We start from the raw sequence: 124,565 nt of genomic DNA on the forward strand, positions 1-124,565 counted from the left end.
GCCTCTTTTTCCTCCAATAATATAGCCAGGCATTCAGTCGGAGCCTCTAGAATCAAAACTGTATCAGTATAGTCACTATGACCTGTCTTAGCCAAAAAATCAGCACACCCCATGATGGTCTAGTAGTGTGATGGGAGCGTCACTTCCCCATCTCCAAAAACCAAGTCCCTTATGTCATTTAAACCAGTTTAAGTGGATTATCTGCTACACACGTGTGCATGATAAGGTTTGCATGCCTCTAAAGAGTCAAAATAGACCATGATTTTGGTATACCCGAGCTGTTTGGCCACTTCCAGGCCTGTTCGGATAGCTGCTAGTTCTACTTCAGTGATCGAAGAGCATCTTAAACATTTCCTGAAACCCATCAACCAATCTCCTTCAGAGTTCCTGATTAAACCGCCACATGCTGCACTATTTTGTTGTTTGACTGACCCGTCCACATCAACTCGAATTGCATCTTGTGGTGGTGGAGTCCATCTTCTCTCCTGTACTGCAGAAATGTTGAACACTTGATGGCGAAGCTTATTATTAGTGGAGCACTCCATAAGTAAATTGAGACACCTATGAAGTAATTCCCTTGTACTCATACTCGTGCCATCAAACACAAAAGAGCATCTTAAGTCCAAAGTAGCCAGCACCCAGACTAAAAGTCTTAGTCCAAGAATGTTGACCAAATCGTCCTCGTGTTGGGTTATTCCATGAATTCCATGCTAGCCAAACCTGCAAATTACCAGAAAAGAATCTAGAAAGCATGTTAGGTTTTAAAATATAGTCCACAGCTCTCTTGCTCTCAAACAGTCTCTAAGAATATGTATAAACACTCTCTTCCCTCCCACATTCAAATGGACATTGACTAGAATTTGTAAGTCCTCTCTGGCTCTGAGTGCATTAGTAAGGATTCTCTCATGAGAGACTTGCCACATGAAAAATTTGACCTTTTCAGGAACCTGCCGCTTCCATAACTGGCTCCAAAAGCTTCTCTCGGTCCTTCTCTATACCCCCTTATAAAGTCATAAGCTGATTTAATTGAAAAGCACCCATTTGTTGAAGCTCTCCAAGTGAAGTGAAGTAGTTATTAACATTAGAAGCAGGAGGAGGTATTCGGATAATTCTGGTAATAATCCAAGAGGGTAGAATGTCTCTCCAACCATCTGCCTTCCAACGCCCATCCTCTGATACGTGATCAATCACTTTATCCATAGAATTAATTCTATGAAATGATGCACATAATAGATAAGTGGTCAATCCAGTGGAAGCCATTCATCCCACCAAAAGCTAGTATCATGTCCATTGTTGACTCTCTTTCCTATCTGTTGAATGAAAGTCTCCACACACGAGGTAATGGCATGCCAAGTTCTTGAAAGAATTTCTTTTTTTATTGATGCTTGGCATAAGATCATCACCACACCTATACTTCGACTTCAAGCATTGGACCCAGAGAGCATTTGGTTTGGTTAGCATGCCCCAACAAAGCTTCATAATGAAAGCTTTATTCTATGCTACTAGGTTTTTTAAAGCCTAGACCGCCCTCTTGCTTGCTCATAGTCCTTTATCCCAAGAGATGAGGTGCATTTTTCATTGTTTCAGGTGCATTTTCCTTCTTCATCCTGAGACCAAAGGAACTTCCGACTTATTTCTCTATTTCAGCAACTGTGCAAGAGAAAGGAGCAAGGACTGCATTTGATAACTGGTAATGCGGATAGAACCGATTTTATAGAACCGATTGATTAACACAGATCGACCAGCCACATTAAGAACCTTTTGCTTCCACATTGATAGTTTCTTATATATCTTGTTCACAATAGGCTTGAAAGTAGACTTGGTAACTTTTGCAATGAAGAAGGGGTACTCCTAGATATTTACCAAGTCCAATGTAACACTAACCCCAAGCACTTGACTGAGTTCCCTTGCTATATTAAAATGAATATTCCTGGAACAAACATTTTGGACTTGTCAAGATTCACCCTATGTCAGCAGAAACAACACAAAAGTTCCTTATCACTTCTCGAATTTCTGTCATATGCTCTTTAGAGGCCTTAGCGAACAACAAAAGGTCATCTGTGAAGAATAAGTGAGAAAAGCTAGGCCCATTCTTCGAAACTTCAGAGGCTTCCATCGTTTGCTACACATTCTTTTCTGATAAGGTGGCCAAGTCTTTCCATGCATAGGACAAATATGTATGGGCTTAGGGATCACCTTGATGAATGCCCCTAGTGGATTAAAAGCCAGGCCTTCCTCTCCATTCCATAGGACCGCTATAGAAGTAGTAATACAAGCCATAATGAGTCTATGAGCTGGTCACCAAACTGTAAGCATTTTAGAGTATCTCAAATGAAACCCCAATCAAGTCGATCATAGGCCTTTTCCATGTCCACTTTGATTGCCACATACTCTTCTTCCTACCTTTACTCCTCATAAAGTGCATTATTTCTTGAGCAATCACACATATTGTCGCAGCTAGACTGATTAGCAATAAAGCTAGCTTGTTCCTGATTAACCAACTTTCCATTACTCCTCTCAACCTATTCGCTAGGATTTTAGTGACAATTTTGAAGCTCACATTGCAGACGGAGATCGGTCTTAGCTCCTTAAGGGAGGAGGGGTTATCCACCTTCGGGATTAAAACTATCCTGGTTTGGTTAACCTCTTTGATCTTATGGGGCATTATGAAGAAATCTTCGATCGTGCTACACACCTTATCACCGATCACATTCCATTGTGTTTGAAAGAAATGTGCCTGTAGTCCGTCAGGACCGGGAGCTTTAAAAGCACCCATAGCAAAGGCAGCATTCTTAATTTCAATTCTATCCACCTGTTTCATCAATCTGCTCAGTTCTATCTCAGTAAGCATTGGAAATTGTGCACACCATCCTTCTGGGCTGATCACTGAACCATCAGAAGTATATAATGATTGGTAGAAGGAATAAGCCATTTGTTTTAGTTCATTTGGATCATCAATCCAGATTCCCTGATCGTTTTTTAGGGTGGAAATTCTTTGTATCTGGTCTCATCACGGTAGAAGCATGAAAAACTTTGTATTGCAATCCCCCCATTGAAGCCATTTACTCGCATTTCTTGGTACCATGCTAATTCTCCTGTGCTGTGCTGTGAGTTTTATGATAGTCCACCCAGAGTTTATCTTCCAGTTTTTTCAAACCTGGATGGTTATTTGTCCTACGCTGTCTATCTACTCCTTCAAGTCGCCTCATTATCCTCTTTTTTCTCATTGTAAAGTTGCCCACCTTATTCTCATTCCAGTGTAGCGAAGAAGACTGAAAGAGTTTTAGTCCTTGTTGCCAATCTTTACCTTGCCAAGCATTAGAGACTATATCTGAGAATCCTTCTTCAAAGATCCAAGCCACTTGATAAGAGAATCTCTTAGTAACAATTGGTGTTGAATTAGTAGAATCGGTACTGATAATAACCACTTTGTGATCTGAAGTAAATCTTAGCCCGTGAGATACTAAAGAGTTCGGATAACGACTTTCCCAGGATAAATTATTGAACACCCAGTCAAGCCTTTCTCTTAGCCTGGTTTTTTCCCAAGTGAATCGACTACTACTCAGATTTGTTTCAAGAAGACCCGAGTCGATGATACAATTTTGAAATTCCTGTATAGCATACTTGTCAGGTTCAGCCCCCTTCTTTGTCCTGGGGGGATAGTAAGGTGTTAAAATCCCCCACAATTAACCAAGGATATGAGCAAATAGAGGCAATAGTGCGGATAGATTCCCAGAGAGTTCTTCGGCCTTTGTTGTTTGTTTCTCCATATACGACAGAAATATAGCAAAGGTAGGTAGCACTCTGGTCAAGAACTCAGCAGTGGAGAATTTGAGGATTGGAAGTGACATAAGAGATATCAAAGTCAACAAAGTTCCAAAGAATCCAAATACCATCAGTAAAGCCATTAGCTTCAATTTGAATCCAGTGATTGGAACCCAGAGATCTTATCACTTTATCAGCACGTGCACCACTTATTCGTGGTTCTAACAGGCAAAGTATGTCAATCTTATATTTAGACACAATATCTCTAATAGTAATGGGAAAGGCACGGCTACCTGCCCCCCGACAATTCCAAGATGCTATAATCATTGATAATCAAGAAGAAGCAGACAAAGGAAAGGGACTTACTATTTCTGTTCATCGTCTTTCCCCTCCAACTCTGTCGCATCTTGCGTCTCAGCCACCTCAGTAACATCATCATCAATACTTGCATGAGCATCCTCAAAATCTGGTTACATAGGATCCGGGGGTTTCGGATTACCAATTTGCACCTTTGGGCAGTAGGGGACCAGAGTAGAGCTATTATCATTTTGTTGGTTAACATGTACGCTGAACGGTGAGGATGGGTATTGCTCTTCATTTATATAAGGGGAGACTGTTGAATTATGAGTTTGATTAATGACTCCCACTTCTTCTGTGTGTCCCTGAACTCCACAAGGAATGGCCTTTAAGTCTTGGGCTCGGTAGTTTACATTTTCCAAATTTTCCATGTTTCCTTAAACCACATAATGGGTTCTGGTTCTTTTTCCTTTTGTTTTATTTATCTGGCCCTTTTCGGCCTTCTTCTCACCAATGAAGGTTGACTTGGATACCTTGTCCAGCCCATTTTCCATATCCGCCCCATTAGATGTTTTTATATTTTTCTTTCCTTTTGGTTTAAAAATTACCTAAGGCTTTTGTTTTTCCTCTTCCCTCACATACCTTGATAGTCGTCCTATTGTACTAGCTTTCGCCGTCACCACCTTCCCTGTTCTTATCAATGTCAGTTCTTTTTCTTTTCCATCAGAGTGAATTGTACCTCTGGTTGTAACTAAAGCACCTTCCATTTCCACATTTTCCTCCTCCTCTAGTGATTCAATCACTGCAAAACGAGATTTCTGGACAAAAGAAGTCTTTTTTGATGCCTTGTCAGACTCCGTATCACATTTTTGTCCCTCTGTCTGAGTTGCTCGCCTAGAGAAACAAGCTCTGTTTGTCCTTGGGTTAATCATCCAAGGGCCGAAGTTGTCTTCTTCCTCCAATCTCTTCACTGCCGGTGAGCTTACTAAGTTAACAACCGCTGTATTTGACAGAGCAGGTTCATCATGGTTAGAACTTGAGCTACACCTCCAAGGACAAGCCTCTTTTCGATGCCCAAATCTACCATAGCTAAAGCAGATTAATCCCAGTCCTTCGTACTCAACCTTGAATATCTCACCAGCAGCGATAATCTTTGGTACCAGTGGTTTCTGTAAATTCAATTCCACACAGATTCTAGCGTATTTTCCCCTTTCAACTTTTGAGTTTTGCACCTGAAAATCTGCCAGTGTTGATGTCAACTTTCAGGGTCTTCTGAATTCTATCTCCAAGCCGTGAGATAAATCTGTTATTATAACAATGCAAAGGAACGTCCGGTATTCAAACCCACGTGGCTACTCATCCAAGGGGGTTTCGGTAAGCATTGAAATATGGAGTCCACCTTTGGACTAAAACATTACGCTGTTTAACTACCTAGGGGCCATCGCATAGTACTCTTTGGTATTGAGCTCTCCACTGTTCTGGATCTGTAAATTTAACTATGAAATAATTGTTTGGGATGTCAATCAAGTCGAAAGTCTGGAACCCCCATATTTTCATTAAATAATCTTTCAACACATAAAGGTTGAATCTCCTGCCCAGGACCGTGATTATAAGAGAGTAGTTCCAAGGCTCACACCATTCATTATACTCCTCCTGGGTGATAGGAACGACCGGGTAAACCCCCATTAATTGTTGAACCTCTTCTGACCCCTCTGGTAGTTTCCAAAACATTTCCTTATCAGCATTGAATAAATCACCATCCTCCATAGGATAATCACCGTTTGCAACACCATTAAAACCCATAAGTGACTCACAGTAAGAAGGAGTTCTAGTGCGAAGGGAAGGAGCTGATGTATTTTTATTACTTTCACCATTCCTCTTTGTCTTCCCGTTTTCATTAGCTTCAATATTACCCTCCTCAAATTTCTCTTCCATCCTGTCATCCATTATTTCTTAAGGTATTTCCGCAATCTTCTTTTTCTTCCTTTCGTTTTGGTAGTCGGCAGGTGGTCGGTCCTGTGGGACCTTCCATTGTCCCGAGTCAGTCATATTTTCAAGTTGCACGAATCCCAAGAGAGAAAAAAGTCTAAGCTCGGATCACGTCCATTAGGTTTGGAATGCTACAATCAAATCTTTAAATGGATGGTGGACATCGCATCCCCTTGCATATGTTTTAATCGCTAGAATCTCAGCAGCAACAGTAGGATAGGACCCCAAGCACTTTTTTAAAGCCCATAATCCAATCTCCCTTGTCGTTTCTTATAAGACCACCACATGTAGCTTGATTATGCGCCCGTATCCACATCCAACCTAACAGAGCCCTGTGGGGGAGGAGTCCAGTGAGAAGTCCGTTGGTTGCCTTTGTTGAAGATCTAATGTTGAAATTTTCTTGCATTGGTGCTTTCCAATGAGGTGGAACAGGCACTGCTGGTAAATTCCATTAATTGATCCATGGAATCCTTCAAACACGTGCTTGCATCTTGATTTCCAGATGAGCCAGCGTAGGTGTCCAAACACTTTTGTCCATGGCCAGTGTTGGTAGCGCGCTAGTCCAGGTGAATTTGCTGAGTTCCATTGGAGCCAACCCTACAAATCAAAAGAGAAAAAAGCAGTATATTTGTTCGGATGGATAAATTTTTTCCACACTTCTTTAGCCACCTTACAGTCTCCCAAAACGAGTGTAACACTCTCCTCACAATCACATTCCGAACGACAATTGGAATTTTCAGGCATCCCTCTTTTAGCTCTAAGTGAATTAGTTATGATTCTCTCATGGCTTACTTGTTAAAGAGAAAATTTAATTTTTTTTTCAGACACTTGCCAATGCCATAGCTTTCTCTAAACTACTCCACAGGAAATTTTTAGTTATCTTCTCGATTCCCATCAACACTTTTTTAGGCAAGAGCATGGACTGCATTTGATATGAGGGAAGGGCAGATATGACTGCTTTGATGAGTAGTGTTCTCCCTGCCACACTAAGAAGTTTCCCTTTCCAAGAAGACAATCTGGATTTAACTTTTTGACTGATATTTAAGGTAGGGGTGTTCAAGGCCGGCCCGTTCCGGTCCCGGTCTTATTGGGACGGGACGGATCCGTCCCAAAATTTTTCAGGACGGGACAAAAAAGGGACCGGGACAGGACAGGACAAGGGACGGGGTCGTCCCGTCCCGACCCCGTCCCGGTTCCTTTTTTTAATTTTTTTAATTTTTTATCCTATTTATATAATATTATTTTTTCATATTTTTTTAAGATTTGAGATTATTGTATGGAACTATGGATATATTTATTTAGAGTTTTATATTTGTTAATGATTTGAGATTATTGATGATAGACTTTTTAGCAAGTTTTTATTGTGTTAAAAGTTTTTGTTTAGAGTTTTTAATGATTATTATATGTAATATATTGAACTTTTGTTTAAGAGTGCCCAAACAAATAAAAAAGAAAATAAAGAGATGTTTTTATAAGGTTTAAGCCCAAAAAAATATAATTAAAAAAATCATATTTTATTAAAAAATTATTAAAAAAAAGTTCAAGACGTCCCGGTCCCGTCCCAGATCCATCCCGTCCCGGATCCGTCCCGTCCTAATCGGGACCGGGACAACCCCGGGACGGGCCGGAACACGGGACAGAAAATCTGTCCCGTTATTGTTCACCGGGACGGGCTTGTCCCGGTCCCGATCCGTCCCGTGAACAGCCCTAATTTGAGGTACCTATAAGCCAGAAATGATAGACAAGGAAGTAGTGTCTAATTTGGTATTTTATAAATATAGTTAAATGACTAAAATATCTTGTATCATATTTTTTAAAAAAATTATTAAACCTGTCATTGCCACTAATTCACAGTTTGTTAATAAATATCTTGTCATTACCGTTAATTCACAACTTGTTAATAAATAACTTGTCCTTGTAAATACGTTTCTTGTTATTTGTTATCCAACACTTATTATTGTCAATTCACAACTTGTCAATAAACTTTTTAATATAAGAACATTTTAGTCATTTAACTACATTTGCAAAATATTAGATCAGGCACCATATCTTTTACTATGATTTTGAAGTGTTATGTGTCTGATTTGAAATACTGCTTCTGACCCTGGTTATAAGACCTGATTTGTATTCTACAAACAAGATCTTATAATTAGAACATAAGGTAGTATTATATTGTTTTTTATTTGTCATTTTCCCATTAAAAGTCTTGTGTTTGTCCCAAAAAAAAACATTAAAAAAATGGGATACTTATGTAAATAATTGAAATGAAAGCTTAGAAATGGTCTCAGCAAACTAAAATTGACGAGTAACTCACCACTTTCCAAATCGGGTCCTTTCATCACGGAAAGTCCTGTGTCTTCCTCTCCGTTACTCCCACGGCCCGCTCCGTCAGGATCGCCGTCATCGGAGCTGGCGTTTCCAGCCTTGTCGCTGCTCGGGAGTTTCAACGAGAAGGCCACCAAGTCATCGTCTTCGAGAAAAACTAACGTGTCGGAGGCACTGGGCCTATGATCCAAGAACTGAATCCGACCCTCTCGGCATTGACCCAAATCGCGAAACCGTCCATAGCAGCATCTACTTCTCCATGCGCACCAATCTGCCCAGGCAAGTCATGGGATTCATGGACACCCGTTCGTGAAGCTCGAATCCGGCGACTGGAGAACGTTTCCGGGTCATGAAGAGGTGCTCCGTTTTCTGGACGGGTTTGGGAAGGAGTTCGGGATCCTTGAGTTGACAGAGGTGGTTCGGGTGGAGCGGGTTGAAGAAAGGAATGACGGTTGATTTGTCGAGGGGAAGAGTCGGGGATCCAAATCTTCGACCCGAGAAAACGTTCGATGCCATTGCTGTGTTCAGGTTACTACCCATCGCCGACGCTCGCACAGATTCCCGGCATTCAAAACTGGAGAAGATCCCAAATGCACAGCCACAATTATCGGGCGCTCAACCCGTTTCACCGACAGGCAAGTGAATCTTTTTCCCCTCTGACGGGTAAGTGAACCTAAAATTCTAAACTACTCCTATGAAATATGGATTATCTGTCTGGTAGACGAAAAATTATGAATTATCATGAATTAGTGATTATTATCTGTTGTTCCCCTATATGTCATAAGGAAAAAAATATTTGGGCAATCTGCTTTTTAATTCTTATATTGGCTGATATATTTTTCACTTTAAGAAAAAATGTATATTACTCATATTCTAATAATATCATGAATATAAAAATGGCCATGGGTCTAATTTTTGAAAAATAAAATAAAATAAAAATAATTATAAATAAATTTAAATCTAATGATTTTATTTTAATAATTTAAGTGAGCTCTTGCAGAAAGAATATTTAAAAAGCTTTTTAAAGTAATAAAAGGGTTTTACTACTTTTGAGAGTATGTCCTAATTCCTATTAGTATCCTTTGTTCTCTATTTTCTTTTCATCCAAAATTAAGTGACTAGATATTAATTAGGAAAAGAATTAATTTTTTTGTTGTTTATAATTTTAATTCGGTTGTAATTTAATTCCTACACTTTGATTTGATGCAACTCAGTTCAAATAGTTTTAACCTGATTATAACTCAATCTTTGAATTTTGACTTATTGTAATCCAATCACTGTAATTTTAATCATTTTATAATTTCGTTCTTATCTTGAATACATATATCATTTAGTCCCTACATGTAATTTGGCATATTCATTTCATGTTAAAGGAAGTAGTTTTGATTGAGAAAATAATAAGTGGGAAAATAAATAAAATGAATTAGGTGGTGGTGATAATAGGGCTGGGACCAGGTGGGCTTGACGGCTCAAAAGAAATTGCAACAGTTGCAAAAGAGGTTCACATAATTATTAATTTTTTTTTTAACATTTTCAGGTAAAATGCGTTTATCAAGATGGCTTGGGTGCCTTTGAAGATGGATCCTCTGTTTATGCAGATTCCATTCTCCACTGCACTGTCAGCACTGGGTATAATAAGATAAACTTTAAAGTAACAAATTTTAAATAAAAAATTTCTAAAAAATTGTATCGTTATTTGCAAGTTCAATATTGTCAAAACCTATTAAGTGTGAGAACCAAATATAATTTGGAATTTAATAATTTTAAGTTTTTTTTAACTGGATTCTCCCTTTTTAATTTTACTATTAATTATTTAAATTTTGTTGAGTGTAATGGCAGATACGAGAATGATAATCCAGTCCTTGAAACCAGAGGGATAGCAAGTGTGGAGACCAATAGAGTTGGGCCACTGTACAAGCATGTGTTTCCCCTGTATTGGCTCCTTACCTCTTCCATTGGCTTCATCTCTCGTGTTAGTGTTAAAAAGTTTTTTTTTTAAAATCTTTTTTGTCTTAATCCAAATTATCTTACATTCAAAAGATTCCTATTTTAAGATATAAGGATTTGGATCATCCTATCCAAATTCACACTGGCTTAATCTAAGAGTTAAGGTTATGTTAGCGCTCTAAAAGATACGTCTAATATGGTGAAGTATTTTTCCAAATGCACTTAACATTTTAATACTTAAAGAGCAAAATTACATTATAAAATATTTCGCAGAACCTATGTAGTCTGGCTCATCATATTCAACATAAAGAAATGATTTAATTTTCGAGTTGCGTTTGCTCGAACATGAGTTTAGAGAGATTAAAACAAACAAGTTTTAAGTTGCGTCGGCTCAAATTCAGGCTTTGAATTTTTAAACGAGGGTTTGAAAATATAATAGGCTTTAGTTAACTGCAATGATATGTTATTTATTTTTTATTAATTAGTTACTATTGATGTTCAGTCTTAATTTTATTTTTAGTGGATTAGTATAAGTGCATTATTAATAATGATCCTGGAAAAAAAATCTAATAAATTGATTTATAAAATAACTAGCTTATGAAAGATTAGAAATTTGTGGGGCGGATGAGAATGCAGGGTCCTGCATTTCATATATTTGAATTGCAAAGCAAAATACATGTTTTTTTGTAGTGATAGGAGGGGCTACATGTGTACTATATTTATATTATTCTTTATTAATGATTGATCGAGTAAAAGAAACTCAATTCTTTTTATTAAAAAAAAAAAACTAGCAAGATCGAGGGCTTGATCCTCATCAATTTAAAGAAGTCAAATTAAAAATTATACTTTATATAAACTTGATCATACTGCAATTTGATTCAATGATATTAATACTAGAGTATAGAGGTTGTATAATTTTTTTTTTTTTAAAAAAAAAGTTGTCATTGAATAATATTAGTGATATTTTTATTTTTATAATGGATGGATTGATCATGCAGAGTATAAAGCATTGGCTAGCGAGGCAAGGTGGGTGGGGACGTCCATTGGAAGAGTGGAGGGAGAAGATATACAGAGAATGCTTCTAGAAGTTTCTGGAAATGCAACATTTGTATAGGGACCAATGGAATGGTGCTCATTGGCATTCCATTGTTCATCCTGCTGTCCTGCTGCCTCTTCTTAAAATGTGAAATTATCAGAAAAAATTATAAAAATTAAACACTTGTTTGTTTTCTTATTATGAAAACAGTTTTTTATTTTTTAAAAACAAACAATAAAAAATTTGTTTGGTAATTTGTTTATAGCTAAGTGCTTTTAAAAACTTAAAAAATTAAAATAATTATCAGTTTATGTTTAGTATGAGGGAATCGAAGCGAAGAGAATAAAAAATTTTAATGAGTTTGATTTAAATAAGGTTCTGAAATTTTAACAAACAGAATATTGAAGATAAAAGAGCAAGAAAATTTAATTAAAACTTTTAACCCAATTTTTTTAAATTTTTAAATTGAGCTTATTAAAATTTTTTCTCCCCTTATTCTCCTTTCTTTTTTCATTTGAGGACATTTCTCGTCAAAACTTCACCATCTAATCTCAGCATATTTATTTCAAAAACAATTTAAAAATTTTTTTTCCAAAACTTATTTTAAGAAATAATTTTCTATAATTATTTTGGCAACAAAAAAGAACAGAACAAACCAGCCTACGTTACACAAAATTATGAATTATTGAGTTGCAATCCTTCACAGAAACATGTGATCAAACTTTTTCTTTTCATTTTTTGGGTTCTTTTTAAAAACTGTTTTCAGAATAGGTAAACAAACAGACCCATTATTTTCCGTTAAGAAAATTACCAAAGTCAACAGAACAAGTAATCCAAAAACAAAAAAAATCTTGGCGACTTTTCTTTTCTTCATTGTAATAAAACATGTGATGCACAGGTAATATTGGGATCAAGTCAAGGGAATAATTGGTCAAAAGTAGCAGCAATGGGAAGTGGGGAATACGTTGAAACCCACCATAGCATATTAAAAACAAAAAAGATATCGATGGAGCCATGGAGGCCTGGGAGGTCAAGAAAGCAAAGACATGAACTTTTTTCTTTTCTAATTCCAGCGACAAAGACATGAACGGAATTATTCAAGTCAACCTAAGATTAAATGAATCACGAATTCGAGATTCGGATCATGCTCCTTTTATTTCTCCTGTCGATCTTCATCACGGAACAACAAAAAGTCCTCGCTCTCTCCCCCTCCCTCAATAGCCACCATGGCTAGACCCGTCAAGGTCGCCGTCATCGGGGCTGGAGTCTCCGGCCTCGTCGCAGCTCGGGAGCTTCAACGAGAAGGCCACCGAGTCGTCGTCTTCGAGAAAAACCACCGCATAGGGGGCACCTGGGCCTACGATCCAAGAACTGAATCCGACCCTCTCGGCGTTGACCCGAACCGAGAAATCATTCACAGCAGTCTCTACCTCTGCATGCGCACCAATCTTCCCAGACAACTCATGGGATGCTTAGACTACCCGTTTGTGAAGCGTGAAACCGGTGATCAGAGAACGTTCCCGGGTCATGAGGAGGTGCTCCGTTTCCTTGACGGTTTTGCGGAGGAGTTCGGGATCCATGAGTTGACCCGGTTCGAGTCGGAGGTAGCTCGTGTGGCGCTTGCCGGCGAAGGGAAGGAGGATGGTTGGTCGGTTGAGTGGAGGAGGCGGGGATCCGAGTCGTTGACCCGAGAAACGTTCGAAGCGGTTGTAGTGTGTTCGGGTCACTCCACAGTGCCAAAGCTCGCGGAGATCCCGGGTATTGAAAACTGGAGGCGATACCAAATGCATAGCCACAATTATCGGGTTCCCGACCCATTTAAGGGACAGGTAAGTAAATTTACGAATGGTCTTCTTTGCGCAACAAATTTACGGATTGTCTGCAGTGACAGTTTGTCTTTTGGCTTGGTCAAAGTTGTCTGCAGTTTGACCAGTCACTTTAGGAGAAGGATAAATTTTAGACAATATGAATTAGTAGTACCACGTTTTGATATTTTATGATCGAGGGTAATCTTCAAATTTTTTATTGTCTAGTTTGCCTTTGGTTTTGGTTATAATCTCTTAAATTTTAAATTATACGATTTTGTCTCTTAATTTTTTTTCCTAAAATAGTAAAATATTAGTCTTTAGAATTTAATGAAAAATTTTTGGCAAGAAATATTTAATAAAAATTTGGACAATTCCACTCCCTAGAGGACTAAAATCTAGAGGTTAAAATTTGACACACTAAAACCAAAATTTATAAAAACTTGAAGTCTTGAAATACCAAAAACCTGCATTAACCCAAATAAAAAAAAATATCAAAATTAAAATTTGGGGGAAAAATATTTAAATGCTTCATATTAAATGCAGAGCTTCTGAATTTCTCCCTTTTTCTGAATCAAAGACTGAGTTCCTCACAAAATAATACCAGTATAAAATAGGGGTGTGCATGAAGCTCAAATGCCCGTCGAGCCTGCCCGATCTCGAAGAAAAATTGCCCAGCTCAGTCCAAAAAAAAAGAGCTCGAAAAAGAATGAACATCTTTGGGTTGGGCATTTCATAGGCAGGGCTGGGCATCAGGCAGGACATGCTGCCCTGCCCATTTAGCCCTGCCCGGATTATATATATATTATAATTTATGAAATAATATTAATGTATTGCATTTCTTTACCCAAAAAAAAAGTTATCTCCCTCTTCTTTGCAATTTAATTTATTATTGTCATATGTCTGTTAGTTTTCCATTTTAGGGGATCTAATTCTTCTAAAGAAGCAACAATATCTTGCTTTTAATTTGTTTTTCGTGAGGTTTATTGGGTATATCCTATTGTGTCTTGTTATTTTAATGTAGGTTATTTATAAGTTAGTCTTCCCCTCTATGCCATTAACAACTTTCTTTGCTAGAGAATGGAGTTCATACATGACATATTTGTATAAATTAACAATTTTGAATATTTATACAAGATAGAAAACAAGATTAGAGTAGGAGTAGGGAAAGAAAATTGGGGTTTAATTATCTGAATTACATGTTTTATTTTTTATTTAATTTATATTTAGTTATTTTGTATTAATTTTTTATGAACAAGTCATATAATGGAAAGAAGTCTTTTAGTTGTATGGATTGCTAACTATATTGTATTGCATAATAAGTGTTTGCATATTAAAACTGTTTATATTAAATTATTATAAGATTTTAAGATTTTTTATTTTTCTTTTTACAATTATTTTCACCTATTTTTATATGGTCTATATTATTCCTGTTAGCCTATTGCTTCAGTTTTAATATCTTTTTGCAATTCTTTAGGTAACATTTAATTTTTGCCACTTAAATAGATAATCAAGCTTCTATTATATCGTCATCTCCGACTCTCAATGGAATATCTCAATGTGCTTTAATCCCTCTTCAATTTTTTCAAATGTTTTATTCTTTTCTTAACTTTCTGGAGATTGATACAAACCGTTTGAATTTTAAGGCTTTAATTACAATCTTGAGAGTTATTTTGTTCTAAATGAATTATGAATATTATTTATTTGGATATTTGCTAAGACTTGTTTTGAATTATTTCTGGATAATTTCAATGTATGAAAATGTAAAATTATAAAATGTAATTTTCAGACGTGGATGAAAGTTTTTTTACATGTGATATCGGCAAGTCATCACCATTTGGGCAGCGAAGTCCGCCCTGCCCAACCCGTCCATGCCCAGCCCACAATAGTTAGGGCTTCTATGGGCAGAGTCAAATAGCGGGCTGCATTTTGCAGCCCACTCATACTTCGGGTTGGGCATTAGGCATAAGTTATGTCCTGCCCAGCCCTGTCCTTGTGCGCCCCCAGTACAAAACAAGTTCTAGTTTTCTCTCTCAACCTCCCCTTTCACAATATGGGACGATCGATTTAGGATACAAAAAACTGCTCTTCATGGAATGAGAGAGCTTAACTAAATAATCAATAGCTGACTTCCTAAAAATATGAATCGGCACAACCTTTCAAATCCTGCGAAGTAAAAGTCTAATATCATCAACAATATCTTTGAAACACATCCCCTACATAGCATAGACAAGGATTTTATGCAGTCCGTATATATCGCTATGTTCTGGTAGCCTCTGTCCCAATAAAAGTGAAGACCATGAATTATGCCAAGTAGTTCTGCAATCGCTGGTGAGAATTTCTCCTTATCTTACCATTTGAGAATATGCTTTAAATATTGAAAATAACTTGGTTGATTTGTTTTTTCCCACCCCAATAGCTTGGGACTCGGGTGATTATTTAACATAAAAGATAAATCTCTATGATTTTTCAAAATAGGAGTACCATGACGCTCTTCCTATGAGTTCTGGGATTTATTTAATGATTGATAATTAACGCTAATTTTTTTAAAAAAAATTAATGGAAAAAAAGCAGGTGGTGGTGATGATAGGACTGGGACCAAGTGGGTTTGACATATCAAAAGACATTGGGAAAGTGGCGACAGAAGTTCATATAGCCGTTCGAATGAATCCAATGCTTAAGAATGTGGTGAAGCTGCAAGACTTTCAAAACATAAGCCACCACTCCACGGTACCCACCCTTTCATATTTTCTCGTGTGAATTGTGTGTCTGAATTGTATAAAATCAAAAAATATATATACACTTTATAATAATTACATATTACTTGTACTTTATTATAAGAAACATCTACTAAATTCATACAGTTTGAAATGTTCATTATATTTAGTTAAAATTAATATATAAAAAGATTACATGAGAGATACTGAACTTAAATTTATTATAGAGAAATAATGAGTGACATATATTTAATGAAAGTAAAAGTGAATAGATTAGTTTAAAATTTTGGATAAACAGAATTTGTTTCTTATATTTAAAAATACCACCATGAAATAAATTGTTTCGTATAAAAGGCATGGAGGGAGTAATATGAAAAAATATCATGATGAATATATAAAATAAAAAATGACTTTTTAATCTATAATTTAATAATTAAATGGATTTGGCTATGAATATATAAAATAAATAATGATTTATTATAAAATAATGGTATCTTGGATGTGGAGAATTAAAAATTTGGGGCTAAATTAAGTGGAAAGATCAAAAGACTTTTTTCATTTTTGCAGATAAAAAGCGTTTATGAAGATGGATTGGTTGCCTTTGAAGATGGATCCTCTGTTTATGCAGATTCCATTATCCACTGTACCGGGTATTACAATATAATGATTTTTATACTTTTTTTTTTCTAAAAATCTTTTTGTTAATTGAAAATTCAGCTGACACTCATCAATTTTTTTAAAAAAATATGAAATGACAGATATAAATATCATATTCCATTTCTGGAGACCAAAGGGATAGTAAATGTTGAGGATGATAGGGTTGGACCACTTTACAAGCATGTGTTCCCTCCTTCGTTAGCTCCTTCCCTCTCTTTCGTTGGCTTAACTTCTCATGTTAGTGGTAACCCGTTTTATTATATTTTCTTGTCCAAATTATTTAAGGACAAAAAATTAATCTTTTGTTCCTGCAATTCTTACTTAATTATAACTCAATTCTTAAACTTTGATCGGTAGAATTAAATTCTCGTAATTTTTACTCAATTGTAAGTTAGTATCTAAACATTAAATTAGTCCAAATGACTAAAGTTTTAAATGGTTAAAATTATATACACTAATTTATATCCAAATCAAAACTATAGCAATTAAATTGTATCGAATTTAAGTTTAGAGACTGAATTACAATAGAGTTAAAATTTTAAGGACAAGAATATTAATTTTTACATTATTTTATTTTCAAAACTTTAAATTGAAAAAAAAAAAAGATGCTGTTTATGATCAGGAAAAAATCTACTCTTTCGGTCCTTAATATATAAACTAATTGTTAATTTAATTTTAATTCTAAATGTAATATCTATTTATTATATTTATTAATTTATTTTTAATTACTCCTATGGATACTCCCTCAACAATAATCAAGCAAGTGAGGGAGAAACGATATTAAGAAAAATGATTATGATATTATTAGGTAAAACATGTTATATTTTTTATAATTAACTAACTTATCTAACTTTCTTAATCTAATCAAATTAGGTAAATAAATCATATACTAATGACAGGAGGAGTATTTTTTAAGTTGCAGACTCCAAAATTTGATTTTTCTTTTCCCCTATCTCTTGCTCTGATTGGATGAGAATGCAGGATCCCGCATTTCATATATTTGAATTGCAGAGCAAGTGGGTCGCAAAAGTATTATCTGGAAAAGTTGCATTGCCTTCAACACAGGAGATGATGGATTCTGTTCAAAACTTCTATGAGTTCTTAGAACAGAACCAAATCTCCAAACATCACACTCACTTCCTTCGTCCCCATCAGGTACATAAGATTGTTTCAAATTACCTCATAGTTGTTCATTGAACGGTTAGAATTTACTTCATACTACCTTTGGTCCTAAAAACAATAAAATACATATGTGAAGAGAGTTTTGTCTGAAGCGTAGAAACATTTGTTTTACTAATCTAAATAGCTTTTAAGTAGGATGTATTACATGCTTGTTTGAAGCTTATTATAAGTATATTCATGCAAGTCGAAACAAAATTCTTCTCACAAATTACTTTTCTGGTTATATTTATAAGTAACTTTTAGCATGTTTCATATAGACCCAAAAAAAATTAAACTTCATTAACTCTCATTTAAAATTCAATAAGTTTTCAACTTTATCCCTATTCAATGTATATTATATTTCATATAAACAAAGTCAACACAATAATAAATAAAGAGTAAAATTGTATATTTACACAAAATTTTTCTCAATATGTTATAAATAGAACTAAAAAATATCTTCTTTTCCTACTCTATAAATAGGACCAGAGAAAAACCTTGTATAGTGTAAACCTTAGTTGAAAATATGCTTTTGAGGGCTTTGATCGTCATTCCACAGAAGCAATACATGTATTGCACGGCGTCCTTGTATTTTAATTCTTATTTGGAACTGAAATTGATGAACATGCAGGTGGATTACAAGTACTGGCTAGCAGAGGAAAGCGGGTTTGGTGCATTGGAGGAATGGAGAGAGGAGATGTTCAGTGAGATCATCAAGAAATTCCTGGAAATGCAACGCTTCTACATTGACCACTGGGACGATGCTTATTGGGATTCCATTATTCGCTCTTCTTCCTCCTCCTAAAACCCTAATACTCCTCCGGTCCTTATTATAAGATCCAATTTGACTTTTTATTTGGTCCTAATTATAAGACCCAATCCATTTTCTCTCTTATATTTATGCATTTTTTTCCAAGATAATCCTTCTAATAATGATAGTTTTAGCCAATATACTTAATTAGCAAGGATATTTTAGGAATAACAACACTTATTTATTATAAATAACCAACTTAACTTACTTCCTTAATCTCCTCAAATAAGTCAATTGGGTCCTATAATTAGGACCGGAGGAGTACTTATTTTGCCATTGTTCAGAACCCATTTCGCAGAACGTATGTAGTCTGGATAATCATATTCAACATAAAGAAATGATTTAATTTTGGAGTTGCGTTTGCTCGAACATGAGTTTAGAGAGATTAAAAACAAGCAAGTTTTAAGTTGCGTTGGCTCAAACTCAGCCTTTGAATTTTTAAACGAGGGTTTGAAAATATAATAGGCTTAGGTTAACTGCAATGATATGTTATTTATTTTTTTATTAATTAGTTACTATTGATGTTCAGTCTTAATTTTATTTTTAGTGGATTAGCATAAGTACATTATTAATAATGATTCTGGAAAAAAAATCTAATAAATTGACTTATAAAATAACTAGCTTATGAAACATTTGAAATTTGTGGATGAATATTAAGTCTTCAAGGATCTCACTAGACCAAAACATGCCTCACGAATCAACCGGAAAAAAAAACACTTTTGGAGATATTTATAATTATTTATTACCAGATTCTTGAGGGTCAAAAAGGATCAAATTAGCATAATTATTGTATCGAACTTCCTCTCCTATTAGGTAAATCTACAAAATTTTTAAATTTTATCAAAAAAAGAAGAAAATTAATCTGCTCTTTATAATCTTAATTTTCAATCACATCCTGTAGTTTATTTTGTTTAAATTAGGATTTATTATTTGATCTGATAATTTTAATTTATAGATTTTGTGAAATTTTATTTATGAATGCATAAAAACGGTGTTAAAAACTAACAGGAGTTGAATTTAGTGGATATTACTGATCTTTGACAAGATCATAGAGACTTGATTTAAAATACGATAAGAAGTTAATTTTCTTTCCCTAAAACGTACTATTTTTAACAAGGACATAATCTCTAACAAAACAAAGGCATATAATGTAGGCATTTCATAATTCATATATTTGAATTGCAGAGCAAATGGGCTGCATAAATGTTATCTGGAAAGGTTAAATTACCCTCGATAGAGGAAATGATGTGTAAGAAAATGGGCCAGTCCACCTTTGGTGGATTGGACCCAAGCCTATTATCATTTGAGGTCCTGGTGCAAATAATAAGACTTGTGGGTCTTAAAGTGCAATTTTTGCCATCTTACATAAATTTGCCTAAAGCGGGAACAGTTATGTCGAGGGAGGCGGTTTTCTTTTTGAAAATATGCATGGGATAAGTTAACCGTAGCATTAGTTATTGAGGCACACGTTCGGTTTTCTTTTCTCATCTTTTGCCTTTTCCAGACTCCTCCCTCCCTCTCTGCAAAAACTTTCCCTCCGGTGCATTTGCTGTGTTTATCAGATCCGACTCCGTCACCGTGATCGGACCTCCGTGTGGCAACCTGATTACATTGCAGACTCCAGATATGCCCGAAAACCTTCATGATGGATTCTGTTCAGAAATTCTATCAATTCTTAGAACAGAACCAAATCCCCAAACATCGCACTCACTTCCTTTGTCCCCATCAGGTGTGTACTATTCTTAAAATTCGATAGTTGATTTACAAAAATTAATTAAAAAATAGTTTGATTAATGATTTATAAGGGATGTGTGTTGATTTTCTTAGGATATCATTTTTAATTATATGCATTGAAAATTCTTCATTTCTTCCCTCCATTAAAAACCCCTCATAAGATGTATGATAATTATTTTTTTCCCTGAAAATAATACAGCTTACTGTAAATTTTATTTATATTCTAGTTCATAACAACATATTAGACCCTGCCCTATGAAATTTTCCATTCATACATCACTGATCACTCTTTTTTTTAAAAAAATCATTTTTTTATTATTCCATCTTTATGTTGCTTGCCGCATGACTATTGCCTGCAAGAGGGAAAGGACAATCATATGACTTAAGTGTGGCTTTGCCCATCATTTGCTTTATCAATAACATTACAATTCTCCAATCCTTTACCCAACAAAAGTTCATATTTACAATCTAATTAAAAAACCTAATGATGGTTATTTTTTTATTTAATACTACCTCTAAATTTCTGGAAAATAACTTATAAACAAATAATCAAAATAACAATTGATAAATATCATTACATTAATTCTAATACAATGATAAATTAAATAAATTCATAAAAATTAAAAAAAAGTATATAATATATTAGGACATAATAGCTTTATCCCACGTCCCGTTCTGTCTCAAAACATTTTTCTCTTCTTTCACTTTCGTCATGTTCCATTCTAAAAATAATTAGGACAGCGACGTGGCACTAAGACAAGACATGATTAATCACTCTTATCAGGCATAAATACTTCCAGGAGCCATTGACCATTGTCAAATTTTCCAAAGTCACTGATGGCTATCGTGTAATTTAGGGTTTTAGTCTATAACAAAAGCGAAATTGATTTCTTTCTCTATTCTTATCAAATCACACCACAAGTACTTTTTTGAAAAAGTCTGTGTTCTTTTGTTTTTTAAACTAAAACATGAGAAGCCAATGATACGATGTTATAAGCGAAATCAAATTTGCAATCTCTTATTTACACATAAGATTTCATATCACTAAAATACAAAATTATTGATAAGGTCTATGTTCTGTTTATTGACCTATGTGCGCACACAACCTGAAATTCGTAGTTTTCTTTCGATGAGTCGAATATTTTCTCTACAGTTACACTTTGTGATCGAGGTAACAGAATTTCAAGTTATCTCATACATGGGGAGACTTGAGTGTAATAAGCAACAAAAATAATAAATTTATTACTTAAAAGTATTTTAAATATCATTTTGGAATTTTAATTTAAGCAAATGAGCCTGAGCTCAAATGGCATCATCCCAGCATTTTTTGTTAAGGAGCAAATTTTTCACCTTCCTGAAATGGCTGAATTTACTTAGGAAAAATCATATTGAGCAAACTATTTCTTATATTATAAGATCTTGTTTGACTTTTATTTTAGTCATAAATATAAGATTCTAATCCATATTGTCTCTCATATTTATCAATTTTTTTTCCTCACGATACTTCTTTTAATAATAGCAATTCTAGCTAATAAACTTGATTAATAAGGATATTTTAGGACAGACAACACTTATTTATTATAAATAACTAATTTAACTTATTTCTTTAATCTACTCAAATTAGTCAACTAGCTCTTATACTTAGAAGAGAAGGTAATATATATAAATCATATAATTAACGGATAGCATTACAATAAATAAATAAATATTTTTTTCAATTTTATTACTATTATTTTTAACCCATGAAATTTAAAACATAAATTTATTTATAAAAATATAATTATTTTAAGACAAGTTGTCTTCTTTTTGACTATTAAGTATCAAAACAACACTACATATAAAATCCTAAAAAAATACTTCTAAATTTTAAAATCTCAAACTAAGAATGATTGCATAAATGTGTTTCATATGTTTTTTAAATATTGTTAATTACTTTTAAAGTATAGTAAATAACACTAATTTAAATTTTAAAATTCAAAGTTTTTTTTATTCTCCCTATGTAATTTCACTTCTTTCCTGATACTTCTCACGTCTTAAATATAAAACTCTTATATATTAACGTGTATAAAGGTTTTATATAATTTATATAATAGAACTGAGGGAGTATTTTCTTTTCTTTTCATTTCCCGTCCGCTATTTCCCCTCATATCCCTCAATTAAGCGGCATGCACCCAAGAATTCCAGTTATTGCATGAACTTCTATGAATGATTGATAATCATTAATAGTATCAAATGTATAATATAGCCGGTTCATTATAGCGAAGCTTCGCTTGTGGACTATCACCGGTCAGCCATGGAGTCCATAGAATTCCAGGCACAATCATCGTTTTTGTCTTCTTCTTTGTCAGTTTCACCAAACCAAAAGGCTCCCCATTCATTCTCTTTAAATGAGAATCATCAAAAGGCCCCAATGGATTCTCTGCCTCGTTCTCGTCTCTGAGCTCCATCATTGCACTAAACTCCAGAGATGGTCCAATCCGTGCATGTCGCCGTAATCGGAGCCGGCGCTGCTGGTCTCTGCGCCGCCCGCGAGCTTATGCGTGAAGGCCATACGGTCGTCGTCTTCGAGAAAAGCGATCAAATCGGAGGTACATGGAAATACGATCCGCTAACGGAGTCCGATCCAATTGGCATGGACCCAACACGGGAAGTCGTCCACAGTAGCCTCTACCTCTCGTTACGCACCAATCTTCCCAGACAATTGATGGGTTTTCTGGACTATCCGTTTCCCGAGAATCGCGAGAACGGGGACCCGCGAACTTTTCCTGGTCACGAAGAGGTGCTCTGGTTTCTGAACAAGTTCGCTGATGACTTTGGGATTCGTGAGCTGATTCGATTCAACAGAGAAGTGCTTCGGATCGAGCGAGTGGATGGGAGGAATGACAAGTGGGTCATTCAATCGAAGAGTCGTGGCGGCGGCGGCGGCGATTCTTTGTTTCAGGACTTTTTTCAAGCAGTTGTTGTGTGCTCGGGTCACTTCACAGAACCAAGAATAGCTCAAATTCCAGGTAGAGCATTCGATTGGTCTATTGATTCTAGATTGAATATTGAGTGAGAAATGGTTTAATAATGAAATGCATGGGTCAAACCAAATAACCAATTCAAAAGCTCATCTCTGCAAAAAGTTGAGTTGATTAATGGGTTTTACGTTTCCGTGAGTGATTTGATTCAGGTATTGAGAAGTGGCCAGGATTTCAGATTCACAGCCACAGCTACAGGGTACCCGAACCATTTCGCAATCAGGTACTCTGAAATCTATCGTTTCCAAGTGATAAACTTGCATATCTTCCCGCTAAAAAGAAGTAACATTTGCATGTCTGCAAATGAAAGAGTTAATATTAAAATCATAAAATGGTAATTTTTCTTTTGGGGTCCCAGATTAAGTAATACTCCTCCGGTCCTTATTATAAGACCCAATTTGACTTTTTATTTGGTCCTAATTATAAGACCCCAATCCATTTTATCTCTTATATTTATGCATTTTTTTCCAAGATAATCCTTCTAATAATGATAGTTTTAGCTAATATACTTAATTAGCAAGGATATTTTAGGAATGACAACACTTATTTATTATAAATAACCAACTTAACTTACTTTCTTAATCTCCTCAAATAAGTCAATTGGGTCTTATAATTAGGACCGGAGGAGTATTTAATATGAGTAAAAAATGATTTATTACGAAAATTAGAAGTTAATTGCATTTGGTTATAATCCTAAACGTCTTTTTACATCTCACAAGCTATTTAAAATAAATTCTTAAGATACAGATTCGGATTATTTTTAAAAGTTTAATCAGTCATTTTAAATTTCTTAAACTGATTTTTCCATTAAAAAGTTGAAACAAATAGGTCCTAAACATTTTTTCCTCTTTTCTTGCACTATCCATGTTATCCGTTGGTTAGGAATTGATCAAGGGAACACGAAAGTGTCTGTTGACTGAAATAATCCTCTCAATTGGTATCGGAATCTGTATCTCTTTTTTTTTTCCCCGCCAGCGTCGTATCAGAATCTGTATCGATTCCTAACTGCCACGACGTTGATTCCTTGGCTCAGAATCTGTATTGATTAAAAAGTTTCTTTAGCTTATATTTCGTCCGGTCCTTAATATAAAATCTTATTTGACTTTTATTTTAATTCTTAATATAAGATATTAATCCACTTTATCTCTCATATTTATATTTTTTTTTATCAAAATAGTCCTTCTAATAATAGTAGTTCTAGTCAATACTCAATACACTTAATTAGTAAGGATATTTTAAGAAAAAAATACTTATTTGTTACAAATAATTAACTTAATTGATTTCTTTAATCTCCTTAAATTAGTCAACTAACTCTTATAATTAAGATGAGAGGTAAAATGAGACTATGACGCTTGAAGACGACTTTAGAAGTTGAAGAAAGTGATGTCTTTTTTGTTCTCCCCGCTAATACACTTGTGACCCACTCGCCTCTTGATCATTTACTAGCAATTTTGCAGTGTAAAATATGTCATCATGGTTCCTATGCTACTTTTTAACCCTGATTATGAAACCAATATCAAAATCTATTCTATTGTTTTTTATTTATTTTGATATGCTAAATTTTTAAACCTCAATTCCCATCCCGGCAGAGTGTTTTTTTTTAAATTTTTTTAAAAAATTATCTTAAGATTGGAATCCAATTAGGTCATTATTTATCTCAAATAGTGTCTGATGCAGTCTGGCTTGGCCTCCTGAAATTGAAGGTTGACAATTCAGACAGCATAGTCGAGGTGCCTTGATAACTCGAGTTGTGAAGTGAAAATTGGAGAATGATTATATAATCTTTCGAGCTGATTTCACTTATTACACTTCATTCTTGGACTTTTAATGTGCTGATTTATTTCATTTCATTTTGTCATTCTGTATGCCATATATGCCATCCAGATCTTCACAGTTTCCTTTCTTTTTCAAAAAAAAAAAAATCCCATCAATATTTTGATTCATTAATGAAAGCACTCAGTGGTGCTATATACGCATATTTATTTGGTTATTTTACAGCATAGTTTGACTAGATAATGGATGTATATGTACCGATAATTCATTGCAAAATAATCTTCTCCTAACAGAGCGTGGTCGTAATTGGATTTGGACCCAGTGCCTTTGATATCTCAAGAGACGTTGCAAGAGTAGCTAAGGAGGTTCACATAGCAACAAGAAATCCAAATGTGAAGTCTGCGAAGTTAGCAAATCATGATAATATATGGCAGCATCCCATGGTATGTGAAACAATTGACGTTGATAGCTTATTAGTTCATTTATAATTATAATTACCTTATATTTAGATAACATATTCTTTTTTGGTATCAAAAGATTTTAGGAAATAGACAGGTTGTTTCATCTCCAACATGGAATAATCGGCAAATTTTGCTTATTGATCTCCATGGCCACTTTTCTTTCCAGGTCAAATGTGCATCTGAAGATGGCTTGGTTGTGTTTGAGGATGGATCATCTGTGTCTGCCGATGTCATATTCTATTGTACTGGGTCAGTATATATGTACAATATATAGTGTTCGGAAGCTATTTCACAGGTTCAATTTCAAGTTCCAAGTCAATTTTTTTGTGGCATTATTTTTCAGATACAAGTACAACTATCCATTCCTTGAAACTAATGGAATAGTAACCATTGATGGCAATCGTGTTGGACCATTATACAAGCATGTCTTTCCTCCTGCTTTAGCTCCTTGGCTCTCTTCATCATTGCATACCTGAAAAGGTCACTGGTAGCTTTTTCCCACCTTTTTTCTTCCTTTTCTCCCCCCCCCCCCCAAAAAAAAAAAGTAATTTGTTCTTTTAATGCCTTTCATTTTTCATAGAAGATACGGGGAACACTCTTAACAAACAATGGTGTGTCTGATAAGAAATAGCTTGTTTTTTTGGAACTTCATCTATGTATAATTTAATGCATACGAAGAGATAGGTCTAGCGAATGAGAATCTCATAGATCATTTTAAGACAGGTCTTGTCAAATCTAGGATCCCTCTGAAAACTGTGCTAGTGATGCTTACACATGTGCTTATAGTTGTTCGGTTCACCTATATTTTACTGACCTGATCTACTCATGCTTACAACCTGTTCAAGAATGTATTTCACATGTCCTTTTAATCTTTAATCTTTAATTGCTTACAACCTATATCATCTTGTTCGGCCACACTGAAGGTGGGTGCAATGTTATTATTTATGGCAATGAAAATGTAAAAGCTTTTTTTAAAAAAACAAAATTTGAAAAGCACTCCAAATTAGGTTAATGATTTGTTGAAATGAATGAATTGACTCTGAACAGGCGATCATCTTCCAAAAATTGGAATTACAATCCAAGTGGGTGGCACGAGTTTTATCTGGTAAAGTCCTTATACCTACGGAAAAGGAGATGATGAATTATGTTGAAGAATACTATCAGCGATTGGAGAATATTGGGATTCCCAAGCACCGTACTCATTACTTGTATTTTGAGGAGGTATTCATGTCTGTATACCAACTTCTCAAAAAGATTTCACTCTGTCAGAAAAATAGATCATAATCATCTGATAGGTTATTCAGTAAAAAAGTTATGTGGAAGACATAACTTCCAATCCCATTAATTTTACATGATTGCAAATCCTTCTTTCAGGTTGGGTACAGCCAATGGCTTGCCAAAGAATCAGGCTTGCCTCCAGTCGACAAGTGGAGAGAAAGCATGTATGCAGAGTGCATGAAAAAGATAGGAAACATGGAAGACAGCTACAGAGAGCAATGGGATAATGCTTATTGGGAAACAATCATAAAGGGCGAATCATCTCATTAGATATGATGTTGCAGTTCCCCTGATAAGTTTATTTCCCATATATTCATTGTTGTCTCATCTTGATTAATATTAGCTATGCATGTAGATTTAGACCCAGACGCATGTAGGATTTATCTGGCTCTGATGAACGAAACTTGAATAAATTTCATATTGAATTTTATCAAAGTGTCCATTTGCATTACCTTTGCTGTGAAATTGTATCCTTTCTGAATTTGGAGAATGAATGAGACATCAATGGCATAAAGGGTTGACATTAGGTGCTCAGAAAATAAAAAGATCATGCAGAGGAGACTAATGGTGCGGAGCTAGACTCTGATGACATTAAGTTCACTGGTCGTAAGCCTGGTGGGCAATAGGCATTGATCGCATTCTCACTGTGAACCTCCAAAAGACCACACTTCTCATCAAGTTCGTCATTTTCGGCTGCATCCTATTCCCACAAATAAATAAAGATCCATTGAGACACGCCAAATTACAAAAATAGTGACAAAGAAGTTGATTATATTATTGTGCCTCCAGAGTTATTGCATTCTAAACATGAGATCACTTCATCTGATGCTAGAAGGAGCAGAGCGAGTCTAGTGACTCATGAGGCATCCTTCTGGGAAATTGAGTTTATGGAGAAACCTAAATATAATTTACTGAATGAAGACAAAGAGAACAATTTGAAAATCAATACTGAATGTAAATCTAAGCTTTGGCCAGAATAAGCTAATTCTAGCCATCTTCAATATGCATAAGGTGTTGTCAAGTGTACCTTGAGAGAATAATGTTGAAAGGAAGGAAGAAAACGCATCTTGCAGTACTCATTAAACATCAAAGTGAACAATAGTAGTGGAATTGTTGCTATGGAAGCAGCTGGCTTCAATTTCAATCCAAATAGACCAATCATGGTAACCTGCATGAGAATGATTGCAAGAAGAATGTAGTGATGAATGTACGGCCAATACTGTCCACATGTCTCGTAGGTCGTTTCATACACATCTTGAATCTGCAAAATATCTATATCTCTTCAACACAACAATAACTAAAAAGTCTAAAACTAATGGAATGACTGCAAAATTTAACAAAATAGACATAAAAGGAGATGGAAACTATATATGTCATCATTCTGTCGCTTTAGCATCCTAAAATTATAGTAAAACTGTTCATGTTCCTTTCTCCAAAAAAATGCTTTGAATAAAAGTACTCTTTTAAATGGAATTAGAGCATCTATGACTAAATAAATAGAAATCATATCATTGCCACCTCCATTCTCTTAACCAAAATCAAGCTCCAAAATTAGGAGTGGCAAGCACGTGACTTGTCCACATTTCCCGTCCAAAACTTCTGTCGGAAAACACATATTCGAGATATTATAACTCTATTTTAGCACTCTTTTCATAATAGTTTAAAGTTATATTATAAAAAAAATTAAGTGGTTGGAATCAGCAAATATCAAATCCCAAATATGTCTTTCTAAGCGCATGTGCACGGACAGTTTTTTGGTAGAAGATAAATGAATGAACTTTTCATGCTGAGAAACTTACCTGGTTGATATAGACAACATAGCCTAGACAGAAGTAGCCAATAAGAAATGGGAGCAACAATGGTGCTACAACTGCATACACTATACCAATTAGTATTGAAAGAGAGACCAAAGGAATAATTCTGAAGTAGGGCAGAGAGTAAAGGTATGGACTTTTGTCTCGTCGGCACCCACAAAAACAAGACTTCATAACATCCCAAATTAGTAAGCCAGGTTGGAGAACCTCAAAAGAAAACCCTGACAGACCATCTGTCAATATATATGTCAGGAAGAAATCTGCCTGCAACAAGATAGTGAAAAGGCCATGACTTCTGCAGGTTATCAAATATAAGCAATTATAGCAGTTGGATGAGGTATTTTGAAAGGATCATTTTAGAATTTGAAATACCTTCATTTGTATTGTTTGGAAAAGTATTAAAGATATTAAATGGGAAAGTTCCATAAGCGCGGATTCCTTTATATTGATTAATTATACAATAAGGGGAATTTCCCCCCGAATTTCTGAGGCTCACCATTGAGAAACGACCTTCCAGGATATATAAAGTTACAATTCGAACTGTGCCTCATTATGTGGAAAATAGAGATAAATACAAGACACAGGGAAGGCAGAATATGCTTAGAACAGCAGAAACAAAACCAACTCACTTGGGCAGACACAGCCCTGGCAAGGTGACTTGGAATATTCTTAGGATGACTGATGAATAGCCCAAGCACATCTAGCAGAGATCCTGACAAGACGCTCAAGAAGAACACACATTTCCAACCAGAAAGTAGAAAACCATATTGCAAGCTTTGATCTCTTCCTTACTTTTTGCAATACATCCAGCAGCTTTAGCCATTGCAAACATTGCGAAGGGCACAACATATATGAATCCTTTGAGCACAACACTGGGCAGATACCCTGTCACTACTGAGCTTAATCCTGGTCTGAAGAATAATAAATGTTATGTGTCAGAACAGGATAAGTAAATAAATATTTTATTTCAGATGAAGCCATTGATTAAGACACCAATGAGAACATAAGAAGTGAGAGATAAATAGATGCAGTGCTAAGTAAAAAATCTTTTGATTTCCTGTTTCATTGTTAATGGTTATTAAAAAAATTATATTTAAAATCCTTTATGTAATGAAAATAACCATTATTATGAAGTTTGGGCTTACATGGCCTATGAGATAGCTCATATGGCATCGGGCAGCGTCTAAGCTTGGGGTGATGAGCGAAATTTAACATAGAAAACGGATACATAATTGGAAAGAGTCACAGAGCCATTCAATCAGATATATATAATGAGAAGCAAGTTAAACCAAATGGATCCAAACTCAGAAGTGATTTAGATTCATTTGATTTATAGCCCCCTTATCAATACTTTTGTCTGTGTTGGGTCTACATCATATGAGAGCCTGTAGAAAAAGAATAAAACCACAAAAAATTTGGGGGAAGAAATTTAATTTGAAAAAAAGTAAGAGATTTCCTTGAGAGACTCATATTAATAGTTTTAATGATTCGGTAGTTATCTTTTCTATGCGTTTGGTTGATGATTCAAAATAAACCCAATTGAAGGTTTCTAGGGCCTGGCAAATGGCACGAGAAATTATCATTCTCAGTCTTGTTCCTAAACTTTCTGTGCTAGAACATAATGGAAGAAGAAAATAAGACAAGATAGTACAGGATGCCAAAATATCATATCCAAGGGAAAGAATCTTACATTAACTGCACAGCCATGACTGGAGGAAACCATTTTTTGAGTTTCTCATATTTGGCTAAGCCTTGCACAGCAGTAACAGGGATGATAAAGAAAACTGTAAGCAGTGATGCTGCAATAAGAACACCAAGTCTGTAAAGTGGCACCGCTCTATATGGTATTTTCATATTCCTCCATGAAACATCCCTTGGCTCTGGAGCCATTTCAGTAATCAAAAGAAGTGGATGCGAGTGCTGCATCAACTGAGCTGCTACCGCAGCACCTGAGCGGGTCTTGAATGAGACAAAAGCAACTGGCAACTCCTAACACATGAAACAATTCACCCTATAACACCAAGTCTATTAACAATTCTTTTCTCTCTTTTCTTTTCTTCTAGTTTTTTTTTTTTTTTTTGGCCTTTGAGAAATAAATGAATTGCAATGTTCTCATTCAAAGCAAAACATAACTGTGAGCATCACACTGACCAACTACCTTTTGTTTGAGCATATCTTCACTCTGTAACTGGTGAATCTTGTGACAAATTGCTTGAAGCTTTTCCTCAAGTAATGCTTCTTTAGAAGAATCGTGTTGCAAGGCTTCAAAGAGTGAAAATTTGTTCCTATGCTTCTTGCCCTTGGAAGTGTCTCTCAAATCCTCCACTTTTCTTGCAAGAGATTTTGCCTGGTTCTGCATATAATATAAAATCTGTGAGAGGACCCACTACAAAGAAGACAGAGTATCAGGAGTAAAGACTGAACAATAGGGCATCTCTTACCAGCAACGCTTGAAGATCTTCTGCGGCATATATCATTTGATTCGAGTGGTATGTATAGGGATGGTGCTTGGAGAAGAAGTGATCAACAAAACACCCACGTGCCTTATGTTCGACACACAAGGGAATTTCACGGACTACAATGGTAAACTGATCAGGTCTATTCTTTATCTTGTGAACTTGTTGAATCCTTCTGGTCAAAATTTCATCGTATTCCTGTAGATGGAAGGATGCATAAAAGCACCTGTTACCTTACAACTTGTACAAATGACATGGACATGAACTCTGTAGATATCAAACTTCAAAACGTACCTTATACAATAGATACAGTCCATAGAAAGATATGAAACACAAACATGCAAAATGCACCCAAAGCCTGCAAGGAAAGCAGAAAGCCAAATCTGTTTAGATGCACTGTGTATCAAAAGTTGTGCACCAGATTATCATCTAGGCATATATTACTGCAGCAGAAGATCCATGATAATCTTTGGTTAATATACACCCATACACACACTCACACATTTGTAGCAACTCAGTTTGATCTAAAATGACTGAAATTCACAATGTTATAGCCAAATTTTAAAAACGACCTCTTGGGGTTTCAAACCCCAACCTATTTTGGTTTTGGGAGAGTTCTTTTTTTTTTTTTTTTTTGGGGGGGGTGTAAAATTTCATCAGAGAATGAGAATCTAATTGAAAGTACAGAAGGTATTATCAGTTACGACTGTCTGATGCCAAGACATTCTCACCTATCAGATCCTACACTAACATTGGATATTGTAAACGAATCCGTTGAATAATAATTTCTTTCTGAAGCATCCCCACCGCCGTAGTTAACCGGGAGAAGTACCACCAATCCTACAAGAGTACACACCGCAAAAAATTTGATGCTGCAAGGAACATTAAAATTAAAAAATATATGATATATAATAAGAATAATGGTAAAAATCTACGCGAACTCCGGGAACTCAGACAAAAATCGAATGCTCTCCTACTATATATACTTATCAAGTGCTTGCTGTCAAAATTCTCAATAACAACATTAGAAGTAAACATTTTTTAACTAAAAAACCAAGTGGTTGATTCATTTCCAAGTTGGCACCGCATTCTTGACTCTTTTCAACAGACTGTTAATTTTACACGTCATAATTAAAATGTTGCATCTGATGTATTCAATTTCTAGAAGATATTCAATTCACTCGCCTTAAAGAACGAAAACAACGAGAAAATGGTATTCTGCAGGAAATCAAATCCCAGAGAAATTAAATTCCGGTATGCGATCGCCAGAGAAAGAAATAAAGAAAGAAGAATAAACCGCCGAAACAGAATGAATAAACTGACCCAAACTTGAAGAGTCTGATGATGACAAGAGCATCGAGGCCACTGGTTTGAATGATTTCATCTTCGGTGACGCGATAAGCGCGGGGAATCCAAGAGACGGAAGGAAGAAAACGAGCGAGGACAGAGGCAGAGGAGGGGACGACGAAGCTGTGGCGGTGAGCAAGGCGGCGGGCGTAGTAGATGGTGGCGTTGGAAGGCTGCTTCTTGAGGATGGAGAAAAGAGAGAGAATGATGAAGGCCAAGCCAATGTTAATGGCGGCCGAAGCCAGAAGGCTGGGAGGGTTCATCTTAACTTGACTAACTAACTCAAGAGTGCAGAGAGAGATTGAGAGACAGAAAGGAGAGAAAAGAAGGAGAAGCTGAGAGAAGGGGTGTGACACATCTGAGAGTACGTGGCGGAGAGTGAAGAGAGAAGAAGACGTAACTGCCTTGGCTCCATTTGCATGAACGCTGTCTCCTTCCCGATATTACTCCTCTTTCTTCAACCCCTGCCCGAATGCACAGTTAACCAACTGTTGCTTTGTCCCTTTCTGCTCCTTTTTTTTTTGCCTTTTTCTTTTGTTTTTTTAAATGACAAACCGTTGCCTTATAAGAGCTCCATAGTCTGCATCCTCGTGGAAGCATATGGTGTAATTTGTGAAGTTCCAAAAATTAATTATATCATTTTAATTTTTCAAAAATGAAGTAATCATTGATTTTCAAGTCACCACTAACACTTTAAACCAAAATTAAAATTGTCACTGTTGAACACTTTTTTTTCATTTCATATAATTAAAATTATGATTTTTTAAAATAAATTAGACATTGATATTTTTTTTTTGAGCTGAATTAGACATTGATATTTAAATTACCTTCTTTCTAATGATTTTTTAGTTGTCGGTATCAGAGCTCTAACAGTCAATATTGGTGTTATGGTGTACTATGATAAATGGTGATTGATGGTAGTAGTGCTGGTAATGGAGAGATTTTTTTAAAAAAATATGAACACCTTTAAGTATTTGAATCTTGATTCAATTAGTTCCTTCTGTTAGACACAATCTTGTTTTTTTTTTTTAAATACAAATGAAAAAAGACAACATGTCTAAACAAAAAAAAAGAAATTTAATCTAAGAGGGAATTGAATTCCAAACTATCTTTCAAACACAATTTCTTAAAATGTTTCGGGTAGTGATCCAAAGTAGAAGAAATAGATAGTTCCTCTTTAACTAGAGCATCAACGACATGATTCAATTTTCTAGAAATATGCTGGAGCTTTAGATCTCAAGAAAAACACATTAATCTTTGTATTTCCATAAAAAAAGGACTGCAAGATTCTTAGTATCAACCTTGTTGCTTCTTAGTATTAATATTGCAACACAATTTTATCACATTTGTCAGACTAATGGGGCTTTTTATTTTGGATTCCTTCATTTTTGTATTTTCCGGACCAGAAGTTGAAACGAACTTCTTATGGGTGGCCCAAATAAGTGAAGCCCAACCATGCATGCATAGTGGTGGCCCAAATAGATGAGGCCCATGTATGTGGGCATAACCTTTAGCGCCACTCTCTTGAATGGCTTCTTTTATGTTTTCTGCGAGAAAACCAAATTGCTCCGCCGCCTGGCTTCTGCATTTGCGCCGAGTTTTCCAATAAGTTCTCTCGCAGTCCCAAATACTCAAACCCTTGGAGTCATAATCTTTACTCACCTAGTGGGTATGTTCTTTCCGCTTAACATGCACTGTCTTTTTTTCTTTGCCCCCTTCTGCCATTCTTTACGTTAGCTGCTTACTTGTTTTGTTGTATTTCATTATATACTACTTACTGCTTCGGTTAAAGCCTTTTGAAAATTACTGAGCATATAGTTCGTAATTTTCATTCATATTGCTTCTGATTGCTGTGATTCCTGCATTGGGTTGGAGCTTCTCATGTACCCATAGGCGAAAACGGGTTAACGAAGTGCTTTCTTCAGTAGGAAAGTGCTTTTTTCTTGTGGGACGCATATGTAATTAGTGTAGTGGGTTATGTGAGTTGTGCTTCATGAAAATATTCATTTTTTTGTATGTTGATTATATTTTGGGGAGGTTTTTTGATGGACAACTTGTTTTCTTTTCCCCTTACTTTCAGGTTTGCTCGGGTGAGGAGAAAATGCTTGTGTTGTTCGAAACGCCGGCGGGCTTTGCCCTTTTTAAGGTGCTTGATGAAGGGAAGCTTTCTACAGTAGAGGTAATTATTCGAATAATGTTGAGAGAACGAAAACTTGCATGGAGGTTATTTTTCTTTCAATTTGTCGCAAGCTAATCAAGGGTCCTCGTGATTTTGGTCTCATTTGCAGGCCTGCCTATACAAAATGTTTTTCTTTTCCCTATGCTGTCTTAGTTTTACTTTTGAAAACTGCGTGTCCTTCAATGAAAAACTCTGTTAAAGTTGGGTTGCTACCGTCGTTTTACGTATTCAATAACACCTTGGGTTTGAGTTCAGGTTGCGACCATACTCAAACAGCAATTCGATAACTGCCATTTGATACTTGGGTTTTTCTTGTTTACGCATCAATTCTGGCATCCGTGAAAGATGGCATGTTTCTCTATTTCATATCTCTTTCTTTCACACTGAATCTTCCTTTTCCAAGAAGAAAGAAGGACATGCATGTTTTGGAAGACTTGGGACGATACAAATTGCTGGTTTTTATTTAGAAGCTTAAGCTTGTCTAGGTTCCCGCTAAATCTGATGATAGTTTAGATATGAATATATCCTTTTTACCTTTCCAATTTTGCTTACCGTTTAAGCTTTGGTCTGATTGTTCTGTTATATGAAATATTTTTATGCAGGACTTATGGAAGGAATTTTCCAGTGTAGATGCGGCTAGAAAGGTTCTATTTCTTTGCCTATATGCGCTGACTATATTATTGTTATGTGTGCTTAAATTTTTAAATGACCTGTGAAGTTTACCATGCATTGCATCCCATTAGGTGGTCAAGTTAAAAGCATTTTCTAAGTTTGAGAACACGTCTGAAGCTCTGGAGGCTGCATCCTTGTTAATTGAAAGTAAAGCTAGTAAAGGCCTGCGCAAGTTTTTGCGTGCCCATTGTGAGAATGAAACCTTGGCTGTTGCTGACTCAAAGCTTGGGAATATGATTAAGGACAAATTGGTATGACTGCTAATCACCAGTGGAAACGTCTGATAACAGTTTATTTTACTCAAGTACTGTAATTTAACAACAATTATGATTGCAGAAAATAGAATGTATCCACAACAATGCTGTCATGGAGTTAATGAGAGGTGTAAGGAATCAGTTGAATGAACTGATACATGGTCTTGCTGTGCAAGATATGGCACCAATGAGCTTGGGTTTGTCTCATAGCTTATCAAGATACAAGCTGAAGTTCAGTGCAGATAAGGTATGCTTCATCTTGGTTTAAACACAGTGACCTAGTTTTGTTTCTTTTTCTGTTCTTGGCCTTTGAATACGCTGCTGGCACTGGCAGGTTGGCATGTTAGTCATCTGCTTGCTTCATCGTGCCAAAATGTTAACTATTTGATGTAGGATGATTCATTTTAGAAATTCTATTTCCTTTTTTTCTCACTGTGGTCCTTGATTCATAATATAGATAGATTATAGATATTTAAAGAATTTTTTTCCCCCAAAATACTAGTGAGATATTGTGTTTTTCTAATCAACTATGAATTATAAAGTATATTGCTAGATAATCGAGACTTATTTATTTATTAAATCTGGTGTGTGATTAAGATGCAGTGTTTTGTGGAATTTATAGCTCTATCTTATTTTTTGATGTACAAGTACAATCCCCTATGATCACCTTCAAAGACAGATTTAAAGAATAATTGTTGGTTTTAAAACTTGCTGGATAATTAAAAATGTTGGGCGTTTAAACTTCAAACTATCTTTGTAATATGTTAAATATCTGGTTTCAGCATTTCTTTCATGTCTTTCTAAATTTCTGCTAGCTTAAGCGTTAGTTCTTTGGTGAAATACCATAATTGTATGTTGCAGAACTCAATATTCTGTGATGGTAAGATGGGGCTTTCGGGAACTCCTGTTGATGTTCCTCACTTCAAGTTCAATTTATTTTAAAAATTGTCTTTCATGTTTTAGTTCATTTCATTCTGTCATTATGGCATTAGGAATTTGACATTTATTGATTTTGAATTTTTTTAACTTAAATAATAAAATAGTGAAATATTATGTCACGTAGCTGTTGGCTGAATGTAATATTCCATTTTTCAGGTGGATACCATGATTGTTCAAGCCATTGGTCTTCTTGATGACCTTGATAAAGAGCTAAATACATATGCCATGAGGGTTCGAGAATGGTATGGTTGGCATTTCCCCGAGCTTACTAGAATAATACAGGACAACATCCAGTATGCAAAAGCAGTCAAACTGATGGGTGATCGCACTAATGCTGCAAAGCTTGATTTTTCTGAGGTAGGATTTGTCATTGGTTATGTTGTTTATCCTGTCACAGTCTTCGTTCACTTGCATGTCTTCTCTGCTGCATTGAATTTTATTTGTTATTGTGGTTAATTCTAATGATCAATAATCTCATTAAATCCTTTATTGTTGCAACATGTGGTGTAGTACAAATATCTGTGTAACTGTTTTTATTAAATTGCTTGGAACCAAAATTTCATAAATGAATCGTATTATAAGTTCTGTTCATGTGAATGTCACAGATCTTGCCTGAGGAAGTTGAGGCCGAACTGAAAGAAGCGGCTATGATATCCATGGGAACTGAAGTTGGTGAGCTTGACTTGTTGAATATTAGAGAACTATGTGACCAGGTTTTGTCTCTTTCAGAGTACAGAGCACAGCTATATGATTATCTTAAAAGCAGGATGAACACTATTGCACCCAATTTGACTGCTCTTGTTGGGGAGCTTGTTGGTGCTCGCCTTATTGCTCATGGTGGTAGCTTACTCAATCTTGCAAAGCAGCCAGGGAGTACTGTACAGATTCTTGGTGCTGAAAAGGCTCTCTTTAGGGCCCTTAAGACGAAGCATGCTACTCCAAAATATGGCCTTATTTATCATGCATCATTGATCGGTCAGGCAGCTCCAAAGTTCAAGGGGAAGATTTCCCGGTCCCTTGCTGCGAAGGCAGCATTGGCAATTCGATATGATGCTCTTGGAGATGGTCAAGATAATTCCATGGGATTGGAGAACAGAGCCAAGGTACTTGTGCTATCTTCTCAAATTAGTTCTACTTCTACTGTCATTTGCTGCCATTTCTTATGAATATTTTCATACAGCTTGAAGCACGCTTGAGGAATCTTGAAGGCAAAGAACTAGGTAGATTTGCTGGTTCAGCTAAAGGAAAGCCGAAGATAGAAAGTTATGACAAAGATCGGAAGAAGGGAGCCGGAGGCTTAATTACTCCTGCTAAGGTATGATGCTTAATTAATTAGTTATATGTTAAAGTATGCACCATAACTTTTTTTTCCAATATGTTGACTTTTGTGTTTTATGTAGACATATAATCCTAGATCTGATTCTACTCTCGGTCAAACTCGTCATGGTGCTCCTATGGACGAGGAAATGCAAGAGCCTCCTGTTGCTGAAGAAAAGAAAGAAAAGAAGAAAAAGAAGAAAGAGAAAAGCAAAGAAGATGCCGCCTTACAAGTTGATGGGGACGCTGACAAGGAACCAGATGAAACGGAGACTGTGAAGAAGGAGAAGAAGAAGGAGAAGAAGAAACGTAAGGAGTCTGCTGAGGATGGCCAGGTGAAGGCTGATGAGGATGATGCTGATGCTGGGGAGAAGAAGAGAAAGAGGAAAAAGCATGCTGAGGCTGATGATTCTGCTGAAGCTCCTAAGAAAAAGAAGAAAGATAAAAAGAAGAAAAGTGAGGAATAGAATGTAACAGAGTGTGTCGATATGCAAATGCCATGTTGGTTTAAGGATAATGATTCTCTCTCCCGCATGTCACGGGTTCGACAATAAAGAAGAAAAATGCAACAGATTTTGGCCACTCATTTTCCTCATCAGATATGGCTTGACAAAGCTTTGAATCCTAGAGGCATCTGGGTGTTTTAAATTGTAGAATTTTCATTTTTGATCTTCCAGTGCTAGTGTGATATCTAAATTTATTTTGTTGTTGTCCCGTGCATCTATTGAGATTCTCTTGTTTCAGACTACCGGAAAAGAAATATTTATGCTAATCATAGGATGGTATGTAACATGATTTTGTGTACCCTCGTATCTATCTTGCCAGGTATATCATTAGGTTCTTCAGTAGAGACGTGCGTGGAAGAGCTTTTTTGAGCACTGAAAATCATTTGCCTTTAGATTGTAAAGAACTCATATTTGCCATCCTTTTGCTTTCCTTCCAAGTTTTGATGATTTTTAAAAAATTGAACTTCAAGTAGGTCAGTCATTTTTATTAAAGCCACATTAATTTAGCGCTTTTATTCGGAGTTTAACACGAAGCCGGCGATCTGAAACCACATTAAAGTTGTATACAAGTGGGATAGAACATGGTCTGAAAAAGGAAAGGTAAGTCAAATTAAGTTTTAATGAACAAGTTTGAGTTTCACACAGCACGCTCACGATGAAGTTTCCATGTTCATCAATTCGTTTGATATTTTCTGAAGCAAACCTAGCATGATACTTTCATGGTTCAGCTACTCATATGTCACCCACACAAATAACGACGCCATTTTTATTCATTGATTAATTTTAATTCACACAGCCATTTCGTTCTTCAATCCATAATACAGATACAAACATAGAAGAGATCATAAATAAGAGGGTGGCCATAGGAGGACTTCAACTGTAATACAGGGACATGGTACAAGAATCTCATGGAGGAGAAATTGGCTTTTGAGCTGGAAGGGGCTTCTTAAATTTTGGAGGAAATGGTATTTGGGGGATAGGTTTCCTGAATAAAGACTCTTTCAACTTCAGTGATTCTGGAGCAAGGAGTAATGAGTCTTCCTTTACCGATGGAATTGGTTTTAGAATAGGTTTCTTATCTTCTGAAATTGGTTTCTCTGTTGCTGCAATTGGTTCTGAAATAGGCTTTTCAAACTTAGGAATTGGTTTATTTGCTGCTGGAATTGGTTCTGAAACAGGCTCTTCAAACTTTGGAATTGGTTTGCCTGCTACGGGAATTGGTTCTGAAATAGGTTTTTCAAACTCTGGAATTGGTTTCTCTACTGGAATTGGTTCTGAAATAGGCTTTTCAAACTCTGGAATTGGTTTCTTAACAATTGGAATTGGTCTTGGAATAGGCCGTTTGAATAATGGAAAAGGCAGGAATTTTGAGTTCTTCATATATGGAATGGGTTTTAAAGCAGGCCTCTTAAATTCCGGGATCAGTACATGTTTTGGCTTCTTCATGATTGGGAATAGATTCTTAAAGAAAGGAATTAGTAGAAAATTTGGCCTCCTAACCGTTTGAACTGGCTTCTCTTCAAAAATTGGAATTGATGTCTTTGGTGAAAGCCTTTGAACATCTGGAATTCTGGGAGGGACTTTGATAAATGGCTTCTTCAATATTACATGTTTCGATTGGAGAGGCTTCTTGCTAAAAGGCTTTTTGATTGATTTGAACTTGTCTTCTTCAATGTGATTTACTGAGCCTGTGCTTCCCAAGTTTCCATTTTCTGGCTTCCCTTCATTCTCTGCATGAAGAAACTGATAAGAACCATAATATATGCTCCTTTCATCTATACTTTTAGTCTCCATGTTTTCACTTGATAATAAATTTAGTTAAAACTGATTTAAAGTTCTTATAATTTACTATTTTGTAGTCATAAATCATGCGTAATTAGATCAACAAAATTACTTCAAAAGATTGTAATGATAAAGACTGAATTAAAAATAAAGGTTCAAAACCTTGAAATGCTTGAGTTGCAGAAGATTCAGAATTAGCAGAGCAAAATTGTACAGTAACAAAGAAGAACACCCAAATGAGCATAACTGCAGATTGAAAGCCAGGAAGCTTCCCCATGATTGATCTTCACTCTCAAGAACACTAATTCTGAGTTAATGAGTTTCAGAAGTAAACCTTATGGTATATATAGCTACACTGTAACTGTTTAAGTGGCCTATCTGCTTCATTTCTAACATTTTAATGAACAGTACACTCATGAGTCATGAAGAGTTTATCAATTAATTAGGTTGGGTTTTGGTAAGATTTGTTTGGTTAAGATGAACAATGAGATGGTGATGATTTAGGAGGGTTCATTTATTAATTAAGTTTCTCTATCTGTCAGGTAAATAATCTGCATGTAAGCTCCTGTTTGCTTCCCTAACTTCATTCTTAAGTGGCCAATTCTGTGAACAGTTTAGAATGAAAGTAAGTTTTTTTTTTTTCGTTTTTTTTTTAGAGGCAAATTCTTTCAACCTATATATAACCGAATGTACATGGTTAAAATTTCATGAATTAACTGTGCGCTATCTAGAATAGGAGAAATGTTCTATCATGTTACTCTCTCTAATTCTTAATATAAGAATTATTTAATTAATTTAGATAAATTAATAGAGGTAAAAAAATTAGTTAATTATAACAAATATGACATTATCTTCCTTAAATACCTTTATATAACGTTAGATTATATATCAGTTTATCAGTTAGATAAATTTGTTTGAAAAGAATAATAAATATGACAGATCAAATGAATTAAGATCTTATATTTAAAATTAAAGTCAGCTCCTCAACTACTTCTTGTATCTGGGAGCTGACAAACTGTTATTTTTGTTGATGAATGATATGATCTGGTATACATTTTATGATTTGCACTTTTGGCTTTTGCTAACTAAACTAGGACTCTATGGCATAAACTCTAAAAAATGAATTATGACATTTGTAACTCAAATAATTTGATTTATCATGAATTTTATGCCATATTTATTTGTCATCAATATTGCCAAGGAGGACAACACAGAAATTGAAGATCAATAAAGTCAAGTTCATTTTAATTAACTTTATAAAATTTATTTTACCCACATTTTGAAGAGTGACCATTAATTTCTCTTTATTCGACAATGTTTTTTTTTTGGCGGAAACTCGCTTGCCTTTATGATGTGGATAAAAAACTTCTTATTTTCTTAATTAAAGTATATGATAATTAGTAAGATATTTAATTCTTTTAGACATAAGTTCACATTGATGTATGCACATAAAAGTTGGCCAAAAAAAAAAAGTATGCACATAAACACATTCCCCTTGTTTTTTGTTGGAAGCAGGTAATATAAAAATATTCTAATATCCCTTGCACACTAACTTGGGCCATAAATTAACTATTAGAGATATTATAAAAATTATAATATAATTATTAATATTGAAATCATCAGCCAGCATATTATTACATATTTAAAGAATAGCTAAGATTAAAAAGGAAATAAAAAGTGGTACAAACTATACATAATTAGTATTATCAGGGGACAATTATTTGATTGGCATCATCTGGCTGCGTCTTTAAGTCTTAACTAACCGTAACATCAAAGCAAGCATCACAAAGCCAGCAGCAGCAAAGGGCAAACAAGCTGCAATATCACAAAGTACAGATTATAATCATTCAAATTAATTAGTTCATGAAAAAAGTTAAATAATCTAATCAAATTAATTCTATTTTTCCAATAAATATTTTTGGTATTAAATTTCATTTCTTTACTTTTCATATAGGGAAGGAAAATCGTCCTTCATTTTATATTGAAGACATATCAAAGAGGGTTTAGGAAAATATAATAGCCCATAATAAACATAAATTTAATTATATGGTATGCTAAAAATATTATAACACGTTACCAATCGCTGTTGGTCTTAGTAGAAGAATTTTTTATAGCTTAACTATGAGGTTTCAAGTTTAAATTCATATGAACACATAGAAGAACTATCTTAATTAAACCCGACAATACTCGAATCTAACTCAACCAGATAGCCATATAAAAATATATTATAGTATAAATAAAATGAAAAAGAAATAATTAAGGTTACCATCCTTCAATGAAGCCCCTTTTTCCTTTCTTCTTCACACAAGGGCAAGACTTGTTTCTTCCTCCACCTGTCAAGTATATTAGCACCTCACACCTTAATAAATAACTTGACCAAAATTCCAGAGGGGAAAGAAGTTAATCTCAGTGCAAATAAACTGATACTCTATAGAGAGATAGATATATATATATATATATATCTCTCAGTTCAAATGGAAATATTTTTTTGGCCAAAAATGGAAAGATTTAATATTTGAAATTTGTGAATAAAAAAAATTAAAGAAAAGAAGAACACCTGGTTGATGCTGATTGTGAATAGCTCTATCCTGCTCCATCTAAGAACTCCACTCGATTAATTAAGCTTGTGGTCCTCTCTTATATATTCTGACTGTCTCCTTTATGTTTGATGCAATTTAAGGTCTCACACACACACACACACACACACACATTATAAATATAATATAGTATGTGATTGTTGATTTTGGCCATACACTTGTCCAGAATCAGAACCTAACACCTTCATCAGTTAATTTATGTTTTGGAGAATCCTATGCCTCTTTTTACTCCATATATGTCAATGACTAATGAAAGGATTAAAGTTAAAGATTATTCTGCATCAAATTATAAATCTCTTTTTCAGAAAAAAAAATTACTTGGTTTTATAATTCTTTTAATAAATTTAATAATAAATACCCATGAACAAACGCTAATGTTGTATTTTGTCCATATACAGGTGTCTATCACTCTAACTCTTATGATAAAGCATTTTTAACCACTTCATCAAATTAATAAAAAGCAGTTAAGTCATTAATTAATGAGATTTTAAATAGGGACAATTTTAGAAAAACATAATTAATATTCTATTTTGTGCTTATAATAAGGATGACTTTTATTTTTTTTCAATAAAATGTCTTATAATAAGTGTCAGAATAATATATATATATATATATATATGATAGTGGGAGTCTATAGGTTTTTTTGGGTTAATATAATCTCTGATTCTTTTAGTTTGCTTTCATTTTGGTAAGTTTGGATTCCTCAAAAAACAAAATGATTTAAACTTTTATGCGATTATAGGGACCAATGTTATAAATGAAAAGAAACTTAAAGAATTAAAACTTATGATTTAAAATTTGAGGGACCAAAATTAAAATGAAAGTAAACTTGAAGGGTCAAAGTTTGTATTAACCTGCTTTTTTTTTTTTTTTAATATATACCATCATCCGGTATCAAACGTTTTTTTCTTAGATCCTATATTAAATATAGGAATAATCGACTAATTTAATTAGAGATTTGTGTTTGAGTTTAAAGAAATCTAGCAGGATCTTATGCCATAAGACTAACCCTGTGATGGTGGAGTCCATTGGTTTTTTAATCATGGAAATTGTGGATATGTTTAGAGAATCATGTACATCTTTTGGCCCCAGGTGTCACTTGCTAATGAAAGGATTGTGCTTAAAGATAATTCTGCAATATTATTGTTGAAAAATTAAATACTCCTGCGATTTTTAATATAAGATTTATTTAACTAACTTGATTAGATTTAAAAAGTTAGGTAAGTTAATTATAAAAATATGACATGTTTTTCTCAAAACACCATAATCATTTTTCTTAATATCCTCCATTCTTTAGGAGTAATTTTGAAAAAGTTAATAAATATGAAAAATAAGTCTGATATTTAGGATCAAAATTAACTTAATAATTATGTCGTATATTAAGAACCGGAGGAGTAATAAATATACCTAAAATTCATATTATCAATCAAAACATTGTTTTTTTTAATTCTCAAGTGCTCTGTCAAATGAAGAAAACCTAGAGAGAGAGTGGAGAATTTGATACTAAAAGCAAAAAAAAAAAAAATTTGTTATAAAGTGATAAAATAATATTTCTCATATGATGTCAGCTTTAATATGTAAGACGCGCAGACAAATTTGATTCCTTCATATGATAATTTAATGGTAATATATAATACTCCTCTTGTCCTTAATATAAGACCCAATTTTTGAGTTAGTTTTGATTCTAAATATAAGACCCATTTCTTATATTTATCAATTTTTCTAAATTACCCCTATAGATACTCTCACAACCATAGTCAAATAGAAGAGGAAGAGAGGTATTAATAAAGATGATTATGGTGTTTTAGAAAAATATGTCACTTTTCTTATAATTAACTTATCTAACTTTCTTAATCTAATCAAATTAGTTAAATAGGTCTTATATTAAAAATTGGAGTAGTAATAAATAGCACATCATTAAGGCATCGAAACAAAAACAAGAAACTGAGTCCAAACACCCCCAGAAGGGTATATATGGAAGTTGCTAGCTGACTTTATTAATCCATTTTAGAAATAGAATTGAATTGAATTGATGATCCATCAAATAAGTGCTTGATTTTTTGAAAAAAAAATCTTTCAGATCATCTAAAACTTTTTATTCCAACTAATCCTTATTTAGTACTCTTTCGATTCTTAATATAAGGCCTATTTAATTAATTTGATTAGATTAAGGAAGTTAGGTAAGTTAGTTAATTATAAGAAATACATGTTTCCCCTAAAATACCATAATCATCTTTCTTAATATCCTCTCTCCCTCTTCTACTTGATTTTGATTGAGAGAGTATCCATAATGGTAATTTAGGAAAAATTAATAAATATGAAAAATAAGTCTTATATTTAATACTAAAATCAATTCAACAATCAGGTCCTATATTAAGAACTAGAAAAATATTTATTACAGTAACCTTCGGGAGTATTTGGTATTAGACAAAAATGCTTTTAAAAAACATTTTTTTCATAAATCAAAACAAACTTATTCACATATTTACTATAAAATCACTTTTAAAATCATAGTTTGATTTCTATCCAAATAGTCCTAAAATTTGATCATTCAAAATCTTATTTGAATGGTTTAAATTTACAATTTTTAATTCGTAATTTTTTTCAATGATAATTTTTTTTATAAGCGTCAATTATGAGATTCTTTTTATTTTAAATTTTGTACATATTAAAATACAAAAAACATTTAAATTGAATTTGAACAATCCAAACTCAATCTAGATGATCCAGATTAAGATCAATAATCTATGCTAATGCTACTTTCGGTTCTAATTATAAAATTGAGTTGTTAATATATTATGATTTATCGTCATTTTTTGCACCAAATCTTTAATGTACTCTTCTAGTCTTATCTATAAGGCAGAGAAAAGATATTTTTTTATCCTATTTGTAGGGTACTAAAAGTAGTTTTTTATACGAATATTTAATTTTACCCTTCATTTATTATTTATTGACTTCGTTTATATGTTAAATAGGAATAAAGTTAAAAAATTGTTAAATTTTAAATGAGAATTAATGAGGTTTAAGGATTTCCTTAGTCTATGTAAAACATGTTGGAAGTGATTGAAGAGTAATCTTGTCATTATAATATTAGGAATTTGTGGGATTTTTTAATGATTAATTGCTTATATGAAAATGTACATTAATTTTTTCAAATTTTAATAAATTGAGATGAGAATTCTAAAAATGAAAATAGAATAAAATAATATGGAAAAAATATTAGTTGAAAAATTCCTAAAAATTTAAAAGTATCAAAGAAATAAGCAAAATGCATTTCTTATGAACAAAAAAATGAATTAAATGATCAGCTCAAAACTATTATATTGCACAAAATCAGGGCAAAAGCCCAATGTTTATTTCCTTGATAATGAAAAAAAAATAAAGCTGAACAAGAGTTGATTTAATTGGTAAGGTGTCGATCCATAACTCATAAGGTGATGAGTTTAAACCCTGCTATCGATACGAAGACTTTGTTAGTGGATGACTTGTAAGTATTTCTGTAAATATTTTCTGAGCTTAGAAACATGCTATTTAAAAAAAAAAAAAAAACGCTCAACCCTTGGCCCAAAAGAAAAGGCCTAATCTTTACTGTCTTCTTCGGCCGACCTTTGCCATCGTCTCAAGGTTTGTAATTTGGTGGGAGTCGATCCTTCATGCTGTAAATTCTCAATCCTTGTAACCAAGGAAATGGTGGCTATGTTTAGAGAATCGTGTGCCTCTTCACTCCCAGTGTCAATAACTAATGAAAAGATTAGGTTTAAAGATGATTATGCAATATGCAATATCTTTTTTTATTGGGGAATTTTAATAATAAATACACCTAAAATTCATATTATCGATCAAAACAATTTATTTTTTAATTCTTAAGTGCTCTGTCAAATGAAGAAAGCCCAGAGAGAAAAAGTGGAGAATTTGGTGCTAAAAGTGGAAATATTTTTAGAATTTGTTCTTTCACACTTTATTCTTCCTTCCTGTTTTTTCTACATTTGATTAAATAGATTTCAGATTTTGCCATTTCACAGCTTGAGTATGTACATTTCAGAGGAAGGAAATGTTAACATACGTGAATAAAAATAATTCTTCAACAATTCCATTATTATTTACAGGCAAGGGCGGGTTTTACCACAGCCTAATGCTTAGCTCTCATGAACATTCCAACTTGCAAAACCAACTTACATATGAATCGTATTTGGATTACTTCTATGTTTCATGAGACAATTTTGTTTTTCATATGTTTACAATGCAAAATAAGCCAAACCAAACACTCTAACATGACTTAATTACCCATATAGTTTAGGTTAAGTGATGAGTTGGCCTAGTAAAAAGAAATTGATGATGACGACGACGACAACATTACCTGTAACTATATTATCATAGCAAAAAAACTTGTATTAATTTTCCATGAAATGCTGATTCTTATGCTGAAAATGCTTTATCCCTCTAGCCCAGCTAAGAGTTGTTTGATATTTTCCTTTTACTTACACATACAAAAGTTTTCCCATACTTAATCCAACACTTTCTAATCTACAGTACTATCTCGGTCATTAATATAAGACCCTATTTGACTTTTATTTTAGTTCTAAATATAAGACCCCAATTCACTTTGTCTCTCATATTTATACTTTTTTTTTCAAAGTAACCCTTCTAACAATGATAATTCTAGTCAATACACTTGATTAGTAAGGATATTTTAAGAAAAATAACACCTATTTAGGACAAATAACTAACTCAACTTACTTCCTTAATCTCCTCAAATTAGTCAACTGGCTCTTATAATTAGGACCGGAGGTAGTATTAAATAACAGCACACATTTTTTTTTTCCCTTAATACTTGCAAACAGATTATCTCAGAATGATAGCTGATGCAAATTTATATGATGTCTTGTTATCAAAATGCTTGTTTTCTAAGTAACAGTCATTTAATTTTTGGTACTGCTTATCTATTTAGACACAAACATTGTCGGGCTTCAAAGAGATGGTGTGGGTACATGCCATTTTATGGGCAGCAGAACATGTTTTCATTAATATTACGTTATTACCCTCCTCTATACAGTAGTGAAATACTTCCTGTGTACTAAATATAAGAGTTAAATATAAAAAGATTATTTTAATATTAAATATAATATTTTAATCCATTTTGTTTTCCTCTAAAATTATCCTTTTTTTCCAAAATATATAGTGGCTTCTATCATGAGTAGTTCTTTTTTTTCTCCCTTTCCAATACAATCTATTATCATAAGTAGTTCTAATACACATGATTAAAAACAATAATTTAGAAAAATAAATGTACATTTGTTAGTAATGAATAATTTAATTGATTTTTTAATATACACAAATTATTTATATGTATTTTTTATATTATCTCTGATTCTAATTATCAACCTCATTTACAAACTACAAATGAGGTATTAAAATTAGGATGTCAAGTTAGTATTAAAAATTGATATTTGGAGGGAAGTAGTTAGTTGGCAAACCCCTTGTGCTCAAGTTAAAAATAACCGACACAACATTGTAAATTTGATTCTTAAAAATGAACATGTTTCATGTAATATCCTAAATTTTATTTTAAGATTTTTGAAAATCATAATAATAAATAATATAATAATATTTTATTATTATAATAAAATAATAATATTTTAATATTTAAAAAAAAAGGTAACAACTTTCCACCGAATTCGGTGGAAAGTTGAAACATTGAAAGAAAAAGAAAAACTTTAGAAAAGAGAATTAAATGAAGGAAGAAAATTGAAAAAGCTAGTTTGGAAAATGAATGATAAAAGAGAAAGTAGGAGGCAAAAGATGATGGAGCGTGAGAGAGAGGAAAAGAGAGAAAGAACGCGGGAGAAAACGAGCAGAGCTGCAGTCATTTTGAAAGAAAGAACAAACTTTAAAGATAATTTAAGTACACAAATATATTTTCTTTTATCAAACTTTCTTTATGAATATTTCTTATATATTTTAAACTTCCTATTGACAATATTACTGTAGTAATTAGAGAAAATTTTGAGACTTATATGAGGGATAAGTCTTGAGTTTTGGTAATAGATAACTATAGAAATTTAGAGATAAATGAGTTGTTAATTTTAATCAGTTTAGATTTATCAATTTATTAGTTTTTAATACTTAAATTAATTTTTCTAGTTGAAAAATCTGTTATATATGATTTATATTATATTTTTACCGATTAAATTTAAGTTAAATAATTTATTTGAGTTGTTTGACATATTATTGAGATTTTATTTAGTTTAGTTTTATTCATTGGGTAACCAGAGGTTTTAAAATAATTATTTTAGCTAAAAATTTTATTATTTGTGGAAAAATATATATTTATCTGATAGTTATACCGTTAAAATTTTAATTAGATTATTTATTTATAAATATTTGAAGTATTATTGAATTTTTGATGGTTCGATTTGAAGTTTAAATTTTAAATGAGATTTTTAGAATTTAGAACATAATAATTCCATATTTTGAAATTTTGGAAAATTCTTTTTAGAGTAAATAATTTGGGATGTAAATAAATATTTTGGGCTTGTTAGAAAATTATAACTTGGTTCTGAAATACTTAATTTTTGGGTTATAAAAGTTACGAGAATTTAGAATAAAATTTAAATTAAATTAGAAATTTAAATAATATATATAAGCTTAATTAATTAATTAATTAGCTTATATTAATATGTGGTTATATTAATTGTGTAGATTAATTATTGGTTGAGCAAAGAATTGACCTTGTGGTAATCTTTTTTATTGTTTTGGCGAGAGGTAACAACTTTCCACTTATTGTATGTGCTAATATGTTGTTTGTGAGTATTTTGCTATTTTAGAATAATAATGTTCTATTTGGAACTTGAGCAGATACATTATACCTTTTGAGCTATGAAAATTGTCTTGTGGAATTTTTGGAATTATGATTGAGAAGTTTGGAAAAATATCTGATCTATATCTTATGGATATGTGTTGAGAAAATACTGAGACATTTTTTGTTATATTTGTGAATGATTAGTTATTATTTGGATTTTGAATTGAGTCTTATCCTACCATATAGTAATACCGCCATTGGTGCACATTGGTTTACTTTTTTTATCCCCCATAGTGAGGGATAGGCTCTTATAGCTTTTTATTTGTCCCCTAGTGTGAGAGACAGGCCTATAGGTCTGATTGATCCACGTAGTGATGGATAGACTTATATGACTTGTGTGTTAGTCCCATAATGAGGGTTTGGATAATTGAAATTATATTTCTATAGATATATCTATATTTCTCAAGAATTAATAACTGTTCCACTTGACATTTTACGAACACATGTTAGTATATATGATGAGTTGGAAAGTTGGTTACTGAGGTGTTTATCTCACCCTGTGGTTTCTACTATCTTCAGGTGATAGTTCAGGTGTGGTGGCCCATCAGAGAAGGCTCCGGAGGCATAATATGCTGTTGTAGCTTATATAGCCTCGCTCCTTTTTGTTTTATGTGCTGGTTGATTATATATTGCCACACTGGGTTCATCTACTTTAATATTGTAAACTAATACTTTTAATTACTACTATCTGAGGTGAGAGGACTGTTAGAAGGCCAGAGTCCTCTAAAACTCTGCATCTGACACTCTTATAAAATGTTGATTTTTGATTAATAGACTCCATAGCTTATATTAAAACGATCTATCAGTTTGTATGTTTGAAAATATAAGTTTGATTTAGGTTATTGGTTAAATGATATTTCTGGATTGTGGAAATCTAAGACTCAAGTTAACGATCGACGTTACTTGTAATATAAGTTTATTTCTTTTAACAATGATAGTGATTTTAAAATTTTAAGATTCTTTTTCTATTATAATTAATTTTTTAAATAAATTATTTAATTTAATCTAATTGGCCTATAAAAAGGGGTTGTCACGTTTCACACATATATATAAAGTGAGAGAATAAGTACAACATGAGTGATGGCACCGAAATTAGTAAGATTCAAAGTTCTGTTGCCACTGAATAAACAGTAAGCATGCGAACTTAGAAGTTTTTTTTTTTACCAGCATGCGAACTTAGAAGTTGGAACCTCGTCATCTTCCCGACGAAGAACAAACCCAGAGAGAGATGATCAGATCAACAGTTTGTCACGTTACATTCCTCCTTTCCTTACTCTTCTGCTCCAGTTCAATTCTGTCCAGTGTGAACACTGACCTCCATGCTCTGCTCAAGCTCAAAGCTTCCCTGAAGGGGCCCAAAGCTTCCCCTTCTGCAATGGAGGATTGGAAGCCCTCTGCTTCTCCTACTGCTCACTGCAAATTCTCTGGAGTTACCTGCGACGACAATTTCACGGTTGTTTCTTTGAATATCTCGTTCCATCCCCTGTTCGGTTCCATTCCGCCGGAGATCGGCCTACTTGACAAGCTTGTCTCTCTCACGCTTTCCCAAGACAACCTCACCGGCGAGCTTCCCAAACAGCTCGCCAACCTTACGTCTCTGCAAGTCCTCAATGTTTCACACAACGCCTTCACCGGAAACTTCCCTGGTGAAGTCACTCTCAATATGACGGAGCTTGAGGTTCTAGACGCTTATGATAACAGCTTCAACGGGTCGTTACCGGAGGAGGTTGTGAGATTGAAGAAACTGAAGCAGCTCCTTCTCGCCGGCAACTACTTTTCCGGCGAGATACCAAAGAGTTATTCGGAGTTCGAGAGCTTGGAAATTCTGAAGCTGAATGAGAACAGCCTCAGAGGGAAAATCCCGGCGAGTTTAGAAAAATTGAAGAAGCTCAGGGAATTATATTTGGGGTACAGTAATGCGTACCAAGGAGGTATTCCACCCGAGCTAGGCACGATGAGCACGCTTCAACTGATCGATTTATCAAGCTGTAATCTCTCCGGGCAGATTCCACCCAGCTTGGGCAATTTGAAGAATGTGCAATTTCTGTATCTGCAAGTGAACAATCTCACCGGAACAATTCCACACGAACTCTCCGGTATGAATAGCCTCAAAGAACTGGATTTATCGATCAACGGCCTCACCGGAGCGGTACCTTCCAGTTTCTTCAAATTAACAAGGGAAAACCATATTGGAGGTACCTATACTTTCTCTCAATTTTTAATTTGGTACCTATGTGTTTTTTTTCCCTTTAATTAAACATTTAATTTATCTTTTTAGCAACATTAGCTCTTATAACTTTGTTCTATTGATATTTTTAGTCTCTACATAAGGATTAATGATGTTAATAAAGCAAAATTAAAGATTTAATTAACAACAAAAAACACATAGGTACCAAATTGAAAATTGAGAGAAAGTATAGGTACCTCCAATATGGTTTTCCCAATTAACAAACTTAACATTGATCAATTTGTTTGAAAACAAGCTTCATGGGATTATCCCGTCATTCATCGGCGAATTTCCGAATCTGGAAATCCTTCAGGTTTGGGGCAACCATTTCTCGTACAACTTGCCTGAAAATCTGGGCCGGAACGGGAAATTCAGGAAACTTGACGTCACAGGTAATCATTTCACGGGGCTGGTGCCGAGGGGTTTGTGTAAAGGAGGACGGTTGGAGATTTTCATTCTTATGAATAATTCCTTCGACGGTCCGATTCCAGAGCAGCTCGGTGAGTGCAAGTCTTTAGAAAAAGTTCGAATTTCTAATAATTTCTTCAATGGATCAGTTCCTCCTGGGTTTTTCAATCTTCCTTCCGTCACAATAATCGACCTGAGCAACAATAACTTATCCGGGGAGCTACCGTCGGATATGTCAAGCGGTGTTCTCGGAATTTTGGCACTTTCGAATAATTCGCTCACCGGTAAAATCCCTCCAGCGATCGGGAAGCTCCGGAGCTTGCAAACTCTGCTACTAGACATGAACCAATTTGTAGGCGAGATTCCCAAGGAAATGTTCGACTTGCAGATGCTTACGAAGATGAACATGAGCCACAATAACCTCACTGGTCGAATTCCTGACTCCATATCTCGCTGCGTTTCCTTAACGGCCGTCGACCTCAGCCGGAACATGCTGGTCGGAGAAATCCCGAGAGGAATCGAAAAAATAACGATCCTGAACATTCTCAACCTCTCAACGAACCATCTAACAGGCCCAATCCCAGAAGAAATGCGAAACATGACGAGCCTCACCACGCTGGATCTGTCCCACAACAACCTCAGCGGAAGAATCGCAAGCGGCGGGCAGTTCAGCGTCTTCTCCGGCGAGAGCTTCGCCAGGAACCCGAATCTCTGCTCCCCACAGGATCAGTCCTGCAAAACATCTTCTGCAATCACTTCGTTGCATGACATATGGCTTCCTCTTTACGTTTTGTTGATGACGACCACATTCATGAGGCCACTAGATTGAATCCTTCCCGCTCCCGGGACTGGAAAATACACGTAAAGAAAAGGTCTTTCAGCCGTAAATAAATATCTAAAACGTGGGTGTTTCTCTGATAATCGTGTGCCAGTGTAGATGAAGAACTTCGAGACGAAGAACTGCAGAGAGGAATGAATCTGAATTGGATAATGAGTTAAAATGTTAGATCATTTCATTTGTTGAATGTATTTTCAGATGTTGAATATAGGGCTTGCCTGGTTCTCCCCTGCCAAATCCTATGGACCAGCTTTAATGGAAACTCAGAACAACTAATTTAATTAATTTTTTTAATTTTTTTAAATTAGTTAATTAAATTTTATATTAAACACTAGAGGCATTTTAAGTTAGTTTTTGACATTCAATTTGTTTTTAAATATAAGTCTTTAATTTATTTTATCTTTTATATTTGTTATTTTTTTCAATGTAGTTATTGTAATAGTTGCACATATTAAAATTTTATTAAATGATAATTTTAGCTAATACACATCATTAGCGAATGTATTTTAAAAAAGATAATACTTATTTATTATAAATAACTAACTTAACTAATTTTTTAAATATAATTAAATTAATCAATTAGTTCTTATATTAAGGCTCAGAAGTGGTATTAAAAATTCTAAAGACTTGTTTTAAGGAAAAGTTATAATATAATGCAGCATCATATAAACAATTTAATTATTAAAAAAATTATTTATTGTTATTTTCTGCATTATAATACTGCGAATTTGTGATTTGTTTTAGTTATTGATTGCTTATTTGAAACTGCATGTTAATTTGGTTCTTGCGAAATTATAATATCTCCATCAACATAGGAGTTCAATATAACGAAATGAGCTAATTCCTCAAAGACAAACCAAAATTTAAATTCATGCTACAAGAATTATTTATATTTAACGTCTAACAATATCTTAAATATAACTGTTTTTAATTCGCAAAAAAAAAAAATTTCATTGTCAGCCCAAAGCTATGATATTGCCCAAAAACTGGGAGGTGAAAGCCCAATGTCTGTTACCTTCATAATAGAAGGAGAAAGCCCAATAATTGGCCCAAAACGAAAGCCTAATCTTCACCATCTCCTGACTGCTATCGACTCTTCCAATCTTTCGCAGATCTCGTCGCTGCTCCGGTTAAGAAGCAAGGGCTCTTCAGACATCATCGGCTCCACAAGTGCATGCTTTAGAGGGTTCGCGAGACTTGAGACCATGGGAAGCCGATTAGGAAGGAGGGTGGTTCACTTTGCAAATCTACCCATCAAGCTCCTCATGCCATCTTCCTTCACCAACATCACCGAAATTGCGCTTAAGACCATCCCTGCTGCTTCCAAAATCGAGATCAAGCGTGTCCTCGAATCCCTCTACGGCTTCGAAGTCGATAAAGTACGAACCCTAAACATGGAGGGCAAAAAGAAGAAACGCGGTGGTTTGTTGATTGCGAAGCCCGACTATAAAAAGGCCTACGTAAGCCTAAGGAACCCGCTTTCCATCTCGCCCGAGCTTTACCCGCTTCGCATGATCGAGGAGGAGAAGAAGCGGACCAACAAACAGTCCAGGTCCAGCGTCGTCGAGGAAGGCGAAACCAAGAGGCATTGGCTTGATCATCAGAAGGAAGGTGAGAGGTTCAAGCTCGATAAGGCTTCGAACGATAGAAGAGGAAATCGTGTTGATGGTGTTGTTAAGTTTCCCTGGAGCAGCATGAAGTCTGGTACTTTCAGTGCTAAGTAGAGTATAGAGAGCATTTCTTAGGCTTTTGAAATTTGAATGCCCAAAATCTTGCATTCCAAGTGCTTGTGGAAATTTCTTTTCCACATTTCAGCATGGAAAACGTATATGATCTTTTAGGCATCTGAATTTCATGGTTTAATCAAGTATTGATTATACTGTTGCTTGACATGGAAAATTGTAGAAGTCTTTTTTTCAGCATTGAAAATCGAAAAGAACAATACAGAACACGAACCAACAGAGTGCTACTGTAGTGTAGTCTGTATGATTAGTTAATAATCAAAGAAGAAATAACAGTTGCGCTTGAGTATGCTAATTTTGGTTATGAGTGCTTCAGTATAGCAGCATGTTTCATATATTCTGAATTGGTAGGGTTTCGATCTTTCAGATGCCATTGCATAAATTGAGTAAGATTTCTTCCCCATGTATAATGGGTGATGTATTGATGATTTTATAATTTATGTTCGACTATTTATTTAGTCATTTTTGGTAAAACTCAACGTACGTGAATCTTTGTTCGAGGCAATGTTAGTGGTAAGAGCGTGCAAAAAAACTGGTGGTGCGATCTGGTTCAAACGAGCTTTCTAATAAAATGGTTCTAGACCAAGTGAATTGGATGGTGATTTATATATTGTAAATTAGACGTTGATTCATGTTGTTACCACTAAACGTTGTTAGGGAATCTACAGATTTGTAATTAAATTTTAGGTGAAACTTGTTTATAAGAAATTTTTAAGTTCTCCCAGACAGGCACTCAGTCTAGGATGTGCATTATGATTTCCCGGACTGGTCTTTTGGGCTCCAAAGCCGGTTTGCATTCGTGAGTGCAAACCTTACATTATGGGCTAATAAGTTCGCGTTCCTCTGAAATGCTGGCTTCGGCTGTAAATAGAGGGGCAGAGAAGTATACAAAGTTAATCTGACTAAAGAATTTCTTTTATGGAAAATATTGGATATCAACAAACTTGGCTCCATTGATTTGAAAATAGTTAGGAAAAAATGTGTTTGTATACACCGAGTTAAATTCATATCAGATTACATTTTTTATTTAGAAAAAAAGACCAGTGAATTTGCTTCTGTGAAATATATTAGTCACACCAGCCAAAGGATATGAGTTTAGTCAAATTCCAAGGAATATTTTAAAGCGGCAAAATAACTAGTAAGTAATGACTCATTGCGATTCCAAAATTATGCTCATCTGCCAAGTGGAATGGAAAGTCTAGTAATTTGGTCTAAATAAAATGATTAAAAAAATATCACTGTTTTTCAGTAATCATTTGAATTAGTTTATTTTAAGTGATTTTATATTATAAAAAAATATTAAAAAAAATTGTTTAGTAAAATGTAAAATATAAATTTTGTTTTCATCAGAGTCTCAAGCAGGCACCAATGAGAAGCTCAAGGCGCAAAAATAGTTTTTACAAGTATTGGATTTGAGCAAAGGCATTTTGTGGTGTAGTAGTTCTTGGGGAATTTCATTTAAAGGATATTCTCAATTTGTCCGTTTTTGTGATTGAGAAGATTATAAGTAGGATGTTGGAGTAAACAGACATAAATTCCCAGTCCCCACCAATGGGAAGCTCAAAGTTGGACTTTTAGTCATGTCACTCTCTACTGGAGTTGTCCAATCACACAGGTCAATAGCCATTTAGTGTTAGTGCTTGTAAAGATTCCATCAAATTTCAAAGATTCTAAATTAGTGAATGGGTCCATGCCCAAAAAAAAAACAAGTACCACCTTTAATTTTTAATATAAAGCTTTGTTTTATTTTTATTTTAATCTTAAATATAATATCATACTTTATTTTGTTTTACATATCTATCTATTTTTATCAAAATAGTCCTTATAATAATAGTATATTTTAGGAAAGACAATATATATTTATTACAAATAACTAACTTAACTAGTTTTTTTAATCTACTCAAATTAATCAACTCGTTCTTATATTAAGATAGAAGATAGTAATAAATTAGTGAATACCCCAAAAAAAGTCCGAAACTAGTAAATGTATGAAATTTAAAGAGAACTTTTTTTAAAAAAAAATTATTCTTATAAAATTCTTTTTGTTTATTTTACTTTTCAATCCAAATTTTCTAAAAGCATTATCTAAATTTTGTTCCTCTTAACATAAAACTATTTTAATTGTGGTGCTCTACCTTGTTACTGTAATAAAAGAAATTATCTCTATATATAGTATAAAAATTTACTAAATTACATTATTTGAGGTATGAATAGTCGGCTCATCCTTAAATTATATGATTTGTTTTGAAATTTATAGAGAATTTAAGACAATATTTTTTTAAAAAAAATACCAGCATGATTAATAGTGCTAAGTGTTCACACCTCTGGACAACAAGATAGAAGATGAACACTGTTGGCCAAAAACTAAAAAAAAGTGACGAACAAAGCAGGTTGACATATGTCAAATTAAAATGGATAGAGAAAATTATCAGATTAAAACTTTATGAAATCCAAATCCCTAGTAGTTGACTCTACATGTACAAGAATATGTAACAAAAAAAATGTGCGAGAATCTTCATGAAATTAAAATACTACGTATTTTTTAAAGACGAATGGACAAAAGAATCTCATTTTAGTCTTATATAACTATATATTTGTAAAGTGAGACCTTTTTTTTGTTCTTTTGTCCTGTACAATTTTATTCTACTTGATTAAACAATGCTCTCTCATAAGTAGGAGTTAAATAATTAAATGAGGAAATCTCGCATATTAGAAATTTTTACAAAAAATTATTATTATTTGTAAGTCAAATGTAGTCAAAACTTATTAAAATATAGAAAACAATCCTGATTTTAGACTGAGTAATTTCTACATTTTTCCTAATTAATTTACAGATATTAAAAAAAAGTTATTTTTTTTATAAAAAATGTATATTATTTTTCTAAAATATTTTATTTAATTTTTTTGTATTGAAAACTGCTCTTGTTAATAAAAAAAATACTTTCTCTATATAGAAATAATTTCAAAAAAATTATATTAAAAATAAATTTATCAAAATTTTATATTTATTATCAAAACAAATTCCGTATCTAATTTTTATATTTAGGATTGAAAAGTACATTGCAGCCTCTATGAAATCTAAAATCCATAGGGGTTGATTTAATGTGGAATAACGTTTATAAATGAAAAAGAAGATTAGAGAAGAAAAGAATATCAATAAGAGAGAGTATTTCTTATTCCATTTAAGGTTGCTGAATATATTTTACATGGCCTCTATTTATAAGTACAGCTAAATCTTTGATAGAATTTATAGATATAATAATAAAAGATAATTTCAGATAATGGAGATAATAAGAGATATTAAAGATACTAGGACATAAGAGAGATAATGATAGATACATGAACATCTATAAAGATATTATGTTCATAACAAATACTAGTATTACATTTACATTAGAAGCCAAAAGCAGTGAAGCACTTGATAATCGAATATACATATACATATACATATATATATATATATAAATAAATAAATAAAATACAAGATTTGAAATTCCGTTGCCACTGAAATAATTAAATATAGGATGCGAATATGTTCCAAAACGTAGTGGAATTTCATTGATACACAGCTTGAGCCACACGAAGCATAAATTCTTCCATTTTTATTCTTTTGTACTCTACTTTTCAACAACCTTTTTCTCAGTTCCCCCAGTTTTTCTCTCAATGCTCAAAGATCCTATTCTACTGCTTAGGGAAAATCACATTGATGCCTCAAAAAGATAATTTATCACGGTTAGGTCCCCCAAATTTTGCTAAAGAATTAGTTGTATGTATCAATTTAAAGTTTACATCACAATAATCATAGTTGCAAATTAGTAGAAGAATAACATATAGATTTATTTGCCCAATCCCCCATTTCATATTTGCAATAGTTTGATTTAATATTTATAACTTGTTTTTTGACAATTTTTTTGAAACATAACTTTCGTTAAATTACTTTTTTTGGGTGATTCTCAGGTTTATTCCGGCAACTGCTAATTGTTCATTCCTCATATTTTTGGTAAATATTTTGAGTGTATATTTTTCTTGGAGAGGGAGATGGAGACCCAAAAATATAATGCTACTCAATTCCAAATGATACCAAAATATATTGTATTACCAAAATAAATGCTTTTGTCTCACACGCACAAAAGTCACTTAGAAAATATCTGTAAAAAATACTACAAAATTCTTTTTATAAGGTCCCTCATTTTTCAGATTTTTGAAAATAATTCAATTTTTTATTATTCAATTAATATAAAATATGGAAAAAATACTATTTATAAATCATACTGTCTTAATTTAAGAGTCAGTTGAAAAATTTTATTTAGTCATAAATATAAGAATTCAATATACTTTATGTATCATATTTATTATTTCTTTTAAATTAATTTATCTAACTTACACACTATTTTTTTATACAACAGAATAAATATAAACTGATATATACTCTTATGTTATAGATTAGTATTTTAAAGAGATCACATTATATTTGTTATAAATAACCCTTAGATAACTATTGTATTAAAAATCAGGTGGGGTTTTTTTTTTTTTTAAAAGACCTGTTGTAGTGGAGGGTATGAGGTACTAGCCATTAGTAAATTGCTCAATATAATTATATTTGGCCAAAAAGAGATTACTGAATAATTATGACTCAATTTTGTCTTTTAGGGAAGCCACAGTTGCTTCACTAATTTTGCATTAGAAACGCAGTTTAAATAGACTGCATGTACCGAACAACGAAACAGAGCATCTTCAGTTTTACCACTTCCCAAACATTAACTTCCCCAAATGCCAATTTAGAACACCCCCACCTTCATCTTCATCTTCATCTTCATCTTCATCTTCCTCACCAGAAGAAGTAGAAGAACAAACATAGAGGGATATCAGATATGAGAAGATCCACTCTTTATTCCATCCCCTTCCTTCTTTCCTTCCTCTGGTACAGTTCATCTCTGTCCAGTGCCTACTCTGACCTCGATGCTCTGCTCAAGCTCAAAGCTTCCCTTAAGGGGCCCAAGGCTTCACCTTCTGCCATGGAGGATTGGAAACCCTCTCCTTCTCTCTTTGCTCACTGCAACTTCTCTGGAGTTCACTGTGACGACAATTTGAGGGTTGTCTCTTTGAATATCTCGTTCCATCCCCTGTTTGGATCGATTCCGCCGGAGATTGGCCTACTTGACAAGCTTGTCTCTCTCACGCTTTCACAAGACAACCTCACAGGCGAGCTCCCGAAAGAGCTCGCCAACCTTGCTTCCCTGCAAGTTCTTAATATTTCACACAACGCCTTTACCGGAGAATTCCCTGGCGAAATCACTCTCAACATGACGGAGATTGAGGTTCTAGACGTTTATGATAACAGCTTCAACGGTTCGTTACCGTTGGAAGTTGTGAGATTGAAGAAACTGAAGCAGCTCTGGCTTTCCGGGAACTACTTTTCCGGTGAGATACCAGAGAGTTATTCGGAGTTCGAGAGCTTGGAAATTCTGAAACTGAACGAGAACAGCCTCAGAGGAAAAATCCCGGCGAGTTTAGCAAAATTGAAGAAGCTCAGGGAGTTGTATTTGGGTTATAGTAATGTGTACCAAGGAGGTATCCCCCCGGAGCTAGCCACGATGGGCACGCTTCAACTGATTGATTTAGGAAGCTGTAATCTATCCGGCGAGATTCCACCGATCTTGGGCAATTTGAAGAACTTACACTCTCTCTTCCTTCAAGTGAATAACCTCACCGGAGAAATCCCACCTGAACTCTCCGGTATGACTAGCCTCAAGTCGCTGGATTTATCGATCAACAACCTCACCGGAGAGATACCCTCCAGTTTTTCCAGACTAACGAACCTAACTTTGATCAATTTGTATGAAAACAAGCTTCTTGGTCCTATCCCGCCATTCATCGGAGACCTTCCGAATTTGGAAGTTCTTCTCGTCTGGGGGAACAACTTCTCGTTCATTTTGCCGGAGAATCTGGGAAGCAACGGGAAATTTAAGATGATTGACGTGACGAGCAATCATTTCACCGGTTCGGTTCCGAAGGATTTGTGTAAAGGAGGAAGGTTGGAGATTTTCATTCTCATGAATAATTCTTTCGACGGTCCGATTCCTGAGCAGCTCGGTGAGTGTAAGTCCTTGAAAAAAGTTCGAATTTCAAACAATTTCCTCAGTGGCTCGGTCCCTCCTGGGCTTTTCAATCTTCCATCTGCGTCGATTATCGACCTCAGTAACAACTTGTTATCCGGCGAGCTACCATCGGATATGTCAGGCGATGCTGTCGGAATTTTGACGCTTTCGGGTAATATGATCACCGGAAAAATCCCTCCGGCGATCGGGAAGCTGCGGAGCTTGCAGAATCTCTTACTAGACGCGAACCACTTTGTTGGCGAGATTCCCGAGGAAATGTTCAACTTGCCAATGCTGACGAAGGTGAACATAAGCTTCAACAATCTCAGTGGTTCGATTCCTGATTCCATCACTCACTGTGCTTCCTTAACCGCTGTTGATCTCAGCCGGAACAACCTCGCCGGAGAAATCCCGAGAGCGATCAATAACTTAGAAGATCTCAGCATCCTCAACCTCTCAATGAACCACCTCACAGGTTCAATCCCAGATGAAATCCGTTTCATGGTGAGCCTGACCACACTCGACCTCTCCAACAACAACCTTGAAGGCAGAATCCCCACAGGCGGCCAATTCAGCGTCTTCTCCGGCGAGGACTTCGCCGGAAACCCCAAACTCTGCTTCCCACAAGACCACTCCTGCAAACCTCACGAGCCCCTCAAATCAACCAAGATGATCGTCATAACAATCTCCCTCCTCACCACCACCCTCCTCGTCGTCATCACAATCTACACACTCCGAAAACGAAAGCACCACAAATCCCTGAACTGGAAGCTCACCTTATTCCGACGTCTGAACTTCAAAGTCGACGACGTCCTCGAATGCTTAAAGGAAGAGAACATAATCGGAAAAGGCGGCGCAGGGATCGTGTACAGAGGGAACACCAGAGACGGCACCGACGTGGCGATCAAGAGACTGGTGGGTCAGGGTCGGAGCGGCCGGAACGATTACGGGTTCAAGGCGGAGATAGAGACGTTAGGGAGGATCAGACACAGGAACATAGTGAGACTGTTAGGGTACGTATCGAACAAGGACACGAACTTGCTGGTTTATGAGTATATGAGCAATGGAAGCTTAGGGGAATGGCTTCATGGCGCAAAAGGAGGGCATTTACAGTGGGAGGCGAGGTACAAGATCGCGGTGGAGGCGGCGAAGGGACTGTGTTATCTTCACCATGATTGCTCGCCGGGGATTATACATAGGGATGTGAAGTCGAATAATATATTGTTGGATGCAGATTTTGAAGCTCATGTTGCAGATTTTGGATTGGCTAAGTTTCTTCTTGATCCTGGTGCTTCTCAGTCCATGTCCTCCATTGCTGGTTCTTATGGCTACATCGCTCCAGGTTCTGCTTCTCTCTCTCTTCTCTTTCTTTCTAACTATCTAGCTAGGTTTCTTCTCAGGCTCCGACACATTTAAATTGATATTATATTATTCTAGTCATTATATAATTAATTAATTTGGATCATATATAAATGCTGCCGCAAAATTTGTCGCTTAATTTGATTATGAAGGAGCCATTTGAACCCTCTAAATTTCTTAACCATAAAATTCTTGTAAAGTTCAGATTCTTCAAGGAAAAAGATGACTGGGAAAAGGACATAGATTCTATTCACACTTCTACTTTTTATGTTGCGAGTCTTTTTTCCAAATTTCATTAGAATTTTATAGATACGAAGTGAAAATAGGATATCTCTATACACATGTGATCTTTTATTAATTTTTTTCCCCTTCTTTTTCTAGCTATATACGTATCATGTATGTGAACATATATTGAGGTCATAAATGTTCATATTTCATTTGTCAAAATTTGAGAAATAACTTTGAATGTATATTAAATGACTCGAATTAAGTTTCGATATATGCTCATCAATTTGATAACCTGTTAGATTTTAATTTATTTGTCAAATAGGCTAGTATTTTGTAGGCTGCTTCCTTTGACTTTGACCTGTGCTCATAACAAAAATATACTACTGGGTGTTTGGGTAAGAATAAAACCATGGTTTCAGAAGTGTTTTTATGATATACAAGGTAAATATGTGAAGGAATTTGCCTCCATTTACAGAAAAGTGCTTCTGAAAAATATTTCTAGGGTTAGCCAAACCCCCTACATCATGTACTTAATATAAAAAGTAGGTAGTTAATTTTAAAATATTAAAAAAATTAGTTAAGTTAATTATTTGCTATCAATATATATTGGTCTTTCTTAACTATTTATTCAATTAGATGTATTGAATGATTGCAATTATCTCTTTATAAGAACCCTTTACTGTATATTTTGAAAAAAGATAAAAGATAAAGTAAACAAAGGTTTTATATTTAGCATCAAGAATAAGAGAGAGGTAGTACTAAAATTCAACTAGTTTATTTTATTGTAAAACCACATATACTATTTGCATCAGATAAAAGGTCCGCGGTCATTTCATGCAAAGCCATCTACAAACTAAGGAATAACGGTTATTGCATAAATATGTCTGTATTATTGAACATATATATATGTGCCGAGCTTGTTTCTCACAGCTTCTTCTTCTTCTTCATGTGTTGTTGCAGAGTACGCTTACACACTGAAAGTGGACGAGAAGAGCGACGTGTACAGCTTCGGAGTGGTGCTGCTGGAGCTCATAGTGGGGAGGAAACCGGTGGGTGAGTTCGGCGACGGCGTCGACATCGTGGGGTGGGTGAAGCACACCACGTCGGAGCTGGCTCCTCCACGGTCGGACGCTGCGGTGGTGATGGCGGTGGTGGACCCGAGGCTCAGCGGGTATCCTCTCACCGGCGTCATTCACATGTTCAAGATAGCGATGATGTGCGTGGAAGAGAAAGGCAGCTCCAGGCCCACCATGAGAGAAGTCGTTCATATGCTCACCAATATCAATCCTCCCAATCTCATTCACCTCTAAAATATATATATATATATATAATATCAGTTCTATAAATAAACCCTGATCTTTATTTGACGCATTAAATATTGAATGGTAAAAATATATATAGTCTTAGCAAAATGTGACTGAAGAAATTAATATTGTCTCATGTATATTTTGCATGCAATCCATGCAGAAGCTTTTGTTCGTCAATAAACGCAGCAAAAAAAGGGGGAAAAGAAAAGCTGAATGTAATCATTCTGTGGAGAAGAAGTGGGAGAGATATATATAGTCTTTTTGCTTCTTTATTTGTGATTATGGTTGCATTTTGGTGTGATTTATGTAAGTTTGCTCAAGTTATAATATGTATAAAAGTTAAGTGGGTTGATTTTGTTCTTTCGTCCCTGAGATTTTGGTCCTTAATTACCATTTTATTTATTTAAGCGATGAGTGTTTTAATTTGCAGAATTAATTTAAGAATATTGAAAAGTTCGAAACTTCGAGTGATGAAATTAAAATGTAATGAATGTTACGAATGTATCTCATGTAATTTTTTTTTGTGTGTTACAATATTTTTATTTCAAGACCTTCTTTGTTGCATAAAAAGTTATTTAAATTCATCATTCAAGGTGCTTTGACAAGAGCTTATATAGCACCCTTCTCTTCTTATATACATACAATACAAAAATTAAGCTTTACTTGAACTTATATATTTAATATTACAAAAAAAGTTATATACCTCATGAATTTTTTCCAATCAAATCAAAGTAAGTGAAATTTAATCGATTAACCCACGGCTAACTTGTTACTCTTCCGGCCTTAATATAGGACCTAATTATTAAATTGGTTTTAGGTCTAAATATAATATCCATTTCTCATATTTATCAATTTTTTCTAAATTACCCATATAGATACTCCCTCAACTGTAATCAAGTAGAAGAAGAGGGGGTATTAAGAAAGATAATTATGGTATTTTAAGAAAAACATATCACATTTCTTATAATTAATTAACTTACCTAACTTCTTTAATCTAATTAAATTAGTTAAATGGGTCTTATATTAAGGATCGGAGGAGTGCTAATTTTTGTTAGCTTAATTTGAATTTAAAGTATACTACTACTTATTTTGATTTGATTGAATGAGTAATTAATTAAGGATATAAATTTAAGGAAGCAGATATTACTCTTACGATATTTAATATAAGACCTATTTAACTAATTTGATTAGATTAATGAAGTTAGGTAAGTTAGTTAATTATAAGAAATATGACATGTTTTTCCTAAAACATCATAATCATCTTTTTTAATATCCTCTCTCCCTCTTCTACTTGATTATGGTTGAGGGAGTATCCATAGGGGTAATTTAAGAAAAACTGATAAAATATGATAAATAGGTCTTATATTTAAGATCAAAATCAATTCAACAATTAGGTCTTATATTAAGAACTGAAAGAGTACATAAGAACTTTTCTTTTTATTTTCTGGGGTCAATTTAAAGTACTGTGGAGGGAACATCAGAAACAACGGTTATACGAGACGTGGAGGGACAAGTAAAATTCTCACTTAATTAATGTGAAATGGAAGAATAGTATTGGACAGGGATGACGCAAGAAAATATTTGTTGAAATTTGCCATTAGCTTAATGGAGAATTCTATTTGGGCAACTAAGAAAATTTGCAAATTTATAAATATATATAAAAGAAGTTGGGAAAACACCCGCAAGGAGACAAGGGCATGAACTGAGATTTGAATTGTAACTTTGACGGGTTCCTAAATCGTGAACGTGTTTCACATTATTACAGGTTATAGGCATTATAATAATATTAATATTAATTAAATAATGGACACAAACATTGTCTGTCTTCTCTGGCGATCATGGTAATAATTAATAATTAATAAATGACTGACCAATATAAATGCTAGCTTACTGCTTCAAGTAATAGCTTCCACACTTCGCACATGAAATGATACCAATAATATAGAGGTCAATCAACCATAAATGATATTCTAATATAATACTCCTATGATATTATTTATAGAAAGAGTGCAGGAATTTTTGCTCCTATTCATAGGTCGTATTATTAAATTTTTATATACAATTTCATTTTTAATTTATTATCCTGTTTATTTTGTTCTCATGATATATAATTATTAACTAATAGGGATTAGGTCTAGGAAAAGTAATTAATTCCTTATAACATGCTGAATCAAGATTCGAATTCTTATTAAAGAGTTGCTAACATTTAATACTAGATAGTATCTCAAATAGCATTGCCTCTAATAAGAGAATACATATACATATAACAAAAGGTATAATATACATTACATAAAAATAAAATTAAAAATTATTGAATTTTAAAACGAAGTTAATAAAGTTTAAAATTTTTTCTTAGTTTGTTATGTTGAAAATAACTTATAAATAGAACTAAAGGAGTCTGAAATTACACAGTCTATTTGTAATACAACGTTTTTAATGTTTGATTTAGATTATTCATGATCTCACTACTAGGAAAAAATCATGTTAACATTGCTTTTTTATATTGGTGAGAATTGATGTTAAAAATTTTAAAAACGAATGACGGATACCAAAATTAATTGGCTGTATAACCGACGTGAAGAATATGCAAAAATTACATATTGTTGAATTTCACTTTTAATCTTATAACTGACATTAACAAAAAATTAATCCGTTTTAGAAAATAATAAAATATATAATCTGAATCTATGCGAAATAAAATTTTCCAACTCAATCTGACTTCAAAAAAAAAAAAGTGTATCGGCGTAGCAGTGCAAATTGTTTTCATTCAAAATTTGCATACATCCCATGTACTTATTCTCAATTTTGAAATAAAATACAATATGAATATATGGTTTAATTTATTTAAGATAAAGACTTGATATTTATAGTTTTTAAGACAATTAAGTAATTTATATTTCATGATGTTATTAACAGATTATTCTCTTTTTATAGTTTGGTTAAGACTCAACGATAAAAATATATATATTAATATTACATTCTGTCACAGAACTTTTAATTATAAAGTTTTTTTTAAAAAAAAAAATTTACCCTAAAGGAGAAATTTTAAAGGCAAGGGCATCATTATCTCTTATATATCCCCAGTATGTAATAACATTTCCTAATTATTGAAATTATTCTTCCTTTAAATTAACACTTTTTCAGGCTTTTTAACAAAAGGAGGAGTTCAAAGTAGCTAGAAGCATCTTCACCATCACAAAAGACCAACCGTTTGATTTTCATATTGCTTTTAATTTATAAGAAACCTTTTTAGAAACTCAGAATATATATGACAAAGTACAAAAGTTTTAGTTGTTATTTACATAATTAATAAGAGCGTGTTCATGGGAAAATGAGAAGAAAAAAAAGTTAATTTATATATTTTTCTATAAATTATGGTTTGCTTTTAATTAATAACATAAGTTTACCTTAAGAAAAATAAATGACTATTCAATGAATCTAAGTGATCGATATATGTGTAATTTTTTGTTTAAAATGAAGAAACGTTAAAAAACTTGATTGTCAACAAACTATTTAACATGAATTATGTTGTAAACATTATGTTGTGTGGATGTTCACAACTCCTTAACCCCTTGGGATTCCTTCTTATGGTTAATGGCATTATACCTTATAACTCCCAAATTGAAGGGTTTCAAGTATTGATTTCCTATAACCTCCAATTGTACAATTATGTTGCTTAATTCCTTTCTTTATGTACTTGTAACTCTTTAGGTTAGTCTTCAATATTGGGGTCCTATAAATAGGAGATGATGTACACACATTTGAGACAATGAAGTGAATGAGAACTCCCCCTTAATTTCTCCTCCAATTTCCTCTTATTTTCTCTATCTCCCTCATCTCAATCTTTGTACTTTTCTCATTTTTTATAACACGTTATCAGCACGAGTTTGCTCTGAAGATTTGAGGTATGAGCCCTTTGTAAATTAATATATTCTTATAGTATATGATAATACTTTCTACTAACTTCTCCTTACCCAATTATTCTTTTTATCTTATTATCACGTCTAATTTTAATTTTTTATATATTTGCTATATATTATGTTGTTCTTTTATGTTATTTATTAATTTATTCTTTTTATACATTTTAATTTTATTATCTCCCCATTGTGATATTGTGTTGTTTATTTTATTTATTTTTCCATATTTCTTGTTCTATTGTTTGTTTACATATATCTGTTTGGTTTATGTTATGTCGCAGTATTATATATATGATTATATAATGTTATTTATATTTGATTATGAATTTTAATTTATTTAATTTATTTCATTACGATATTATTTAATTTCATTTTATTAAATGGCTAGAAGCCATATGTGATTAGATGACCAGAAGTCATATTACTTTTGCAATTGTTTTTTGTGAAAGAACACTATGGATGCTTTTAAATGGAATGACAAGAAAAATCTATGGCACTTTGATGATTTGATAATGACAAATATCAAAGCCCTGGAAGCTACATGGTGACAAGTATTGAAGCCCTGAAGGCTACATTGTGACAAGTATCAAAGCCTTGAAGGCTAATAGTTCAAACATCAAATGGCATAAAAGAGCTTTATTTGAAAGATTTTTACTATAGTCCTGAAGACTAATATTTGAATAAATTGATTATGTGCTGCTGAAAGTAAGGAACATGTCTATAAGAGTGATAAAGAGCATGCCCACATTGTACCGTTGGAATTAATAATTAAAGGGCAATAATATTTGGTTTTAGCTATTAAACCATAATTGAGGAGATATTGATACCTCTATAGTCAAAAACAATTATGAGTAAATATCATAATATGACCTGAAGTCATATAGACAATGTTAAAATTGGTTATGAAATCAAAAGATCAAGAGATATTATGAAAAGTATGAAAATGTAGTTATAATGTCCAAGGTAATGTCTTATAGAGAAATATGTTCAAATTAGTCAAAGTTGAAAAATATAATTATTAGCCTAGAAAGCTATATCCAAAAGGTTATATAATATTATTTTAAATTTCTTGTGATTGATTGGTAGAAATATATTATTATAAGTATTTGATATTAAGATATTGATAAACATTAAAAGTAGTTATTGGTCACTTTGAAATGTTAATTTATTGTGCCAATTTACTTGCATATTTATGAATATGAATTGTGAATATAATTTATTTTCATATCAATAGAATAGCAAAAAAAAAAGAGGTCATATTATGATATTGGTACTTTATTGTGATATTTGTGTACAAATTAAAGAGATGATATATTGTTCATATTTTGTTTATTTATATGCTATTTGTATGATCTTAGTTTGAATGATTTATTGTGATTTATTGACAATAAATTTTATTGTGAGCATTTGAAATTGTTTTGAGTTTAACTAAACAAGAAATTAGTTGAGAAAGAATAGTTAAGTATTCATACAATGTGTAAGTAATTTTTCAAAAGATATATTTTGAGTATTACAAATTAAATAAATAATATATATTAATGTTAAGAAGTTTTGACAATAAGTTCAATTTTACACTTTATTCTTAGAAAGTTTATTTTAAAAGATATTCTATATTTGTGTTCTTTTTAATTATATGAGTTTGCTTATGAGAATAAATTAAGCATGTGCAAATGATAATTATAGTTTAAAAAAATTATGATTATTGGATTAATTCAAACATTATTTAATTCTTTAAGTTCATACATTTTGAAAACGTATAAAAAAAAATTGTATATCTACAATTAAATTAGTTTTTACTGTGACATTTGAGAGCAAAAATCATATATTTATGTCACATTTGAATTGAGAAAATGGAAATTTATTTAACTTTATGAGAAAATTTATAGTTGATATTAATTTCATTGGTTGGACAAAATCATCTTTGCAGTATGTGTAAATTCTATATATATTACAAGTTAAACTTATGATACTTATAACTATTTATTATTATGTATTACGATATTATTAAGATGAATTTGTCTCCTTATTCTTCTTAAATTACTTAGTTCCTGAAGAATTATGTGTAAAAATATGAATATAGTTCCTCAAGAACTAATACATATTTTCCTTTATGGGCAGATAAAGAATTAATGGTAAAAAAAAAATGATCCATTGATCTACATTAGAACTTCGGTTTCGAAAGAGTCGAAAAGTAATAGCCTAATCGAATTAAAATCCATAATTATATATGAACTAGAAAGTACTTGGACCTCCAAGTGATAGAGGTTATTAGCCTATTATATGCTAGTCACTGTTTTTGAAATACATGAATAAGGAAAACATGTTTTTATGACTCACACTTGAGGGGGAGACTGTTGAAATACAAGTGTGAGTTGATGTTAGATAGAGTTTACTTGAAACTTGTTACAGTAAACCAGAAGTTTACTCACCTAATTAATGTATAGTTGGGGTGGCTTGTTTGATTATCATAAGTAATATATATGATGTAACAAATTATTGATGATTATGTATCGACATTCATTGAAGAACCAGAAGATTCTTCATGAATAGCCAACATATTATATGATCCAAGAATTCATATGTTGCTTATTCTCAATGAGAAATTGATTGCATTGATATCACTAGTTTATGATGTAAAATGGATCTCTACATTTCTGAAATATATCAAATTCAGATATATGGGCCCATACCAATAGCATGTAAACCATACAAGTATTTAATAAATTTGATAGATGCATCTATAAGATGGTTACATGTATTATTATTAATTTGCAACCTGAAGTTTGCAAAATTATATGAGTAATCATTACGTTGAGTGCACAAGTTCCAGACTATGAGATCCAGAAAATTTCTATTGAAAAAGATTGTGAATTTATATCCCAGAATTTCAGTGATCAACATGCATTTGTTAGAAAAATAATTGAAAAGTCTACTTAACAGAAGATCTGGTAGAATTATTAGCCTCCATGAATGGCTAGATCAATACTTTTGAGAACAAGATCTTCATCTCAGGGTTGGCTTGTTTAGTTTGATATGTTGCAACATTTATGCAAATCAAGCCAATAAAATTCTCCCAATGAAATTGGCTTTTGGTCAGGAGCCAAATACTTTCCATCTTAAAAGTTTGAATGTGCAATGCTTATGTCTATTGATCCACCACAATATACATATAGATGGATATAAAAAATTGGAATGAATGTTGGGTAAGAACCTCCTTCTTCTTGTTTGTATCTAAAAGAAACAAAAGGGATGTTTCTAAAAGAAGCAAATGAATTGAGGAGACTCATACTGCATGATTAATTGATTGTCATTCGACAAAATTTTTCCAACATGAGGGGGAGAAATTGAGTAGCTGGAAAAGATAACATATAGAATGCATTATTATTATCAAGTATAGATCCTCAGATATATGATAGTATGAACCAGAAGTTCATCAAAGAATGCATCCATGAGATATTACAAAATATGTGCCAGATGCTATTACTGACCTAAGTGAGTATTACTAAATCTCATATTCCAGCTGAAAATGCTCCAATTAGTATAAATAAAAGTGAGACATGCCTGAAGCATGAGAGATTAATTGGTTCCAATATAATTATATTGAACAAAAAGGAGCATGAAATTTAAAAGTTATATTAAGGAGGCATGTGCTCTAGAAGAGTACTGAGACATAACTAGTTGAAAAAAAAAGCCCCAGAAGAGGTTCAGGTACCTGAAAAGTAATGAAGAGATCTCAATAAGTTATGTCACAAGAGGAAAAATGGAACCAAAAAGATAAAGTTGTCGACAACATTTTTGATAATAATATCACGTGATTTTAAAGAGGATCTTATATGAAAATAGAAATTTGGCCAAAAGCAAAAGGAAAAGAGAAAAGATGCAATGGAAACATAATTATTATTTTAATATGTGAAAATTATGGACCTGCAGTCCAAACACATCAAATACAAGTTATTATGTGACATATGAATATTTTTGTGAAAATAAAGAATTTCACAAAGGTCCAGTGATTATGATTAGGCATAATATTTTGTGATGGATGCAATAATTTTTGCATATATTACTAGTTTGGCAGTATATGAAAAATGAAATATGCGTCTGTTAGATATCGTTATAGCCTATACATGTGGCTCACTAAATAATGAAGTTTACATGAGAATTCTTGAGGGATTTAAAATGCCAGAAGCATTTATAGAAGAAAATCATCCAATGCTTAAAATATTATGTGAATAAGATAATCTGAGTATACATATCTGGCTTAGAAAAATGTATTAGAAAATAAATAATTTCGTATCTTACTTGACCCATAGATCAAGTTATTGAATGCATCAATGATTGCAAAATGATTGATTTTGTTATGATAATTTTGTTTGCAAAATATATTCAACTAAATAGATTAGAAGTCCCATATATTTATTCTATAATAATATTTACATATATTGTCAATATTATGGTAAAGATAAGTTTCTGCAGGTATGCATGTGAATAATAAAACTGAGATTGGATATGTAGTTCTATGAAACTATTACATGATATCATTTTATTCAAATTAAATTAATTATGTCGATACAAGATATATTATAGTATTTTTCAGAATAAACTTTCTTTGCAATTTTCTCAGTGCAAGTAAAGAATATATTGATAATTCCACATATCTAGAAGATATGTTAGAGGAATACATTTCAATATAATTTGATGACGACGTACTATGCATAGTTCAGCTAAAAAGAAGATATGCTTGAAAAAGCATTGGACAACTTGAGAAATTAGTATACTCTATTATGATAAAATGATAGAGAGTGATGCTGTTGACAGGGGGAGTAAAAGTGATGTTGTCATTAGGGGGAGCAAAGATCATGTTGTACTCTTTTCCTTAGCCAAGATTTTGTCCCACGGGGTTTTTCTGTTAAGGTTTTTTTATCGAAGCAGCTTTAATGTATATTGTGTACTCTTTTTCCTTCACTAGGATTTTGTCCCACTGGGTTTTTCCTAGTAAGGTTTTAATGAGGCACAATATTTGTTTATGAACATCCAAGGGGGAGTGTTGTAAACATTATGTTGTGTGGATGTTCATAACTCCTTAGCCCCTTGGGATTCCTTCTCATGGTTAATGGCATTATACCTTATAACTCCCAAATTGAAGGGTTTCAAGTATTGATTTCCTATAACCTCCAATTGTACAATTATGTTGCTTAATTCCTTTCTTTATGTACTTGTAACTCTTTAGGTTAGTCTTCAATATTGGGGTCCTATAAATAGGAGATGATGTACACACATTTGAGACAATGAAGTGAATGAGAACTCCCCCTTAATTTCTCCTCCAATTTCCTCTTATTTTCTCTATCTCCCTCATCTCAATCTTTGTACTTTTCTCATTTTTTATAACAAATTATTTTTTTAAAGAAAAAGATAGAGAGATAATCAATATCTAGTTATCTACTTCTGTTCTTTGAACTTTTCTCTTCGATGTTTGCCTTATCTATAGAGTTAAAACAGCTTTTGGAGTTTGAATAAATTCCTTCACAAAATACTACTGCTGTATTATTAATATAAAAGTTAACTGACTAGTATGAATATATTAAAAAAATATTAAGTTAGTTATTTATAATAAATATTTATTATTTTTTCTAAAATACTTTAACTAATCATATATATTAACTAGAACTACTATTTAATGAAATCTTTAATATGTGCAACTACTAAAAAAATAACTTAAAAAAAAGATAAATATGATAGACAAAGTAGACTGAGTTCTTATATTTAGAACTAAATTAAATATTAAACTGACTCTTATATTTTTTTTTGCCAACAAACTGACTCTTATATTAAGGATATAAAATAGTAATATTTTATCATGTTTAAAAGAATAATTCTCAACTTGGAGCTACAGAAGCAAAACTGCGCAATATTATTTCTAAGTTATATAATCAAAATATAAGTATAAAAAATAGATTGAATATAATATACAGTCTAATTAGTACTCACTGAGGCAAAAAAAAAAAAAAAAAAAGAGAAAGAAATAAAGAAAGAAAAGAAGTTAGTCATGGAGGGCTAAATTTCTCTGCCATATGTATAAGCAGAAACAAAAGAAGGTTAGCCACTGTATATTATCATGAAATACTATTTTCCAAAAATTTAATTTACGATAATAAATAGACAAAAACATGACTAAATTACACAAATCATCTTTCAATTTTGCAAAAAAAAAAATCCTTCATTTTTATAATATATATAATTTCTTTTGAAAGAAATAATGCTTAATTAATTGGAAGTTTAAGATATTCCTTTATTTTCATAATATATGCTCAATAGTGTGTAAGGTTTTAATAAAAAAAAATCAAATAAAATAATGTTTAAATAAAAATATATAATTTTAATAACATGAAATAAATCAGTGTAATTTAAGAAAATAAAGATATTTGATATTCTAGATGTCTTAAATAATATGTCATCATTGCAGGGTTGAACATCGGAGAAGATGCCAAATTTTGAACAGTGTATGTATAATAAGTAGAACCTAAAAAATACAATGAAAGCATTATTGAACAATTAGCACCACTTTCTTTTTGTCCATGCATTGTATTCCATTTACAATTTTTTAGTGTTTTTGATTTTGTCTTATTTAAAATCTCCACCACTAATTTCTTATATGCATGCGTGTGTGTGAATATAAATATACATATATAAACACATACATTCATACATATGTATGTAAATATAGGAAGATGTTCCCCATGATAAAATTGGTTTGAAGAAAACGTGTATATATAAAAAAGAAAAAATTATAAAGTTAATGTGTTAACGTTTTGATTTAAGATATAATGTCTATATGTTTTTTTTTTCCGAAATTTATTTTATACCATTTTGAGTTACTTTCGGTTCCAAATGTATAAATACGTACACGAAAAAAAGTTTCATAGGCGGGTTACAATTATATTTATATTATCATCATTGTTTCATTAATGATTATATTTTTACTAATTCCGTATTTAATACAATCACTTTTAATTATTTCATCACTAGAATAAAAAATTTAGTTAAATTATTAAATTTTTTCAGAGATTGTTTTGATTTTAATTTTTACTCTTGATAAATACCATTGATCTGGAAAAAAAATATAGTCTCCTTCTATTTTTGGTTAAAAATGACAAAAGGGCATTTTTAGAATAAACAAAAAGTTAAACTCCAAAAACTCTTGCAAAGTCATTTATATTTTGGACTATAAAACTCCTCTAACAACGTAACTTAACTTATACCCCTTTTAGTCCCTAATATAGTAGTTAGTTGGGATGTTAAATTTTGTTTTAAATATATAAGATCTTAATCCATTTTGTTTATCATTTTTATCATCTTTCACGAATTATTTACCTAATAAATTTATAGATTGATATACAATTTATATTAGGGAAAATTGTAAATAAAACCCCCCGAATATGTAAAATTATGATTTGAGATCCTAAATTTGGAAAATATCAAATGAGGACCCGTTCTACTTTTGCAAATATGAACTGTGTGTGAAATATCTAAAATACCCCTTAGCCAAATGACAAGTTGACTATAAGAAATGACAAGTTCGCTTTAACAAATAATAATTTTAGTAGACCAAATTACAACTTAACTGAGGGTGTGCCAAATAACAAGTTGACTATGGGAAATGACAAGTTCATTTTAGCAAATAATAATTTTAGTAGATCAAATCACAATTTGGTTGAGGGGCATTTCAGACATTTCACCCATATTTCATATTTGCAAAAGTGGAACCGGGACCTTACTTGCCATTTTCCAAATTCAAAGTCCCAAATTGTAATTTTACATATTCAGGGGTCTTTATTTATAATTTTCTCTTTATATTACGTAAGGATATTTTAGTAAAATTAAATCACATTTGTTGTAATCAACTAATTTATTTGACTTCTTTAATATACAAAAATTAAAGGATTAAATTTTATATTAAAGATACGAAGAACATATTTTTACCACTTTATTTTGCAAAGGATAAAAAAGAAAAGAAAAGATAAGTGCACGAATCCTTGTATGGGCTGATGAACACATAGTTGACATTCTTCCATATGAACTTCCCTTTTGAGGCATTTTATATAACAAGTCGAAACATATCTTCATAATCACAAAAGAAAATCAATAGAAAATCAATAATTTGACCTTTTAGATGTGAGAATAACACACAAGTGTATTGGATGTTATTGGCCCTTAGAAGTAACTAAAGCACCAGAAACAGTGAAGTCCAATTCCAAAGAATCATATAATAGAAGTCTAATTCTTCCATGTCCAACACACACATATACAGAGAGAGGAATAAACCCTAAAAAGGGACCAATAATTGAAGGTTTTAATGATCACTTTAGGGACAATATAAGTCCTTGCCACTATCTGCATATTATTGTAGGGTTGAATCTGAATTGAGCATTCAACAATTTATAGTATTCATCTTTCTGGAAGGCCAAGCTAGCTAGAGCTAGCCTGCATTGCCAATTTCCAATACAAATGAAAGCATTGTTGAAAATATCCCAAACATTTCTTTGTGGATCTGTCTCTCTTTGGGAATCTTATAACTTTATTTTCCCCTAATTTTTTCATATGGCATTAATATTAAAATAAATAATAATAATAAGGTCTTGTCTTCATGCGAGGACGAAGTGAATGTCATTACTGGCTGAATAGATCCATCACTACAATGTGACCTTTTTCTGAAGGTGAATATAATATCTTACAGGGTTAGGCTGTAAATTTGTTCAAAAAAATTTTACTTATGAGTCCTGCGCACCTGAAATTTTCTTGGGTTCAATATTATCTCGAAAGTTTAAAATCATAGCAAATTTGTCCCCTCTTATTAAAAAACTAACATTGATAATTAAAATAGTAGCATTGATTGTTAACATGTTTAACGGTAGGGTAAAATTATTACCATTTTAAACTTTTGGGTAATATTGAATTCAAATTCAAAAGTTTTTGGGTGTCTACTACTTCTAAGGAAAAACTTTGTATCTTAGCCCTAACCTATATCTAGCATTATAATGTAGATTGATCTGAATAGGTTAGCTTTCTTAATTTTTTTTTCCCCCCGCATTTATAGAGATTTGAATTCAAATCTCGTGCTTAATTAGTCATAACTTTGTTCACTAGAATTAATGCCTATATTATGTATATGACTTTTTAGTTTACTATGATCCGCCGGGGAAAAAATATTGCATGTCTATCTTAATCATGCTATCATCAAATTATACTCCATTCAGTCTTAAATGTAAATTTTACACTATAAAACATGTTTTACATTTAAGATTGAATGAGTATCTTTTATGGCACTAAGTAAAACATTATTGTAAAACATATGGTAGATGACTGTAGATGGTAGTAGATAGATGGGAATTTTTCTTCACCAGATTAATATGAGATACATAGGTTCCATAAATTTTTTTTTTTTAGAATTTTAAATGTAATTGCCATACAAAGAAAAAAACAAGTTTTTTCGCCAACAAAAAAAAGAGTTTGATAAGTTAACATGTTGAATTCACTAATTGATAAGTTGAGTTTATTTGAAACTTTATTTAAATGATACGAGTTAGTAAACATGAAATTTCGACTGGGGATAATAAATAGTTAAATTTGACATGTAAGTGACGCAATTAGACTTTATAAACATGTAACTTTGACTTATGAATATAAAATTTTTGAGACCTATTTGCATTTAATTTTCTTACCTGAAACTTATAAGTAATTTTGTCCTTATTTAATTTTTTTTTTCATGTAGGATCAAATAAAATTGATTTATGCAAATGGAGAGTTAAATGAGCCAACCGAGTTATTCCTTTAGTCCTATTTATAAGATGCTTTCAACATGTTTCGTACATATTAAAAAAAAAAAACCTTAAACTCCATTAACTTTATTATATAGTAACCTTCCAAATTTTCCTTTATTTAACATATACACTTTTCAAAAATTAATTATCCACATTATAATAAATAAAAGACAATATAGTCCATTTATAGTAAAATTTAATGAAGTGATTTATAAATAAGACTAAAAAAAAAATCTTATCCATGTCTTCTAAACAGGACCGGGGAGTAATTTGTTTAGACTTACCGTCATCTTTTTACTTTTAATAAAGAATTTAAATTATCCAAATCAATTAAACGGTTTGGATCAATTTTTAGTGTGTCGAAGTTCCGATAAAAGAATGAAGGAATCTGAATCTAAATATATTCTTGAACTATTCTTTTCTATGCAGAGTACATATTACTCTTCTACTCTTATTTATAGGATAGAGAAATAAAATTTTCATAAAAATTTATAATTTTATCTTTGACTTATTATTGTATTGATTTTATTCTCACAAGGTATAATTTATGTTAAATAACGATAAAATAGAAAAGTTATTGAATTTTAAATAAGAGTTAATAAATTTTAATTTTTTTATATGTGTGAAACATTTTAGAAGTGACTTCTAAATACTACTCCTCCGGTCCTTAATATAAGACCCAATTCTTAAGCTGGTTTTGGTCCTAATATAGACCCATTTCTTATATTTTTTAATTTTCTCTAAATTACTCCTATGGATACTCCCCCAATCATAATCAAGTAGAAAAGGAAGAGGGGTATTAAGAAAGATGATTATGGTGTTTTAGAAAAAATGTGTTACTTTTCTTATAATTAACTAGTTTACCTAACTTCCTTAATATAATCAAATTAGTTAAATGGGTTTTATATAAGGACCGAGGAGTATTAGAGTATTTTATAAAAAAAAATTGAAAAGAATAGCCTCATGTCATGGAGAATATGAACATGTTCTATTCTGAAATATAGTGGGCGATGATTGAAAATATACATAATAATTAAAAAAAGGAATAAATGCTTTGCCTTTTTTGTGGGAAACAACTTGGATGGTTCTGAGGTTTATGCCAATAGTCTATCACCTAACTTTGATCCGCTTTTTGTTCGTTCAATGGTGAAATGAACAATCCCTTCCAAAGGGCACATATATGCAATGCTTAAAAACCAAACTTCCCAATTAAACATTATAATCCTACCTACCATTAGTTTTTTGGTTTAAAAAATTTAGATTAATTAAGTCTTCGGATCATCAAATTAGAAGAGTTTTTATAGTTTAAGATGTGATTACAGAATTATTTACGATTTATTTATTGAGACGAACAAGATTTTTATAGTGATAGTGGGATTTGGACCTACATCTTGTATACACACACTGGCCTCTTTGATCTGTATTACAAGAACCTCCAACATGATTCATAATATAATATATTTTGTCTAAAGCAGTAATTTTTCCATCAAGTATTCCTAACAAGCTAATAAAACTTGATAACTAATTAACAAACTCTCTAAATATGATTTTCATGGATGATATTTGATATTTTACAAAAAATAAATTTTATTAATTTATGTGAAGTAGTTATTACATACTTATAATAAGGACAGGAGGTAGTATTATTTTTATTTTAGTCCAACTAATTATTGATTAGTCTCATTGCATTAATTCTAACTCCCTCTCACAATTCATTTTATGAGATCCCAAAATTTGAATTAGTTTGATTATTTTTATAAGATCCCACATATTTTTACCAATTTTGCTCCTAATTAATTTTCTGTTATCTCTCCTCATTTTTCCCTCATATTATATTCTCTTTCATTATTTATCTCATTACTGGTATTTTTTCTTTATTTATTCCCTCATTAAATAAAGACATATTTAAAAAAGTGGTTTAATTTTTACATATTTATTGTTTTTAACTAAGTTTAATGTGTAACTTAGTTAAAAGAATCTTATTTAAGAAAGGCTAGAGGGACTATTTGCTTATTCTTTCTCTCACTCTATGTTAATAAGGGTTTTTTTTTCAAAAATAAATTATTTTAGAACCTGTATTTTTCCAATTAATTCTATGAAGCTTCCAAGTGTCTCTTGTAATTATGACACAAGGTAAAAAGATTGATTCAGAAGTTTACTTCTGTATAGAAGTCAATTTAATCATGACAAGCATTCTTTCAGTAAAACGCATTATATTAAATAAATATATTCTTCAAATCATGCTTAAGATACGACCAAATCATGCAAGTTTTCTGATTTTTGCTTCAGTTGGAATTTTTTAATGACGAATCTCCTTCATTTATTTTTTAACTCAACAAATATAATATCTAAACTGATCAAATAAATTAAAATAAAATTAAACTTAAACGTAAGATATTTTTAAAAAATAAAAGAAATTTTTTTTATCTTTTTAATTAATATAAATTGAGCATATATTTTATTTTCTATACTTTCTAGTGTTAGAAAATAGTGAGAAATAAGTGGAGACCGGAACGTTAATCTACCTGAAGGTAGGTTAATTTACACTTTGAGTTGAGGAAGAAGCACTTCCTTTATTTTCATGTTTAGCATGATAAAACTTTCTCATCACCTTATCACAAACTATTAATTTAATTTATCTTGAAAATGCTTCTAATCATGCCTTTATTTTGACTCAAATCTTGGTAGAAACTTTATATGCATGTGTATGTTTTGAAACCTTTTGTTTTTTTTAAAAAAAATATATTATGTTTATAGAAGTTTGTGATGGAAACTGTAAACCATCAGAATAGAATGATAATCATTTAGAATATAAAAATCAAATGGAAGATTAAATGAAATTACAAAATCACAATAATATGAATGTCCCTACTCTTTACAAGGAAATAAATGAGTGATGAGGAGGAATGAGCTTTTACCAAAAGAGACATATCTTCATGTGGATTTTGCCTACTTATATTTTACCAATGAGGTTTTATAAGCTCATTTATTTGTTTATTTTTAGAGTAAAATACACTGATTATCCTTCTAGTTTGTATCAATTACACAGACATTCTTTCTATTTTAAAAATATACAGTTTAATCCAATAAGTTAACACCATTAGGAATATTCTAAAAAAAAAATCTAAAAGCATTATTTTAAACTGAAATTTATATTCAAATAATTTTACTTACTATTTTACCCCTTCATTCTAATAAATTTCTAAATTATATTTTTGTAGTTATATAAATTTCATTCATTTAAAGCAAACATAAAAGACTTGATTAAAACTTTAACTAATTTTTTTTAAATAAATATATACATACTTTGACTAAATATGTTTATAAATTTTTGTAACAAAGACGTGTTTAAAAATTTTGAATTATACAATTAAATAATATATAAAATTTTTTAAACTTATATTATTTAAACTCTACGATAAACAAAAACTATGTATTTGAAATATGTTTTTTACAATTTAAAAGAAATAAAAAAAAATAATTCTAATGAAATGTGATAAAATATTAAAATTCTAAAATTTTATGATTGAGATCAAAATTAATAAGTTTATAAACATAGAAATTTTAAAAATATACGTATTAGACTTATTTTTGATTTTATAAGAAAATTTTTTGAAAAATATAAATGTCTAAATAATTATTAAGTAAAAATGAGCATTTTGATCAAAAGAATAATTAAAATCAAACTTAATAGTCAACTAACAATCTAGGTGGATGAAATTGAATATTAAAACATATAAGGAAGTTTGTGTAACATTCATTTTAATTATAAGAGAGCTTTATACACGTTTTTAAAATAGAAAGAAGTTCTTTTTAAAATAAAATAAAAAATGATTAGTGTATTTTACTCTTATTTTTAGTAGGGTTGTTCAATTTGTCCCGTCCCGGTCCCGGTGAGTTCGGACACAGGACGGGACGGGAAGGGACTGGACAAAAAAATTTTCGGACAGGACAAACGGGACGGGACGCGGACGGGTCGTCCCGTCCCGTCCGTCCCGGGATTTTTTTTTTTTAAAAATTATTCATTAATAATTATTATTAGATTATTCAATTACTTATTAATAATAACTCTTATTTTTATGGTGATTTGTAGCTCTTAAGTTGTAGTATTATCTCAACAAAATCTCCTTCCTCAATAAAATAATTCATAAAGTCATTATATAGTGTTTTTTTACGATTTTTTACAGTATTATTTTTACACCTTTTTTTGCTATATAATTAAGCTTTCTACATAATATTTTTTTTATAATGTTTTTATCTTTAAAAGTCTAATAAAAATAGTATTATACCATAAAAAAATTCATATAAAAAATTATGGTATCTTTTTTTTTTTTTTTAAAAAAAAAGAGAAAGCCGGACGTCCCGGTCCCGACGGACAGGGACCAAACCGGATGGGACGGGACACGGGACAAATTCCTATCCCGTCCCATGAACACTCCTAATTTTTAGTATTGGCTAGATACTAGATATAACCCTCTGCATGCCTATCCAGACAGGTACCTAGGCCCCTTTTCTTGGACCTAGGCCCCTTTTCTTGGCCCGAGGCCATACTAATAAGCCCAGTTAATCCACATTGAACTTGACATTATAACCGGTCGGGTCATCTTTACTGGGCCTCTTAAACTATTGAACGAAGGCCCATAACAGTTCATTTACGAAAACCGGGTACTTGAGTCCCCATGACGATGAATGTTGGAAAAACGTTTCCGTTGCTACATCAAGTACAGAGAAATTTGACTAATGTTAGAGCTGTGAACTGCTCTTTAGAAGCTTCAAATGCACAAAACAGTTGGCTCACCTATAAACCGCCGTCGAGATGACTAACGTTGAGGATACTTCTAATCAATTTATGAGGCATATTAAGGCAGAAAACTTTCGGCAAAAATCCACTAACGTTAATTCAGAAATAATCTAACTAGTAAGTCCTACTTGGGCTAATGAATTGCTTCCTGGACCCAAATGTTAACTCAGATTGCACGTTATGCAGCAAAACTGGCTTCTACCTTCAACGATGAGGCGCACGAATGACTCAATATAAGTAAGGTATTAGTAAGAGGACGGAAAGCCGATTCAGGAGTATTGTTGCAACTATTTAAAGTAAACAATAAGCACCTGAAAATACTTAAATTTCAGAGGGGGGAAAATCTTAGAAACAATAGCAATATTGGCACAGTCAAGCTCTAGTCTAAGATGCTTGGGTGGTCTTCTCCTCAGCAGCTGTCTCAAAGTTCTCCCCAGCAACAAGATCTGGGACCTCGTCATCATCCTCCTCTTGCGCCGCAGTTGTACCAGCACCTGCTGCTTCAGGAGCTTGCTTTTGGAACTGCTCTGCCAGCTTCTTCAGATTTTCCAGGTTATCTGGTCCTGCAACGTGTTCATGGAACAAACAACACTCCTCAGTAATCAGTACGCAGAAAAAAAGTTTTGTAACTGAAATGACATGTGAGGCACATACCTAATTGATTGATAATGTTAGGGAGCATATCCTGCAACTCTGCAAGAGAGAAATAATACGTCAAATTTTAAACACAATTCTTGCTTTGAATTATCTTCAAGAATGGAGCGCATGTTAAATTCCAGAATATTGGAAGAGTGTGCGAAAAATTTCCTTTACACTCCAAATCACATCTTTTCAGTTAGATAATAGCGTATCTTATTATCACTTTAATGAAGATACTTACTCTTTATTTGAGGAGCACCGCTAACAACCCAGGTATTGGCAGCAATTGATGCTTGAACTGTGAAAAATAAAAACAATGCAGTCAATACTCAAATTTTGTCAAGATGCATTTAAAAAAAAAAAAAAGAACGGCCGAAACAGACATTACCTTTAGGATTTAAAAACTGGATAACTACGTCATCCTTGAAGATGTTAACTTCTTCAATTGCAGGGATAGCATTAACCCCTATTCTCTTCAAGGTGCTCTGAAGCCTTTTGTCATCTGTAGTTGTTGTCTTGTGGACGGCCTTCTTCTTTCTGTAGTTGTTAGAATTCATGGCATCGTCAAAATTGAACTCAACGTATAATCTGGGGTAATAGCTAAAGATATATTCCAGAATGCATCATGCACAAGCACAAAGAAAAAGGCATAATGTTGATTTGCTTGTAAAGATGCTAACTTCTATGGTAAGATACAAAATGCAGAAATGGAAGGGGAGAAACACACAAAAAATGAATTTCTTTCCTTCTTTTTTTTTTGGAAATGGATATATATTTGCTTTAGAGAAATACAGGTTCAGGTGACAAATACCAATAAGTTAAAATAAAAAAGAGCATCTGCAATAATCTATCCTGTATCTGCTAACCATAACACCAATTGAATGAAGATCACCAGATCGGTACATGCATATACCTTCTCATGGTACCCTTCCCACCAGTTCGAACTGAACCGGCCATCTTCATCAACTTTTCCCTATTCATCTACATAGAAATAAAATGCCAGAACATAAGATTCATCATAGGAAACTAAGAGACAATGCACACAGCCATGTATCAATTGGAAAAATACAAGACCAACGTGAAGCACAGGTAATAAATAGGATCACTTGTATCAAAATGAAAATACGACTGAAAATTCTTCTTCCATCTTCTCCAAAACCCAAAATGATTAATTCTAATTTCAAACACTACAGGCTACTATAGAAACTAAAACAAAAAAATTAATTTTCATAAAGCCTCCTCAGTTCAGGTCTCCAATAATTTTCCGCAAGGAGCAACTCAGAAGAACGAAAGTTATTTTTATTCATCCTTGGAGGCAATGCAGACATACCTGGTTGAAAAAATCTTGATGACAACCATAATAGTAATCAATTAAGTAATTAACTCCAAAACTCATCAAGCATAAGTCATAAATCCGGGTTACAAGCATAAGCAACGGGTTAGCCACGCCAAAGTCTCTCACAGAATGCACTAGTGTTTAACATCCCTAGAGCTAGAAAGCACTTATATGACACTTCGGGGGGAAAATTGATGCTCCCCAAAACAACTACACCCAATTCTATCCCCAAGACTGGAGCTCAGAAAAAAATCACTCCAACATCCTAGATAATGGAAAATTGATTTCATCAAAGAACAAAGCGAACAGAACCCAATGGCATTTAGCCGAGCGCAGTAAATCATACAGAAAAAACCCCCAAAATATCATCAACTCATATGAATAGGATTTATCAATCCCTTAAAACCCATATTCACTCCCAAAAGAGAGGGGGGGGGAGATATCTGAATAGATGCTAACCGAATCGCAAAACCTACACCCTACATGAAATGAATTTACCGACGACCACAAGAAAACGCAGGAAATGATAGTCACATGAAAAATTAAAAACTAAAAGAAAGGATATTTCTATACTGAAATAGGCGAGTGGCAGACATGTTACCTTTGCTAAATTCCTTTGACCTTCGCGGTCTCAAGCAAGAGGGAACCTCAGTTCGCAGACCGGGGAGTGAAACGAAAGACCTCGCGATACAAGAAGATAAGGACTGCCTTTTATATGAAGTCTCGATAAAACCCTAACTTTATTTATTGTCTCAATCAAATTCAGAAAACCCTTCATTATTGGGTCGGGCATATGTGAAGTTCGAATCCATCATGGAAGCCCATTTGATTTTTATGTAAACGCATAAAGGCCTGTATGTGCAATAAGCCCACTTTTTATAAATGATTGACCCAAAAATCACTTTACCATTTTATTTTTGGGTTAAGATAAGTGGGCCCAAGCCCAGTTTAAAAAATCATTTCATTTTTATTATGAATAAAAAAAAATGCAAATGACCAATATGACTTCTATCATATTGGCTTCAACGGTCCAGATCTTTTCGCTTTAGGCAGTCCCGCTCATTTTTTTTTTCCAGAATCCCATCTCAGATTTAGATTCGAAAATGAATCATTTAGATTTAATATTTTTAAAAAAATATTATTAAAGTATTTTATAAATTAATTTTTTTAATTTTAAGCCATAATTGTAAACAGTTTAGTTTTATTTTATTTGTTTATTTTTATGAAATATTTTAATAATAATTTCTTGACATACTCAATAGGAACCATTTATTTTATATGAGATTTTGAGGGGGGAAAAAGGAGAGAGTGAGATATTGAGAGCATACAAATTTCTTTTATATGTCAACTAATTTCATGACTATACGTTCAGATTTAATTAATTCGAATTAAATTAAGTCAGACTAAATGAATGCCAAAGTATTCTAATAATAACAACTTTTCTTACTTGGAAGGTTCAAAATCAAAGCCATGCTTAAAAAAATGGACAAAGAATTATAAAAACACAGAAGTAAATTGATGAGTATTTTTTTTAAATCAAACAGTCTTGCAACTAATTGCTCATAATACTATCACCAACATTCGAATGTGGATAATAAATATCGAATTGTTTATGCAATTTTTCTTCACCTGTATACAATATAATTTTAATCATTTGTAAACCAAAAGAGTTGAAAATATGTTGTATATAATTGAAAAGAGTTGCATCTATTTTTACCTATTTTTTTTTAACAAATTTCAATTATAAATATTTTTAATTACTAATTTTTCAGTAATTTCTCCATCCTAAATAATGGAAGTAGGTAGAATAAGTTGTTTGAAAAAAACATGACGTAAAAATAAAAACAAAATATATTTAAACGGTCCGCATGTGCCCAATAATCCAAATGGCGGGAGCCGGGAGGGAGAACCGTGCGTTGCTGCCTTATCTAACCAGAGGGCAGTGAGCAATCGCTCTTTCTTACAGTTATTCCATCTTCCCGATGGCTTCTTCCTTTTCTCAGCTTTCAAACACCCTCTCAAACCTCTGTTAGTTCTCTTACCATCCTCAAAATGATGGCTTCTTTACAGCCTTCATGGTTCTCTTCATTGAAACTCATCTCCCCTGCAAAACCCTCTCTTCTCCTCTCCTCCCCCTATAAGCCCATAAAAGTTTTCTGTGCTCTTAACCCTGAAAATGTTGAATCTTCCGAAACCACGCCCGAATCTCAGCCCGAACCGGTTGACCCTGTGAAGCTCGCTTTCAGCAAAGCCAAGGCGTACAGAGAATCGCTGAAATCGAACTCTGATTTGAAAGTTGAGCAAAACATTGCTGCGAGTTCGGTTGAAAAATCAAACGGGAATGACGGGTTGAGTTCGGGTCAGAATGTTGTTGATGATTCTGGGCAGAAGGAAGTGCCACCGTCTCTGAAGATCGCAATGGAGAAAGCCGAGAAGTATAGGGAGAATAAAGGGGGCGTGGTTGATGAAACGGGTCAAGGTAATTCTACAGGCATATCTTGTGCTAAGCAGAAATTTCTTGCATTGATGTATTTAATTCAGTATATGGTTAAAAATGGAAAGCTATGTGTTCCACTGTTTGTAGTTTGCGCTGAAATGTGTATTTGAAAATTGAATTGGTTCTTAGGATTGCAGGGAGGGAATGAAGGGTCTTCAAGAAGTAATATTGTGGATAATAGTGTTGGTAAGAAGGGACAACTGTCAGTTTCGAAAATGGATTTCATGGGACTTGAATTTGCGGATAAGAAAAATACGAGGGGACTGCCACCTGGATTGGTTCCAATTTCTGACTCTTTCTCAAGAAGTGATATGCCTGAGGTGGAGCTGATTGTTGGGGACACGAGCAAGTTTGATGCTGCAACAACAGCTCCCAAGCCTGAGCAAACTGGGGAAGATGAATCAGACCTTTACAAGCCACAAGTTTCTACTTGGGGTGTCTTTCCTAGACCCAGCAATATTTCAAAAACAGTATATAATATTTGATACTGAGCTCTGCTATTTTGCAATTTCCTTAATTTGCTCACATTCAGTTCGCTTGTTCAGGAATTGTTATATTTCTCAATTTGCCCTCCGTTTTCCCCCCAAATATCTTGTTTGTTCAATTATTTTTTTGGGTGTTTTCAGTACGGCGGAGGAAGAGTGATACGTCCTGGGGATGCGCTAGAGACTGAAGATGAAAAATCTGCTAAAGAAGAACGAACAAGACAATTACTTGCGGCCTACAAGAAGGAAATTGGGTTAAATATTGATCCAAAAATAAAATCTGAGTGTGAGGACGTAAGTTTATATAATGGCATCTGAAGTATTTCAACTCTTGCCTCACTATCACTGGCTAAATGGATTTAATTTTCTTGGTTGACTTACAAAAAATAAGATGTAGACTTCATTTGTTAAATAGTTTGAAGAAATTCATGTCAATATGATTTCACACATTCGTAAAAGGGATGTTCTTCTGTATTCATGAAAATCAGAATCAAAAGGATATCTTATGACATCCAAATTTTGCATTGCAACAAACTTCTACTGACTCAATCTCTATTTTTGTTCTGTGGATTTATTTGTGACTTTGGAGCATAATTATGCCAACTAATATAATGCTTACAGGCGTTGAAGGAAGGTGACTCATTAATGAATGCTGGAAAGCTGAGAGAATCATTGCCGTTCTATGAAAAGGTTATGGAGAAATTAACTTTTAAGGTAACTGCTACTTGCTAAAGCTGAAAGAAGTACAAGTTATCTTTTTGCTTAGTAAGTTTGTTAATCTCCCTCTCGAGTTCACTAAATATACTGAAAAAGAAAACTTCTTATATTAATCATGCCTCTGCAGAGTGAGCTGCATGGATTGGCTGCTTTGCAGTGGTCAATTTGTCAAGACTCCCTCAGCAGGTATATATAAACCTCCCACTGAGTTTGAATCCAAAAAAAAAAAAAAAAACTTGAATTTACCGGATCAGCGTTACTCAAATCTTTGTGTTATATGTGTTTAATCCAGCATCTTTTATTTCTTCATTCGAGAATTAAAAAAGGTTAATTTATTTCAATGACTAGTACTTATCTTAATAATTCTCTTCAAATAATACATAACTTGCCTCCATATGTTTCATGTTCTTTTGCATGGAAAGACAAAATGCAAGCACCTAATTCTTTTATTTAGATACAGAATGTTTCAATGTCACAAAGGATATATACCTCCAACGCATGCTCATAATCCCGGAAAAAAAGAGCCTAAACAGAGCCTCTTACATCATATTTGAAATTCAATTTAGTTGTAACACATTGGTTTAGAAGAAATCTCTGGATATTTTCATTATAGAGAGAACCGGGGCTGTCTCTTGGTGGAGGAGTCTTTTATTCAAAAGGAAAATTTTAACTACGAGACCTCCTTATGCCCAAAAAGCATAATAATTGCATTGGGAATACAGAGATCTGACCCAGAATTCAAACCCAACCAGGCATTGATACCTTGGGGTTAAGTAAGGTTTCTCAAAAGCCTTGATGTGTGTCATTCCAGAAATAAAATCTTTCCCATCAAGCGATGTAATTTAAGCCTCAGTGAGGGAGATAATGCCAATTCCCAGGATTTTCTACCTGATGAGAGGAACAATATATGGCCAGAGAAAAGCTCGAGATATTGAATATTAAGGATGTTGCTGATTCTGTATACCAAAAGTCTCCTAGCTATGATCATTATATCACATACCATCTATTGAATAAGAGTTGCCTTTTTTATTGCCTTTGGCTCTTTGTCATAACTAGGATCAGCGTTATTCAAATCTTATTTTGGGGCCGTAATAGCCTCTTGATTTGAAAGGCTAGGTGGATGCTCTTTACTTTTTTCTCTTGCCTCGTGTAACAACTTGATTAATTGACAGGTCCAATGAAGCTCGACTTATGTATGAGAAACTCCAATCTCACCCAAATCCTAAAGTGAGCAAGAAAGCAAGACAGTTCGTGTTCAGCTTTCAGGTAATTATTTTGTTCCACATGAAAATATTGCTGCTGTTTTTTTTTTTTTGGGGGGGGGGTTTTGGGAGGACAGGAAAGCCCCATATTTGTGAGATCATATTGACAGAAATGGGACTCAATCTTCTCCCTCTCTCTTTTTATTTCAGTAACAATATATATCGGGACTTCTTAAAGTAATTAGATCTAGGGAGAAGTATAATCAAGTCCCGAGGAAGAAAAATAATTACTGAAAAATCCTAATAACAGCCCAAGCAACATGTAATGACAAATTTCAGAAGGAAAAATGACAACTTCTGGGATTTATTTTGTAATTATTTTTCTTCTCTGGGATCTCATTGTAATTCTCCCTTAGATCTGTTTATTTTACCTCCAAATCTCATAATGCATAGTTATACTTTCATATATTGAAAATTAATAATAATTAACTGGTTATAATTAAATAGTATTTGACAATGCACATATTAGCATGCCCTGACTCCTCTACCTAAGCCCGTCACAAAAATAGGAAAACTTTTCTTTTATATACTTGTTGCCATGCATGATGGTTTAAATCTTAAAACCTGGCAGGCTATGGAAATGATGAAGGTGACAACAGGATCTCCATTTTCATGGAACACAGGCTACCAGAATTATTTTGACGCTTTCATAGAAAGCAAGTCTAACTACCCTTTACAAGAAGACCTCAATGTGCAAGAAAGGGCACTTAATCAAGTTCTGCCCTATCTTCTCTTTCTTATTTCTCCTATCTTCATGGTAATATTTGTTGCCTTGCAGAAGAGAATATAAACTGTCTTTTTTTTTTTGTATAGACAACTTCTCTATTGTATATATATGTCACACGCACACCATGTCTTGTTTCATAGTTGTGAGGTTCCAGGGAAAGGAGAATCGGTGTAGTATTCATTTGTATCACTGCCTTATAGATACATTTAATAAATACTGTTAACCCACATCTGTACAAAAAAATACAGCTGATGCTTGCAGCTACTTATTACTATACATAACTACCTCTGTCACCTACTCCCTATAATAGTTTTGGTGCTGTTATGGAAGTGGAGAAGTTAGATCTTCTACATTTCATGGAGTTTAAGAAACAAGTCTCAGCGGTGTAGTGTGAATGTTGATCTACCCCAGTTACTAGAATAAGACTTGTTATTATTACTTGCAACTTGTGAACAATGTAGCTTACTATAAGTTTTTATTTGATACTGATGATGACTGATGATTCATCTTATTAGCACAGAGAAGAATGGAAAATTGCTGCTGCCACATTGGGTTGTTGAAAAAGATAGTGTTGTGAATATGGTTTATTTGGAACTTGCAAAAGCCTGTTGCTTAAGTTCACACTTCGAATCCATATTAGCTTTTGATACATATGTGTGTGTGTATGAAGATCCAAGTTTGCCCTAAGGCAAATGTATAGCCTCCTATTTGGACTGCAGTTTTTTTTTCTTCTCTTTTTGGGAAAAAAAAGGCAAAATGAAAATATATTAACTCATGAAATGTTTACATATGATAGAAGAAAAATGAATTAAAACTGAAATTAATAAACTGTGATAAGAAAAACTGATTGGCATTTGGCAACATATATGTCAACTTTAGAGAATGTCGAGGCCATGAGCTATATATTCTCTAAAGTGGACATTAAGAAGAAGAAACATGGCTTGCATTTGTTTGAAGCTTAATAGATGGCATGAATTTGGTGCTTTATAAACATATTTTGCTGGTCCTCATCTCTTGAATGAATTTGAAATTTGTAGGCACATTGAGATGTCATGAATATGTTTAACTAACTAATTGGTAAAGATGGATCTCAAATCCCACAAGGATGTAGAGAGTCTCCGAAATTCAACTTTATCTCATTTTTTTTATAAAATAAATTAAATTCTTATTAAAAAAACATATTTTCTTTTTTAAATAATTTAATCCGTTTTCAAATCAGTAAATTTTTTTTTACTAATATCCCTTACTATACAAATGAATTACAATTGCACTATTTCATATCAACAATATCTGATATTTAATATTTACTTATATAAGAAGTATCAAACACTCATTTCATTATATTAAAAAAAAATAAAAGGTTAATATTCTTTTTAATCTTTAATGAAGTCAAATGTCGAGATTAAAAACTGTATTAATTTTTTTTTACATAAATGTATATAATAAAGATATATAATTTCAGCGTATGAGGTGAGGAATCTCCATCGAATCGTAAAGCACAATGCAAGGTCGCTTTCAAGTCTGTGCTGTGACGGATATTTTCTTGCGTGGTTGACGGGATGAAGATGATAATGGAATGTCAAAAACAATATAATAATGTAATGAACTGGGAACTCGAAAGTCTTCATTTTGATCGATATCTTATAGCGTGGTTGACGGGAGGATAAAAACTGAACGCATTCTGCCATTTTCTAGCCACTCACAAAACCCACAAAGTCACCCACTCCTTGCATTGCAGTAACCTTTTCCACTTTCGCATTTTCATCACGTTCATTTTCGTTTTGCATTTGCACAAGCACAACAGCTTCATCCATGGCGGGAGCTTTGGTTGGCGGTGCTTTTCTTTCTGCTTTTCTTCAGGTGGCTTTTGATAGGCTGGCTTCTCGGGATATCCTGGACTTCTTCAACAAACCAAAATTGAACCAGACCTTGCTCAATAAGTTGAAGATTGTACTGTTATCCATCGATGCTGTGGTTGACGATGCAGAGCAAAAGCAGATCACTAATCCGAAGGTGAAGGACTGGATTGATTTGGTTAAAGATGCCGTGTTCGATGCTGAGGATGTCTTGGATGAGATTGATTATGAAATGTGCAAGCGCAAGCTGGAAGCTGAGCAAAAGAGTCGAACCAGTGCTATTAGCAAGGTACGAAACTTCTTTGGTACTCCCATTAGTTCATTTGAGGAGGAAATTGAATCCAGGACGAAAAGTGTCCTTGAAAATCTAGAATATCTTGCATCTCAAAGGGACATATTAAGATTGAATGAACGTGATAGTCGTGCTGGATTGAGAGCTGCTATACTAGATAGATTGCCAACTACGTCTTTAGTGGATGAAGCCGGAACATATGGTAGAGATGATGACAAAGAAACCATCATTGAATGGCTTCTCTCAGAAAAGTATAACAACCAACTATCTGTGATTTCAATAGTGGGTATGGGTGGTCTGGGTAAAACTACTCTTGCCCAGCTTGTATATAATGATAGAAAGGTGATGGATGGATTCAACCTCAAAGTTTGGGTGTGTGTCTCTGATGAGTTCGATGTGTTGAGGGTAACAAAAACAGTTTACCAAGCAATCACTGGATCTAAGGATGATACCAATGATTTAAATATGCTTCAAATTAGATTGAAACAACAACTAACTCAAAAGAGATTTCTTCTTGTTTTAGACGACGTGTGGAATGAAAATTATATGCTATGGGAGGCCTTGCAAGCACCATTTAATCATGGGGCTCTAGGAAGCAAAATTCTTCTAACCACTCGCAGCAGAAAAGTTACTTCAACCATGCGTTCTGCTAATATACTTCAATTGAAATCGTTATCGGAAGGAGATAGTTGGTCATTATTTAGCAGATATGGATTCCATGATGGAAATGTTCTTTGGGCAAACTCTGATCAGGAAGAAATTGGTAGAAAAATCAGTAAAAAATGCAAAGGATTGCCTTTGGCTTTGAAAGCCATTGGGAGTCTCTTATACACAGAATCATCTCGTGAGCAATGGAATGATATTTTGGAAAGTGAGATATGGGAGGACAAAAACGATAGCAAGATTCTCCCTGCTTTGAGATTGAGTTATTGCTACCTCCCCTCTCATCTCAAAAGATGCTTTGCTTATTGTTCAATATTTCCCAAAGATTATGATTTTGATAAGGAGCATTTAATTCAGCTGTGGATGGCAGAAAATCTTCTGACATGTGCTCATCAAAGCAAAGATGGGAGAGAAGTAGGAGAACAATTCTTTAATGACCTATTGTTGAGGTCACTTTTTCAACGATCACCAGTAGATGACACTCGTTTCATCATGCATGATCTTACTAATGATATGGCAAAAGTTGAATATGGAAAGTTTTGCCATAGGTTGGAGTTAGATGATGTAAATAAATTGACAGAAATGACCCGACATATTTCATTTTTGAGAAATTATGTTAATACATCCAAACGATTTGAGGTTATATACAAGGCTAATAAATTGCGCACTTTCTTGCCTTTGTCGATGCAAGGTCATAGAAGTACAAGCTATAACTCTATTTCTCGCTTTATATCTGGCAAGTTTACTTACATTTTGCCATCCAAGTTCACTTGCATGCGAGTTTTATCTTTATTTGATCATTTCATCAAGCAGTTGCCTGATTCAATAGGAAACCTCAAACATCTCCGCTATTTAAACTTATCAGGAACTAAAATAAGGAAACTACCTGACTCAATATGCCAACTTCATCATTTGCAAACGCTAAAGTTATGGCGTTGTTGTCTTTTGGAAAAGTTGCCAATGGATATTTATAAACTCCTGAATCTACGTCACCTTGATTTTCGTGAAACTCAAGTAAGAGAGATGCCAAAGCAATTGGATAAATTGAAAAATCTTCAAGTGCTGTCATCATTTATTATAGACAAATCTGGAGAGACCAACATCAAATATTTAGAAGGATTTGATCTTCATGGAGCATTTTCCATCTCGGGATTGCAGAATGTGGTTTCTTCCTCGACTACTTTAGCGGTCAATTTGAGAAGCAAGATACACCTAAAGGAGTTAACATTAGAATGGTGCATAGACAACAAAAAATCACCACATGACAAGGATGTGTTGGAGAACTTTCAACCGCATAAAAATTTAAAAAAGCTATCAATCGTCAACTATGGTGCTATTGAGTTTCCAAGTTGGCTTGCAGATCATTCGTTTTCCGATTTAGTGTCCCTAGAGCTAAGGCATTGCAAATACTGTATATCCTTGCCATCAATTGGCCTCTTTCCATCTCTCAAGTCGCTGTCAATTATAGGGTTTCATAATATAGTAGCTATTGGTCCAGAATTTTGTGGAAGTAGCTCTAATGCTTCATCCCTAGAAATCTTGAGGTTTGGAGATCTGAAGAGCTGGGAGGAATGGAAGTGTGAACTTGTGTTACTAACTTTCCCTCACCTTCAAGAGTTGAGTATAGAAAATTGTCCCAAATTGAAAGGGCAACTTCCTCAACAACTTCCTTCTCTAAGGATGCTAGTAATTTCCAATTGTGAGAACCTTTTGTCTTCCATTCCCCGGGATCCATCTCTAGATAAATTGGTTCTAAGAAATTGCGGAAATGAGCAGTTGGAGAGTCTTCCATCATCTCTAAAAGTTCTTGACATTTCTGGAGGCTTCAAAAATTTATTATCAGTTGACAAAATTGAGAATGTCATTGCCAATTGTAACCTCGAAGAGTTGAAGTGTTCTGATTCTCCCTACTTAGAATTCCCATTGTGCTATTTTCATAATTTCATTCTTGAAATTGAGATAAGAGGGAGCTGTGACTCTCTCAAGTCTTTTCCTCTGGATTTCTTCCCGATGCTTCAATCATTGAAGTTGATTGACTGTAATAATCTTGAAATGATGTCTTTTTCAGAGGGGATCCATTTTTCTCTAGCAAACTTGTACATTCGAAAGTGTCCTAGATTTGTACGTTTTCCTGAAGGAGGATTTTTGGCCCCCAAACTAGTATTGTGTTGCATCGAAGAATTGAAGAATTTGAAATCACTGCCAGAGAAGATGCGCATTTTCTTTCCCTCTCTCATATATCTGATAATAAGATGTTGCCCACAAGTGGAATCATTTTCAGAGGAAGGTTTCCCATCAAATCTCCAACATCTTGATGTCTTGGAATGCCCGAAACTTGTAGCCTCTCGAATGGGGTGGCATCTGAGTAGGCTTACTTCGCTACGTCACTTAGGGATTGGAGATGTAGATGACAAGTCTCTTCCTGATATTGGACTACTTCCGCCTACTATTAATTATCTTGTGTTCCAGAACTGCCCAAATCTTAGATCATTGGAACACAAAGGTCTTTGCCACTTATCCTCTTTGGAAGGATTGGGATTTCGTGACTGCCCTAAACTCCAGCACTTTCCAAAGGAGGGTTTGCCCAATTCCCTTTGTGTTCTACGGACTACGGGCTGTCCCTTGCTCAAAAAGAAAATCCAAAAACAAAATGGAAAATATCGGGCAATTATTTCTCACATCCCTTGTATTAGCATTGAAGATGATGGAGTAGTATTGACATTGTTAAGCGACCTTCTCACTGATGAAGACATCAGTTTTTCCCACTAACGCTCTCCATTCCGCACTCACTCGTTAGGTATATATTCACTCCTTTTTTTAAATTTCAAGTCATGAACATATTTTTCTTCCTTTTGTGTGTGTTTAAGATTGAAATATTTGCTAGATTATCTGAATTTCAAATCATTAAAACTCAGCTTTAAGTGCGGCACATCATGGTGGTTCCCAGCTTTCAATAGTCATGCTTATTTTGTTGGAATTCTAAATCATAAATATATATATATATATATATATATATCTCCCCTTATATCCCCTTATGTTGGCACTGATTTATTTATAGATTTGCTTGTTTACATGAAAGTTTTATTTTTGTAGATGATAGCAAAGCTGCATAAAATGAACATACAAGAAGCTTCGTTACACTTCAAACTCTAATTAGGAATCATAAGTATTATTTTGCTGTTGGCTGTTGTTTTTACTTCAAATTGTTAAACATGGCCAATGCTCCGTGTATTCTTATTAGGTATCTATTTTGTTTCATGTTTCTTTTGTAAAAATTTTGAATGTTGAATAATGGAAGAAGATCTCAACTTGCTTTTGAAGGGTTCTTAAAAACCGAGAATTTTCAAAGGAAATAACTATCGATATAAAATGCTTGTTTCTAATTTCAATATGATGCCTTATTAGAAATTGAAGAGGAGAAGAAAAGTAATTACAAGACTTTATTGCTTTTATCATTTGTCTTATAAAATAGGGTAAGGATGTGTTAACTTCTCTTCCTCTCTATTTTCATGCACTTCTCATCTGGATTATAAGATTGAAATTTTAATTGATTAGATTTCATATTTACAAAATTATAAATAAAATGTTAAGTTTTCAATAAATAAATAAGATAAAACTACTAAATAAATAAATAAGATAAAACTACTAAATTTTAGCTAGGATAATTTCAAAAATACTAAATTATTTTCTAAGATATAAAATCTGAACCGTTAAACTTTTAATCTAATTGGTTGAGATGGGAAGTGGATGGAAATAGAGAGGAAAAAAAGTGGAGAGACTCTTTACCCAACATGTGTTGAATTAAAGATTCCTTTACGTTAACTAACAATGGTATCAAATTAATTTGGTAGTTTATGTTTTAGTAGATGAACCAACATGAAATTGATGAGCTGGACAAATGGGCTCTGATTTGATTTTTGACTATTTTATATTCAATTCTGCCCCAGGGGCATCGATGTAATTAGCTTGGTCACGTGTGTGTGTGTGTGTATTCTGAAAGGTGAAAACTTAGCATCTAGACTGTGGGTAATTTATGTCAAATGATACTTACTGTGGCATTTCTATGGTCAATAGTGGCAGATTGACATTTGCGATGAATGCGGATATGAATTTGATGCCAGACTTATCAGCAAAGTTGCGTGATCTTCCTGTCAGGCCATGTTTTGCTGTAATGCTGGCATTTGCAGAGCCTTTAATCCCAATATGATAGTAGCTATACACCTTTGAAGTTGTCATTAATAGTGAATGAAATCTGTATGGGTTGTTTGATTTCCTTATGCACTACATGATTGGTTTTGGCTTGGCCATTTTCTATTTCCTTCTGTATACGTGGCTTGCTATCAAAACTGAAAATTGAACTTGGTAGAGAAGACAGGAGGTGTCCGTCTAATTATTATAGTTAATCATACTAAAATAAAATGAGGGCTTGATTTAGTCTTTTGAATGTATACTTAAAGATAATCTTCTGCGAAATAAATTCAATCTGTGGTTTAAATTTTTCAGATACCCTTCAAAGGTTTCTTCATTAAGAATTCTAGCATTTTAAGGTGGGGTCATTGGAAAGCAGCAAGCCAGGCCGTTCTACTCATAGGTATTTGTTTAATCTTCTATCATTTTCTTTTAATCTATAACTTATTGATTGCCAGTGGCATGTTTACTTTATAGTGAAAGATGGGTTCTTCATTCAACAGAAGAATATGCAGAGAACATAATTGCTCAAGCTGGACTCAAGAAGCCATCAAACACAACACTGAAAAAAGTGGCTAATGAGCTTTTCCAACAATTTCAAAGCACAGGACTCGACATATCTCAACCCCCTTTTAAGAAAGTCCATAGATGGTCAATATGTAAATAGGAGTCCCAAGTGCACTGCTAATTCTTACAATTTGGACATATATGTCACATATCCAATATTTGATAGGCTTGGATTGGACTGTCTCGTGAAAAAGAATTGTGAAAAGTGCATGTTTGGATTGAGGAGAATGGGAGAGAAAATTTGATTTAAATGTTTTTCCAACTTCAAATCTAACTCAAATCTTTCTTTCTTCTTCGTTCTTCTTGACTCAAGCGTACCATTAAGTCGATATTTATACAAGTTCAAATCAACATAACATTTTTCTTACGAAATCCAAATCTGAAGCATTTCCCTGTGCGAATTTGTGCAGTTCTTGAGTATGTGTGTTGGAAAGATAGAGAATGGTAATAGTTTATTTTTGAAGACCGTGGATTGGAAGCATGCAAAATGTGAGAAATTTTGATAACTTAAAAGTTCACTTGTTAGTTATAAAAACACGATATAAAGAATCCATGAAGTGAACTTAGTGCATTTTAAATTCCTTGCATTGTGAAATCCCAATGAAAAAGTCCTGAGGGCATTACAAACAGAGACTGATTCGCTTTTCTCTTTGACAGGCTCTTGTATCGTGTCCCCTGAACATGAGAGACTCTTCTCCTCATATTGTCCAATTGCTAAGGAAGGCCACCACTTTTTACCTTTTACTCTTAACATCAGGAGCAAGATAGAACATCCAACTGCTCAATGTTCATTCATAAGTACAACTCCCATGAAATTGATTGCCAAGAAGGTGGTGTGCTTTCAGTGCTGCTCAAAACCTATCTTCTTCACATTCTGAGATTCTGTTAGTCCTTTAAAAGTTGAGTTTTTCAGTAGATATTGTAAGACAATAACTTTCCTTCTTTCTTGAGTAAAATTCTAGCTATTTGGGATTGCGCTAGGATGTAGTGGCATCGCTGTTGTAGATAGTTTACTGGTGTCATGATTACGGATTGTAAAAACTTGATTCACTTCTTCATTAAACTGTGGTTACTTACCATGGATAGAGATTCTCTTGTTTTATACTTGAGAAATGAACATAAGACTTTGAAATTTGTGTCCAAATTTTTACATGTTGAGTAATTTTCTTACCTTATTAAAGATTTTTTGTAACATCTCACATAATTATATCTATATATGCGATGTACTTCATTTAAAAATCCATACGTATTTCTAGTATTTAAAAGAGGTTATAATTTCAAAACATTTTTCTGATGTAACTTAACAAAATAACTATTGAAGTTTTTTAGTCATGGCAAATAAAAATATAACATAGCATGTGCTTGAAGAGTATAGAAGGCTTTACGGCTCACTCCATCAGTGTCTTCCCTTGATTCCTTCTAAATCCTTCACATGAAAATGTTAATATAAGGAATGAGATTTAACGTCTTAGTAACTACTAAAATTCTAATCTATACAAGCAAACCATATATGACAAACAAAAATATGATTTTATGTGTATGTATATATATTTGTGTATGAAAATCACGGATGTATACATTCAACTTAATTTCATTTTCAATTTAATAATATACCAATATCATTTTCTAATATACTAAAATAATACAATATACGTCCTCCCTTATATCACCATCTACCCTTATACCGCTGACTGGAGCCATAGACTAACACATAGTCCAATAAGAACTAATCTATGTTGCTGAATTATTCCAAGTTCACTGAAACTGGAGATATATCTGGCCAAAGATATAGAGTTCAAGTTTGGACTATGGCTCCCCTTCTTTGCAAATAAAATAAGAATGCGTCATATGTTTCATAGCTCCAATGGATTTCCAGCCAAAGAAAAACATGGAAGAAGGAGCCTTGACAAGTACCATCCACTGTGCACTAAGTAATGGCATACCACATGGTAATTTTATATCTATGCAAATTTCCTTCTATCTTTAGCCCAACAATACATATGTCATATGCAAATAATGTTACATTAGAAGTAAAATAGCAATAACATTTTTGTACCATTTAACAGCAACTTGGTATAATTCCATAGCTATCAATATATTTAAATATTGATAATAATTAATAACAATAAATCTTAGCAAAATAGAGTAACATATCAAAACATTTATTTGAAAAATTAAAATATTATATTTCAATATGATATAAAATTAGTGAATCCATAATATGATCATACATAATTCACATGTACATGAAAAATTTTTCAAAGTTACCTACTGTTCTTTAGCTTACAAATATTCACACAATGATTATTTTAAAATTCTCAAGAGTCTACAAAATTGCACATAAATATTTATTAATATATAACAAACCTATTCTAAAATTATTCTAAAATTCTAAGACTACCTTCTAAGCTAAAATTACAAAAATATATTAGCTCTCCTAGATCTAGCTATTTATAATAGATACAATATTATTTTGAAAATAAAATTTTCATATAAGACTATTTAAATTTAATAACTTAAATAAATATATTTTTATTGCCCAAAATCTAAATATTTTATATTAAAATTCTCAATTTACAATTTTTCAAGCCTTCAAAAATTATTTCAACAATAGATCTTTAACTTATTCAATATTTAAACCGATTAAAACATCAATAATATATGCAATAACTCAAATAAATTATTGAACTTAAATTTAATCGGTAAAAACATTTTATATATCTTTGAATAACAAATTTTTCAACTAAAATCTTAATTTAAAATTCTCAAAACAATCATTAAACAAATATAAACTAATTAAAATTCCTTAATAATGTATCCTTAAATTTCTACAATTATATATTGTCAAAACTTTATATTTACTTTATACCCAGGCGGTAAAATTTTCACTAAACTTATAATGAAACTAATAATATAAGGCTCTAAATATATAGAAAATACCCATAAATAAAATTTGATAAAAAGAAGTATATTTGTGTATCTAAATGATCTTTAAAGCTTGTATTACCCTTCAAAATGTTAATACTTCTACTTCTCTCACGCTCTCTCTTCCTGCTCCTTGCTCTCCTTCTCCCTCCTGCTCTCCTGTTCTCTTCTGCTCTCTCTTTTATTTTATCTTTGCCTTTTTAAGATATTTAACATACTCGCATTTACTCCTCTGCCCTTATTTTTCTTCAACCTACACCCCCTCCATTTTTTTTTTATATTCAACTGTGTCCTCCCTCCTCTTCCTTCTTCAACTAATACTCTCCATTTTTCAACTTCATTAATTACATCTTCCCCAAATTCTTCTTTCATTTAATACAACTCCCCCTTCCCCCATCTTTTCCACCGAATTCGGTGGAAAAGATATTTTTTTTAAAAAAAATAAAATATTATTTTATTTATATATATTATTACAATTTTTTAAAAAAATATAGTATGTTACAATTCTTTCCATCTAAAAAGGATTTTGTCCAAAAGAGAAGAATTACTTCAAGCAAGTACAAGTATACCACAACATAATTACCAAAACTAACACAACACTAACTCTTCCTAATTAAACAAGTTAGGAAAATCACGCCGCATTCACTCTTTAGTTTCCTAGGTGGCATCCTTAGGAGAAATTCCTTTCCAGAAAACCTTAAGTAACCGAATAGTTTTATTCTGAAGTTGCTTATCCTTAATGTCTAGATTGTGTTCAGGTTCGGGTTTAAAAGTAAGATTCTCTTGTAACTCGATCACATGAGATGGATCTGGGTGGTACTTTTTGAGTTGTGACACATGAGATAAGTAAGATCCTTAAGTAATCTTCTCTACGATAGAACTCAAAAATAAACGATTGATCCTCAATTTCAATAATCTACAGATCCTCATGCTTCTCTAAGTTCTAACCCTTCCTGATCATCTTGATCACCATCAGAGCATTGAAACTCTTTATCGTCATCATTCTTCCAACAAGCACACCACCGTATAACTGCCGATGATTGCTCTTCTTCCAAATCAACTCTACTTCCTTCCCTTTCCTTCTCCTCGCACCACTTTCACCACTACACTGCCCTTCCACACCGATCTCCATACCTCTCCAATTGGACACTCTTTAGTCACTGTTGTAGTAGGCGACAGATTGCGCACACAGAAACGACGATAACCATTGTAACTAACTCTCACCGGGGAGAGAGAAAAAGTTTTCACACAGGAGAGTAACCAGTGAAAATATTTTTAAAAACTATTATTAAAATATTCTATAAATTAATTTTTTTTCAATTATTGAATTTCATTTGTTTATTTTTAAAAAATATTTTAATAATAATTTCTCGACATATTAAACATGAACTATCTATTTTTTATGAGATTTTAAGAGAAAAAGGAGAGAGTGAGATATTGAGAGGATATAAATTTCTTTTATATGTAAACTAATTCTCATGACTATACGCTTAGATTTAATTAATTCAGATTAAATTAAGTCAGACTAAATGAATGCAAAACTCTTCAAATAATAACAAATTTTCTTACTTAAGGTTAAAATCAAAAGCATGCTTAAAAAAAGGACAAAGAATTATAAAAACACAGAAGTAAATTATTGAGTTTTTTTTTTTAAAATCAAAATATCGAATTGTTTGCGTAATTTTTCTTCACCTGTATATAATATATTTTTGGAAAAATTAATCTTTTAGTCTTTTAACATTTAACTCATTTACAACTTAATCCTTCAATTATAATTCGGTGCGACTCAGTCCCTGAACTTTTGACTCATCTGTGACTCAATCTCTTATCTTTTTAATTTTTATATTATCATCCTTATCATCTACAACTCAATCATGACTCATCTTATGTGGCTCCAACTCAGCTCCGCGTCGCATTTTTGATTAAATTTAAACAAAAGAATGAAGGACCAGAGAGGACGAAGTGGAGTTCCAGACTTCCAGTCACTCGTGATGCTGATGCCAATGGGCTTCAAAGCTTCCACTAACCTCTCCTCTGTGTTCTTTGCGATTATGCTCTGCACATCTTTATAAAAAGTGAATCATGAGACCCGATCACTGAAGGTGTGCACTGATTGCTTCGTCAGGGTCCGGCAGGAGGTTTGATGCTAGTTGGAAAATCGGGCACTTCATCGAAGAATCAAGTTTACATCGAAAAATTGATACATTTTAGTGTCTTTGTAGAATCAAGAAGAGAGAAGATAATTTTTTGTCACCGTCTGGGATTTCTGCAGAAATAATGAAGGCTGCTGAGATAATCAGTAGAGCAAAAAGGTTAATTTTATTTTCCCGACATTGTTTTTGAGCTTCTCTCTTTCGCTAACAAGTTTTGTTGCAAGGAGATGATGTCTGCTTGTGATTATCCATTTAATTTGCACCTGTGATTTGTGATATGGACGAGGCATCATTACTGATTGAATATGGATTAAAGGAGGCTTCATATCTTCCGGTTGCAGCTTGCTTGCAGGTGTTCCTTAGAGAGCTTCCTAGTTTAATCCATAGTCTAAATTTTATGAGGATTTTTTTGTAGTCCAGAGGGTAGAGAGATAGATTAGCTATGGCAAGTTTTTGTTGGATAGCCTTAAATCGCGGGTGGCTTTTTTCCAAGCTCAGGCACCTCTATTGTCATTATATCTCGACGCACGTCCAACGAGGTGCCATATGTAAGCGCAAATGTTGGGGTTTTGATTCAGAAACTTCTTGTGAAGAACATAAAGAAGAGCTTAGTGGAAGCTTTGAAGCTCACCATCGACTGGAACTCCCTTCCGTCATCTCCTCCAATCATTTGTTCTTTTGCTTAAATTTTATATATATAAAAAAAACCCACATGGAGCTGAGTTGGAGCCACATAGGATGAGTCATAGCTGAGTTATAGATGATAAGGGTGATAATAAAAAAAAAAGATGAGAATCTAAGTCATAAGCGAGTCAAAAGTTCAGAGATCAAGTTGTATGGAATTATAATTAAGAGATTGAGTTATAAGCGAGTTAAAAATTAAAGGACTAAAAAATTAATTTTCCTTGTATTTTTAATCATTTGTAAACAAAAGAGTTGAAAATATGTTGTATATCACTGAAAAAGTTGCATCTATTTTCACCTATGATTTAAACAAATTTCAATTATAAATTTTTGATTACGAATTTTTTAGCAATTTCTCCATCCTAAATAATAGGCAGAATAAGTTGCTAAAAAAAACATGAGGTAAAAATAAAAACAAAATTATGTTTAGACGGTCTGCTATAAACGGTCTACATGTGCCCAATAATCCGAATGGCGGGAGGGAGACCCGTCCGTTACTGCCTTATCTAACCAGAAGGCGGGGAGCAATTACTCTTTCTTATTACAGTTATTCCATCTTCCCGATGGCTTCTTCCTTTTCTCCCCTTTCAAACACCTTCTCAAACCTCTGGTAGTTTTCTTACCATCCTCAAAATGATGGCTTCTTTACAGCCTTCATGGGTCTCTTCATTGAAACTCATCTCCCCTGCAAAACCCTCTCTTCTCCTCTCCTCCCCCTTTAAGCCCATAAAAGTTTTCTGTGCTCTTAACCCTGAAAATGTTGAATCTTCCGAAACCACGCCCGAATCTCAGCCCGAACCGGTTGACCCTGTGAAGCTCGCTTTCAGCAAAGCCAAGGCGTACAGAGAATCGCTGAAATCGAACTCTGATTTGAAAGTTGAGCAAAACATTGCTGCGAGTTCGGTTGAAAAATCAAACGGGAATGACGGGTTGAGTTCGGGTCAGAATTTTGTTGATGATGGTGGGCAGAAGGAAGTGCCAATGTCTCTGAAGATCGCAATGGAGAAAGCCAAGAAGTATAAGGAGAGAGCGTGGTTGATGAAACGGGTCAAGGTAATTCTACAGGCATATCTTGTGCTAAGCAGAAATTTCTTGCATTGATGTATTTAATTCAGTATATGGTTAAAAATTGAAAGCTATGTGTTCCACTGTATGTAGTTTGCGCTGAAATGTGTATTTGAAAATTGAATTGGTTCTTAGGATTGCAGGGATGGAATGGAGGATCTTCAAGAAGTAATATTGTGGATAATAGTGTTGGTAAGAAGGGACAACTGTCAGTTTCGAAAATGGATTTCATGGGACTTGAATTTGCGGATAAGAAAAATACGGGGGGACTGCCACCTGGATTGGTTCCAATTTCTGACTCTTTCTCAAGAAGTGATATGCCTGAGGTGGAGCTGATTGTTGGGGACACGAGCAAGTTTGATGCTGCAACAACAGCTCCCAAGCCTGAGAAAACTGAGGAAGATGAATCAGATCTTTACAAGCCAAAAGTTTCTACTTGGGTTGTCTTTGCTAGACCCAGCAATATTTCAAAAACAGTATATAATATTTGATACTGACATTCAGTTCGCTTGTTCAGGAATTGTTGTATTTCTCAATTTGCCCTCCGTTTTCCACCCCAAATATATTGTGTGTTTAATTATTTTTTTCGGTGTTTTCAGTACGTTGGATGAAGAGTGATACGTCCTGGGGATGCGCTAGAGACTGAAGAAGAAAAATCTGCTAAAGAAGAACGAACAAGACAATTACTTGCGGCCTACAAGAAGGAAATTGGGTTAAATATTGATCCAAAGATAAAATCTGAGTGTGAGGAGGTAAGTTTAGATAATGGCATCTGAAGTATTTCAACTCTTGCCTCACTATCACTGGCTAAATGGATTTAATTTTTTTGGTTGACTTACAAAAAATAAGATGTAGACTTCATTTGTTAAATAGTTTGGAGAAATTCATGTCAATATGACTCCACACATTCGTAAAAGAGAATTCATGAAAATCAGAATCAAAAGGATATCTTATGACATCCAAATTTTGCATTGCAACAAACTTCTACTGACTCAGTCTCTATTTTTGTTCTATGGATTTATTTGTCCACATCTTGAGCTGCTTATCATGACTTTGGAGCATAATTATGCCAAATAACATAATGCTTACAGGCGTTGAAGGAAGGTGACTCATTAATGAATGCTGGAAAGCTGAGAGAAGCATTGCCGTTCTATGAAAAGGTTATGGAGAAATTAACTTTTAAGGTAACTGCTACTTGCTAAAACTGAAAGAAGTACAAGTTATCTTTTTGCTTAGTAAGTTTGTTAATCTCCCTCTCGAGTTCACTAAATATAATGAAAACGAAAACTTCTTAGATTAATCATGTCTCTGCAGAGTGAGCTGCATGGATTAACTGCTTTGCAGTGGTCAATTTGTCAAGACTCCCTCAGCAGGTATATGTAAAACTCCCACTGAGTTTGAATTAAAAAAATAAAAATAAAAATAAAAAACTTGAATTTACTGGATCAGCATTATTCAAATCTTTGTGTTATATGTGTTTAATCCAGCATCTTTTGTTTCTTCATTCGAGAATTAAAAAAGGTTAATTTATTTCAATGACTAGTACCTATCTTTATATTTCTCTTCGAATAATACATAACTTGCCTCTATATTTTTCATGTTCCTTTGCATGGAAAGACAGTGCAAGCACCAAATTCTTTTATTTAGATACAAAATGTTTCAATGTGACAAAGGATATATACCTCCAACGCATGCTCATAATTCCAAAAAAAAAAAAAAAAAAGAACCTAAACAGAGCCTCTCACATCATATTTGAAATTCAATTTAGTTGTAACACGTTGGTTAGAAGAAATCTCTGGATATTTTCATTATAGAGAGAACCGGGGCTGTCTCTTCGTGGAGCAGTCTTTTATTCAAAAGGAAAATGTTATCTACCAGACCTCCTTATGCCAAAAAAACATAATAATTACATTGGGAATACAGAGATCTGACCCAGAATTCAAACCTAACCAGGCATTGATACCTTGGGGTTAAGTAAGGTTTCTCTAAAGCCTTGATGTGTGTCATTCCAGAAATAAATCTTTCCCATCAAAGCGATGTAATTTAAGCCTCATTGAGGGAGATAATGCCAATTCCCAGGATTTTCTACCTGATGGGAGGAACAATATATGGCCAGACAAAAGCTCGAGATATTGAATGTTAAGGATGTTGCTGATTCTGCATACCAAAAGTCTCCTAGCTATGATCATTATATCACATACCATCTATTGAATAAGAGTTGCCTTTTTTATTGCCTTTGACTCTGTCATAACTAGGATCATCATTATTTAAATCTTATTTTGGGGCCATAATAGCCTCTTGATTTGAAAGCCTAGGTAGATGCTCTTTACTTTTTTCTCTTGCCTCGTGTAACAACTTGATTAATTGACAGGTCCAATGAAGCTCGACTTATGTATGAGAAACTCCAGTCTCGCCCAAATCCTAAATTGAGCAAGAAAGCAAGACAGTTCGTGTTCAGCTTTCAGGTAATATTTTGTTCCACATGAAAATATTGCTGCTGTTTTTTTTTTTTTGGGGGGGGGGTGGGAGGACAGGAAAACCCCATATTTGTGAGATCATATTGACAGAACTGGGACTCAATCTTCTCCCTCTCTCTTTTTATTTCAGTAACAATATATATCAGGACTTCTTAAAGTAATTAGATCTAGGGAGAAGTATAATCAAGTCCCAAGGAAGAAAAATAATTACTGAAAAATCCTAATAACAATCTAAGCAACATGTAATGACAAATTTCAGAAGGGAAAATGACAACTTCTGGGATTTATTTTGTAATTATTTTTCTTCTGTGGGATCTTATTGTAATTCTCCCTTAGATCTATTTATTTTACCTCCGAATCTCATGATGCATAGTTATACTTTCATATATTGAAAATTAATAAGAATTAACTGGTTATAATTAAATAGTATTTGACAATGCACATATTAGCATGCCCTGACTTCTCCACCTAAGCCCGTCACAAAAATAGGAAAACTTTTGTTTTGTACACTTGTTGCCATGCATGATGGTTTAAATCTTAAAACCTGGCAGGCTATGGAAATGATGAAGGTGACAACAGGATCTCCATTTTCATGGAGCACAGGCTACCAGAATTATTTTGATGCTTTCATGGAAAGCAAGTCTAACTACCCTTTACAAGAAGACCTCAATGTGCAAGAAAGGGCACTTAATCAAGTTCTGCCCTATCTTCTCTTTCTCATTTCTCCTATCTTCATGGTAATATTTGTTGCCCTGCAGAAGAGAATTTTTTTTTTTTTTGGGTATATAGACAACTTCTCTATTGTATATATATGTCACGCACACCATGTCTTGTTTCATAGTTGTGAGCTTCCAGGGAAAGGAGAATCGGTGTACTGTTCATTTGTATCACTGCCTTATACATACACTTAATAAATACTGTTAACCCACATCTGTACAAAAAAAATACAGCTGATGCTTGCAGCTACTTATTACTATACATAACTACCTCTGTCACCTACTCCCTATAATAATTTTGGTGCTGTTATGGAAGTGGAGAAGTTAGATCTTCTACATTTCATGGAGTTTAAGAAACAAGTCTCAGCGGTGTAGTGTGAATGTTGATCTAACCCAGTTAGTAGAATAAGACTCGTTATTATTACTTGCAATTTGTGAATAATGTAGCTTACTATAAGTTTTTATTTGATACTGATGACGACTGATGATTCATCTTATCAGCAGAGAAGAATGGAAAATTGCTGCTGCCACATTTGGTTCTTGAAAAAGATAGTGTTATGAATATGGTTTATTTGGAACTTGCAAAAGCCTGTTGCTTAAGTTCACACTTCGAATCCATATAAGCTTTTGATACATATATGTGTGTGCGCCCGTGTGTGTGAGTGTGAAGATCCGAGTTTGCCCTAAGGCAAATGTATAGCCTCCTATTTGGACTGCAGTTTTTTTTTTTTTTTCTCTTTTTGGGGAAAAAAAGGCAAAATGAAAATATATTAACTCATGAAATGTTTACATATGATGGAAGAAAACTGAATGAAAACTGAAATCAATAAACTGTGATAAGAAAAACTGATTGGCATTTGGCGACATATATGTCAACTTTAGAGAATGTCGAGGCCATGAGCTATATATTCTCTAAAGTGGACATTAAGAAGAAGAAACATGACTTGTATTTATTTGAAGCTTAGTAGATGGCATGAATTTGGTGCTTTATAAACATATTTTGATCGTTCTCATCTCTTGAATGAGTTTGAAATTTGTAGGCACTTTGAGATGTCATGGATATGATTAACTAACTAATTGGTAAAGATGGATCTCAAATCTCACAAGGATGTAGAGAGTCTCCGAAATTCAACTTTATCTCATTTTTATTTTATAAAATAAATTACATTCTTACTAAAAAAACATATTGTCTTTTTTTAAATAATTTAATCCATTTTTAAATCAGTAAATTTTTTTACTAATATCTCTTACTATACAAATGAATTACAATTGCAGTATTTCAGATCAACAATATCTCATATTTAATACTCATCGGGTTCTTAATATATGACTTAATTATTGAGTCAATTTTGGTCCTAAATATAAGACTTATTTCTCATATTTATCAATTTTTCCTAAATTACCTCTGTGGATATTCTCTTAACCATAATTAAGTAGAAGAGGGAGGGATGATATTAAGAAAGATGATTATGTTATTTTAGGAAAAATATGTTATATTTCTTATAATTAACTAACTTACCTAATTTTCTTAATATAATCAAATTAGTTAAATAGGTCTTATATTAAGGATTGGAGGAGTATTTACTTATATAAAAAGTATCAAACACTCATTTCATTATATAAAAAAAATATAAAAGGTTAATATTCTCTTTAATCTTTAATGAAGTTAAATTTCGAGATTAAAAACTGTATTAAATTTTTTTTACATAAATTTATATAATAAAGATATATAATTTCAGGGTATGAGGCGAGGAATCTCCATTGAATAGTAAAGCACAATGCAAGATCGCTTTCAAGTCTGTGCTGTGGTGGATATGTTCTTGCGTGGTTGACGGGATGAAGATGATAATGAAATGATTAATACGCAGTCCAAAACACTTCGAAATGTCAAAGAAGTATAATAATGGAATGAACTGGGAACTCGAAGTCTTCATTTTGATCGATATTTTGTAGCGTGGTTGACGGGAGGATAAAAAGTGAACGCATTTTGCCATTTTCTGGCCACACTCACAAAACCCACAAAGTCACACACTCCTTCCATTGCAATAACCTTTCCCACTCTCGCATTTTCATCACGTTCTTTTTCGGTTTGCATTTGCACAAGCACAACATCTTCATCTATGGCGGGAGCTTTCGTCGGCGGTGCTTTTCTTTCTGCTTTTCTTCAGGTGGCTTTTGATAGGCTGGCTTCTCGGGATGTTCTGGACTTCTTCAACAAACCAAAATTGAACCAGGCATTGCTCAATAAGTTGAAGTTCGTCCTGTTATCCATCGATGCCGTGGTTGACGAAGCAGAGCAAAAGCAGATCACTAATCCGAAGGTGAAGGACTGGATTGATTTGGTTAAAGATGCCGTGTTCGATGCTGAGGATGTCTTGGATGAGATTGATTATGAATTGTGCAAGCGCAAGCTGGAAGCTGAACAAAAGGGTCGAAGCAGTGCTATTGGCAAGGTACGAAGCTTCTTTAGTACTCCCGTTAGTTCATTTGAGAAGGAAATTGAATCCAGGACGAAAAATGTCCTTGAAAATCTGGAATATCTTGCATCTCAGAGGGACATATTGAGATTGAATGAACGTGATAGTCGTGGTGGATTGAGAACTGCTATACCAGATAGATTGCCAACTACATCTTTAGTGGATGAAGCCGGAACATATGGTAGAGATGATGACAAAGAAACCATCATTGAATGGCTTCTGTCAGAAGAGTATAACAACCAACTATCTGTGATTTCTATAGTGGGTATGGGTGGTCTGGGTAAAACTACTCTTGCCCAGCTCGTATATAATGATAGAAGGGTGATGGATGGATTCAACCTCAAAGTTTGGGTGTGTGTCTCTGACGAGTTCGATGTGTTGAGGGTAACAAAAACAGTTTATGAGGCAATCACTGGATTTAAGGATGATACCAATGATTTAAATATGCTTCAAATTAAATTGAAACAACAACTAACTCAAAAGAGATTTCTCCTTGTTTTAGACGACGTGTGGAATGAAAATTACTTGCTATGGGAGGCCTTGCAATCACCATTTAATCATGGGGCTCTAGGAAGCAAGATTTTTCTAACCACCCGTAGCGGAAAAGTTGCTTCAACCATGCGTTCTGCTAATATACTTCAATTGAAGCCATTATCAGAAGGAGATAGTTGGTCATTATTTAGTAAATATGGATTCCATGATGGAAATGTTCATTGTGCAAACTCCGACTTTGAAGAAATTGGTAGAGAAATCAGTAAAAAATGCAAAAGGCTGCCTTTGGCTTTGAAAGCCATTGGGAGTCTCTTGTACACAGAATCATCTCGTGAGCAATGGAATGAAATTTTGGAAAGTGAGATATGGGAGGACAAAAGCAATAGCAAGATTCTCCCTGCTTTGAGATTGAGTTATTGCCACCTCCCCTCTCATCTCAAAAGATGCTTTGCTTATTGTTCAGTATTTCCCAAAGATTATGATTTCGATAAAGAGCATTTAATTCAGTTGTGGATGGCTGAAAATTTTCTGACATGTGCTGATCAAAGCAGAAATGGGAGAGAAGTAGGAGAACAATTCTTTCATGACCTTTTATTGAGGTCACTTTTTCAACGACCACTAGCAGATGACACTCGTTTCGTCATGCATGATCTTATTAATGACATGGCAAAAGTTGAATATGGAAAATTTTGCCATAGGTTGGAGTTAGATGATGTAAATAAGTTGACAGAAATGACCCGCCACATTTCATTTTTGAGAAATACTATTAATACATTCGAACGATTTGAGGTTATATACAGGGCTAATAAATTGCGCACTTTCTTGCCTCTATCTATGCAAGGTCATAGAAGTACTAGCTATAACTCCATTCTTCACTTTATATCTGGCAAGTTTACTCACAATTTGCCATCCAAGTTCACTTGCATGCGAGTTTTATCTTTGTCTGATCTTTTCATCTTGCAGTTGCCTGAATCAATAGGAAATCTCAAACATCTACGTTATTTGGACTTATCAGGAACTAAAATAAGGAAGTTGCCTGATTCAATATGCCAACTTCATCATTTGCAAACGCTAAAGTTGTGGCGTTGTAGTCTTTTGGAAAAGTTGCCAATGGATTTTCATAAACTCATGAATTTACGTCACCTTGATTTTCGTGAAACTCAAGTGAGAGAGATGCCAAAGCAATTGAATAAATTGAAAAAACTTCAAGTGTTGTCATCATTTATTATAGACAAATCTGGAGAGACCAACATTAAATATTTAGAAGGACTTGATCTTCACGGATCCTTTTCTATCTCGGGATTGCAGAATGTGGCTTCTCCCTTGGCAGCTTTAGCGGTCAATTTGAGAAGCAAGATACACCTAAAAGAGTTAACATTAAAATGGTGCATAGACAACGAAAGATCACCATATGACAAGGATGTGCTGGAAAAATTCCAACCGCATAAAAATTTGAAAAAGCTATCAATTGGCAACTATGGAGGTATTGAGTTTCCAAATTGGCTTGCAGATCATTCGTTGTCCAATTTAATGTCCCTGGAGCTAAGGCATTGCAAATACTGCATATCCTTGCCATTAATTGGCCTCTTTCCATCTCTTAAGTCATTGTCAATTATGGGGTTTGATAATATTGTAGTTATCGGTCCAGAATTTTGTGGAAGTAGCTCTAATGCTTCATCCCTAGAAATCTTGAGGTTTGGAGATATGAAGAGCTGGGAGGAATGGAAGTGTGAAATTTTGTCACTAACTTTCCCTCATCTTCAAGAGTTGAGTATACAGGATTGTCCCAAATTGAAAGGGCAACTTCCTCAACAACTTCCTTCTCTAAGGATGCTGGTAATTTCCAATTGTGAGAAGCTTTTGTCTCCCATTCCATGAGATCCATCTCTAGATAAATTGGTTCTAAGAAATTGTGGAAATGAGCAATTGGAAAGTCTTCCATCATCTCTAAAAGTCCTTGACATTTCTGGAGGCTTCAAAAATTTATTATCAGTTGACAAAATTGAGAATGTCATTGCCAATTGTAACCTCGAAAAGTTGAAGTGTTCTGATTCTCCCCATTTAGAATTCCCATTGTGCTATTTTCGTAACTTCATTCTTGAAATGGAGATAAGAGGGAGTTGTGACTCTCTCAAGTCTTTTCCTTTGGATTTCTTCCCGATGCTTCACTCATTGAAGTTGATTGATTGTGATAATCTTGAATCAATGTCTATTTCAGAGGGGAATCATTTTTCTCTAGCAAACTTGTACATACGAAAGTGTCCTAGATTTGTACGTTTTCCTGAAGGAGGGTTTTCAGCCCCCAAACTAGTATTATGTTGCATTGAAGAATTGAAGAATTTGAAATCATTGCCAGAGAAGATGCGCATTTTCTTTTCCTCTCTCATATATCTGGTAATAAGATGCTGCCCACAAGTGGAATCATTTTCAGAGGAAGATTTACCACCAAATCTCCATTATCTTGATGTCTTGGAATGCCCAAAACTTGTAGCCGCTCGAATGGGGTGGCATCTGAGTAGCCTTACTTCACTAAGCCACTTAGGGATTGGAGATGCAGATGACGAGTCTCTTCCTGATATTGGACTACTTCCGCCTACTATTGCTCATCTTTCGTTCCATAACTGCCCAAATCTTAGATCTTTGGAATACAAGGGTCTTTGCCACTTATCCTCTTTGGAAGTACTAGGATTTCGTGGCTGCCCTGAACTCCAGCACTTTCCAAAGGAGGGTTTACCCAATTCCCTTTGTACACTACGGATTATGGGCTGTCCCTTGCTCAAAAAGAAAATCCAAAAACAAAATGGAAAATATCGGGCAATTATTTCTCACATCCCTTTTATTTGCATTGATGATGAAGGAGTACCACTGTTAGGTGACCTTCTCACTCATGAAGGCATCAGTTTTCCCACTAATGCTATCCATTCCGCATTCACTCAATAGGTATATATTCACTTCTTTTTTAAAGTTTCAAGTCATGAACATAATTTTCTTTCCTTTGCCTATGCGTTTAAGATTGAAAGATTTGCTAAATTATCTGAATTTCAAATCATAAAAACTCAGCTTTATTTGTTTGTTGCGCAAGTGCTGCACATGATGGTGGTTCCCAACTTTCAATAGTCATGCTTATTTGGTTGGAATTCTAAATCGTAAATATATATATATCTCCCCTTATGTTTGCACTAACTTTATTTATAGATTTGCTTGTTTATATGAAATTTTTATTTTTGTAGATCTTAGATAGCAAAGCTGCATAAAATGAACATAATTTCTTTAGTCAAGAACCTCCGTTGCACTTCAAATTCTAATTAGGAATCATGAGTATTATTTTGCTGCCGGCTGTTGTTTTTGCTTCAAATTGTTAAACATGGCCAATGCTTCAGGTATTTTTATTAGGTATCTATTCTGTTTCATGTTTCTGTTTTTAAAATTTTGAACGTTGAATAATGGAAGAAGATCTCAACTTGCTTTTGAAAGGTTCTTAAAAACCGAGGATTTTCAAAGGAAATAACTATCAATATAAAATGCTTGTCTCTGTTTTTAGTATGAAGCCTTATGAGAAATTGAAGAGGAGAAAAATGATTGCAACGCTTTATTGCTTTTATCATTTGTCTTATAAAATAGGGTAAGGGTTGTCTTCACTTCCCTTCCCCTCCATTTTCCATTCACTTCTCATCTCAATCACAAGATTAAAATTTTAATAGTTTAGATTTCATGTTTATAAAATTAAAAATAAAATGTTAAACTTTCAATAAAATAAATAAAATAAAATAAAACTACTAAATTTTAGCAAGAATAATTCAAAAAATACTAAAAATTATTTCATAAAATTATTTTCTAAAAAATGAAATTTAAACTGTTAAACTTTTAATCTTAATGGTTGAGATGGGAAGTGGACGGAAATGAAGAGTAAGGAAAGTGGAGAGACTCTTTACCCAGCATTTTTGTGATGCATTAAAGGTTCCTTTATGTTAACTAACAGTGATATCAGATTAATTTGCTAGTTTATGGTTTAGCAGATGAACCAACATGAAATTGATGAGCTGGACAAATGGACTATGTATTGACTATTTTTATATTAAATCTGCCCCAAGGGCGTCGATGTAATTAGCTTGATCACGTGTGTGTATGTGTGTTTGCATTCTGAAATGTGAAAACTTAGCATCTAAACTGTGGGTGTTTTATGTCAAATGATACTTACTGTGGCATTTCTATGGTCAATGGTGGCAGGTTGACTTTTGCGATGATTGCAGATATGAATTTGATGCCAGAGTTATTAGCAAAGTTGCATGATCTTCCTGTTAGGCCATATTTTGCTATAATGCTGGCATTTGCAGATACTCTAATCCCAGTATGATAGTAGCTGTACACCTTTGAAGTTGTCATCAATAGTGAATGAAATCTGTATGGGTTGTTTGATTTCCTTATTCACTGCATGATTGGTTTTGGCTTGGCCATTTTCTATTTCCTTCTGTATACGTGGCTTGCTATCGAAATTGAAAACTGAACTTGGTAGAGAAGGTAGGAAGTGTCTGTCTAATTATTATAGTTAATCATACTAAACTAGAATAACGACTTGATTTAGTCTTTTGAATGTATACTTAAAGATAATCTTCTGTGAAATAAATTCAATCTGTGGTTCAAAATTTTCAAATACCCTTCAAAGGCTTCTTCATTAAGAATTCTGGCATTTTAAGGTGGGCTCATTGCGAGAGTAGCAAGCCAGGCCGTTCTACTCATAGGCATTTGTTTAATCTTCTATCATTTTCCATTAATTGATGATAACTTATTGATTGCTAGTGGCATGTTTACCTTACAGAGTTACAGTGAAAGATGGTTTCTTCATTCAACAGAAGAATATGCAGAGAACATGATTGCTCAAACTGAACTCAAGAAGCCATCACACACAACACTAAAAAAGTGGCTAATGAGCTTTTCCAAGAATTTCAAAGCACAGGATTGGACATATCTTAACCCCCTTTTAAGAAAGCCCATAGATGGTCAGTATGTAAATCGGAGTCCTGAGCGTACTGCTAATTCTTACAACTTGGACATATACGTCACATATCCAATATTTGGTAGGCTTGGACTGGAGTGTCTTGAGAAAAGAATCGTGAAAAGGGCATGTTTGGATTGAGGAGAATGGGAGAGAAAATTTGATTTAAATATTTTCCCAACTTCAAATCTAACTCAAATATGTCTTTCTCCTTCATTCTTCTTGATTCAAGCATACCATTAAGTCGATATTTGTGCAACTTCAAATCAACAAAACATTTTTCTTACAAAAAACAAATTTGAAGCATATCCCTGTGGGAATTTGTGCAAAATTAAATACATATTGCCTGTATTTAATTTCTATTTCTCATAACGCTAATGATCTCAAGTTAGCTCTTTTACCCATTTTGTTTTCATCAGATACATTGTAATGTAATTATATTATAATTTTTCATAACGAATAAGATATTAAAATATGGTTTAATTTGCGGTATAAATAAATGTTATGTGGATGACATATTGTCAATAATACAATTCTTCACGTATAGTCTTCATTTCTTTTGGCTCCACACACACACACACATATCGAAGCCTTTGATAATCAACTCTTAACTTCTATATATTTAATAGATCATAATGAATAAATTCACAAGTTAAAAAAAATAAATCTAGATATTTGAAGCATAATTTAAATTAATGCACAATGCATCTAAGCAGCATAATGAAATTCACAACACAAATGAAGCCTCCCTGAATATAAGCTCCGGTGCCTTAATTAGCAAAATTTTTGAGGTTGTGAATTCTCTTATAAGTTTTGTAATATTTATGTTTTTTGTGAATATCTGAATTTGAGTTGTAAATCTCTGAATCTTTGTGTATATGTAAAGACTACAAAAAAAAACAGCTCATTATTGATGGAAAATTATTCCGTCGCTAATTTTTAACGGATTAGCCAAGGAATTTTTGTCTGTCACTAATCAGTCAAAAAATCTGTCAGTAAATATTTAACAACGGAATTAACGATGGAATTTTTTTTGTCAAAAATTTCCGTCGCCATTCCTTCACTAATCCATCACTAATTTTAAATTTCATTATTTTACATTATAATCTTACAACAATTTATATAATAACATAATTAAGAATATAATGAATTAAATATATTTTTAATTGTAAAATAAATTGAAATATTTGTGGAGTTGGTGTTAATAAAGGTATCATCATTCATATCATCATTAGGTATATATTGGGAGTAGAAAGATAATTTTTTAGAAAATTTGTTTATATTTCATTAAAATCAATTCCTCTTGATTATTAATAATAGTTAAAAAAATATAATAAGGATATTAATAACTTTCTTATACAAACTGATATAAGAAAGAAATAATTTTATCATATTTACAATATATTGAGAGATATAATATATAATAGAAATTCAAAACCAAAAAAGGAATTTATGTGAACACAAATTAATATTGAAGTGAATTTTGAATTTCAATCATTAAACAATGAAATTTAACCGCAATATAATTAATACCCATAATATAGATTGATTTTAGTCTTCTATAAAAAAAACAAATGGTATATATAAAGGATTTTAAGAAAATAAATTACATAGAATGCATACATATACAAGTAGGAGAATATTATTTATCATAATCTATTCAAATAATTTAATTTTTTAATAGAATAATTTATTAGATTTTATTATAGTAGTTACTTTTTGAATAACTAGATTTTTTACTAATTATAAATGGTTTTCATCAACTATATAAAACACATATAGATAATATAATATAATGTAATATATATATAATTAAATTGGACATCTTATCAATGATAATTAAAAAATAAATTTTAAAAAATATTTATGAAAAAATTATTTATGATTTACAATTCAAAATTTGTGTCATTAGAAATTAAAATTATATTAAAAATATTTTTTTAAAAAAATCAAACATTATAACATAAATAGTAAAACAGATATTTAGAAATTATATTGTCATTAAAATAGTTATGATTAAAATTATCATATAGCTTATTTTTAGTTTTTAATAATATATATGTATATAACATTGTTTGTGTAAAAGAATATTATATATATATATATATATATATAAAATTTTGCATAGTAAGTTAACAGGTTCATTATAGCCCAATTGGTAAAGCTGCACGTACGCACAGATGAAGTCTTAGGTTCAAGTCATGGAGAAGTCATTTTGAGGAGGAATTATATGATAGCCACATATGGTCTCACAAGGTGACATGTGAGGTGGTAGCACACGTGGTAGGTAGAAGTGAGGTGGTAGTAACCTGTGGCAATCCTTGCTGAGGATGCAAGGATACATGGAGGTGGTCGACGAGTGTCGCTAGTGATGATGTGGTGACTGGTAGAGGCGTCACGTGAAATTTTATTTTATTTTTTCAAAAATTAGGTTAGCGACGGAAAAATTCCATGGCTAATTTGTGACGAAAATTTCTACCATTAATTAGCGACGGAAAATTTCCATCAGCAATTAGCGATGAAAAATTCCGTTGCTAATCCGTGTGTAATTAGCAATGGAATTGTAATCTAATTAGCGATAAAGAAATTAGTGACGGAATTATAATCTAATTAGCGACAAAGAAATTAGCGACAGAACAAATTCTGTCGCTAATTCGTTCGTTAAATAAAAAATTCCGTCACAAATTGCATATTTTTTTGTAGTGAAACCTCCCACTGAGTTTGAATACAAAAAAAAAAAAACTTGAATTTACTGGATCAGCATTATTCAAATCTTTGTGTTATATGTGTTTAATCCAGCATCTTTTATTTCTTCATTCGAGAATTAAAAAACGTTAATTTATTTCAATGACTACTACTTATCTTTATATTTCTCTTCAAATAATGCATAACTTGCCTCCATATTTTCCATGTTCTTTTGCATGAAAAGACAAAATGCAAGCACCAAATTCTTTTTTTAGATACAAAATGTTTCAATGTGACAAGGGATATATACCTCCAAAGCATGCTCATAATTCCAGAAGAAAAGAACCTAAACAGAGCCTCTCACATCATATTTGAAATTCAATTTAGTTGTAACACGTTGGTTTAGAAGAAATCTCTGGATATTTTCATTATAGAGAGAAGCGGGGCTGTCTCTTGGTGGAGGAGTCTTTTATTCAAAAGGAAAATGTTATCTACCAGACCTCCTTATGCCAAAAAAAAAAAAACATAATAATTACATTGGGAATACAGAGATCTGACCCAGAATTCAAACCCAACCAGACATTGATACCTTGGGGTTAACTGTTAAGTAAGGTTTCTCAAAAGCCTTGATGTGTGTCATTCCAGAAATAACCTTTCCCATCAAAGCGATGTAATTTAAGCCTCAGTGAGGGAGATAATGTCAATTCCCAGGATTTTCTACCGGATGAGAGGAACAATATATGGCCAGAGAAAAGCTCGAGATATTGAATATTGAGGATGTTGCTGATTCTGTATACCAAAAGTCTCCTAGCTATGATCATTATATCACATACCATCTATTGAATAAGAGTTGCCTTTTTTATTGCCTTTGACTCTGTCATACTAAGATCAGCGTTATTCAAATCTTATTTTGGGGCCGTAGTAGCCTCTTAATTTGAAAGGCTAGGTAGATGCTCTTTGCTTTTTCCTCTTGCCTCGCGTAACAACTTGATTAATTGACAGGTCCAAAGAAGCTCGACTTATGTATGAGAAACTCCAATCTCACCCAAATCCTAAAGTGAGCAAGAAAGCAAGACAGTTCGTGTATGTATGAGAAACTCCAATCTCACCCAAATCCTAAAGTGAGCAAGAAAGCAAGACAGTTCGTGTTTGGCTTTCAGGTAATTATTTTGTTCCACATGAAAATATTACTGCTTTTTTTTTTTTTTTGGGGGGGGGGGTGGGAGGACAGGAAAGCCCCATATTTGTGAGATCATATTGACAGAAGTGGGACTCAATCTTCTCCCTCTCTCTTTTTATTTCAGTAACAATATATATCAGGACTTCTTAAAGTAATTAGATCTAGGGAGAAGTATAATCAAGTCCCAAGAAAGAAAAATAATTACTAAAAAATCCTAATAATAACTTAAACAACCTGCAATGACAAATTTCAAAAGAGAAAATGACAATTTTTGGGACTTATTTTGTAATTTTTTTTTTGGGATCTCATTGTAATTCTCCCTTAGATCTATTTATTTTACCTCCAAATCTCATAAGTTATACTTTTGTATGTTGAAAATTAATAATAATTAACTGGTTATAATTAAATAGTATTTGACAATGCAGATATTAGCATGCCCTGACTTCTCTGCCTAAGCTCGTCACAAAAATAGGAAACCTTTTGTTTTATATTGTTAGAATAAAATGACAATGGATCGAAAACATACTGGGTCGGTTTTCGAGTAGGGTCGTCAGATCTTCTTAACTCACACTTAAGCTAGACTATAAAAATCTAAGCTTTTAAGTGCATAGCAGAGCACCTCGTTGCAAGAAAGAAAATAAGAGAGAGAGAGATTTATATAGTAGGAAAGCTCTACTACTGGAGTGATTTGAACTGATGAGGGGAAGCCTCTATTTATAGCCTTTTGTTAGGGGTATTTTGGGTAGCCAAAAATATCCACTAAGCCCATCAGATAAGATATGAGATAAGATATATAAATATATCCTTATCTTATAATATTGTGATATTTGAATCTAAATCTAGAATCAATCACAATCAATTCTAAATATATATACTTAATATATATTTAATCCACACAATATAAATTAATTAATTTAATATAAATTAATTAGATTTATATCGTAACCAATTAGATATGATTTAGGGTATTTGACTAAGTTAAACATATCACAATATCGCTTGGATATTTGACTGGTATATTCTCTTTATATCCGATCAAATAATCCGGCCCATCAAGGGCGGATCCAAGCCCAAAATCTAACATGTATACTTCTTGCCATGCATGATGGTCTAAATCTTAAAACCTGGCAGGCTATGGAAGTGATGAAGGTGACAACAGGATCTCCATTTTCATCGAACATAGGCTACCAGAATTATTTTGATGCTTTCATACAAAACAAGTCTAACTATCCTTTACAAGAAGACCTCAATGTGCAAGAAAGGGCACTTAATCAAGTTCTGCCCTATCTTCTCTTTCTCATTTTTCCTATTTTCATGGTAATATTTGTTGCCTTGCAGAAGAGAATATGAACAGTTTTTTTTTTGGGGTATATAGACAACTTCTCTATTGTATATATATGTCACACGCACACCATGTCTTGTTTCATAGTTGTGAGGTTCCAGGGAAAGGAGAATCGGTGTATTATTCATTTGTATCACTGCCTTAATAAATACTGTTAATAAACACTTAATAAATACTGTTAACCCACATCGTACAAAAAAATACAGCTGATGCTTGCAGCTACTTAATACTAGACATAACTACCTCTGTCACCTACTCCCTATCATAGTATTGGTGCTGTTATGGAAGTGGAGAAGTTAGATCTTCTACATTTCATGGAGTTTAAGGAACAAGTCTCAGCGGTGTAGTGTGAATGTTGATCTACCCCAGTTAGTATAATAAGACTTGTTATTATTACTTGCAACTTGTGAATAATGTAGCTTACTATAAGTTTTTATTTGATACTGATGACGACTGATGATTCATCTTATTAGCAGAGAAGAATGGAAAATTACTGCTGCCACATTTGGTTCTTGAAAACGATAGTGTTATGAATATAGTTTATTTGGAACTTGCAAAAGCCTGTTGCTTAAGTTCACACTTCGAATCCATATAAACTTTTGATACATATATGTGTGTGTGTGAGTGTGAAGATCCGAGTTGCCCTAAGGCAAATGTATAGCCTCCTATTTGGACTGCAGTTTTTTTTTCTTCTCTTTTTGGGGAAAAAAAAGGCAAAATGAAAATATATTAACTCATGAAATGTTTACATATGATGGAAGAAGACTGAATTAAAACTGAAATCAATAAACTGTGATAAGAAAAACTGATTGGCATTTGGCAACATATATGTCAACTTTAGATAATGTCGAGGCCATGAGCTATATATTCTCTAAAGTGGACATTAAGAAGAAGAAACATGACTTGTAACAAATAGGATATGGCTGAGAGCGAACGCATGGTTGAGAGCGAACACACCGACGGAGGGGAAGGAACAGACGACGGCGAGAAGGCAAAAAGAACAAGAAAGAAAGTAAAACATCCACCGCTGGCGGATACAGATGGAAAAGAGAAAGATGAGCCTACGCAGGAAACGTCCAAATCTTTTAAAGCCACTCTTCTGGGTACCTCTTCAGATCAGGTGTCAAGAGACAGGAAAGGCGCTAGTGTCTTCGACGAAGCTTGGGCTGAATACATTGATGGTCTGCAAGGTTATTTCAGTAAGGAAAATATGGATGGGGTAAGAGATGATACTGAGGATGTGGATACCGATGACGATGAGGACTGTCCAACACTGAAGGTGTCGAGAGCGGACTACGAGAGATGGTGTGCTCCTTGGAGAAAGTCACTGATTGTGAAGCTGCTTGGGAAATCAGTCCTGCTATGGGTCATGAAGAACAGCCTAAAGTGGATGTGGAAAACGACCAAAGCCTTCACTACCAGAGATATCGATAATGGTTATTTTGTGGTCTCTTTTGAAGACGAGGAGGATTTGAATCGTATCTATCAGGAAGGTCCGTGGATGGTGTCGAACAGGTACCTCGTTGTCCAACGTTGGCGACCAAACTTTGATCCATGGAGTGCTGATCTGCAAAAGAAGATAGCAGTATGGATCAGGATACCTTTACTACCGTTAGAATTCTTTAATGCTGAAAGCTTAAAGATGATTGGTTCTTTGATTGGACGAGCTCTGAAAATTGATCGGGTCACTTATGGAAGCGAAAGAGGTAAGTATGCTCGAATATGTGTAGAAATAGATATTAAAAAACGTCTAAAGTCAGCCGTTAACATATTTGGGAGATGTCGATGTGTCGAATACGAGGGACTACACCTAATCTGCTTCTGCTGTGGCAAATATGGCCACCACAAAGACTCCTGCCCTGAGAAAACTACTAATTAGAATACAGCAAAGGAACAGGAGGAGCATCAACCAAAGGGCACCACTCCTATGACGAAGACCTTTGAGGCAATTAAAGAAGCTAGTGCTGAACAGGAGGTTGAACACCAAGGCGGAAAACGAACCAGAGAAGTGAATGTCGGTGTAACATCGGAGGTCGTCGGCGATCAACCACAAACGGAGGGCTTCGGAGTCTGGGACCTCGTTCAACGCATAAGGCGAAGCAAACCAGGAATGTCCAGGAAACCAGGAGATCAGAATCAGAGTTTCACGAAGATCACGCAAGAGAAGAGGGAAGTGAAGATTTCACGGGAAAGAGACGTTAGTATTAATGAGGCAACCGGGATTTCAGAGGCAACAATCAAGGAGAAGAAGCACGATTCTGTTGTTATACTTAGCAAGGAACAAAGTAATCAAAAGATGTGGGTCCCGGTGACAAAGGGAAGTCAGAATAAGGGAGATCGGAGGCTTAAGGGTAAGGAGAAAAGCAAGAGAATCAGTTTTTCCAAAGCTGGGCCTTCCTTACAGATAGCCCATGATGGTAAATCAAACTTTTTGAACTCACCCAATCCTTTTCAAGTCTTATCCTCAGAGCTTGGTAATGGGTCAATGGAAATAATATTGTCTAAACAACAGAAAGCAAGCCCAGTGGTAAATGAAAACGCTGAAATAGACTGCTCTCTTGATGATCCAGCTGACTCTACAGCCCTCGAGATGCATGGTGCCACTCCTCAAGACTCTACTTACATGAACCCATCTCCACACTCTCACTCACAAGATAATATTTTTGAATTAAGGGGACCTATAAGCACTGTCTCCCCTATAGTTGGCACCCCATGATTTGTCTATTTTGGAATAGTAGAGAAACAGGATCAAAATCCTTCACGGGTCTCATAAAGGAGATTAAAAAATGTTACTCCATCAATTTTATGGCTCTTTTTCAAACGAAATGCAGCGGCTCTATGGCACAGAATCGTTGCAAGAAACTAGGCTTCAATAATTGTGAGACTGTCGACTCAGACGGGTTATGTGGTGGCATTTGGATTGCCTGGGATGACGTGGGTTTCAACATCTCTATAGTTAAAAAATCTAATCAATTTATCCACGTGCTAGCAGGAAAAGGCAATGAGAAGTTATTTATTACTTCAGTTTATGCTAGCACAAATGTAAATTGTAGAAGACAACTTTGGGAAGAGATCTCGGATATTCAACCAACTGAAAACTGGCCATGGATTGTTGGAGGAGATTTTAACGCAACTCTTTACCATCGAGACTGTAGATCGAACGCGAATAATCCCATCTCAGTGGATAAAGATTTTGTCAGATGGTCTGAAAATTTGTAGCTTAATGACTTAGGATGTGTTGGCCCTTATTTTACTTGGCACAGGGAAGGTGTGGAAAGTCGTATTGATCGAGTGGTGGCTAATAATATGTTTAAGGAGAGATACACTGATGCCTCCGTCAAGCACTTACCTTGGTTTAAATCAGATCATAGACCCATCTTGTTTAACTTGTCCTTAGTCAATCCCAGGCAAAAAATTGAACGTCCCTTTCGAGTCTTAGCTTCATGGGTTATCCACGAGGATTTCTCCAGATTGATTAAGGACAACTGGGATGTGAATGTCTGCTGGAAAGATAATGTTGAGAATTTTACGTTGCAAGTGGGCTTTTGGAGTCATAACGTCTTTGAACATTTGGGACAGCTCAAGAGTCGGCTAATGGGTAGACTCGAAGGTATCAACAAACAGTACAATCACTCAAGCATTCCCTCTTCTATTGAACAACTCCAAACGAAGCTCTGGCTGGAGTTAGAGGAGGTACTGATCAAGGAAGAACTCATGTGGGCACAGAAAGCCAAATGTAGTTGGTACTCATTGGGTGACAAGAATACAAAATATTTTCATGCCCGTGGAAATGGTAGGAAGCACAAGAATAAAATAGAAGCAATCAAGAATGATTTGAATGAATGGATTGATGACAAAACAGAGATTAAAGCTTTAGCTACTAATTTCTTCAGAGGTCTATTTGAGGAG

General features: G+C 33.4%; 12 protein-coding genes, 1 long non-coding RNA gene, 1 other non-coding gene and 2 pseudogenes across 14 annotated transcripts; 11 read left to right on the plus strand and 5 right to left on the minus strand.

Moving 5' to 3' along the window:
- The first annotated feature begins 7,785 nt into the window (after positions 1-7,785).
- On the plus strand, positions 7,786-11,408 carry LOC114716362 (flavin-containing monooxygenase FMO GS-OX-like 6; annotated as a pseudogene).
- Positions 11,409-12,368: 960 nt separating this feature from the next.
- Positions 12,369-18,504, plus strand: LOC114716587 (flavin-containing monooxygenase FMO GS-OX-like 2). The gene is made up of 6 exons (XM_028901616.1): positions 12,369-13,188; positions 15,739-15,894; positions 16,449-16,531; positions 16,640-16,775; positions 17,520-17,693; positions 18,331-18,504. The coding sequence occupies exons 1-6, from the start codon at positions 12,586-12,588 to the stop codon at positions 18,502-18,504; spliced, it is 1,326 nt and encodes a 441-aa protein (XP_028757449.1). The 5' UTR covers positions 12,369-12,585.
- Positions 18,505-22,478: 3,974 nt separating this feature from the next.
- On the plus strand, positions 22,479-27,227 carry LOC114716521 (flavin-containing monooxygenase FMO GS-OX4-like). Its single transcript, XM_028901521.1, has 7 exons — positions 22,479-23,252; positions 23,417-23,487; positions 25,331-25,480; positions 25,665-25,747; positions 25,842-25,966; positions 26,544-26,719; positions 26,873-27,227. Exons 1-7 carry the CDS (start codon positions 22,712-22,714, stop codon positions 27,044-27,046), a joined length of 1,320 nt encoding a protein of 439 aa, XP_028757354.1. The 5' UTR covers positions 22,479-22,711; the 3' UTR covers positions 27,047-27,227.
- A 96-nt stretch (positions 27,228-27,323) lies between these two features.
- Positions 27,324-32,656, minus strand: LOC114716369 (CSC1-like protein At3g54510). The gene is given in 11 exon segments (XM_028901366.1): positions 27,324-27,476; positions 27,804-28,037; positions 28,576-28,854; positions 29,220-29,327; positions 29,330-29,501; positions 30,281-30,579; positions 30,749-30,943; positions 31,032-31,244; positions 31,341-31,404; positions 31,778-31,918; positions 32,370-32,656. Coding segments are annotated over 11 exon segments (2,145 nt in total).
- Positions 32,657-33,945: 1,289 nt separating this feature from the next.
- On the plus strand, positions 33,946-38,602 carry LOC114716531 (probable nucleolar protein 5-2). Its single transcript, XM_028901530.1, has 9 exons — positions 33,946-34,062; positions 34,474-34,572; positions 35,175-35,216; positions 35,316-35,495; positions 35,581-35,745; positions 36,594-36,794; positions 37,043-37,540; positions 37,618-37,752; positions 37,838-38,602. Exons 2-9 carry the CDS (start codon positions 34,495-34,497, stop codon positions 38,219-38,221), a joined length of 1,683 nt encoding a protein of 560 aa, XP_028757363.1. The 5' UTR covers positions 33,946-34,062; positions 34,474-34,494; the 3' UTR covers positions 38,222-38,602.
- Positions 38,603-39,166: 564 nt separating this feature from the next.
- Positions 39,167-39,706, minus strand: LOC114716374 (proline-rich protein 4-like). Its single transcript, XM_028901380.1, has one exon. The coding sequence runs from the start codon at positions 39,704-39,706 to the stop codon at positions 39,167-39,169; it is 540 nt and encodes a 179-aa protein (XP_028757213.1).
- Positions 39,707-41,559: 1,853 nt separating this feature from the next.
- LOC114716348 (uncharacterized) lies at positions 41,560-42,693 on the minus strand. Its single transcript, XR_003737617.1, has 3 exons — positions 42,600-42,693; positions 42,309-42,375; positions 41,560-41,857 (listed from the first exon to the last, which is right to left on the minus strand). It is a non-coding gene; the product is annotated as an uncharacterized LOC114716348 (long non-coding RNA).
- Positions 42,694-50,578: 7,885 nt separating this feature from the next.
- On the plus strand, positions 50,579-53,226 carry LOC114716384 (receptor protein kinase CLAVATA1-like). The gene is made up of 3 exons (XM_028901391.1): positions 50,579-50,593; positions 50,679-51,647; positions 51,919-53,226. The coding sequence occupies exons 1-3, from the start codon at positions 50,579-50,581 to the stop codon at positions 52,960-52,962; spliced, it is 2,028 nt and encodes a 675-aa protein (XP_028757224.1). The 3' UTR covers positions 52,963-53,226.
- Positions 53,227-54,082: 856 nt separating this feature from the next.
- Positions 54,083-55,008, plus strand: LOC114716511 (uncharacterized). Its single transcript, XM_028901511.1, has one exon. The coding sequence runs from the start codon at positions 54,177-54,179 to the stop codon at positions 54,693-54,695; it is 519 nt and encodes a 172-aa protein (XP_028757344.1). The 5' UTR covers positions 54,083-54,176; the 3' UTR covers positions 54,696-55,008.
- Positions 55,009-59,443: 4,435 nt separating this feature from the next.
- On the plus strand, positions 59,444-64,068 carry LOC114716504 (receptor protein kinase CLAVATA1-like). The gene is made up of 2 exons (XM_028901497.1): positions 59,444-62,153; positions 63,359-64,068. The coding sequence occupies exons 1-2, from the start codon at positions 59,585-59,587 to the stop codon at positions 63,706-63,708; spliced, it is 2,919 nt and encodes a 972-aa protein (XP_028757330.1). The 5' UTR covers positions 59,444-59,584; the 3' UTR covers positions 63,709-64,068.
- An 18,384-nt stretch (positions 64,069-82,452) lies between these two features.
- On the minus strand, positions 82,453-84,928 carry LOC114716565 (nascent polypeptide-associated complex subunit beta-like). Its single transcript, XM_028901587.1, has 6 exons — positions 84,815-84,928; positions 83,791-83,858; positions 83,266-83,414; positions 83,119-83,175; positions 82,893-82,931; positions 82,453-82,801 (listed from the first exon to the last, which is right to left on the minus strand). The coding sequence occupies exons 2-6, from the start codon at positions 83,856-83,858 to the stop codon at positions 82,623-82,625; spliced, it is 492 nt and encodes a 163-aa protein (XP_028757420.1). The 5' UTR covers positions 84,815-84,928; the 3' UTR covers positions 82,453-82,622.
- Positions 84,112-84,194, minus strand: LOC114716595 (small nucleolar RNA Z159/U59). Its single transcript, XR_003737652.1, has one exon. It is a non-coding gene; the product is annotated as a small nucleolar RNA Z159/U59 (small nucleolar RNA).
- Positions 84,929-86,176: 1,248 nt separating the features above from the next.
- Positions 86,177-90,225, plus strand: LOC114716548 (uncharacterized). Its single transcript, XM_028901565.1, has 7 exons — positions 86,177-86,692; positions 86,840-87,180; positions 87,337-87,489; positions 87,817-87,909; positions 88,040-88,098; positions 89,085-89,178; positions 89,746-90,225. The coding sequence occupies exons 1-7, from the start codon at positions 86,266-86,268 to the stop codon at positions 89,962-89,964; spliced, it is 1,386 nt and encodes a 461-aa protein (XP_028757398.1). The 5' UTR covers positions 86,177-86,265; the 3' UTR covers positions 89,965-90,225.
- Positions 90,226-91,713: 1,488 nt separating this feature from the next.
- LOC114716395 (putative disease resistance protein At3g14460) lies at positions 91,714-95,481 on the plus strand. The gene has a single exon (XM_028901398.1). The coding sequence runs from the start codon at positions 91,714-91,716 to the stop codon at positions 95,479-95,481; it is 3,768 nt and encodes a 1,255-aa protein (XP_028757231.1).
- Positions 95,482-103,865: 8,384 nt separating this feature from the next.
- LOC114716404 (uncharacterized) lies at positions 103,866-120,762 on the plus strand (annotated as a pseudogene).
- Positions 120,763-121,575: 813 nt separating this feature from the next.
- On the plus strand, positions 121,576-122,535 carry LOC114716409 (uncharacterized). Its single transcript, XM_028901419.1, has one exon. It carries the CDS (start codon positions 121,576-121,578, stop codon positions 122,533-122,535), a length of 960 nt encoding a protein of 319 aa, XP_028757252.1.
- Positions 122,536-124,565: the final 2,030 nt, after the last annotated feature.

Source organism: Neltuma alba, unplaced genomic scaffold (assembly GCF_004799145.2).
Source record: "Neltuma alba isolate B1F8T4 unplaced genomic scaffold, ASM479914v2 tig00002069_pilon, whole genome shotgun sequence".
NCBI classification, from domain to species: domain Eukaryota; kingdom Viridiplantae; phylum Streptophyta; class Magnoliopsida; order Fabales; family Fabaceae; genus Neltuma; species Neltuma alba.

Coding starts and splice junctions, on each gene's coding strand:
- LOC114716565 (XM_028901587.1), bottom strand. CDS start 83,858: ATGAATAGGGAAAAGTTGATGAAGATGGCCGGTTCAGTTCGAACTGGT. Junction 82,932..83,118: donor CGGTGCTCCTCAAATAAAGA/GTAAGTATCTTC, acceptor TCTCTCTTGCAG/AGTTGCAGGATATGCTCCCT. Junction 82,802..82,892: donor TAACATTATCAATCAATTAG/GTATGTGCCTCA, acceptor AACACGTTGCAG/GACCAGATAACCTGGAAAAT.
- LOC114716395 (XM_028901398.1), top strand. CDS start 91,714: ATGGCGGGAGCTTTGGTTGGCGGTGCTTTTCTTTCTGCTTTTCTTCAG.
- LOC114716531 (XM_028901530.1), top strand. CDS start 34,495: ATGCTTGTGTTGTTCGAAACGCCGGCGGGCTTTGCCCTTTTTAAGGTG. Junction 37,541..37,617: donor GATTGGAGAACAGAGCCAAG/GTACTTGTGCTA, acceptor ATTTTCATACAG/CTTGAAGCACGCTTGAGGAA. Junction 37,753..37,837: donor GCTTAATTACTCCTGCTAAG/GTATGATGCTTA, acceptor TGTTTTATGTAG/ACATATAATCCTAGATCTGA.
- LOC114716587 (XM_028901616.1), top strand. CDS start 12,586: ATGGCTAGACCCGTCAAGGTCGCCGTCATCGGGGCTGGAGTCTCCGGC. Junction 13,189..15,738: donor CCGACCCATTTAAGGGACAG/GTAAGTAAATTT, acceptor GAAAAAAAGCAG/GTGGTGGTGATGATAGGACT. Junction 16,532..16,639: donor TCCATTATCCACTGTACCGG/GTATTACAATAT, acceptor ATGAAATGACAG/ATATAAATATCATATTCCAT.
- LOC114716374 (XM_028901380.1), bottom strand. CDS start 39,706: ATGAAGAAGCCAAAACATGTACTGATCCCGGAATTTAAGAGGCCTGCT.
- LOC114716548 (XM_028901565.1), top strand. CDS start 86,266: ATGATGGCTTCTTTACAGCCTTCATGGTTCTCTTCATTGAAACTCATC. Junction 87,910..88,039: donor TGGAGAAATTAACTTTTAAG/GTAACTGCTACT, acceptor ATGCCTCTGCAG/AGTGAGCTGCATGGATTGGC. Junction 89,179..89,745: donor AGTTCGTGTTCAGCTTTCAG/GTAATTATTTTG, acceptor AAAACCTGGCAG/GCTATGGAAATGATGAAGGT.
- LOC114716504 (XM_028901497.1), top strand. CDS start 59,585: ATGAGAAGATCCACTCTTTATTCCATCCCCTTCCTTCTTTCCTTCCTC. Junction 62,154..63,358: donor TTATGGCTACATCGCTCCAG/GTTCTGCTTCTC, acceptor GTGTTGTTGCAG/AGTACGCTTACACACTGAAA.
- LOC114716521 (XM_028901521.1), top strand. CDS start 22,712: ATGGTCCAATCCGTGCATGTCGCCGTAATCGGAGCCGGCGCTGCTGGT. Junction 23,253..23,416: donor AAGAATAGCTCAAATTCCAG/GTAGAGCATTCG, acceptor GATTTGATTCAG/GTATTGAGAAGTGGCCAGGA. Junction 25,967..26,543: donor TTGGCTCTCTTCATCATTGC/ATACCTGAAAAG, acceptor TTGACTCTGAAC/AGGCGATCATCTTCCAAAAA.
- LOC114716384 (XM_028901391.1), top strand. Junction 51,648..51,918: donor TCAACGGCCTCACCGGAGCG/GTACCTTCCAGT, acceptor GAGAAAGTATAG/GTACCTCCAATATGGTTTTC.
- LOC114716409 (XM_028901419.1), top strand. CDS start 121,576: ATGGCTGAGAGCGAACGCATGGTTGAGAGCGAACACACCGACGGAGGG.
- LOC114716511 (XM_028901511.1), top strand. CDS start 54,177: ATGGGAAGCCGATTAGGAAGGAGGGTGGTTCACTTTGCAAATCTACCC.